Source organism: Drosophila willistoni (assembly GCF_018902025.1).
Source record: "Drosophila willistoni isolate 14030-0811.24 chromosome 2R unlocalized genomic scaffold, UCI_dwil_1.1 Seg167, whole genome shotgun sequence".
Lineage (NCBI taxonomy): Eukaryota > Metazoa > Arthropoda > Insecta > Diptera > Drosophilidae > Drosophila > Drosophila willistoni.
This window is the reverse complement of record NW_025814050.1, coordinates 2,663,166-2,764,317: the sequence shown is the minus strand read 5'-3', so window position 1 is coordinate 2,764,317 and position 101,152 is coordinate 2,663,166. Positions and strand designations below refer to the sequence as shown.

Genomic DNA, 101,152 nt, shown 5'->3' with positions numbered 1-101,152 from the left:
ATGTGTAATTAACTCACCAATATTAAATTTTATGACAATAGCTCAGAAAATAACGAAGTTATTAAGAAAAGTCACTGTTCGTGACTTTGTCATTTGTATGGGAGCTATATGATATAGTGATCCGATCCGGCTGAATCCGAGATATACAACGCCTGCAGTATATACAAGCCTACATGCAAAATTTCAGCTCTGTAGCTCTTACGGTCTAGGAGGAGTTTGCGTTGATCCAGACGGACGGACGGACATGGCTATTTGAACTCGTCTCGTCGTGCTGATCAAGAATATATATACTTTATATGGTCAGAAATGCTTCAATTAATATACCAAAATTAATATACCCTTTTTGCAAGGGTATAAAAATTACAACTAAATGGAGCTAAAAGTAATTGGCAAAGCTGAAGAAATGGATGGCCACTTCATTGTTAGAGATCTTTAGCAAGTCCTTTTTTTATATGGTACAATATAAAATTCTAAAGTACCCGTTCTGTTTTATTTCTCTGGGGTTGTCTGCAAGATTTAATATAAAGGGCAAGTTGATCTGTTAATGGTTTTAAAAACGATCTCCTATATCTTATCAAATGTGCGTGGCCTGATGTCTCTATAGACAAGATTATCAAGAATGTAAATAGAGGAGAGTTTGGTGCAGGAACGACTAAGTATTGATACGGCTTTAAAGTGCAAACAAAATTGTTATTATTCTAAATCTGGCGTCTGTTTTACCATTTTCAATTTTATACAGCTGTTTGAATAGACAATTTAATTACGTGTTGATGAGCCCGCAACTTGCATTACTACGTCGGCTACAAGAGTAAATTGGTTATGTAATTTTGGAGAAAATAATAGAAGAGCTCAGACGCATTAAATACAAATTTTAAATTAGTGCCTGTTTTCAAGTTATTAAATTTACATTATCGAAAGAGTTTGAAACTTGGCTAAAATAGTTTGTTTGTGTCTCGGCTAAAAGTAAGCTTCTGCGTTATGTGTCAATCAGCTTTTGAGAGTGGTCAATTGCAAGGAATATTTCTCGTTTTTAGTAATATTTACGGTAAATGACATATAGCATGCAATTATATTGATTTCCGTTCAATTAAACGACTGAACTGTGAATTATTTTTTATGAATGTGGTAATCATATAGTTTGGTAACAATTGAAAAGAAATAGCTTCCTGACTAAAAGTATTTTTCGGAACGATCATTTATATAGGACTTATTGAATTTGTTTCTTATACTGCATTTCGTCACCTTAATAAGAGTCGCACCAGACTAGACTTGAATCCTTTCAAAAGCGGTAATTGCTATTTGCTCCTCGTGGCTTAAGCTGGAATCGCAATGTCGTGAAGTTTGTACTTCCATCCGTCCGTTTGAAGACTCGGATATTATATGACCAGCTCCACCAAATTTGGTATATAGACTTATGTAGTATTTATGGTGATTAAGTTTATTTCAAACTTTACTTTGCCTACATCTAGCGTGCTGGTGTAAGAACATAGATATACAACATTTTTCTACTTTGAATCTGATGGTCTAGTAAGCTATGACTTCAAAAGTTTCATTTCTTTTTTAACATGGATAATGTGAACACCGAAAAATATTTAGTTTCTCTTGTTCAGTCGTACACAACAAAAAAAAAACAAAACAAAAAAAAAAAAAAAAAAAAATACAAAAAAAAAAAAATTTAAACTTTTTTACTCTTAGGTTAAGAATAAAGTGATGAATTAAATACACTCCTTATACGTCATTTCCGTTGAATAAGGTGAGTATATATCTATGATTTTAACCAATTCTAATTAACCTTGGAATGCATTCAGATGCTTCTTCAATCATTGGACGATGGATACAAGGTCTTCAATTATTGGGCAATGCTCGCATGGTTCATCAATCATTGGACGATGAATACAAGGTCTTCAATTATTGGGCAATGCTCGCATGGTTCGTCAATTATTGGACAATGGTTACGTTTTTATTCCATTATCTTCAATCAATAACACTAAACTGATCTGAGCTGCTTCGGTTGTAACTGATTTTGATTATATTTATTTTGATACTAGTCGCAACTTCTAGAATTCTTATTATTTAACAAAGGTACTACAGTCGGGATCGATCGAAATTGGCATGGTAAAACATCCAAATTATTATTTTAGTGTTCTGTAGAGAACTGCATTGAGTCATTAATTTCTGCGATGCACTCAATCATTGAGCTTGATTTTGTTCGATGCCTTTTGTTCGATTCCTTTGCAAAGAGTGATCGCTCTTCACCGGTTCGAAACGAACGCTCACGGAAGCTCACCAAACGATGTCTTGTGCTTGGTTCTGTATGACCGCATGTTTTCCTTCAGCTTGAATAAGCGGATCGAACCTTTTGCTGATAAACCTTCCCTCCTTAATTAAACTTAGAATTATTGGTGTTATTTTTGCCGAAAAAGACACGCCTGAGTTATTGACTTGGGTTAATCTGTACTCCAATATATCTTTAACCTTTAACCTCTATTCTAGTAACTATATCTGTAATCTGCTCAGAGTCTTCTTTTACTTTACTTAAAATAAAATATCCATAGAGTCTCCTTATAAAAGGACCTATAACCAGAATTTGATTGGACAGAAAAAGTATAACTTTGCCTGCCATGTCAGAGATCTATCTTCGGGATCTAAAACGATTGGCGAGTTGTTGCTTCTTTTTATATCGTATGTTTGATAAAAAAAAACTTAATTTCTTTGTTCGTTCAATTTAAAGCGGAAGAGTTGTTTTTAAGAATATCATTGCCGTTTGTTTTTTTTTTAACATTAAAAAATAACAAAAAAAGAAATGAATGCCGTCTCTAAATGATAATGAACCTAAAATATTATAGTGTTTAGAAAATAACGAAGTTATTGGTAAGAGTCACCACCGATCGTGTCTATAGGAGCTATACAATGTAGTTACCCGATCTTGATCAAGTTTTGCACAGTCATACATATGTATATAAAAGCGACAAATATTTTATATCGCGCAAAGAGCAACGAAGTTATTCATATGATATAGCGTTCCGATCCGGTTGAACCCGATATATACAAGCCTTCCAGTATATACAAGCCTACATGCGAAACTTTGTCGAAGATGGCAGACGGACATGGCTACATGAACTCTGACTCTTTGGACACCTTAATAAGAGTCGCACCAGACTAGACTTGAATCCGTTCAAAAGCGGTTATTGCTATTTTCTCTTTGTGGCTTAAGCTGGAATCGCAATGTCGTGAAGTTTGTACTTCCATCCGTCCGTTTGAAGACTCGGATATTATATGACCAGCTCCACCAAATTTGGTATATAGACTTATGTAGTATTTATGGTGATTAAGTTTATTTCAAACTTTACTTTGCCTACATCTAGCGTGCTGGTGTAAGAACATAGATGTACAACATTTTTCTACTTTGAATCTGATGGTCTAGTAAGCTATGACTTCAAAAGTTTCATTTTTTTTTTAACATGGATGAAGTGAACACCGAAAAATATTTAGTTTCCCTTGTTCAGTCGTAAACAACAAACAAACAAAAAAAAAAAAAAAAAAAAATACAAATCTACAAAATTTTAAACTTTTTTACTCTTAGGTTAAGAATAAAGTGATAATTAAATACACTCCTTACACATCATTTCCGTTGAATAAGGTGAGTATATATCTATGATTTTAACCGATTCTAATTAACCTTGGAATGCATTCAGATGCTTCTTCAATCATTGGATGATGGATACAAGGTCTTCAATTATTGGGCAATGCTTGTATGGTTCTTCAATCATTGGACGATGGATACAAGGTCTTCAATTATTGGGCAATGCTCGCATGGTTCATCAATCATTGGACGATGAATACAAGGTCTTCAATTATTGGGCAATGCTCGCATGGTTCGTCAATTATTGGACAATGGTTACGTTTTTATTCCATTATCTTCAATCAATAACACTAAACTGATCTGAGCTGCTTCGGTTGTAACTGATTTTGATTATATTTATTTTGATACTAGTCGCAACTTCTAGAATTCTTATTATTTAACAAAGGTACTACAGTCGGGATCGATCGAAAGTGGCATGGTAAAACATCCAAATTATTATTTTAGCGTTCTGTAGAGAACTGCATTGAGTCATAAATTTAGCGATGCACTCAATCATTGAGCTTGATTTTGTTCGATGCCTTTTGTTCGATTCCTTTACAAAGAGTGATCGCTCTTCACCGGTTCAAAACGAACGCTTACGGAAGCTCGCCAAACGCTGTCTTGTACTTGATTCTGTATGACCGCATTGAGCGGATCGAACCTTTTGCTGATTAACCTTCCCTCCTTAATTAAACTTAGAGTTAATGGTGTTATTTTTGCCTAAAAAAACACGCCTGAGTTATTGACTTAGGTTAATCTGTCAGCACCATTATACCTTTAACCCTTAACCGCTGTTCTAGTAACTATGCCTTGTGGACATTTTCTGCTCTGATTCTATTGCCTGTAATCTGCTCAGATTCTTCTTTTACTTAAAACATCTAACCCCTCCAATTTAGTTAATATATTTTAGTATTATGATTTGTTTGTCTGTTATTTCTCATGTGTATTGTTACATAGCTGCACCCCTTGGGTCCTTTAGGTGGGAAGTGTCGTAGAGGCCACTAGAGCCTACTGCGCCTTCTCGTCCACGTCCACTATAACGGTTTCCAACTTTTTTGCACCTTTTATATTTCTATCTGTCAGATGACAATTTACTTGTTGCATCAATCTTCGATAGTCTAAGAAGCAAAACAAATGTGTAAATAAGAAGAAAAATATCACCTTCAGTAGAAAATGGTTTCTATGGTTCAAATACATCTGGAAATATTTTACCTACTTTTTAGGTGTATAGATCACAATTAATTATATTTACGTTGTAATGACTTTGGCCAAACGGTAAAGGAAACAAACAAGCACTTAAATATTCAACTCTTTCCAATCACCTTGCAGAATTCCCATAAGCCAGTTCAAGAGCCTCATATTGGTAGTTAAATGCTCTCAACCAATTGGCAATCGACTCAGTACAGTAGCCAAGCAGAACTTGCTTGGCTGGCTCGTATATGCGCTTTTGGGTCTAAAAAACTTGGAAATTGGTTTCAATACTAGGGAAACCGAAACCCATATCTTTGCGGCTCTGATAAATGTATTTTTATACAGTTTACTTTCAATACAACTGCAAAATGTTCAACCAACATATTTTTCTGCTGATGTCTCTTTTTTTCGCTGAAAATGTGGATGCAAAAGTCCTGCAGATATATGTGCAAACCACACAAACCTTTAAGGATTGTGACTTAACTACTTTATTTAAAATTCGCCTGTCAGTCGATACATCATCTATATTTCCAATCATTATCAAGCTACCGTTGGCTCACATCTGATTAATATACACAATTAAAAAGCTTTATACCGCTTTATCTTAAGAAAATTACTATCCGGAATCAATTATATTAAATGTTCAGCGAGCATGTTTTCTTCTTAATATATTAATACCCTTAAAATATATTACTTCAGGCCAGTAGTGTGCAGAAAGAAGCATCTCCGACCATATAAAGTATATATATTATTGATCAGCACGACGAGTCGAGTTCATATAGCCATGTCCGTCTGCCAACTTCGACAAAGTTTCGCATGTAGGCTTGTATATACTGGACGGTTTGTATATATCGGGTTCAACCGGATCGGAACGCTATATCATATGAATAACTTGGTTACTCTTTGCGCGATATAAAATATTTGTCGCTTTAATATACATATGCATGTATGACTGTGCCAAACTTGATCAAGATCGGGTAACTATATTGTATAGCTCCTATAGACACGATCGGTGGTGACTCTTACCAATAACATCGTTATTTTCTAAACACTATTAATCCTTTAGGTTCATTATCATTTCAAGACGGCATTCATTTCTTTTTTTGCTATTTTTTAATGTTCAAAAGAAAACAAACGGCAATGATATTCTTAAAAACAACTCTTCCGCTTTAAATTGAACGAACAAAGAAATTAAGTTTTTTTTTATCAAACATACGATATAAAAAGAAGCAACAACTCGCCAATCGTTTTAGATCCCGAAGATAGATCTCTGACATTGCAGGCAAAGTTATACTTTTTCTGTCCAATCAAATTCTGGTTATAGGTTATAGGATATTTTATTTTAAGTAAAGTAAAAGAAGACTCTGAGCAGATTACAGATATAGTTACTAGAATAGAGGTTAAAGGTTAAAGATATATTGGTGCTGACAGATTAACCCAAGTCAATAACTCAGGCGTGTCTTTTTCGGCAAAAATAACACCAATAATTCTAAGTTTAATTAAGGAGGGAAGGTTTATCAGCAAAAGGTTCGATCCGCTTATTCAAGCTGAAGGAAAACATGCGGTCATACAGAACCAAGCACAAGACATCGTTTGGTGAGCTTCCGTGAGCGTTCGTTTCGAACCGGTGAAGAGCGATCACTCTTTGCAAAGGAATCGAACAAAAGGCATCGAACAAAATCAAGCTCAATGATTGAGTGCATCGCAGAAATTAATGACTCAATGCAGTTCTCTACAGAACACTAGAATAATAATTGGGATGTTTTACCATGCCAATTTCGATCGATCCCGACTGTAGTACCTTTGTTAAATAATAAGAATTCTAGAAGTTGCGACTAGTATCAAAATAAATATAATCAAAATCAGTTACAACCGAAGCAGCTCAGATCAGTTTAGTGTTATTGATTGAAGATAATGGAATAAAAACGTAACCATTGTCCAATAATTGACGAACCATGCGAGCATTGCCCAATAATTGAAGACCTTGTATTCATCGTCCAATGATTGATGAACCATGCGAGCATTGCCCAATAATTGAAGACCTTGTATCCATCGTCCAATGATTGAAGAAGCATCTGAATGCATTCCAAGGTTAATTAGAATTGGTTAAAATCATAGATATATACTCACCTTATTCAACGGAAATGACGTATAAGGAGTGTATTTAATTCATCACTTTATTCTTAACCTAAGAGTAAAAAAGTTTAAATTTTTTTTTTTGTATTTTTTTTTTTTTTTTTTTTTTGTTTTGTTTTTTTTTGTTGTGTACGACTGAACAAGAGAAACTAAATATTTTTCGGTGTTCACATTATCCATGTTAAAAAAGAAATGAAACTTTTGAAGTCATAGCTTACTAGACCATCAGATTCAAAGTAGAAAAATGTTGTATATCTATGTTCTTACACCAGCACGCTAGATGTAGGCAAAGTAAAGTTTGAAATAAACTTAATCACCATAAATACTACATAAGTCTATATACCAAATTTGGTGGAGCTGGTCATATAATATACGAGTCTTCAAACGGACGGATGGAAGTACAAACTTTACGACATTGCGATTCCAGCTTAAGCCACAAAGAGAAAATAGCAATAACCGCTTTTGAACGGATTCAAGTCTAGTCTGGTGCGACTCTTATTAAGGTGACCAAATGAAAGATCTATACTCTAAGAAGAACATTCATCGCCTTTACGACCGTGGTGAAAATATTGTGGATAGATCAGCTTGTAGCCGAGTAAACGAGTCCATGTCAATATAGGTGAGCCAAAGTTTGACATCGTCAGCATACAAAGGTCCACGAGAATGAATAATGAATAATATCATTAATAAATAGTGGGAAAAGCAGTGGGCCAAGATGACTAACTTGATGTACACTCGATGTCACAAGAATGGAATTGGAATAAAAAGACTTAAAAAGTACCTTGTGTATTCTATTAGCCAGATCCTGTCAAACCCAAGAGACGATGAGAGGTGCAAACCCGATGCCGTTCATCTTAGAAAGTAACGAAAGAAAGAAACTCTATTTGTAGACCCTAAATCAACTTATAGCTTTTTTTAAATTTTTAATGCCAGATTTAAAGAAAAAAACAAAAAAACAAAACTAAACTATACTATATATTCCCGTTACTTTTAGGACAAACAAATGATTTCTTTTTTTTTATCTGTTAATGAATAGTACGCAAAACTCTCTTAAAAGTTCTCTAAAGTTTTTCTAAAATTGTTTTAGGCGTCTGGTTTAGGATAGGATTTCAGCAAAGGGCCTGACTTGTTTAAAAATTTCAGTTCGAGCCCACTCTGAAGAGAGTAAAGGGACATTTTGGGTTGCAGTTAGCTTCTTTGATATTTTCATTTTCAAATCAAAATCAAAATGAGAAATGTTTATAATAATAAATAACACTTTTCAGTCCATTCCTAAGATGATGTATTTGACCTCTTTGTGTGGGATTTGTGGTAAGCCGCAATCAGACATGCAACAAAATTATTGCAAACAAGTTGCAAAAAAAAAGGGAAATAAAATTATGATGATAAAATGTGCAAGGCTATAAAATCAATGGGCACACACGCACATCTAAAAGTGGGCAATGAGTCGCATGGGGTGGGAGGGAGGTGTGAGGGAGTGATAAGGAAAACCACCAACCAATGCTGTCAACAGCAGAGAATCGTTGAGCAACGCCAACAGCAGACAAAACCGGATTTCAGATTCAGAATGAGAATGTGGGCCTAGGACGAGCTGCAATTGCAACGCGGTTTCCACGTGCCACACATGGGTTTTGTCAGTTGCACGAATGCCTTTTCCTTACACACATACTTAGTTAGCCAACAATTAAGTAGTTAGAAATTTAATTTGGTTCCGAAGAAATTGCATGCAACATGCGAACTTTCACTTGCATGAAGAGAGAAAGAGCGAGAAAGAGAGAGAGAGAGAGAAGGAGATAGTGAAAAAGAAAGCCAGTGAAAAGAAGAAAGAAAATGCTGCAAAAAACGATAAGCAGAAAATAAAGCGCTGTGCACAAATGTCAAAGCACCGAGTATCCTAAACCGTGAATCAACAATCATCAAAACCTGTAGCTTCGGGCCAACTGAAACAACAATCTTAACCCGCCCTCGCCTCACACACCCACACAAAGATAACCACACCAACACCCACACTTACAGAGCGTGTCTTATGCCCTGAACCGAAAAGCGAAAGTTCACACCGAAATTGAAACCTTTGGGTTTGGGAGACGGAAAATCTGTGGCATATAATCTGAGGCGCATGAAAATGAAGATGACAATAAATTCGATTCGATTTCGTTTTGATTTAGTTTAGGGAATATCATCATCCTTGGATTACCGCAGCAAAATGCTGATGGTGATGATGATGGCATGTTGATGATATGATGGAGACCGGAATGGATGGGGACGGGACAACGATTGTCGCCTTATGGCGAAAGAAAAGCAAACACAAATAGATAACAGACAACAAATAAAAACCAGCAAAACGAAATGAAAATAAGACAAAGCACACAGAAACAAACAAATATAGCAGACGCGGGTCGCGATTACATTTTAGGGTAGAGTAAGGGACTCAGTCTGGGTGGCACTACCCACTATAGTGCCAAGGGACCAACCAGCATTGGCAAACACATTCACCAAATCCTGCTCAGCTTAAGTTGGCTTTGAAATTTTGATTGAAAAAATCACAGAGAAGTTTTTCTCTTTCCGTTCTCTTTTTTTATTTTTCTATACATATACATATATACAGAGATTTCTTTTTCGTTAGAGCAAGGAAACTAAGTCAGAAAAATGGGCGACAAATGGCAAAATGTTGCCAAGGATTCGATATAATGATAAAGTGTTGGCAGAATTAAGTGAGAGGGAAGTTGGGTTTCCATTTAATAATAATTCATTTGATTTGCTGATTTTTCGATTTGCTTGAACCTCAGACCAATTTCGCATAGTTGGCGGTCCCAATTGATAGTTTCATAGTTTCCCGGAGACCTAAAATCAACGTTATTTAATCTGGCTTAATATGTTGGCACAGGTTCATTTTGCTTCGATTATATTGGCGTACTTTGATGATATTTGTATGATTTGTTTTCTTGTTTGGGTCAGTTTAATATGTCTAGTAGAGACCACTAGCCCTATATTAGCACCTCCTTTTAGTTTTTCGAATATTTATTCGCGACTGACAGACAATATTTCCAGAAACTACAGTTAAGCTAACTTTGCAAGACCCAAAACCCAAGAAAATAACCAAGAATTTATAAGTCAGCTCCTTGTGTCGTTCAGTTGGTGACTGCTTAATGCGTTTTAGTGGAAGGATGCATAGTGGTCCAAAAATGTTTACTTTTTTCCAACCAAGAATTTATTACAGAATTCAACTGCAAGGTTTGGTGTTTACACATTTTTTTATACCATTACAAAGCATAGAAGGAAGTATATTAATGTATAGTATATATTCTTTATCAGCAAGAGATAACTTCTTATAGCCATATCCGTTCATCCGTCTGACTTTCCATCCGTCTGGATCAACGCAAACTCCTAAGTCTTTAAAGCTACTTCTATATACTTTACATATATGTATGTATTGCTCCCATAGAATCGACAAAGTTATGAGCAGATTTTATTTGACCAACTTAAAGCTAAAAGTTAATATGTATTTGTCAGTTTAATATACTATGCAAAATTTCATTAAGATCGGGTAATAATATTATATGCCTCTTATAGGAGCGGTCACTTGAAAACAGTGACTTATATCAATAACATCGTTACTCTTGACGCCATTGTCCAAGAAGTTCGCTGATTCCGAAAGTTAACTTGGTTTTTCTGGATTAAATGTAGTTGCATTAATACATTAATATTGTAAATTTCAAGGTGATATCTAGGTTGGCTTCCAAACACCAATTTCTAAGCAGCATGAACAAATAAATGTATTTACCCATGTCATTTTAACAGAAAAATTTAATAATGTTTAAAGTATTGCAATCTAACGCAAATAGTCTAGTTAATGCATGGTATACATAGTTTGACGAATCAACTTTATTTTATTATTGATTTTGGTTTGTTATTAGCCCTCAAGCGCTCATTTTGAAATAAAAATGAATTAAACTAACACAACGAGCTTGATATTATTGGGTATACCAAATCGCGACTCTTAACTTGATGAAGGTGCCACAAGTAAAGTAAGGACAATGTTAAGTACTGGTTTATTAAAGTGCGAATTTTTATATACAACAATGGCGCAACAAGAAAAATATGTTCTCTCCTCAAATAAAGCAAAAGTAGGTGAAATAAAATACTAATGCCAGTCAGTTTGTGCTTTCAGAAATATAGCATACTTTTTTGGGCTGGTGGCGCTTAATGCGTAAAAACATACGAAAATTGAGTTATTCAGTAAATTCTTTAAAAATTACTGAATATTCCTTAGTGCCGTGAAGCAACCGCTGTAACAATTGTAATTTTATTTACTTTTTTAACATTAAAATACACACTTTTCTATTTTCAATTAGTCATTACTATATAATATTTAGAATCCTAAGCAATTATAAGTTTTGTTCTTACAGTTAGTTAAGAACACGTTTTAGCTTGATTTCCAAATTGTTATTAAATTAATAATTATTGCAAAGTTATTTTGGTTGAAATTGTGAACGGAATTCAATAGAGGTACGACGTTTCAAAATGGATTAAAACTATCTATCCTTCTTTTGAATACTGTTTACATTAAAGGTACTAGCGATTTGACGACAACAACGTTTAGGAAATGAGTGAAAGACCACAAAAAGTATACTTGTATAGATATCGTGTATACATACATAGGTAGAGCTGTTGCTTGGTCACATATTGAAAGTTGAAGCGGGATAACAGAAAATTTTCCTCATTTTTTTGTGTTTTTGAAGTCCAACAAGTTATATTAGTAGTGGTTTAAAAAGATGCTGAGATCTTTGTTAATAATATACGTTTTTGTATTTGGTGTTCAATTTAATGAACACGTAAACTACGTACACTTAAAAATAATTTGCAATATCATATTGTATAAGAAAAATTGCATTTACAACCAAAGCGTTGCCTACTAAAACAGCATTTCTGCGCTCTATGGTGAATAGGCCCAATAATGAAAATTTCAAGGGTTGGCATATTAATTGTAGTTGCAGACTTTCCAACTAAGAAAAAAACGAGAAGGAGATTAGGCGACATGAAATAGATGTATATTCTAATAAACAACTTACAGCTGCATCAATTCGCTTGTCCAATTCTAAAGGAAATAGTGAGCGATGTGCCATTAGGGATATCATTTCGGCTCGTGTATCCAGTACAGTCAATGATATGTGAACATTGACGCATCCATCGATGTGATAGAACAGGCCCCATATGAAAATCGTAATGAGGTTAACGAATGAGAGGGACATGCTGTCGTGGCCATATTTGTAGGCTGTGTATGTAAAGTGAATGCTGGCAATTGATGTCAGAAAGTTTATACAAATTACACAAAAACCTTGGACTTCAAAAATCTGAAATATTCTCTGTGTGAGAGTTATCAAATAATGCTGCACTCGTGTTATATTGTTTATACGATCTGCCAGATTATAGTAACGATATAATGGCTGGTGTGGAGCATGTAGCTCATCAAGGATATCACGTAAATCCGCATTAAGTAGTTCGTATTGTGTCCTTATTATCAGTAATAAAAAGCACAATTGAGACGACAGAAGATTAATTATCGATGTTGATATACCAATTAATATAAGACTATAAATAGCTCCAATTTTCAAATAAAGTAGATAAGCCACATAAAAATGTAGAATTTCTGAAACAAGGGTGCATATAATCTTCCATAGAATACGACTGCGAACGACGTCCTTCACTTGCTGCTTTTTCACTATTAATTGGCTAACTAGATACACTAATACTCTTATTTGACAGCGACGCAACCATCCCATAAGCAAAATGATAAAGACTCCGACAATCCGTATCATAGACATTAGCATAAAAACATAATCATAAAGCACTTGTGCTCGTTTTATCGATGCGTCGTATAGGAATATTTGTATCGGTAGTAAACTAAACCACAATATATTAATCACAGCCGCAAAAAATGTTCCACTGCGTGTGGTCCAAGTTTTGCCAGTATTTAAATCCATGTCAAAGTTCCTTAGTCCCAAAAGCCAGGTATAGACGTAAACGACTCGCAAGAAACAGTTGACTAGGTCCGGCATTCTGAAGGTACTAAATTTATTGACAATTGGTTGGCGCTTTTATAGCAGGTCATACGATATACGCATTGGAAAGCAATTGGCAGATGTTCATATCTGAGTATTAAGGTGTCTGAACTTAGGCACACGGTGATGCATAGTGGCTTTATTATAATATATAGTATGCAAATCGAAACCCACAAAATTTAACCCCTATAGATTTAAGGATGTCATTTGGCTCATTTAATATTAATAATCTTAGCCAAAAAAGCAAAAACTTTGTTCGGCAAGCTCTCAAAATATTTTAAAGGTGTTTTTATTTTTTGAAGTAAAAATTTAACTAATAAAATTAAATGTTCAAAAATAAACTATTTTCCGCATATTGTAAAAATAAAATTTACGATTTACGTATTTCTTTCTTATTATTCTGAAGCCAAATCTAACGTAACCCGAGTTGAAATTATTTATTTTTTTGATATTTTCTTATTTAATTTTTCGATTATAATATGGTTTTAGATTTTATTCTATTTTATTCATAGTTGCTTTCATTCGCAGTTAGATAAAACCTAAGCTATATCATGTTTTTACGAATCACTATTAAATTAACTAATTTTAACCTACTGTGCATTGAGCAGACGAATTAAGCTGATCCTAAATAATGATAGTTACAAGACATGTCATTAATGCTAACCAGGTTCAACGAATTGCAATAGTAACTATAAAATATTAAGGCATGGGAAAATCCAATTATTGGGACAGTTGTGACAGACAAATATTAAATGGGTAAGATGGGCCTTAAAATGGAGACACCAGTGCCAAATGAGCAACAGTGAGAGCACTAAGTAAGTAGTATTAAGAAACAGATTTGTTTTATCAGATGTATACTACTTTAATGAGATGTATGATGTTGTTGGTATGTCTTTGGGACTCTGGTCACTACACTACAAATATGGCAATTTATGGAATAAATTTAAAATTTATTACAGTCTGTCTACTTTCGTCACACGAGTTGGCAAATAAAAGTATTAATAGTTTTAAATTTATTATCACTTTTTAATGTCTGCAACAAAATACTTACTAACTAACATTTTGTTTCTCTTTCTTTTTAACAAAAACGCGAATTAAAATAACACGGGAACATAAAAATTTTAATTTATGCCAAAATGAAAGAGGAAGTCGTCGCCACGCTGAATAACGTGATCTTTGTGAGATATACTCGTATGTATGGATCAATCCCACTGTTGATACTGGCCAAGAATTTAAATACATAAATAATACATACATACGACGTCATTAGTTTCCCATTTTGGGTTACTGGTATAAAAGCCGGCAATTAACATCTTAAAGCCAGACTCCGATTTCGCACGTGCTTTGCGGAAGGGAACATCATATCAGTTTTCTTGTTCGTCAATCGAGTCCATTATTTAAATTCAAATTTCACGAACAGTGGTCGTGTTTCTTAATGTTGCTCAAAAAAAAATCAAATTTCGATTGATTATAAAACTTCACTGTAAAAAAATTTAAGAAAAGTCTTATCATGTCAGTGGTTTACGTTGCTTGGAGTTAAGTTGATCTTGTTTTATTGTTATCAGACTGAACCTAAGAGTTAAAGTTAGTCGCTACTTCTCTTGCAAACACCATAAATAGCAATTTTTCTAGGGAGTATATAAAATTTTATCAAGTTTTTTTTTTTAGAAAATAATTAAATTATTGTAAAAAGCCACTTTTTGTGATTTGCTTGATATAGTATCCGATCCGATTGAATCCGAGATATACAACCCATGCAGTATATAGAATCGCATATGCAGTTTCAGATATAAGCTTTATATATATACTATATATGGAGATCCTTCCTTTTATGGGTTGCACACTTCTGGCCAAAATGAATATACCCTTTTTTGCAAGGGTATACAAAGAAATTGTTTAATTCGTTGCGTTATTTAAGTGTAAGAAAATTAAAAAATAACGGCAAATAAAAAAACGTGCCGGAGAATCAATGAATAATTTATAATTTCGAATTTATCTATATTTTTGTTTTGGTTGTCTAGCAATCAGAAATGGAAATTTATTTCCATTTTGTCTTTGGTGGTTTTGTTATTGGTATTAAGTGCTACCTATAAATATAAATTGAGTTGAAATAACGCTTTTCGGCACAGACGTTATCCAGTAACTTCTGCGTGAGCAACTAAAATAACACTCAGCTAAGGAGAAGAAAAATATAATCCGCAAAGGAATCTAAATAATCTAATCCAACCCACAGCACACAGGACAGACGAATTGATATCCGTTGTTTTTGAATTTAAATCAAACTCTTAGTATGTCAGCTAAAACACTCGGAGACTCGCCTAATGCCCAGATCAATAAGAACATATTGGGTCGGTATGCGACATTGCCACTGCAGGAGAATGTTGTCCAGGCAACATACGTCTGGATCGATGGCACTGGCATGGATCTGCGCTGCAAGGATCGAACCCTAGACTTCATACCTACAAGCCCAAAGGGTAAGTACTAATCCCATTCTAATCAATATGCTAACGAGTCTCTTAGGTCAGGATGAAAAGTTAATATACTCAGACTTTCTTCTGACAAAATGCTTCGTACCCAGTTAAAAACGAATTGGGTGTCAGTTCGTCATGGCAGTAACAGATTAAAATGTGTTAATATTATGTTCACTGGATATGATGACTCAAAAATTTGACTCAAAATAATTGCTTATGAGAATCTGTATAAAATGTTGTGCATTTTTTATACCAGATTTGCCCGTTTGGGATTTCCCTGGTCATTTTCAGGGCAAGACCCGAAATGTAGAGACCTATCTTCAACCAGTGGCCATCTACAAGGATCCTTTCCGTCGTAGCAATAACATTCTGGTCATGTGCGATACATACAAATTGGATGGTAGTCCTACACAAACTAACAAGCGCAAGTCGTGTTTGGAGGTGTGTAATAAGTGTGCGGACGCCGAGCCCTGGTTCGGCATTGAGCAAGAGTACACGTTTCTCGATTTCGATGGCCATCCATTGGGTTGGCCCAAGAACGGTTATCCTGGACCACAAGGACCTTACAACTGTGGTGTCGGTGCCAACAAGGTAAGTTTCGCAGACACTAAATTTCAACATGTTTGTCACTCCATATCCTTTTTGTAGGTTTTTGGTCGCGACATTGTGGATGCTCATTATCGTGCCTGTTTGTATGCTGGCATCAAGGTGTTCGGTACTAATGCCGAAAGTATGCCAGCCCAATGGGAATTTCAAGTGGGACCGTGTACGGGTATTACCGTCGCTGATGACCTTTGGATGGCCCGCTTTCTGTTGCATCGCATCGCAGAAGAATTTGGTGTGAGTTCACAACTTCGTCCCACTTGCATGTGTAGAAATAAAATTATATTCCATCTTTGTATTGTAGATTGTTGTTACTCTGGATCCCAAGCCAATGCCTGGCGATTGGAGTGGCGCTGGAGCCCACACCAATGTTTCAACGAAGGCCATGCGTGAGGATGGAGGAATTCATGAAATTGAGAAGGCCATCGACAAGCTTTCCAAATGCCATGAGCGTCATATACGTGTCTATGATCCTAAACAGGGCACAGATAATATCCGGCGTTTAACTGGCAATGGTAGCACGAGCTCTATTAACGATTTTAGCGTTGGTGTGGCCGATCGATACACCAGCATACGGATTCCACGTAGTGTCAATAATAACGGCAAAGGATATTTCGAGGATCGTCGGCCAAGCTCTAACTGCGACCCGTATTCTGTGGTGGAGGCCATTCTGCGAACAATCTGCTTAAACGAGTAGAATGATTCTCGTTTAGACTTAATTCACCCTTCTCCAATCTCCAATCTTGTTTAAATAAATTGTGTCTCAGTTTTACTTTTTTTTAACAAAAATGTGTTCACTTGTAGGTCGTAGTATATAGTACTCATTCAGTAATAGAAATGAAGTTTGATAAGTGGCTGGATCGAACCACTATAACATACATAAAGCTGCCTCAAAAGCTATCGATGGAGTAATTTATGGAGAAATATTTTATCAAAGGAAATCCAGAAAAATCCTTGAAATATGCTTACGGTTTTCAAAAGGCTTAAACTAGCTAAAGTTACTTTCTAATTTTTACTTAATTGACACAGACAGTTTTCCTTGGGTCTTTGACTGTTCCTGTGTAGTGATGCTAAAAGTGCGACTAAACTCACCGAAACTACTGACAAAAATATGTTAATTTTGAACCAACCTTAATATCGGTTTAAAATTTTTAGTTTATATTCTCAATTCTTCAAAGCATTTTATCCCAACTTGTCTTAACTCCGAAATCGCATTTACTTGGACCAAGAATATCAAGAATATACAGTGCTTATCATATTTATAACCCAACCAGCAGCTTAAACTTTGTGTATCATAATTATAGACCACAGTAGCAAATTTGTCTTTATTAAGTGCGGGGCAGACTTTAGGATTTACAGACATTGTTATTAAGTATATTTGGATAATTTTTAAGAAGTGCCACTCTAAACTAAACTAAAAGGGGTCGTATTTTCTCACTTTATGAGTTAGGAGAGTCTATTTCAAGTATTTCACGAAATTTTAAAAGAAGTCGACGTGTTATTAAACGTTTTTTGGACAGTCACGAAGAATATGGATCAGGAAAACGAATTGGGCGAAAACCGTTGCTAAGTGCGCGGAATAAAAGCAAAATTATTAACAAAGCCAGCAACAAATCAACCTCTTGCAGAACTTTGGCCTCACATGTGGGCGGATCTGTGTCTGCGATGACTGTTTGGCGAGTACTTTAGAACAAAGGAATCATAAAGAGGTCTAAGTTGACCAAAGCACCCATGTGTCTAAGTCGCCACAAGGTTGCTGGACTCGACTTTGCCGAAAGACATAACGCTACCGATTGGACAGAAGTGCGTTTGAATAATCCTCTTCTTGCTTACAGCATATTTATAAATTTTTACCCTAACAGGTCATATTTTCTGATGAGAAGCAGTTTAACCTGGATGGTCCTGATGGGTTTAATTCTTATTGGCATGATTTGAATATGGATCCTATGTTTTTTACCAGTAGAAACTTTTTAAGTGGCTCTGTCATGATTTGGGGAGCTTTTTTGTTTATTTGGTACCTTGGAATTGAAGTTTGTAAGGAGCCGAATTACAGTGACGAGTATATTTGGGCTCTGTATAGTAGTCTCATTCCATTTTCTGGTTTTCCAACAGGATAACGGCAGAATCCATGTAAGCAGACTTACAAGGGAGTATTGGAGGAATGACATGTTGATGTCCTTGACATCATGTTCTCCAGATCTCAATCGGATAGAAAATGGAAAACAAGATGGTTGTATGCCAATAATCGCCTATTTGAGGCAGTTGGAGATCTTAAAACGCAAATTCTGAATGAATGGCAAAGTTTCGAAAAAGACCGTTTGTTAAATTAAGTGGCTTCAATGGCAAAGTGAACTTTTCAGTTAACTAAGGTAATTGGAGGCCGCACTAAATATTAATATTCGTTTTTCTATCATTCCGCAACGGTTTCGGAATCTGTTGACCAAAACATGATATTGGGCTATAATTTTGATACAGCAAAAGGGGGCTTATTTTTCTTTATTTCTACTTCTTTTTATAAAATTGTTTTTAAATTGAATATTTTAAATGAAAAGATTGTCTTTTATTCAAAGTTCAAATATTGAACTACTCATTTTTCAAGATTTTGGAGGAATATGTCTTTGGGAAAGTGTTCTTTTCGTTAAAAAGTGGGTTATAAATATGATAAGCACTGTACTTCATGGGAAAAGATTGCTTCTGTCTGTTACTTACATTTTGGCGACTTTAATATACCATTTCAACCATTTAATGGTATAAAAAAATTAAGTTATTAAATATGAGCTAACTTCATTTGGCTTAACAAAAGCCATTTGGGAGGCTAATACACACAATTTTCATATGATGGTGCTTCTAACATGTGTCGAATTGCATTTTTGTATAATAAAAAAAAAGATAAAAACCTTGGTCACCGTTTAAAAAGTAAAAACAAAAATCTAATACTTAAAAGAGTGCAAAACAGTACAATTTATTTATAATATTTTTTTTAATTTTTCTTTTATAAAATCAAATTGTAGATGATTCATGAGTGTAGGTTACCTATGAAAAAAGTTATGTATATCAAACTTCGCTTATGTTAATGATTATATACCTTTACAGTGTTTAACCAATCGCATAAATCGCATCAAATTGAAAAAAAATGAGCACTTTAAAAAAATGCAACGTTTATTGCGTCTTTTAGATTTTTAATTTAATGCAATAATGTCTCGTTCATTTAAAAATTCACATAAAGAAAAGTAACATCTGACCTGTCTTGAAATCTTTCCAAAGCAAATCATGGCCTCAATTCGCTTACTTCTGAAAATTAACCAGAAATTATCTTTAATGCGAGGTTTCAAATTGATATAGAAGGTAAACTAGGCAAAAAAAAAAAAATTATCAAGCTTTATGGCAAAGAACTTTTTATTTTATAACGCTTAGTCGAAATTGTAAAGTTTTAAAGACCAGTCCACCAATTTCGCTTTCATTTGAGTTGGACAATTTTCCAAGCGTTCCCAAATGATTTGTAATGAATATAATGCGGTTACAATGATTTAATCAAGCTTATTAGATTTAGTATGAGATGAATTTTTTTTTATATTATTATTTCTTTTGGCTGTCCTTATCATCGCTCTTTTTGTCCTTATCTTTGTTGAGCGATCCAACAGCATCACGCACAGCTTCAGACTGTGGATCGACACCAGGAAGATTTTCTAGAACGCTCTGCAAAAATGCTGAGTTACCAATCACCTCTGAGTTATCCTCATCTACATCCATTGGAGCATTAGCATCGTCAGTCTTTGGACGCTTAGCCTGCTGGGTAACGATATCATCGGCAGCATCTTGCATCGACATCTGCATAGCAAAAGCGATTTGTTCCTCTTCGGTCATGTTGGCGAAATCTGACAAATTATCTTCGGGAATTTCAATGGACAGTGCTAGGGCCCTTTGTAGCATAGCTTCCTCCGAGTTTGATTCGGGAATAGCGATTCCTGTTGTGCCGCCTCGTTCCCCTGCGCTTGCTGCTGGTGGTGCAACATCAGCACTGGCTGAACCAGAATTATCCGCACTAGCACGACGTTGTTCGCTCTCCTGACGATGGCGTTGTTCTTCCATTGAGACTCGCAAAGCGAGTGCAAGCTCCGGATCTTCGTTGGGGTCGACACCAAACTCAAACGCATTACCACCTAGACCAGCGCCACCCAGGCCATCCTCACCCTGGATAATTGGCGAAGATAGCAAAGCCTCGCATAATTCAGATCCACGGGGAACACTAACTAGATGGGAGCCGGTGCCATCCTTACCGTTTAGAGCGTTGATAAATGCAGTCAGCGTCTCGTTGTTATTGACATGATCGCCAAAGCTGACAATATCTACATTGACCTTCTCCTTTTTAAGACGTTTTGCTTGCTTAACCAACTCTCCCTCCTCGTTTTGCAAAGGCGAGCCGACAAAAACAACAATGCGCATTTTATGGTTCTTGCCTTGGCGATGCTTTAACACTAAATGGGCAATCCGTATTCCAGTTATAAGGTTTATATTTCCTTTTGGTTGAATTAGATGCAGCTTGGAAAATATGCGACCCACATCAGTTGTCAGGGTGGCCAGCACTTCTACGGTATTAGACAGAGACATTAGACCAACATTGTTTTCTGGATTCGCCCTTAACTTGGTAAGGCAGAGAAGATTAATGCCGTCTTTCTGGACGCTAAGACGAGTTGGAAAGTAATCTCCATTTCTTTGGAAATCGCTGTTGTCAAAACATATCATAGTACTTTCGAGAACCATTTTTGTATTTTTGTATTTTTGCTTGTCACTTTGCCACTGAACTGGTTTGCTATGATTTCTAGTCTGTTTCTTGATTATACAAATTTCGTTATACTTAATTTTATTGATCTCATCTTAAAATTTCACAGTTGTATTGTTTGCAATATCATATTGTATAAGAAAAATTGCATTGATCATTAAAGCATTTGCCACTAGGACAGCTGTACTTTGATCTAGATTGAACAGCCCCAGCACGGTAAATTTGAATGGGTGGCACACTAGTTGTAGCTGGAGATTTTCAATCTAATAATGAGAAATAGAGATTGGTAAAAGGAAAACAATTGTCTAGTCTATTGAATACTTACAGCTGCATCGATCCGCTTGTCCAATTCCAATGGAAAGAGGGTACGACTTGCTATTTGCGATATCATTTTAGATTGTGTGTCTAGTAAATTGAATATTATGAAAATATTAAAGCATCCATCAGAGTGATAGAAACAACCATAAATGATGGCCATAATGAAATTGAACAGTGAGAGGGACATTGCTTTGTAGCCAAATTTGTAGGCACTGTATGTAAAGTGAATGCTGGATATTGACGAAAGAAAGTATGTGGTAATAATACAAACTGCTTGGATTTCAAAAATCTTGAAAATTCTTTGCTGAAGAGTTTTTAAATATTGCTGCATTTGGGTTATGTTATTTATGCGATCTGCCAGATTATAATAATGGTATAATGGCTGATGTGGTGCATTTATCTCATCAAGTATAGCACTCATGTCCGCATTGAGAAGTTCATATTGTGTGCCTATAATTAAGGAAATAAGGCACATTTGAGAAGTCACAAGATTAATTATCGATGCTGATATGCCAACCAGAATAAAAGCGTATGTAGCTTCGACTTTTATATTAAACAGGTAAGCCACGTAAATGTGCATAAGTTCTGTAAGAGAGGCAAAAACTATTTTCAATAGTACACGACTGCGAATGATCTCTTTTATCTGCGGCCTTTTTACAATTAGTTGATTGACTTGACTAACTAACACTCTCATCTGGTAACGCCTTAACCATCCAAAAAACAAAATAGCAAACACTCCGACAACCCGTATCGAAGACATTAGCATAAAAACGTATTGATAGAGCACTTTGTTTTGAAATATCGATGTATTATGTTTCAATATTTGTATTGGTAGAAGAGAGAACAACAACATATTCATAACAGCCGCAAAAATAGTGCCACTGCGTGTGGTCCATGTTTTTCCGGTATTAAAATCTATCTCAAAGTTTTTTAGTCCCAAAAGACGCATATAGGCGTATATAGTCCGCACGAGAGCTCTAACTAGGTCTGACATATTCGAGGTACTGAATCGATTGACAATTGATTGTCGTTCTTTTATGAGTTCCGGCAAATACAGCGTAATTTGAATTGATGGTCAGATAGTAATGTATGTATATTTAATGGTCTGTACCTAGTTACGAAACAGGGTCGTAATCAAAAAATACAAGCCAAAAGGCTCCATAGTGTGCAATGCAGTTACATTTGTTTTAATATTGTATGTCAATCAAAATTCAAGTATCAATTTTATTTACTTAGATTATTTTAGTTATGTTGCTTATTTCGTACCAGCATGACTTATATACTTTTCGCATCACTGAGTATAAATAAGTTGATACTAATTACTGAAACGTATTAGAGATTCCATCAATACTTCTAGTAAGGGATAAAAATCGCAACTATAAATAAGTACTGTGCCCATGGTTAAGACCCACAACCAAATACTGTAACGCGTACAGTCGGTAGTTGGCTATTTAAAAAGTTCTGATAATGAAATTAATTGAACTTCAACATACCAAATTCAACTACTTCATAGGAATTTATTTATCTTGCCGACTTTGATATACTTAATGTTTCCCTTCAATCCCATCCAAAATTCAACTAAACAAAATAAAACCGCGGTTAAGTAACTAACATGTTGGGTGTTTCTGAACTTTAATTCTGATTTTCTCGACTCCCAAGTAATTTAATATTGAAATTGTAAAAAAGGCTAGTGTATTTAGATTATGAATCGTAAATGAGTTATCTCTCTCCATTTTTATACCCTTGCAAAAAGGGTATACCCTTTTTTTGGTCAGAAGTGTGCAACGCATAGAAGGAAGCATCTCCGACCATATAAAGTATATATATTCTTGATCAGCACGACGAGACGAGTTCAAAAAGCCATGTCCGTCCGTCTGTCCGAAGTCTGTCTGTCCGAAGTCTGTCTGTCCGTCTGTCCGTCCGTCTGGATCAGCGCAAACTCCTCCTAGACCCTAAGAGCTACAGGGCTGAAATTGCATATAGGTTTGTTTATAGTGCACAGGTTGTATATCTTGGATTCAGCCAAATCGGACCACTATATCACATAGCTCCCATACAAACGGCAAAATCACGAACAGTGACTTTTCCCAATAACCTCGTTATTTTCTGAGCTATTGGTGCTTCTGAGCTTTAATATTGGTGAGTTTATTACACATATAAATGACTATGCCAAATTTGATTAAGATCGGGTGACTATATCATATAGCTCCCATAGGAACAATCGCTCGAAAACAGTGACTTTTGTCAATAACTTCGTTACTTTTGACGCGATTGCTTTCAAATTAAATATTTGTTAGTTTAATATATCTGTTAATGACTGTGCCGAATTCGATAAAGATCGGGTAACTATATCATATAGCTCCCATAGGAACGATCGGTGGAAAACAGTGACTTTGATCAATATCTTCGTTATTTCCTATCCTAAGATTGTAGGCCGTTCTTTCGCAAACATCAGACTTTTTAGATAAAACGTTCTTCCACTTTGATGGGTATAGAAAAGGAAACAGTTACCAAAAAAGTTGCAAGGGTATACAAACTTTGACGCGGTCGAAGTTAGCCTCGGCCCTCTGGTTTTATATGAACCCCATTAAAGAAAAAATCATAATTTTTGGCTAATGAAATATTCAAACCGTTTTTTAAACCTTTGACATTACAAATATTTGTACGATCTCATTAGAGAAGTTATCGATCTAGCACTTAACTTTATATTAAAATAAAATAAGGTGAAGTATTCAATGTTTTCCAAGTACGAGCTCCGAGCACTATTTATTCGTTCGGCAAGTTTTTTTACCCATATGCAATGTTTAACAGACGATATTTTTAATACCATAGAAGATAACACATGCAAACCTATTTTTTCAAAAAGATCATTTTATTCTCTATATATCTACTTCAATAACAATAACGACAACAATAATTTCTTTAAATGCTCTGCTGAATTGATAAAAAAAATTTTGACCAGTATTAATTCGTACGGTATATACTATATTATTTTTTAAATATTAATATTGGGTTACATTGCAACAAATAAAGAACAAACTGACCAATTGAGGTCACATTCCAGTTTCATTTATTGAGAACCTACTGAGATAGAAACTATTATACCAACCTATCCCGAGAAATGACATTACAGCAAGACAGGAAACACCTTACATCGTTAAGACAATTATAATGTACAGTCAGAAATAGCTTAAAGGTCATTTAAAGAACTACCGGAAAAAATATTATGAGGGCAGTCTTTAATTCATTACAGACTCCATGAAGCTTTCAATGATTGGCAAGGATTCACCTTAATATTTTCATATTTTTTTCTTAATAAATAGAGAACCAATGCCAATATGCCAGTTTTGCAACACAGATCCATCAATTCTCCAAATACTTAAAGAAAGCTTTCAACTAATAAGACTAACACAACAATTATCTTCAAAAATATCCTTTACAAATCACTTGTGACCTGGTACATATGTATATCTAATATACAATATATATGTATATAATGTACATAGGTTTATTACCGGACAATTGTAGTATAAATGTATACACATTATCATATTCGAAAGTAAAAAAGGATTAAGTTGAATGATATTCGATGTGATTAAAATGCATATGAAATAAAAACACTTCTCACTAAAAAAATGCATATATATCCTCGCCAATGTGCCAGTTTATGCTAATTTCTTTGTTAATCTTTTGATTCTTTTAAAATGATTGCTAATTGTTTATTTTTTTTATCCTTTGACATTTCATTTTTTTAAACGTTTTTTATTGGTTAATGTTTTCCTAATTGTTAATGTCGAAATCAGACGAACCGTGGCCATATTAAGTTGTCAATTGCATTTGGCCCAATCCCAAGGTGTCCTTCTGATTCATGCAGTGGCAACCAAAAGAGCACAAAATAATGTGTACAAAAGAAGGACAAATTTGTTTTTGATAGAAAGTCATGTCAAAAACAATGTCCAAACTATTGTATGTCATCCTTTTTTCCTGTCGTTATCCTCCTGGCCGGGGCCATCCTGGCCTGTTCTGGCATTGGGTTGCATCACTTGAAAAGTGCCGCCCGTCGTTGAGTTTGAGGGTTGAGTTGACCCTCATCAAAAGCTAACTAAAAACTTTTCGTTTTGTTTTTCCTTTTTTTTCTGTTTTTTGTATACTTTAGTTTTTATTTTGAGTTCCTCTTTTTGTTGTTGTCGTTTGGCCAAAGTGGAAAATAAATGGTTCCACAGGATGACCATTTGCGTGATGTGGGTGTGGGCATGGGTATGGGTGTGGGTGTGGGTGTGGGTGTATGTGTGTATCTATATCTGTGTCTGGTCAAAAAGTTGAAAGCCGAGCATCACTTTTTCTGTCCAATCCAAGGCAACAGCAACAAAAACAACAACAAGAACATCTGTGGCCAAAACAAAAGTCAAAATAAAAGTGAAACAAAAAACCCAATAGAAATTTAAACAGTTTGACGCATTAAATGCTCATTGAGCCAAGTCGAGGCTTTGGGGCTTAACCCATTAATGGCAAGCTAATGAAATTAGAAACTTGCTTGGCAAAAAATTGAGAAGATGATGTTGAAATTTTTTGAGATAGCATTTATAAGCTTACATATGTTGAAATTTTTAAAGATGGCATTTTTAAGTTTATGCCGAAAGTAAATGGTATTTAATATATAGATTTGTCTGTTGATATCATTCTCTGAAAGGACTCTTTTTTCTCATAATCGAATTTAAATTAATTAAAGCTACGAAAATGTTAGCAAGTAAAAAATGACCCCCTAATGGCTAACTCTAAAGGAGTATAAGCTGATATATTCCTCTCCGGCTGAGTTGTTATTATCAGCTTTATTGATTATATCTTTGACTAATTGGATGTCAAGGATTGTCATATTTTCATTTGCTTGTGTTCTGCATGCTTGGTTAGGCGGGCCAATTCTATCCTGTTGTACAGAGTGACTTTTTGTTTTTAAATTAGTATTTTTTTTGCCATAAGCTACCACAGAAAGTTGCTTGGATCTGTTTTTATTTTATTAGGCCACGCTGTGATGTGATATCACCAAGAGTCGATCAAATGTATAAACAATATGTGTTAATTTTTCAGTAAATGCCAATCTGATAGCAATTTATTGAAATCCAAATCTAAATCTAAATAACCTACACTTGGTTTTTTGGAAATGCCAATACTTACACAAGGACATTTTATGATTTTGTTATGCCATTGGACTTTTTATTGAGAAGAGTGATGTTAAATAATTTGAGTTTTTAAAGACCATTTTGACATACGCGTTAATTAATTTTTTTGATTCTAAATCTATATTGGTTGAGCCATCTCCCTGTTTATTAGGTACATATTAAAAATGTCTAGTATCTCCAATCGGGTACAATTATGGCTATGGTATCTTCAATGCTTTTACTTATATTTCCTCCAATTGTTCAAATTCATCATATAGGAACTTTTGTCAGAAAAGTTTAACCAAAACCGTTCTTCAAATTTCAAAAATATATTTTTGCCCATTATAAACTAATTTGATTGTGGATATGAAAGTAATGCATTTAAACTCGAATATGCCGAAGTTTTTATACCCTTGCAGTCCTTGGTAATAATAATTTTACATGTTCAAAATTTATTTCTGCAACTCAATTCATCAATATACAAACAAAACAATTTTACTCTCTATTTACAATTATTTTACAATCACATATGTAAATTTCATAGCATACTCCGATTTTTATGAAAATGTTTCTTCTAGTTCTTCGTGAGCTATATGATATAGTGGTCCGATCCTGATGGTTTTCATACTTTATTTTTCCCGGGTAATAAAAAACCCCGAAAAAAAATTTCAGCCCGATAGCTCTTAAGACGGCTGAGTAAAACGCAAACGCACAGACGGACGAACGGACGGACAGACGGACATGGCTATATCAACTCAGCTTCTCATGCTGATCAAGAATATATATACTTTATATGGTCGGCGATGCTTCCTTCTATGCGTTGCACACTTTTGACCAAAATTAATATACCCTTTTTGCAATGGTATAAAATGTTTTTTTTTCTAACTATAAAATGATCAAAACCAAGAAAATAAATTTAATTTTTTTTAATTTTATAGCAAACTATTAACTTATAGGAAAATATATAATTATAGGAAAATATTTGATCTTTTAGAAATGATTTGTGAATTTCAAACAATTTCTAGTTAATGAGCAGGACGTTGTGAAAAAGTGATACACTGCTAATTAAAAACGATATTTCTCCAAGTGTAGTTGAGGGCATCCGTGAAAATGAGAGTAAAGGGTCATTTTTCGACTGTCACTTGGTTGGCTTTGTTGGGTTAAAACTAATCTGCTCGCCCACATTTGGCATAAATCTGTTAAATGTCAACCACTGAGTCCTTAGCTTTTGTGTCCCCTGTGAAGGTCCACATAAAATCCATATTTAATCATTTAGCCAGTCCCTTAGACTCCCACTCGTTTTCCGTCCCTTTCCATGCATAATTCAGTTAAATTCTTGCATCAACTTAATTACGATTCGACTTCTGCTCATAATCGTCATGACGATCATTATCATCATCATCGTCGGCTCCCAGTGTGAGAAGTGCCACTTCATCAGTCAGCATCGACAACCGGCGGCTGTTGTCTTGTTGCCTCTGCCTGTGTGTCGTGTCCTGTTGCCACCTGTCCACCAATTGGGATTCCTGTGATATTACCTACTGCTTTTCTGTGCTTCGGTGCGAGTCAGTGTGTGAGTGTGTATTTTGAGGCTACTCCCTTTGTTTGCACTCTCAGGCGGACTGCTCTCTGTTGCTGGCGATGGAGTTGCCCAAAGGCGTTTCACAGATTTCGTTGGACGTGTGTGGCATATGCGGCGTGTGCCATGTGGTTTTTGGTGGCTCTACACAACGGCATCCCCCATCATCACCGGCTTGCTTGAGTTGCCTCTAATATTTGAGACCGTAATTTCTAGAGATGTACTTGTTCAGCTTGAAAATATTTAGATTAGATTTTAATAGGAGAAAAATGCAATTTATTATAAAAATTGTACAACTTTTCATCACAAGAAATAAGAATTAGTTTTGCAAATCACGAAAGAAATCTAATATTGGGATAATTGTGAATTATTTCTGATAATACGACGACAAATATGAGCCGAACCCTAGACCCAAAAACCAGAATACACTTTTCTATTAGATTTTAGTGTGTTGATTGCGAATTTATTATCCAAATAAAATAAATTTGTGCTAGTTTAGGAAATATCAAAAGATAAAAGTACAAAAATATAGATTGTCGGGTTTTTCTAAAGCTATTTAGTTGAAAATCGAACGAAATCTATTCCAAAAAACCGAAAGGCTTCTTCTTTCTTATTTCATCAAAATGGTTCGTTCTCAAAATCAAATGACCAACAAATTTTTAGGATTATCATTGTACATAGGTTATAGATGAAGGAGCAAACATAAAATTATTGAAGTATCAGCCTGATTTGATCATACAAAAACCTAGAATTCATAACGACAACTTCCAGTTTAGATATGATTCACGTTATCATCTCTTATTTGAGATACCTTCTCTTTGCCTGTGTGTGTGTGTGTGTGTGCTGATGGAATTTTAATTAAATACTCGGGTGTCTATGTTAATTTTTATGCGCATATGCTTAGCCAGTCAAAAACCCAGACTCCCCAAAACCATGAGATTCAGCTCAGTCGCACAGCCAAATACCATTTTCCACATTGATATGATGATGCCGACGACGACGACGACTACGAGGACGACTATGGCATGAGAGTTGAGTTGAGGTGAGATGGAAACCAACCAAATGGGATTTGCGGGGAGAGGGGAAAGGGCCGGGGAAGCAGCGGGCAGCAGCGTTTTTGAAGTGGCTGCGCATGTTTGTGATTAAGAGCGCAGGCTGGCTCCCTTATGCCGAGTGGTATGAGTAGTCGTCGCGCCTGTCCCTGTCCTTGTCCTTCAGGTTCTCGGGTTTCATTGTTTAAAATTTAATTATAATTTAATGCTTAGTAAGCACTATTTCTCGCATGAAGTTTTGTCAGGTGTCTGTCTATATTTGTCTCTTTCGTTCTTTCTGTGTTGGTGTGTGTGTGTTGCTGTGGTTTTTGGGCTCCTTTTTGATGGTTTTTTGTGCCAAAGCCACTTGATATTATCACATCAGCAACCGTGCGACCGACTGACTGTCTGCCTGATTCTTTGTATGTATGTATGTACGTTTGTCTGGTTTCTGGCCGTGCTCTTTGTCTGAGCTTTTTGGGTCGTCACCTGGTTTTTTGGCAAAGATGAAATGTAAAAGACTTTGATATGGATATAATTTGTTATGGAGTTTGTTTTTGGGTTAGTTTGTTTGGAGAAAATGCTTCAATGACTATGTAATAGCAACAGATTGGCATTTTCACATTAACCAGAACAAAAGTTGCCTTTCTGGCTAATTGTTATCATTAAATTTAGATTTTTTGTGTGACTCTAATGAAATGGCCTATAACTTTTAGAATTTTAAAATGTTTTCAGCAAAGAAGAAGATTAATTAGTTGAGGTTTGTAGAGAGAAAAATTCTCATTTTTTTTTTAAATTGTCTTTTTCTAATGCTTTGAATTTTTGGTGTTATAAATTTACTTACCCTATGAGTTTAACATTTAAAAGATAAGTCCTCATTTGATTAAATTTCATCATTTATTTGTTAATATTTTCAAAATATACAAGGTATTTTATCTCATGTGTCTGTTCCTATTTTATTTTTATGTTTTTCGTTATTTCTATCTACTCGAATTTATATGTACATTATAGTGCTTTCCCCTAAATTCCATTGCTACGTATTGGTATCAATGTTCACATTCATTTTGGCCAAATTAGCTCGACTAATGGCGTGTCCTGGCTGCAATTTTAGAGCCATTCGATAGCAATCGACAGCCTGTTGCTGTTGGCCACGCATTTGTAAAATTGCCCCTAGGTTGGCATGTGCATGGGCAGCACGGGGTTGTAGATTAACCGCTTTACGATACCACAATTCCGCTTCGGGTAAACGTTTAAGTAGACGCATTGCATCCGCAACGGCAGCATGAAGCACATAGTTATTGGGTGCCAAGGCAACGGCATTTAAGCGCTGGGTGAGGGACTCCCGATGACGTTCCTGTTGTTCCAGAAAGTCAGCTGCATAAAGAGTATTGAGGAGTATTGCAAATATTTCGCATTATCAAGTTGGCTTTCACTTACCATAATGATGATGGACACTGGGCTCCAAAGGAGACAATTGAATGGCTCGTTTGAACCACAATTCGGCCTCTCCATAGCGACTGCTCTGTAAATTGATAAGCCAACATTAATCGATCCATTGTAGAGAATTTATTTATTACTTACATTCTTAGCCAGCGTTTGGCCAAAGGTTGTATAGGTAGCTCCATGCCTTGGCTGCGCCTCCATGGCTAATCTTTGCTCAACTTGTGCTTGCTGCCATTGGCCAAGCTCCACATAGATTTCTCCCAATTTTAAATGAAAGCTGGCTCTTTCTTCCTTTGGCATATCCTTAAATTTAGTTAATCCTTCGTTGAGAATCTTGATGGCCAGTTGAGACTGATTTTCTTTTGTATATAGCAGACTTAGCTGAAGGGAAGCACTGCGTCTTGCCTTTTCATGGCCCAATCTATCACGTACAGCATGTCCTGGCAGGCGTATTCCCATTTGAAGTACAGAGATGGCTTCTTGATGTTGGCCCAGTGCCTGGAGAGATGCAGCCAGATTTAAATAGGCCGCAGCAAGTTGTGGTCTTAATTGTATAGCACGACGATAGCAGGGAAGAGCAGCTGTAAAATTTTGTTGCTGTTGATGCACTATACCCCTGAAAGTAGGCAACAGTATTAAAAGCTTAATAAAGTACTCTAAAGTGATGAATTTTTTAGTTGGCTTGAATTTGCTGAAATTCTTTATATATAAGCTTATTATTTAAGTAACCTAATTAAATACTTGTGATGTGAAATTTGTAAAAAAAAAAATTAGAACATGGAACATTCAAAGGCCTGTATATAAACTTAGTTAAAAATATTAAGTTTTCAACTAGTTTTAGCGTTGATTTGCAATTGGTTATTGTTAAAATAGCTATATAGGCAATTTGGTAATAAGGTTTGAAATGTCAATTGATTTTAAGAATTTGCCAACATTTCCTATTTGCTTTAATACGTAAATGTGAAAAGTTTTAAAAGTCATTAAATGGAAATGTTTAACAATTTTCAATTATGAATGCTATTTTTTTAGGACAACTCATAGATTGCCTTTTCTTACATGCAAAAGGAAAATTCGACACTCATTTTTGTAAACCAAAGGTAAACATTTTCATCTAGGACGTGTAGCATAAAAATTTAAAATCACTTGCAAGCTATTTTTACTTTCCTATAAGCCCTACACCTTTCAATTTTATTATTCTCTCTTAAATACTATAAAAAGATTCTTATTGAAATTTCCAAAGAAATAAACTTTGAAAAAGTCCCTTCTAAAATCATAAAGCAAAAATTGTTTGTTAAAAATGCAAGAGAAGAGCAAGAAAATGGAATGAAAAGCTGATGCTTTTGCTTTTGCTGAAGCTGAAACTGCAGCTGCCATACCAGTTATTTAAACCCAAGGGACTGGACTGCACTGGACTGGTCTCGCACTTGGGCCAAAAGAGTGTTGGCGAGTAAATTAACTTTGCCTACGCTTTGCTGAGGTTTCTCTCTTTCTCTTTTACTCTTTGTTAGCCACCACCACGACCGCCACTGACCCTAATTGCACTGAAGCAAGCTCAAAAAATACTTGCAAAATGTTGACCTTCAAGTATTTTTCGCTCATTTTCTGTTAGTTTCTTTATTTTCTTTTGAAAAGCTGTGTGTTGTTCTTCATTTAATTAACAGAGAACTATGTACCAGGACTATGATGGTAAGATGCATGCTATGAAATTAAGTTTTATTCTAAATATAGTGAATTGCTATTTTTTTTTTTCTTGTTTTCTTGGACAAGAAACCAAGTGGATCACACAGTGTCATCACAAAGGCTGAACTAAATGTTGTATGTTGGCGATGGATAAACAAAATAAAAATATCAATGCAATGCAAACTATGCTAGGTTCAGCATCCCCCCCCTTCTCCGCCTGCCTCTGGTTTCCGCTTTGGTCCGGGGTATATCATTGTCGTTCGGCTCTTTTTATTCATACATGAGAGAATGTCTGGCTCAGAGTTAGTCTGCTGTTGTATACTGCTCTTGTTGTTCTTCTTTTGTTTTCAAACATCAACACAAAACGTTCGTATGCATGAATAAGTGTTTTTAAAATAAAGAGGCAGCACATTTTATTTTGTTTCTGCAAAAGAATTGTAAGCGTCACAGAACAGTGCAAAGTAAACCTAAGCACAGATTGCACAACATTCAACCAACAGCAACAACAAAAATGAGATTTTCAAATAAAAATATCATACACTGAAAGAAATGAATTTCAGGGGTTTTGAATGCTGAAGCAATAACGGAATGAGAGCACACTGGGTCTAATTTTCATAGAATTTAAGGTCTAAGTCTATAGAGATGATGTATTGATATAATTTCTTAAGTGGAAAAGCTCTACGAAACATTTTTCTTCCCAATTTTGATTATTTAAGCTTAAATTTACTATTTATTTAATTTAATAAATAGCACTACTTCAAATATTACCCAGCATGAACAAAGTCTCGTATATGCAATATTTATGAATATATGTAATAAAGTCAGCATTAACGGCCCTTTTTTTTTGGATATTTAAATAAATTTCAAACGTTCAATTATTGACGACTTTGTCCATTCTAATATTTCGCCAGCAATCGCATGGGATCCCAAAAATATGCAATATTCAATTGAAACTTTTTAATCCACACTCGCCAGGCAGAACAGGCCAGACAGTCAGTCAGTCAGTCAGTCAGTTAGCTAGCCAGAAAGGCAGAGAACCCGCAGGATTTTGAATTTGTTTAAATTTTTTTTTGTTGTTGTTGCTGTTGTGGTTGTTGTTTGCCTCCTGTAAAAAATTCCCCATAGCATTTCTTTGCACGCTTGTTTCATGCAAAACATTTGTATGCAAAACACCCCTCCCCCCTACAAAAAAAAAAAAAAAAACAACAAAAAAGAAGACCAAAAGAGCCAAGTGAATGCATACGAATTGCATTCGAACAGCGGATGGATTTGCTCAACTGAATATTGAGTATTCTATTCTATACTATTCTATTCCCTTCCTCTTTTTATATACATATACAAATATATATGTATATAACTGAATGTTGTTCTATTTTGTATAGATGTTTTTTGTTTCCTCTATCTGGTATTACTTTTTTTTGGGTTTTCTATTTTTTTGGTTGTGTGGCAGGTAAGCAAACAACAACGCAAACGGAAAACAGAGTGGAAAACTAGAAGAGAGTTGGGATAGAGAGGAGAGTGAAAAACAGAAATCGAATTATACAGTTCAGTGATTTTTCGGTTTTGGTGTTTGGTTGCCTGTTACTTTGACTTCCTCACCTCCCTCCTACTCGTATAACTCCCATTTCCACCCCCACTTCCAGTTAGTCGGTCTCGTAGCAGCCACCCACACTTTAAGCTCTTCTCTCCGCAAACAACAATTCATCCTTTGGCTGTGGCATTTTGCAGCTAAAAATCAGAATCAGAGCAACATCAGCCATGAGGCACACAATAAATCCATTGACAGTTGACTAGACCAGCGGCAGCCGTGACACGGGCGACTGGTTGGGTAGTAGATTGGAGACTATGTCTATTGATGGCTTACGAGTAAATAATATATATAAACAGCTGCTTATCCGCGATATATTTGAGCTTGGATTTTGTTTTCTCTTCGATTTGGGGCAAAGGATGGGAGTAAGTAGGTGACACTGATTTTGGAATTGAAACTGACGACTTTCTTACCTGTACTTTAAAGTGAAAAGCACATTGAAAGGTATAATATTTATCTCGACTTTGAATCATGCTAACTTTTCGATAAGCTGCAGACAAAGACATAAAAGCAAAACCCAGAGAGAAGCGGAAAAACTTCATAACGGTTGAAAATGAAAATCTTTACCTTGGCTTCCTTCAGCACAGACCCTTTCTTTCCTTCATGGGCCGGGGAATCTGCTTCGCCTACTGCATCGTCTCGGGTATCACTTTGAGCCATTTTAATAACTTGCCGTGAAAGGCGTGAAGCCCTAGCAAGTTATGAACTTCGTTCTATTGTACACCTCTCCCGCCCAGTTACCCTTTCATGTCAATGACATTAAATGAAATTTTATCTAAGTTGTCGACAGATTTCCATTTTTACTTTAGTATTGCTACTTTTTTTTTGTTTTTTCTTCTAAGATTAAAAGTTAAGTTTGAGTTGGTATTTGAAAATTGGATTCTTTAATGGAAGAAGTAAATTCCAATTGTCTACATAAAATAACAGTAAGACAAATCGAAATGATAGTAGCACTGCAACAACAACAATTGACATTTTTCTGCTGCATTTCAAGAATATGTTCAATATACAATATACCATACAATATATATGTACATATATAAAAATGCTGATGCATGACATTTTGGCATCCGCTGGGCGTCGGCGGCGGCGGCGGCGGCGGCGGCGGCCTTATTCTCCTCTATCTCCGTCTAACTCCCAAATCCTCGAACCCTTTCATGTCCCTTATCTGAGGCCAATGACATTGGTTTCTTCCACTTTCAACTTTGGACAACAAACACACAAGTATGCCAGCACCAGCATCAGTAGCTTTGGTTAGTCATAGTGCAATTTACTCTCGTTGCATCCATGCTAACGGCGACCGCCAACTGAGCACCCCCTGGGATCGGGATTGGTTTTTGGGCCTGGACTTGGGTATATGAAAGGAGTTGCATTACGAGAGAAGCGCAAACATACGACCTACATGCCAACGCTTAACGATTCCTGCACACATACAAGACTCACAGTGGTGAACACTTCTTTTTCCCCCGCCTTCTAATGCACTATGGGTGAAATTATGACAATTTTAAGTAGAAATTTCATAAGAACAATTAAGATGCTAAGAAATAACCACTTTAATCAATGGTGAATATGAAATCTTATTGATAAGACAAGGATCAAACAAAGACAGAAATTGTTTTGCGGAATTAGCTTTCAATTCCAGCTTAAAGAGAGAAAAACAACTAAATGCTATGACGAAGTTTGGCCTTCTTTCCTAGCCTTGAACTCTAGCTCTGGTCACCTAAAAATGTTTCTTAGAAATTTTCAAAGAATACTGATATCTTAAAACAAATAAAAGTTAATTGAATTCCAAGTCCAATGAGATATTTTTAATTATTAGAATTAAGATTAGTTTGTTATGTTTGGAACTTGTGAACTGATACTCGAAAGTTTTGAAGAAGTGTTTAACTATTTGGTAAAATAGAATGATAAATGTATTCTTAACATTCTACTTTACTTTTTTAAAAAGTTATTGCGGAAGAAGAAAAATTTGATGTTTTGGAATTAACATTTAAGTAAATGCAGTTTTGAAAAATGTAACTAATGATATTGCATTTTGACTGCAATTTTTAGTCATTTATTCCACGGTGTAAATGTGCATGAAAGTCAGGAGTCTTTTTTCCAGTTCTGAATATGCAGCTTGTCATTTTCAATAGCTGGCCATTCTTTTGGCTCGGCTTGGCCTGCCCTGCCCTGGCCTGGACTGGTTGAAACTCGCCTAGCCCGGCGCACTTCTTCTTGTGTTGCCAAAGCCAATGCTCATACGCTCGGTTGTCATTGTCGTTGTTGTTGTCGCCCTGCTTGTTGTTGATTATTGTGTTTGACATAATAGGCTTTACGCTCCAAAAAAATGAAAATGAGTGAGTAGGAGAGAGAGTAAGAGAAGACGTATACGTACGTACCATATACAGATGAAGAAATCCTTTCGCTTTGCTTCTTTGGCAAATTGTAGGAAAATCCCCTTTTCGTTTTGCTTGCCAACTTTTCGTCCATCTTTTTTTCCCCTTTCTTTTGCTTCTCGCACAACAAAAGAAAAACATAACTGAAGCAGCTGAAGGGACACCATGGCATAGGGGATACAGGGACAGCTGTGCACATCCCGCCCTATACAAATAATTGCGCGCCCACAGAACTCTGCCGTTTGCTGGGCTGATGCTGAGGGGCAGGAGGGACCCTCAGCGGTCACAATGGGTAGTTGGAAACTGAAGTTGAAGCTTGGCTACCTCCATTCATGAATGGTGTAATCATATATTTCCGCCCGCTGCTAAATTGCCTTCGTTTAGAGACCTTCATTTGCGAAGAATGGGCAAGAGGGGAATTGAATAAGTAAGTATGTCAGAAAAAAAAACAAGAAAGCAGTCAAACATTAAAAACAAACAGCATTCAATGGATCCTATTTCTATACGGAAGCTGTATTATATATGTATAATTCAGTTGACCGTTGACTTTTTTTCCTGAATTTTTTTGCGTCTATAAATACATAGAGAGAGGATTATACGATTATGAATTTATTAATTTTAATGTAAATATTTCCTGACATATTGAGCAAAAAAAATGCATTAAAAGCATTTATGTGTTACATTTTTTATAAAGCATTGCAATTAAAATTAAAACCAGAGGGCCGGGGCTAACTTCGACCGCGTCAAAGTTTGTATACCCTTGCAATTTTTTTGGTAACTCTTTCCTTACCTATAGCCATCAAATTGGAAAAACGTTTAAGCTAAAAAGGCTAATGTTTCCGAAAGAACGGCCTACAATCTTAGCATAGGAAATAACGAAGATATTGATCAAAGTCACTGTTGTCCACCGATCGTTCCTATGGGAGCTATATGATATAGTTACCCGAACCTTATCAAATTTTGCACAGTCATTAACAGATATATTAAACTAACAAATGTTTAATTTGAAAGCAATCGCGTCAAAAGTAACGAAGTTATTGACAAAAGTCACTGTTTTCGAAAAATTGTTCCTATGGGAGCTATATGGTATAGTCACCCGATCTTGATCAAATTTGACATAGTCGTTTATATGTAAAATTAACTCACCAATATTAAATTTCATGGCAATAGCTCAGAAAATAACGAAGTTATTAAGAAAAGTCACTGTTTGTGACTTTGCCATTTGTATGGGAGCTATATGATATAGTGATCCGATCCGGCTGAATCCGAGATATACAACGCCTGCAGTATATACAAGCCTACATGCAAAATTTCAGCTCTGTAGCTTTAACGGTCTAGGAGGAGTTTGCGTTGATCCAGACGGACGGACGGACGGACGGACATGGCTATTTGAACTCGTCTCGTCGTGCTGATCAAGAATATATATACTTTATATGGTCGGAAATGCTTCCTTCTATGCGTTGCACACTTCTGACCAAAATTAATATACCCTTTTTGCAAGGGTATAAAAAGCGAAAATAAAAGCTTAGGAATTTGAAAGATTTATGAAATGTGTAACATTATGAAATATTATTTTTCATTTAAATTTTTTGGCAAACTTTTTGTTTAAAGTCTTTCAAAATTATTCATAGAAGTTGACAAAGTCTTCTTATCCCAATAATTCAAGAAAATTTAAAATATGTATGTACCGTGCATCATGACCCGGTACTAAAAAATGGAAAGAGATAATCATTATTCTTGAAGAGATAATTTGAAAGAATTAAGAACTAAGCAATAATTGTAATTTTTGTGTTTTTTTTCCGAAAAAAAATAATAATAAAATTTGGCATATATAAAGCTAGTTTTTTTTAAGCTTTAAAACAATGACTATTAGGTACACCGCAAAATGACTGTTGGCTTAAGTTGACTTTTTAAAAAATTGAAACCATATTTTTGTTTTATCGATTTTCTTGATTCCCTGTATTGCTTGCAATATTCTGTGCATGAATTTTCTATTAAAGACAAGGTACATACATATGTGAAACACCTGAGGGCTGTGTCATTCATAGTCTTAGGTTTTATTATGCCCTAATTAACAAGCATATCTGGAGGGGATTAGACGACTGAAGCGCAAGTATGTAGTTCAAATGATTCATTCATTTCTGCAATATTGTTTCAAAGAGTGCTTTCTATCGCAGGAGGAGAGTGGAGAAATGGGAGTTGCATGAGAAAAAGGAAACAGGCTAAGGCAAATGCAAAGGGAAAGCGAATGAGAAAGAGAAAATAGCATCCAGAAGCTATTTGCTGTTGATGGGTGCCGAGTGCATGCAAATTGCCATCGAAAAAGATGCAAAACATGTGCCCAGGACACCGTTATAGAAGCAGCCTGAGAGCTAAAGTTGATTTGTATGCGCGTTGGGTTTCCCCCACCTATTTTTTTGTTTTTGCTGCTTTTGCTACTCCGCCTCCTGCTTCTTCGATGTTGTCTGAACGTTTTTGCCCACAAAAGTGAAGCAGCAACAGCAGCAGCAGCTGCCATTTGGCATTAAGACCCCTTTACCACCATCACCGAAACGCCCCAAGGTCGCGCCCAGCCATTCACTTTGAGCTTTTGAATTTTGAAAAGGCTGCAAGCTATAAAAAAAAAGAAGACGAGAAGGAAAAAAAAAAACACTCGCACAAAAACTGACATCATTTTAAGCATTCAGGTTTCATGTTCGACAGCAAAAAACGCGCCAGAAAGGCGGGCAACATTTTCGCCACCATTTTGACCCATCGTTTCAAAGGAAAAAAAGGGCTTCTAGCTAAGGATCGTTTACTCACAGATTAAAGTGGGCATCTGCCATAGTGGAACGATGTCGAATGGCCGCTTCTAGAACCAATTTGGCCTCATCATAACGTCCTTGAGAGCTAAGAATGCTGCCCAAATTGCCCAAAGCTGCAACGATATGATATTTCTATATAATCTCAATTGTATATTTGATGTTTTTTCAAACTATTTACCAACCTTTGGGTGGATTAATATGAATGGCGCTGCGATAAAGTTCCTCTTCGTTTCGCCAATCGGAGTTTCGTTGAATTGTGCGTAGACTGAAGGCACCTACAATTATGCTTAGGCAACAGAGAAGTAGAATTTTCCCACAGTCAAAGTGTTTTCTTTGCCAAAGCTGGCCAAAACCATAGCCAAAGATGAGGCAATAACCAACACTGGGCAGATATAAAAGACGCTCGGCGACCACAAATCCCACATAGAATAACATATTGGTGGCAGGCAGAAATGGCAGCACGAGAAACGACAGGGCCACCAATGGAGCCAACGAAGGCAAAGTGACGGAAGAGGGGGAATCATTCGGCTTGGTAGCTTCCTTTGCCAATCGCTGATTGCTGCTATATCTATATAGATCAAGCTGATAGTGACATGAACAGCTATGTCCTTGCCAGCCCAGGCAACTATGTCCACCCAATCGCTTCAGCAATGGCAAACTTATATCGGCCATGGCCATGTAATCCATTCTCGTCGAGGCTTCCAGTTTAAGGCTCTTCCAGATGATTGTCATTAGAGTAGCATAGAAGCCAATGGTGAGCAAGTTCCGAGCATCCCACAGACTTCGTATGCGTACTACGGCATCCATGCCCCAATCGAAACTTAGTCGTTGCGGCCATAGAAGTAGTTGGAAATTAACTACAGGGAGATGGAAAAATGTCAGGGTACGTGACCACCAGCAAGGTTCATGGGCTGTGGGATTATCAGCCGAGGCAAAAGCAGTGCCAGGTCGTGGCAGAACATTGAGGCGACAGTACAGGAAGGAAGCCAAAGAAATGCTTAGGATACTTAATGACCGCAAGCGATGCTGCAAAATGGCAAAGATAAACGAGGAACAAAAAGAAAAAATTAGTAAAATTAGAAAATAATTTAAGTTCGTACAATAAATTTAGATAAATTTAAAAAGCTGTATTTGAATATTTGAAAAGTTGTTTAATAATTTAAATAGAACAGCAACACTAGAAGCAAAATATTAAATGACTTTTCCAATATGGCCGTATGAAATATTTTTATATTTTTTTTTCCTTCAATCTTAGCATAGGAAATAACGAAGTTATTGAGAAAAGTCACTGTTCGTGACTTTGCCGTTTGTATGGGATCTATATGATATAGTGGTCTGATCCGGTTGAATCCGAGATATACAACCCCTGCAGTATATACAAGCCTACATGCAAAATTTCAGCTCTGTAGCTCTAATGGTCTATGAGGAGTTTGCGCTGATCCAGACGGACGGACAGACGGACATGGCTATTTGAACTCGTCGTGCTTATCAAGAATATATATACTTTATATGGTCAGAAATGCTTCCATCTATGCGTTCTGACCAAAATTAATATACTCTTTTTGCAATTTAACTGGCTACAAATGTTGGGAAGACGTCTAGCTCATATATCCGTCCATACCCGAGCTTTGGGCCAAAATGTCAAAATGCAAATATTGAAAATTTTTCATTTGAAGCTTGTTCATAATATGAGAATTTATTTTGCTCAATGGCAGAAGAAGAGACACCAGACCTATCTAATTAATGATTTAAAATATAACCGTTTAATCATATCATTTTTTTCGATATGCTAACAAAATTAAACAACTGTATTTGTTTAGTTTTTTGAATCGGTATAATAACTGCATATTATTTTTTTGACAACAATATTATAATTATATACCATGAACTTCATTTATTAAAATCTAACATAAATCTGCAAGCAACGAGTAAATTATAATTATACGTTTGTTAAAAAACGGATCCCTAACCTAATAAACATTAAAACCAGAGGGACGGGGCTAACTTTGACCGCGTCAAAGTTTGTATACCCTTGCAAGTTTTTTGTGTAAAAGGTCTAATGTCTGCGAAAGAACGGCTTAGGAAATAACGAACATATTGATCAAAGTCACTGTTCACCACCGATTGTTCCTATGGGAGCTATATGATATAGTTACCCGATCTTAATTAAATTTGGCAAAGTCATTAATAGTTATGCTAAACTGAGATATATAAATTTTTATGACAATTGCTTCAAAAGTAACGAAGTTATTGACAAAAGTCACTGTTTTCGACCGATCGTTCCTATGGGAGCTATATGATATAGTCACCCGATCTTGATCAAATTTGGCACAGTCGTTTAGATGTGTAATTAACTCAACAATATTAAATTTCATGATCATAGCTTAGAAAATAACGAAGTTATTGAGAAAAGTCACTGTTCGTGACTTTGGCGTTTGTATGGGAGCTATATGATATAGTGGTCCGATCCGGCTGAATCCGAGATATACAACGCCTGCAGTATATACAAGCCTACATGCAAAATTTCAGCTCTGTAGCTCTAACGGTCTAGGAGGAGTTTGCGTTGATCCAGACGGACGGACAGACGGACAGACGGACGGACGGACGGACGGACGGACGGACGGACGGACGGACGGACGGACATGGCTATTTGAACTCGTCTCGTCGTGCTGATCAAGAATATATATACTTTATATGGTCGGAGATGCTTCCTTCTATGCGTTGCACACTTCTGACCAAAATTAATATACCCTTTTTACAAGGGTATAAAAAACATATTGGCCAAAAATCACAGTTACCAGCGAGTTAAAAAACTTTCTAGCTCAATCGCTACTTTGGAACGGATCGTCCCAAATGCAACATTCTCTATGCCCGCGACCACTCTTGTGAATTCATTTTTCAAATTGCCATGAGTTTTAATTTGAGAAATATAAATAAAGTGAAAATGGGGAGACAAAGTCATCTATTATTTTTTTTGCGGAATAATTGCCTCTGAAAATTTCTTGTTGTGAGAGTAGAGTGCAGATTGGTTTTAAATGTTTTGAGGTATTTCCATTTCCAAAAAGATCTCTTTTTACAAACTTAGCAGTATACACATGGTATCTAGGGTTCTAAACAACCACAACGATTCCAATAACTTTAATTTAACTTCAACAAGTTCCTGAAAATTCTTTAATACTAAAAGCAAGAAGTGGACATCTGGATTTTGCTCCGATACTCAACTTCGTAGTTTTTTAAACCTAATAAGTCAAGCCTGAAACGTCGGCTCACACATTTACTGTATAATGATCTTGACCTCAAGTAGGACATAACATATGCATACATAGATGGATCTACCGTATTAATAAATTTAAAACATCAAGAACCATTATTTCAAAGCATCATACATTTTTAAGACATTGCTACGTAAAAAGTTAATATCTATGACTTAAAGTTATTGTCACTTACCTTATCTTCATATTTGCGTGCCATCAACACATCGCACATTCCACAAAGGAGAAGTGCCGTTATGGCCGTCTCCTTGCACAGCAAACCCATCATGGCCAAGAGCAAAGTTAAGACCAATGACCGGGCATCTCGCTTCTGCATGTGCCGTCGATAAGCCAGGTAGGTGAGTAGATAACACACACAGGCAGCCAGATCGGCTCGTCCCACAAGGCCCGCTACTGCTTCCGTATGGATGGGATGACTCGCAAAGACAAGACCAGTGGCAAGTATGCCGCTTCGAGTGGGCAACAATGTCCTGGCCACCAACACCACCAGCAGCGTAGCCAGACAATGGAGGAGAACATTGATCAGGTGATAGCCGCCACCCAAAAGGAAATTGAGGCGGAAACTCAGGACACACAATGGACGCCAGGAGCCATGGGAGCCACTATCCGTGAGCTCTGTGCCCCAATAATCATGCTGCAGCAACTGAGACAAGGAGAAAGGACTAACGCCAGTCACGTCTGCATTGCCCAAGATGGCGCGCCTGAAACGATAAAGTAACCGTGTGTAAGTAAGAGAGAAGCAGACACAGATAGAAAATGAAAGGGACAGAAACAGCGAAAGATGAGTATGGGGACAGCAACAACAACCTGTGGCACACACCTGTCCTATTAATTAAAATGATTAATTGCTTCTTCCTTGCCCTGAGGGTGAAATAAATGCTTGCCTTGAGGCTGCTTCTTCCTCGACTCGACTCGACTTGGACTTGGACTCAATTCATCTCATCTTTCCTGTTACACGAAACCTGAGTACACCTTAAAAAGGCAAGGCTTGTGTCCTTTTCCCTTCTTCGTCTCCTTCGAAGACTTTCCACTTAGGCAATTCATTAAACAACTTGTGCACTAGCCAAAAAAAGTTTCAATTGTATTACCAGGAAGTTGGTGTTGAAATTATTAAGTTATTTGCAAGGGATTAGTGAAAATAATCTTGCAAACTAGCAATAACTGAACTTAGAGGATAAAAAACAGAATACATAACAGAACATTTTAATAGAATCAGTTGATTGCTAATGCTGGTCAATTTCATTGTACATTAATTAACTAAACGTAGTATGCCTAGCTCTTAGAATTCTATATGAATCCGCAAGAACTCTTGTTTTATTTTTCCGATGTCAAACAGGTAGAGGATATTGTATTATACTTTCTCGATAAGAGTATATAAATTGGATTTGGATTGGGCCAACTTATAGAATATAAGCATCTCCAAATAAAGAGTAAATTTTATTAGTCAGCTATGTTAAAAATAGCTTCATTGCTATTTTGTTCTTATGAAAAAAAAAGTTTTAGCGCTTTAAGAAAACTAATTTTACTATTTTCCTTTTTTCGACATTTCTGCAACATTGTGATAATATATAATTTGCACCTATAAATGACTTTTGATCTCTTAATTATCATTAAATTAATAGATTATATATTCTACTTAGTAGGGTATTACACAATTAATATAAGTAGAAACTTGAGTTAAAAGGGTATTTTAGCATAAACGTTTAAAACATAAGTTGTAAAAATCTATAATGTACTTTAAATGCAGAGAAAATTGGGGACAACATTTTTAATTCGATTAAGGGAGAAATGATTAGAACTTTGATTTTCATTTCTTTTCTATGCTTTTTTCAGATAGGAAAATAAGAATTTAATAAAATCTATGGAACATGTTATTTATTCATATTTTGAACAACATTTGATAGTTTTCAAAATGATTTTAACAATCAATAACGATACTGCTGAACGCTGTTCCTAATTCATTTTGGTTATTTATTGAAATCGATTGTAGACCATTTAATATTCGTCTTAAATTCGGTTGGAATTTTATATTAAGAATGTAATTAGCAAGAATATAAATCTTAATAGCTGCAAAAATAATGCGAATTGCAAACCTAGTAGGTATATGAAAAAATACTTCATTTTTCATAATTTAATGAATTTAATGAAATAAATGAATTTATAAATAAATAAATAAAAACCTTCAACACTTGGAAACATAATTTCGCATGAATTGTTTGTTTTCGAAAAGTTTATAAAACATGTATGTAAGATTATTTAAAAACCAGAGGGCCGGGGCTAACTTCGACCGCGTCAAAGTTTGTATACCCTTGCAACTTTTTTGGTAACTTTTTCCTTACCTATAGCCATCAAAGTGGAAAAACGTTTAAGCTAAAAGGGCTAATGTTTCCGAAAGAAACGCCTACAATCTTAGCATAGGAAATAACGAAGATATTGATCAAAGTCACTGTTTTCCACCGATCGTTCCTATGGGAGCTATATGATATAGCTACCCGATCCTTATCAAATTTGGCACAGGCATTAACATATATATTAAACTAACAAATGTTTAATTTGAAAGCAATCGCGTCAAAAGTAACGAAGTTATTGACAAAAGTCACTGTTTTCGAAAAATCGTTCCTATGGGAGCTATATGGTATAGTCACCCGATCTTGATCAAATTTGACATAGTCGTTTATATGTAAAATTAACTCACCAATATTAAATTTCATGGCAATAGCTCAGAAAATAACGAAGTTATTAAGAAAAGTCACTGTTTGTGACTTTGCCATTTGTATGGGAGCTATATGATATAGTGATCCGATCCGGCTGAATCCGAGATATACAACGCCTGCATTCACGTTGATCCGTACTTGTTATATTTTTTATCTTCTCAAATGGTAAAAGTTTAAATTTTAATTTTCAGAGAAACATTCATAAACTTCATATTATAGAAAGTATTTTTATGCATATTTTTTTCGAAGAATTCATTTTTTATTCATTTAAATTAATTTTCCCAAAAATGTTCTCAAAATAAAGTGAACAACATTTGATTAACTCAATGTTGACGAAACAAGGTCTAGGTACGTATGTACATACATATATATCTATCTGAACCAACAGCAAAAGTTATGAAACAAAATTCATTTAGAATTTTATTTGTCAGCTTTGTCCAATTTAACAAATTAGAATTCTGCTTCGAATGAAATTGTTATGCATTTCCACAAAGTTGAAATTTTTCCAGTATGCATTTTTGGCAGGGTATGATAAAAGTTGTTAATTTTCTGAGTTTTTCTTATGACTATGTATGTATGTATGTACATAGGACTCTCTTGTTTTTGTCCTGCACTCAGCATATAAATATTGTGAAAAGTGGCGAGCGACAGTGGCCCGCACCTGCCTCGATTCACCCTGGCAGCCTCTTTATGTATTACCTACCGCCCATACCTAGCACTTGGCACTTGATTAATTGCCGATTTGTTGGCGTACTTTGTGTCGTTGTTGTTCTACAGTACACACATACAGTCACAAGCACACACACACAAACATACATACATACATACACCCACTTATTGTCCTGGCATGGAGTTAGTGTCCACGGCTCTTTGGTAATTGCCACACCGTTGTACATTTTACTTGTTGTTCTAATCGATTTGGCTAAGCGAAGAGAACCAAGGTTCGGTTCGGTTCTGGACTCATTGTTTGGTTGTTATCGGTATTGTTGTTGTTGTTGGTCCTTGTTGTTATTATTGTTGCACAGTTTGTGAAATTTATAGTGGGCTTGCAATAATACCAAAAGCTATTTTATGCATAATTAGTTTTTAGATGTATCCAAGTAAATGTCATTAATTAACTTTCTAACTTTGTTCTATGCGTTGGGTTGGGCATAAAAGGACTAGATATAGGATTGCTTCACAATCAGTATACTGGCAGAGTGAGTGGGCGACGCCTCGTGAAAAGATTTATTTATCAAAAATTGTCAAACTGCGAAAATATTTGCATAAATTTGAATACCATGATGACGGTAGCGATAGTCACCGAAGAAAAAGGTGAAAATTAAGAACATTTTTCAAATTTTTATAGTTAGGGCATAATGTATCAAAAATTTTGCAAAAGCATTTTGCTTTTTATTTTTGATATTTGAATTTAAAAATTTAAGTTTGTGGGATTTATTTATGCAAGACTTATTATTAGTTCCAACCTTTCGGTGTTTATTGCAGGTGTAAAGAATTTAATAATATTTATGTTATTTAATCACATCTCAGTTTCATTAATTTTGAGCCATTTTTAGTATATTTTTTTTTTATTGTTTTCACTTAAATTTTGAGGCAATAAATAACAACTGTTCAAGAATTATTTTCCTTTATCTATTTCATTCACTCATTTTCTATCTAGCAAGCTTTCACTTCATATTTCATTTTATCTCTTTGAAAAATGTTTTACCTTTATTTAAAGAGATTTTTCCTCACTTTTCTCTTGTCTTCGTATATTTTTTTTGCTTTCAGTTTTTTTTTTTAATAGGTGCTGTGCCTACAGGACGTTGCTGGTCACCCAAAAATTCACACCTACAACTTGATAAATTTCCTTTTTTTTAACAACAAAATGTTGCCAAACATCCCCAATCTGCAGTCTTACAATAATTTATGTGCCGTATTAAAAGGACAGCGGCAACAACAGCAACGGCAACAACAACAACAACAATAACAAGCATCAGCAACAAGCAAACAGCAGCAGCAACGTTACGTATACGTAATTTTGATGGCACACTCCTCTGGTTGGGGGTAACGTTATTTTGTGCTGTCGTTTTTTCACTTTTTTTTCTTTCTTCGGTGTTATATACGTATATAAAATCGAAAATTTTCACTTTACATAAGCACGGCAACAGCAACATCAGCAGCAACAATAACATTACGTACAAGTGTTGCGGGTAGAGGATAAAGGAAGGAGGTTGAGGAGCATTGGTTGAAGGTAAAATACTGTGGAAATGGTAGAATGGTGTCCACATTTGGTTCTCCATCTACTCGTTTTCTGATGCTATGATATATTGTCTTCAACAAAAGCCAACCACAGTCCTGTTTGGTTATGTGTGTGTGAGTGTGGACCGATGTATAGTGACCTAAAATAGGAAAATTTAAAGTATAATGTGTAAATAGAGCTATTACCCTAGGAATACATCTTTTGAATTTTTCAACTGACTAGTAAAGCGACCTGAGAGTATATTTGCGAATTGCATGGAACTTGGTATATATGTACATATGTATCTATGTGAATAAAAGTTAGTGTTTTTTTTTTAGTTATACCTGATAGCAGGGAATAGTGAATAAAATATAACTTTTTTTTTACTATGAGAGTTAAAAATTTTGTAGTGCTTACTACCAAATTTTGGTAGAGTGGCCTGTCTAGTATCTACATTCAGCTAGAATTAATGGTCCTATATGAATATGATTTTCTGTAACAGTATTAAACATATCAGAAAAATATGGAATACTAATTTATATAATCGGTAATTATATATGTAAAAAACTTTAAATATATTTACGATATATACGTACCACATGTATTAGAGAAAAACTTAACGGAGTTTTGTACAAGTTTTGGCGAAATACCAATAATAAAATAACAATAATGAGTTCGGTTTGTTTCAAAATTTAACAATAGCGGAAATCCTTGAAAGCAGCCTTTCCTTTTGTGAAGAGAAGACGTATTTTCCTTCTGAACATCCATTCATTCAATATTCCTTATTTATGCCATATTTATTTATTTTCAAGTTTCATTTAAATCGAAGTCACACCTAAGTGTAGTATCTACTTCGATTCAGAAATGTGACTACTTCACAAGCTCTATGTTTTATGTATATTGAGTGTACATAAATTGAATGGAAAATCTTCGCAACAGTCATAAGAGTAATTAAGATTAATATAACGAGTTCAAACTAACTTAATCGTTGGTGTTTGAGTCCCATTTAAATCGTCACCTGAGTTACTACATGATCCTTATTCATTGCTCGCCATTTAATGAGAACTATTAAAATTAAAACTCGTATCCAATGTGAATCCCTTCTATGTATATATCCTTTTTGTGATATATATTAAAATAATTCAATAAACTTTTTTTGCAATAAATTTTAAGATAAGTTCGGTTATGAGAGACATTTTGGTCTCACCAAGTGAATGAATAATGTTAAATTAGGATGCTTCAAGTTTTAAATTGTATAAAGCGAAAAAAAAATGATAAAGTCAAACCCATTAAATGACAAAATCAATTTTTTTCGCTATATTAACCACAATGTTTATGCCACTGTGGCAATATGTGTTGTGGTCGTCGTTTGCTGCTCATTCTCCTATATATGTATGTAGACTCTTCCTGGAGGCTCTCTAGACGCCAGAAGGATGCCAGGACACGAGACGAGCTGAGTTGAGTTGAGGCTGCGAGTGAAAAGCGTACGATAACGGGGCAGCAACATGCCGCACTTGTAAGCTGCTTCAAGCTTTTTGGGCATTGTTGTTGCCTTCTGCTGTCACCCTGTAGTCCCTATTCCCGGTTACCCACCCACTTTTCCTGTTCGCCCATTTCCACTATAGGTTCTGCTGTTGCTGACAAAGTGTTGGCTTGGCTTGGTTTTGGTGTTGATGTTGATGTTTTTCCATGTTGGCCTTGGTATTGCTGTTACCATTGCTATTGCTATTCATTCACTAGTTACGATGATAAAGCACAAAAAAGAGCACAACGGAAATTCTGCTGATGACGATAATGTTGACGCTGACAACAACTTTTGATGACGACAAGAAATTAAGCTCTATGCTGAAAAGGTGCTAGAAAGGGCCATGCCCCAAGGTGCAATGCAAATTTTTGCCTTTCAATATTTGTAGATTTGAACAAATTGAAGCTGCACAGACACACACACACACACACACACACACACATACACATTCAGAGCATTTTCTTCGATTCTTTTTGTTGTACTTCATCTACTTGTGCTTTGTGCACTTCCGATAAGAATTTTGTTTGCCTTCACCTCATCTCATCTCACTTCATCTCCATCCACTTGTTCTCCTCATCCCATCGACTAAAAAATTTTTGTGGTTGCTTTGCCAGAAAAGATGAAGAAAAATGCCAATTGAAATTGAAGTGTAGATGAACGAAAGAACCACAAAAAAAAAGAAGCAAAAAGAGAAAAATGAGAAAAGAGGAAAAAAAGCAATAGCATTTGCTTTATAGTACGAAGTAGTTGAGCACGTTCACTCACAGCGAATTTGTAAACCCAATTTGTGGCACTAGCCATCCCCCCCACTTATTCCCCTAACCTCAGGACTTTTCATTCTCACCTTCTATGCCACACTTGAAACCGTTCTTTTTTTTATGGAAAAATTCATATGTAAATTCAAACAGTAAAAAAATAAAATACAGAAAATCTCTTCAAAATCAAATATTGCATTGAAAATATGAATTTTTATACACAAAATATTTGTGCAAATTCTTTGCCATTTCATTCTTTGTAAAATGTGAAATCATTTGATTTGACGAACCCTAAAGGAATTCCCCATTTGTTGTATTTGATTAAAACTTGAAAATTTACACCCCAAGGCATCAAAATAAAAAAAAAAAACAAATTGAATTTGTAAATTTATAGTTTATTTGAAATGAATTTATTTGCATTTTTGGCAAATCTCTGTGTCACTTTTATAAACTCTTTCTTTAAAGAGCATAAAATGAACTTTCTGTTTTCAGTTAAGTTAACCTTCTTTGGTGTGGAAAATGTTTGTTTAAATTTATATAAGTTCAAAATAATAGAATTTACTATTCGACAAGGATGAGTGAAAGTAAGACAAGCATAAAATCTCTTAGGGATTGATATTTTTGAACCATACTAAAGTTATTATCAATATAAGAAAGAATCAAATTCATCCAAAAAAAGCGAATAAACTTGGAAAAGAATATATGTACATACAACTTTTTGTGAATTTTCTATTTATTGACGATAGAAAGACAATTTACTTTCTTTCTGCACTATCGATTCCAATCCCAAACATTAAACCTCTGATAATAATAATTGTTTTTGCATTTGTAATAACAAAAATTAGTTGATATACTCTTGTAATCTTCTTTTCCTTTTCTTTCCTATTTCGTTGTTATAAAGACACTATCATTGGAAGGAAAATTTGTCTAATTGTAAGCTATAGAGCCATAAATACCTAAAGCCATTATCCAGAACTTTAGTTATAAAGATTCCACAAAATTCAATCTTTTTTTCAACCTTACCCCTCGATAGTATGTCTGCATTTCTTTTTCATTGATGTGTATTGTATATTTACTTATAAGTTTTATGCCCATTTCCTGTTGAAAAAGTATTGTCATTTATCAAAAGTTTTCTTACTTTGATTTCCTCTAACTGCAACTGATTAAAAACACATATATCAGTGCACATATCTTGTAGTATTTGCAGAACAAAAGATATTACCTTCGAATGTATATACATATGGGTATGGGAATCAAGGCAAAAGCAAAACGTGAAGAACAATTCACATTATTTTCCGCTCCTCCCCGCTATCGTTACCACCGCCCGCATTTCATGGCTATTGCTTTTGGTTTTGGTTTTTTGCTCTTTTTTCCAGTTGATAGGAAACAAATTGAAGGGAATGCTGCCATTTAATAAATCATGTTTTGTTTGGCTTTGGCCTGACAATAATAACTTGTGCTCATGTGGCCACTGTGGCCATGTTCTACGGGTGACCACAGCAACAACAACAACAACAACAACAATAGCAAAAACAACAAGCCAATAGGTAGGCCCCTTCGTAGTGTTGGCAACTGCGTGAAAGTGACCACAGGAGCTTCCGTTAGAGCAAAAAAACATAAACTGCCAACCAACTTTTTGTCCACGAAAGTGAGGCAGTATAGTAGAGGGCAGGAGAATGGGAGAGGATGGCGATTGGAACCCTCAGTTACATAAGTTGCGTTTATTATTTGTATGTATCTACATGGGTGTGTGTGTGACTATTTGTGTAAGTTTTGCGCCTTCCTTGTTTCCTGGACGTAACCAAAACGAAAACATAAACACAAAATAACAAGGATATGGTCTAGCGATGACAATGTGACAATCAAATTTATGAACAAACTTTCTTAACTTGGTTTTAGAAATAAGTACTGTACTTTAGATATCTTTCAGGCAGAAAGTAGACCACCTTGGGTATATAAAAATGTCCGATTCGAGTAAAACCAGCGACAAAATGGTACTAAAAGATTTTCACAAAAAAATAGAATCTATTATACATTTTGTTTATTTTCATAAGCTCTGCTTACCCGTCCATTCTATTCAGCCTTAAAGCTATATATAATAGGTATTTTCTCTGTTTCTTCATATATTAATGAGAACACAAAATGTAAGGACTTTTTAAAGTTCTATGTCATTGAAATTGGCGACTAGCCCAAATACATACTCATATGTATCAAAGAAAAGGAAAGGCATTCATAAACTTAAAATTTCAAATAAACTAGATGATCTCTACTCGTTTAAACGCAAGAAAAACTGTTCATTGGAATTACTTTCCAAAATTGATTGAATTCAAAACCGAAAATGTTGAAATTGAGAAGCATTAAACTAGAAAACCAGAACTAAGTACAAAATGACATATAACCAAAACTGAGTATCTAGTTTATTTTTTAACAATTGGGCGGACATGAAAAGGAATAATTCGTATTAAGAGTATATTACCCATTTCTTAGATATGTGAATGATGCGAACTAAAAGAAATAACACTTTGAATGTCACAGATACAGTCAGAACATGGAATTTATTGAGTCATATCTAGTCAATGATCGAAACATATTACAAATAAACCAAATTTATTAATGCTATCATTAATCTTATTAAGAAGAAAGTTAAAGTTACTACGCATTAGAGCACTAGTTGCCAGGGATGTCTAATAACAAATAGACTAAATATAATTCGTGATAAGATAGTCTCTCTTCTTCCTATTATTATTGGTTTCGTTTTCATCACGTTGCCATCTCTAAATTTGAGAACACTTTGGGTCAACTTGCCTCAACAATTGTTCTTTTAGAATTGGAGTCGGAGTGTTAGAGAGTCATGCAGAAGCTTTACGGGTTGACTTCGTATTTCGTCTACGAAACGACCATGATGGCGTTTTGTATCCTGGCCAGCACTCCTGGAACTGGACAACCACTACGACTACTACTCTGGCTATTGCTGTTACTACTCCTCTGTGTGTGTGTGTGGCAAGTCCTTGGGGAAATTCCTGTCCATTGTACATGACTTTTGATATTTATGGGTAATTTCGTTTTGCGTTTGCAGCATTTCAATGCAAAAGGTGAGACAGAAAAAGAAAGTCTACGATAGAGTAAGACAGAAGCACAATCCTCATTGTAAGCCAGGACATAAATCAACATTTTGTTTTTTAATTTGCTTCACCGTCTGATTCTGACAATAGACCAAAAAGGAATACATATATATACGTATATAGCTATGGCTATGGCTTATACATACATTTATATATAGACTACAAAGAACAAACAACAATTGCGATAAGCTTACAGTTTTCCTAGCAAGTTTTACAATTAGGCAACGGCAGAATTTATTATTGTGATTTTATCAAATAAATGGCGGGCACTTGGCGAACAATTAATAATAAAGTTTTCGCTTTTTTAACTTTGTTGTTTTTTTGTTTTGCGTTTTCGTCGACAAAGTGTGGCCTCTGGGCAAGCGGACCAGCCTGTTTTACCTTCATCAAGTTGGGCTGACATATGGAATTTAAAATTCGTTGGTGGATGAGGGGGCAAAAGCATACACAGCCGTTAAGGGAGGGAGAATTGTCTCCTCCTCCTGCTCTTACCTGTCATCGTAGACAAATCCAGCATTTAATGTGTTTAGGTACAAAACAAAAGCCAATGCCGAGCAACCAGCGAGATGTCCTTTGTAGTGCGTGTCCTTTTGTCGCCTGTCCATGCTGCCATTAAAACGAAGAGAGAGAAAGAGACAAAAAAGAGAAGACAAATGAAGAAAATGTGCATAAATAATTTAAAGTTGAGAGTGTCATAAAATATATGTCTGCAAATTAATTCTGGTAGGCTTTTCCCTCCTAATCCCAGACAGGAGCAAAAATATACATATACATACATAAGTAGACTACAAAACCCTGATTCACCTGAGACCTCATGAGAGTTTTTTGTTTGCATTTAAACAAAAACTTTTTTCAAGAATTTATTTATTTTCTTGTTTTTTTATTTGCCATTAAATAATACCTAATATATTTCAAGAATATGCTCATACAGTTTTTCGTCATAGAACTTTATCATTTGCAGCCGGTTTCCATTTGTCCTTTTTCGTTGGCTTAAATAATGAAAGCAATCAGCAATCAAAACTGTTGAATGCAAACAAACCGTAACGCACGTACCTAATGATTATTGCTCAAAATGGAATGGGAATGGAAATGGAATGGATATGGCTGGACAACTGTCGCTATCATCATTCTCATTCTCATTCCCATTCTCATTCCGATTGCCATTGCCATTCCCATCATCGTCATCATCGCCATCATTGTCTCTTGTATTCGTATCCGTGGTCCGTACTATATGTCATGGCATTCTTCGTTTTATATTAGCCGCAGACATGTTGTGTTTGTGTTTCTGTCTGCTTCCCGCCTTTTATTCTTGTCCCCACCACCCCGTCACCCTTTCCTTCCACTTTACCTCCCTCCCCGGCTCAACAGAGTGCGTTGACGGAAATTAAGCGTTACGAGAACATTTCTGAATCGTGTGCCCAGGCAGAACCACGGCGCATGCATTGCAAGTGGACTGTGATGTGAAAATGGTGAAAAACAGGAATATACTGAATGCAGTTTCACACAGTGAGAAAATCAAAAATTAACCAGACTTTAAGAATTTTAATCCTTTTGAAATGTTAAGTTATCCGATTAAAGTATCTTTTTCTACATAAGAAAATAAAAAAACTGATGTCTCTCAACCTCCAATAAACTCAGGGTTCATTCCAGTTGTTGACTATTGACTAAGGTTTTTTCAAATAGATATTTTGAAGTTAAAATCTTACTCTTAGCCTTGGCCTAAACAATTTAAATTTTATGGGATACCGTATTACTGAAACTTGAGGTACTTCAAGTAAACTGAAAAACCTAAGGCGAAATCTTTATATTCTAAGTTCGATATGGTACAACATAGCTTCTTAAAAAATTATTGAAACCCAAAATGATTCTGTATCTTTAATAGGCCATAATATCGATTCGTAGATAAACATGTTAACAATATCAATTACCAGCATTTTCTAAATGGTTATGATGCCACAGAAAACGAAATAAATTTGAGATAAACTCAATGTAACATTCTCTAGCCAATTCGAATCAAATCCTTCTCCGTCATCTAACTGATGGCACAATGCATTACGCAAATGAATTAATGTGCCAATTGAACATATACGTAACTAATCCTATTGAGAAATACAGCTCTGAGGTCTCTACAAACTTATTTAAAGGTTGTTCATAATTTCCCCATTTTGAATTTTAACTTCTTTTTTTCAAGTGTATGACCTATGCAATGCATTCCGTTGTACAATTCCTGTGCCATCATTGTTCGCATCAGTCTCAGCCTCAGTCTCGGTTTCGGTCTCTCAGTCCCTTGTTTTTGCTAGTGGTCACCATTGTTGCTCTTGGATGTTACTCGGTTAGCTGTTGGCTGTTCTCTGTTGTCATCATCACCATCAGCGCCATTACAAGTAATGAGTGCGGTCTATGGGTCGCTTGGTACTGGCATTCGGTGGACTTGGGTTCTTGGTGGGGTCAGGTCATTGCATGAAAATTGTTATCTCGCACACTGCAGACGATTTCCGGCAGGCATTTTCATCATGACCATGTACCAGGCATTCAACCTACCTACCAACCAGCCAACCAGCCAACCTACCACTTCTTGTCCAACTCTACCCAACCTACGTATGTTTGTATGTACAAAGTCCTTCTGTGATTTCGTCAGAGAAATTAAGTCGCACCGTTTGCAAATGACAATGGTCTCTACAATGGCGTTTTTTGCTCTCGTAGAAAATTCCGCGAACCATTTTGTGTTTGTCCCTGATTTTTTGCGCCAGTTGTTTTTTCAGGTGAACTATTGTTCCACTGTTTGCGGTTATTTTCATTTGACTTTACCTTAATTAAGTGAATTGTGTGTGCGTTTTTTTGTTTGTTTATTTCCTTTCTCGGGTGAAACTAACAATAATGTGATTAAAATTTAAAATGGAAATCTGCAAAATCTCTTCTCCAACGTCATAAGGAATTAAGAATTTCAAACAGCAAATGAATCAATAGCCTATGTGCCCACTTATGTATATTTCTGCACATATGATTGTAAATATATCTCTTGATATGCTCGACGGGGGGTTTTGTTACGCCCATATCCCAAAGCTATTTTCATCAGCACTAAAGGCACACACACACACAGAATCGGCAACCGAATTTCTCATCTGTGTATGTGTATATCGTTTTGGCTTTGACTTCCTCGTTTTTGGTCTTCTGAAATCACGTTGCTAATGAGCTCTAATAACGATAATAATGCCCTACCAAATATACTAAAATATGTATAAATATATATGTATGTGTGTGTGAGTAGATGTGTGCGAGGGTATCTTGTATAAATAGCAGTCATTTTGTGTGTGTGTGTGTGTATGTGAGTTGGCATGCCAAATATGCAATTGATTGGATGATAGTGATAGTTTGTTTGGGGAATATGCCACTTAAATATAATGATTTTTCTAAAAATATCATCAAAATGATATACGCATTAGAAAGGGGAGCCATCGAGAAGGGTAAATTGAATATCATCTTAACGAATCATACATGAATACCAAATTTAAGAATACCATCAACACGGAAAACCAATTTGTTGTTGAGCACATTGATGATTATTTAAATATGCTAGCCTATAATCTGGCAAGAATCTAAGACGCATTTATATACATACGTATATTGTGATATAAATCTTTTGAAAAACAAGTCAATAGAAAATGTCATCAGTAATTTTTATAACTCTACAAATAAGGACTGATTTTATATAAAGAAAGTAAACGAAATCCCTTGTTACCAATAAGTATTATTGTCTTTTTTTTTTACATATGACTTAACGCTTCAATACATAAACGATAATAGTACATATATAATTTCAAATTTGTTAGACAATTGTTAAGATCTTTAATAAAAAATCGAGGTTAACAAACAGAAAAATACTACCTTCCACACAAATAACAAATGAATGTACATATGCCAGATACATACAACTACATGAATGTCTTCAAAAGGACTATTGAAACCTTCAATGTGTAAAAGATTACATGTTTTTACTGTACAGTAAATAATTTCATTTTTATTCATAAATAAAAATTAAAAGAACCTTTAAAAATGCAAGAAAAGCAAATGAACTAAGAGATGCTCAAAGATGATACTACAAAGTATTACATCACCTTAAATTATGTTGGGGAAATCTCACACTCTGACAAAGTTTAAGGAAAATTTTAGCAATTTAATTTATTGATTTTTGTGCCTTTTGAAAGTTTAAGCCAAAAATGTCTGCAGGCATACAACAATTTGCCAGGTGTTACCAACTTAAACTTTAGCGAAAAGTCAGAGACCTTCAGCTGAACAATTAATTTCGATTGCCAGACAAAATACAATATACATGTACATACATATATATACGCATATATATACATACATGTGCTGGGGGCAAGAGAAATTGAGTGAGTATTAATCAAAAAGGGCGACAAAGACTTTGGACTTGAATGAAGAGACTGTGTCATGATGACAGGATGCGTCAGCTGGCGCCATGAATTACTTGGCTAATTTTTGGTTATATATCCATCTGTTTTGGCCATATAATCAAGAAGGATGAGCTACTATATGTATACATGTGCGCATTGTACATAGAGGCTAACATATATGGCCTTGATCAAATATGTTTTGTGTTTGCCTAAAAAGTCAAAGTGCAATTAAGAAGAGACAATTTGGTATCGTACATTTTTCTCAAATCACTGTAAATATTTATTTTCAATTTCGTATGCAAATGTTTCACTCTGTCTGTGTGTCTGCGACTCCATCATTAATCAGAGAGCAACCCCGGTGGCAGATCAAAATAATTACGTTGTCATGTTTACGTTGCTGAAAATTAGTCTGACAGTATCTTCTATGTGATGATGATATCTTTGATGTGATGTCAAGACAAGAACTTTCTCACTCTGCTTTACGCTCTTTCTCTCTCTCTCTTTCTGTCTCTTTTTATCTGGCCTTTTTTGTTTTATTAAGTAAATCAGCTTAAAAGCATGTTGACCTTATTTTTGAGACGGAAATTGTATATATAGAGACCGTACACCTTAAACCGGAAACGGAAACATTATTCCCAAAATGTCAAAACCATAACGAAACCCCCCCCCCTTTTTTTTTTGGTTTGTTTCTGGGTCACTCGAAGGCAGACAGAGAAGAACCCAAAAAGCTAAAAAAAAAAACAACAAAAAAACTGAAAACACACAAAAAACTGAAACTGAAAATGGGGACAGACTTTTGCACTGACCTAACCTGACCACTCAAGCTACAGCTGCCGATGGAGAAGGAGCCGAGTGCTGGGAGCTGGTTGGTTGGTTGGTTGGCTTGGTTGGTTGGCTTGGCTTGGCGGAAATCAAGTTGTGTCAACAGCTTAAAAGCCAAAATGTAATAAGCCAGGGAAATGTATAATGTAATAAAATATCAAATATAAAATGGTGTTGCGGATTGTGAGCGGTTTGGAGTGCAGTGTAGTGGGAGCATTTGTTGCCATTAAAGTTTTTTACTTTCAAATTGGAAACAGAGGGTGAACAACAAGAACGAGAAAAGCAACAACGAGAACAGCAAACGTAGCAGCTGGAGCATAAACAAGAAATCGCACCACCAGCTTAAATATTTTAAGCACAACGAAGCTGGACATACACTTGTCCAGAAAATTATTAACTTACAGAGAAACAGCGAAAAATGTTTAAAAGCTGAAGATGGGTAAATGAACCTTGACCGATGAGCTATTAATGATTGTCCTCTTATTTAGCTAAGGTTTTAAACATCTAAGTTTTATAATTGAATTCCATCAGTTGATGGTTTAAGTTGAATAGGAAGATTTCTTTTATTAGGTTGCATTACAAGCGTTCAATTAAGAATATGAGTGAAATTTGAAGTTCTTTAAACTCCCTCCCCCTCTTGATTGGGATGCATATATGCAATAGAACCTACGTTTGACCAACTGAAATGGGTTATATCTTCTAATTTTGGCAATCTTTAGAGATAGAACCTCTGCAGTTACTCATGATTGCATTTTATTTGAAATGCCTTCAATTAATCCAAAGGACAATGATCTAAACTACTGACTTTCTTTTGCGTTAAGTTATTTAATTGCATTTTGTTTGCATTGTTCATATCGAGATTCCTTTTAAAGTAGGTATACCCATATTATGAAAGGAATTTCCATAAAAATAAAACGGAATTGCTGTTGCTGCTTTTTTCTTCATCTTGTTTTTTGTAGCCGCAAAATATGCAATATTTTATTATTGTTGCACCAGAAAGGACAAAAAGAAACAGCAGAACAGAAGGGTGGAAGGGGGAAGAGAAATAGAAAAAAAAATAGAACAGTATGCAACACTTTATTTCAGCGCCATGAGCTTCCGCCTTGGCTGCTTCTGCTAGGCTTCCTTTCTCTTTTTATGTTTTTCTATATATTTTTTTGGAAGCCATCCAACCGCTGACTTTTTGGTATTTGCCAAAAACAGTATTTCAACATTTCTACATAGTTTTTACATGCGATTTGAATGAGCACAAACGGATATGGGCGCCTCGCTTTGTCCCTATCCTGTGTGTCTGTGCCTGTGTGTGTGTGTGTGTTTCCAGTTGAATGTTAGATAAAGTAGCATATAAGTGGCACTCGAAATCATTTTAAAACACTCCAAAAATACCCATTCAGCTAAGTTTATTTTCTGGCATTTGGTTTTTTTTATTATTATTATGTTTATTATAACAAACACAAGTTTTTCTTGGCATGCAAGCAGAAGGTTTCGTTTTAAAAGAGTTTAGAAACGGCTAATTATCAACCAACTAAAGTCATGAGAATAAAAACTAAAAAGTTTTAAGTTAGCCCACAAAGTAAATTCAAGTATTTTGCTCTGTTTATATAAAAAAAAAACAGCACATTGACCCCTGATTCAAATAAAATAACTATTTGTTAACTTTTCTCACCGTGGCTTTTTATATTTTTATTTTTTTGTTTATCGTAACGAGTTCAAATCAAAAGTTCAATAAAAAATCTCTGCACACATTGAAAAAAGTTTTGCATAAATCGTAAAGTGTGGGTTCGGCTACCCCTCTGTTTTTTTCGCCACTTGTCTGTAGACTTTTGTGAGTGAGTTTTTTAATGGGTCTGACTGGGATCAAACTTCAGTTGAATTGCAAAAATTTTTGCAGCAATTGAAGAGGCAAACATAAATACATCCAACAAAGGGAAGGGGAAGGTCTTTGACTGGCTCCAGTTGGCGTTAATTTTATGTCTTGCCGAATGTTACACGCAAATGTAAATGCTAATTTCGATTGGAATGTATGCGTGTGTGTGTGTGTATGGGTGTGATTGTGTGTATGGGGGTGAATTCGTAGAGGAGGTCGGTGTGTGGCATGGTTGTCTGGTATTTGTTTCTTAATTGCGTAAACCAAGCATTTGATTGGTATTTGCCCAGCAGTTGACATTAAATAGCTCAATCAATAAAAAATTAAAGCGGAAGTCTGGTCACCAAGTTTATGGAAGTGTGAGTATCTGCAAATATTTAATGCTCAAATGTTGTCGAGAGTTTGGAATAACGATGGGGTCAGAGTTACACCTAATGACTAACTGAATAAGTTCATTCTACTATGTGTATTATTAGTAAACGGTCATTGGCCTAACTCTAACCCCGAAATCGCCCCTTCCACTATCATCATCATCGTCATCATCATTATTACCTTCTTTATTATCAAGAATACTACCAAACAACAATTCAAAGAAGTCAAGAAACCTCAATTAGGCTGTCAATCATCGCGTCGCGACGCCAAAATAATAGAGCTATTGATTTTGTCCCTTCTGCACTAATGACCCTTGAAGGCGTACCCGTAGCCTCTTGATCGTACCAATTAGCCGACTGTTTCGACGGATTGGTTTTGATGTGCCGGAAAAAATTCAAAAAAAGGACAACCTTAAGAAAAACAAAAAGTAACACAATACAAAGGGGAAAAGCACTCAATGTTTGACAACAAATTTCGTGAGAAAATTCAAATCATCAAGGCGAAAGAAAATTAAGTAGTTATATTCAATTTCAGCATTAGCTACTGCAAACCTAGTTGTTAAAATCAGAATGCTATATAAAATGTTAATAATATAAAATTCACAGTTATTTATCTATAAATTTAGGTAATTAAACTCAAAAAACTGCATTAAATCTTTATCTGAAGAGCTAATGAAAAGAACTGTTAAGCATGGTTAAGAAAAGGAGCAATTTTAACGAGATTTCGACATTTTTGAAATCATCCTATCGTGCCATTGTTTTATTGGCAGCAAGTTCTATTCTTCGTTCAGAGTTACAATGACCAAACCTGTTTAGAATGACAACTGAATGAAAAATGAAAGGCAAATCAAACATCAACGTGGTTACTCTTCTCGTCATGAAAATTAGTTCGAGGATCTAAGTAGGTATCCAAATTTAAAGTAAGTTTTAAGTAATTTAAGTGATATTGATATAATAATGTATTTAGGTTTCCATACACTGCAGGAGACATTGTATGTATCGGAATCAACCGAATCTGACACTAGAGTCTGAGTCGAATCTGAGAGAACTATCCTTTGGAAATAGAGTCTTAATAAATTACAGAACAGTTATTCTGCCAAATCTGACCATAATCGAATGACTGTGAAATCCAATAGCTGTCATGGAAAATTAAACTGATATTCATAGGGACACCATTAGCTGTTCTTTTTTATACCCTTGCAAAAAGGGTATATTAATTTTGGTCAGAAGTGTGTATATATATTCTTGATCAGTACGACGAGACGAGTTCAAATAGCCATGTCCGTCCGTCCGTCCGTCTGTCCATCCGTCTGAATCAACGCAAACTCCTCCTAGACCGTTGGAGCTACAGAGGTGAAATTTTGCATGTAGGCTTGTATTTACTGCAGGCGTTGTAAATCTCGGATCGGATCACTATATCATGTAGCTCCCATACAAATGCCAAAGTCACGAACAGTGACTTTTCTTAATAACTTCGTTATTTTCTGAGCTATTGTCATGAAATTTAATATTGGTTAGTTAATTACACATATAAACGACTGTGCCGAATTTCATAAGGATCGGGTTCCTATATCATATAGCTCCCATAGGAACGATCGGTGGAAAACAGTGACTTTGATCAATATCTTAGTTTTTTCCTATGCTAAGATTGTTGGCCGTTCTTTCGCAAACATTAGCCTTTTTAGCTTGAACATTTTTCCACTTTGATTGCCATAGGTAAGGAAAGAGTTACCATAAAAGTTGCAAGGGTATACAAACTTTGACGCGGTCGAAGTTAGCCCCGGCCCTCTGGTTTTTATATTTAGTTATAATTTAAATTTTTTTAATGACTTATGTATACTGTCAAAGAAAATTACAAAACTCGGCAGAACTAATTCTGGCCATTGGATTAGAAAAACCATTTTTTTTTTGATTATGAGTCAAATATTTCAATTTTGTCTAGTTTGAGCAAAGGAAAACTTTTGAGATATAGTCACAAAAAACAGTAGTGAAATAATAAAAGAGCAACTTACAACCTTCCGTAACCTATCACTAAATTCCTTAAGTTTGTGAAGAACTTTTGCAATTTTAAAGGTTAATCAGTGACTGCCAGTGTGTTAAAAATGTATTGGCACCCTTTGAAAAATCAGACTTCGAAGTGCTATAACTTCTCTTTAAATACAGCTACGACTTAATGAAAAACGAAACTTATTTAACTCATTTAACACATGATTATAAGCAAATCAGTTATCTCCATTGCAATTGATACCCTCATACTACCAATGACTGCAAAAGTCTCTTCATTCCTATGTATTTATCAGTTTTAACGTTTTAGAAGTGATGAATTCGAACTTATGTAATGAGATTGGATTTAATGTAGGTTAATGCAACAATAAGATAATTACATGAACACTATAACTACTTGACCTGATTCTAAAAATTGACTAATGGTACGAAATTGAGTTGGTATAGTGTAGAATTTGCCCATTAAGTATAAATTATTCGGTCACAATTGCGGTTTCAAATTATAAGTAATCATTTTAGAGATACGAATTATTCTTAGGGTACCCTTTACTGGCAAATATATAAATAAATAAAAATCTTTCAAACTCTCGATCAGTTGCTTATCTACCCAGTTCCATTAAAACTATAGGGTGCAAGATAAATAAATAAATAATTTGAACTCTCGAAAATTTGTTTATGTCTACTTGAATGGAAGTTTCAGTTTAAACAAAAGTAGAATGTGCGTTTTTGTCAATAAAAAAAATAATGAAACTTTTCAGTTATCATTTATGGTCGAGAGTGAAAGGTTGATTTAAATTAGGTAAGCAAAATCAAATTAAAGATTAATCGACGTACTAAGGCTTAACCGTATCAATGGATTTTGCTGGTCTTTACTCCTCTAATTACCAAAATGGCATTAGAATTGCATTCTGACTATATAATCCACTCACAATCAGATGGAGTTGCCATGGCCATAGGCCATTGGAACCATTTATCGATTAGCATACCGTAACGGCAACGGTGTGATTTTCCCTTTTGACTTCTCCCACCAACTCTGCATTCCCTTACCGCATTACACAAACCAATCATCATCCATGTGTGGAATGGTGATGCAGGACGGTGGTGGTGGGGGACAGGGTGGGTGAGTTTGTGGAGTTGGAGGCAAATGACGCTGCAAATGAAAGCAGGAAACGGTTACCGCATTCATTCATTTTACACACAAAAGCCATTAACCGCTTTGATTCTATTGTTTTGTTTGTCATCATCATCAGCTATAGCAGGAGCAGCAGGAGTAGCGCCAACAGCAACATCGTTTCCCGAACCACTCCCAATGCCATCAGGGCCATTGCCATGTCAGGAAGAAAAGCACGGCCGAATGGGGTGTGTGTTTTTAGGGGGTCACTAGAGGGCAAGGGTTTTTAGCATGAAGTCAAGGCTGTGATTTACACAATTTGTCCATTTTGTTCTCTACCTTCTTTTTTTTAAGCAAAGAAAATGATTCATGGTAACTGTCACAATACACCTACATATCCATCCATATGTACATATGTATGTATGTATGAAAGGATTGACTCCCACTCCATAAAGCAGGCGAAAATGTTCGGCCAGTGTTGGTTAGCAATTTTGAAATAGAAAATGCTGGAATAACCCGCAGTGTTTGTTAATGCACAATTGTTAAATTGAAATAATATAATGAAATTGGTTTTGTATTTGTTTTCTCCTCGTTAAACGGATAATTGACTTTAAAACAAAGGATGCCGTTGATGAATTAATCTTAGTGAGCACTCATTGTAGGAACATAGACTGTAATAATCGAAAAATGATCGAAGAATTAGGAGAAAATTTAACATTAAAAGTGGTGTGTATATGCATTTAATTCCACTACTCTGGCACATATGATTTATTTATATGAATGTTCATCTACATGTTCATATTCTACTGCACTTTTGCCCATTTCGGGTTTCTCTTTTCTTTCTTCTTTCACTGTTGTTGTCGTTCTTGCGCCCCAATATTATTATTATTGAAAGACTTTTGCTGAGCTGCGGGTTTTATAAAGTGCTTGCGGCATTCCTTCCGTTCAGTCACCGACCGACCATCAGAACGAGCCAAACCACCCACAAAGCCAACCTCACCCTTTACCATACGACGACCAGGTCCAGCGAAGGCACAAAAAAACGACTCTTGCGGAAAAATCAACATTGCACAAAAGTTTTTCACCAACCTTGCCACCATCATCATATCCACCCAGTCTGATTTCCTCTACTCAACTCCCACTCCCACGCTACCGTTCCCGGTAGCCGGCCCTTAGCTCCATCGTTCATTTTGCTCCTTTTTTTTTGCATTGCTTTTTTGTTTTGGCTTAGCTTAGCGTTGATGATGTATGCACTTTGAAAAGAGTTGAGCAAAGTGGTTTTTCGGGTTTGATGAGCTAACGTCAACCAACCCTTTCCCTGCTACTCCACTTTTCGTCTCTCATACAATTCGCCTCCGCAAAATATGAGTGTGTTTGAATTGTGCTAGATGCATAAAGTTATTAATGGACTTCAATGGGGGTTTCAATTATGCAATTTTTGCGATTTGAATTTGAATGATATTTTGATTGTTTGCTTTGGTTGGCATGAGGATTTTCCAAGTTTTAATAGAAAAGTTCATTGTTTTAATTTACTCTGTGAGACAAGAGTTCGATAGATAGTGGCGATTATAAATTTTAAGTAAGAAAAACAATATGGAATCCAATCAGCTAAATTGATTGAGTTTGTCTCATTCCAAGTGTTTCAAATATGCTGTTAATCACATTATGTCCAGCTGTTTGGGATGTTTCCATTCAATTTCGTTTGGTCCAAAAATGCAGTGTATTAAAATTATGTCAATCATTATTGTTAAACTAATTTAATTTGGTCACAATGTCACGGTGACAGGCTTAAAAAGTTTATGAATCAAAAAAATTAAATTATTATGGCAAAGACCAGGTGAGACTAAGTTCACAAAGGTATGGGGATGTGATACCATGGAAATGTAAAATTTCCAAGAACCGAGGGATATCACTACAAGAGAAAAATGTTTTCTTTTAGGAAGAAAAGTGACGAGGTGTCTCTTACAGATCGACTTACCCAGCGGCCTAAGGTAGATCGTCCAGCCAAACGAGCTAAAATGTCAAACAGTGTTCCAAAGACATCGGACAACTTAATTATCGACTTGGCTTTATCTGATGACAGCAGCGACGTGGAGATGGTTAGTGTGACAATGCCTCGAGAAAATGCTGACGTGCCTACTGACTTCGAAATATTAAACATTTTCCAAGATATTTCCAAGTTGGCAAAAATTGAGAAATATTTGAATATACTCTATCGGTAAGATAACAATCCAGCTATGTTATCTTACAGTAACTAGTTAATAATCTTATTTCTATCCACAGTCCTTTTGTATGCTTTGTCAATACAAAATGTGAATTCAATCTACCTGAATTGAATGTAATAATACCCAATGCCAAATATGATCCGGATCAACATTCCGCTTTATTCATCAAACGCACTTTTCCAGTTGGCAGTTTGAAGGTCTATGCTAATGGTAATATCTACGCCCACGGCTATAGTCGAGAGAGTGCCCACACTGGTCTACGAAGGTTCATACACCATCTCGAGGACTTTGAGTATAAGCCATTATTGCGCAATCCCAAGTACAATGTGGTAAATGCCACATTTTCAATGCCTTTCCATGTGAACCTAAAGCAATTGCACTCGGGCTGCTATTCACGTACCTCATTTAGTTCAAAGAAAACATTCTTAACCTATTGGATGGACGAATGGCAAATAAAGTTGGCCATATTTCCCACCGGATTTGTATATGTGATGTTCTCAACGCAACCGCGTCATACGAGGCGGGCTATTCAATTTATATTGCCAGTATTATATCGTTATAAGGAACTGAATACGAAGCCAATTGATATGGATAAAAGCGGTGATATCGATTACAAATTACGATGGGAAAGGGAATTTCAAAGAGAAGATGATTTCTCCATAAAAATGTAATTAATAAATATAATTCTATATGCCAGCACATAATGCATTATTTAATATTCAACCGCTTTAAGCTGATGCATAAGTTTCCATGGCGCATCTACTTTGCAAATTATTTTGATGAATATGAAACTTTGACGTAATTTAAGCTCATAAATGTCGGTACATGGCCCCAAGTAAATTTAACTTTATGTGAAACTTTTATGTCAGTTTCACAGTGACACCAAAGTGATATATAGGTTTTATTTTTTACACAGGATTTGTATAAACTAACAAAAAGTTCAGACCAAAGGCCAATAAAACTAATAAAATTTCAATAAATTCGAAAATCATTTTCAAGTCATTACCTTTGCTGGAGTTTTAACCACCAATTTGAAAGAGGTCAATACGAAAAATCATTCACGAAATATATGTAAACAAATTCTAGTTTTGCATATTCCTCTGTAAATTTAAATCGCCACATACCACTGAGATGAAAATACCATGGCCGTTTCGGAACATCGACTTTGGGATACCTATTTACATAGAAGTGGATTTTATCTATGCTTAACTTGATTAAATCATACATTCACTATTCATTTTAGACGTAATTTCATTAAACAGTGAATTCAAATACAAACTGTAAATATTGTTAATCTTTAGAACTAAATAAATATTTAGTCAGAATTCCACTGTATAGGTTACTGGTGACATCTTGTTTCCGATGTTTTTTGTTGATGTCGATGGTTTAAAATCGATTTTATTTGTCACTTATCATATAACTATACGAAGTAGTAAGCCGAAATCAGGTAAACGAAATTTTATTTTGGAAAATAATGCTTTTTTAAATAGTTTTTAAACCATAAGGCTAACATTAAGAAAGGAGACCAGCGTGTTTCAATATTCTATTAATACTTTATTCATTTACGACAAGTTTTAAATACTATTATCATAAGTTTGTGGCATATGACTCCTAAGAAAAAGTGAACTTTATTAAGTAAGAGACATCGATTTGTTTGAATTAGGAACACCTTATGGGGTATACCCATTCCTCAAACTGGTTGCAGGGTATGTAAATGACAAGCCGAAACAAAGCGAAAACAAAATGTGTGAAATGAAATTCGAATCTGTCGTTGTCCCACTCCGTTGCCAACCGTGTTCAACCCATCCAGGTTGATACGATTTGCTCATCGTCCGGCATGAAAAACAATTGAGTGTCATATTTGTGTGTGCCACATCCCATCCCTTCATCCATTCGACAACCAGTAAGCTCAAATTCTATGTTTGTTTTGTAAACGCAGCTCGCTAGAATTGGTTTGGATTGCCATTTGCTTCTATACATATATACGTTCTATATTTGTGGGTGCGGATCTGTGTATGTTTTGTGTGTTGTTACTGTTACGTTTACGGTGGTTATGTGCGGATAATTTCGGACCGATTTCTGTTTGTCACTTTGTCATTTCTTTTGTTTGCATTTTGAATATATGCTAACGGTTGACGCTCTGGCACGCATTTCGATTCATTTTTATTTATGCATGTTCTAGGCTACTTTTTGCACATACCGATTATTGGGAGTTTATTGAAATGATCACTCGTTTTATCATCCGACTGAACACAATTTTCATTTCAAAATATATACAGTTACAATAGCACTTTTGAAATAAATTCAGAATATCCTTAACTTTATTGAATTATATATTGACTTTGATTAAAGTCTATTAGTGGTTCGAAGGGGTTTAAATTAATGGACAGTTTTTCGTAATAATTTTTGTAAGTTCCCGAAGAAAACTTAATAGTAGAATTCAACTTTCGATCTCGTTATATTAACATATGAAGATCTCTTGGAATTTTTAAACAAACTTTTTTGTTGGATTGGCAATAGAGAAAAAATTTATAGTCGAATGAAGACGTGACAAAATGAGTGACAACTACACAATAAAATGAAAAAAAACTTTACTCTGTTCAATGAAAGGCAATGAATTGAGTTTCAAAGCAACGAAATGTACTAAGCCAATCGAATTATTCGAACCGTCTTATTTTTATTGGGACATTTTAAAGCAACAACAACTAATAATTTTATCAAAAATGTAGGGGAAAATAATAGTCAAATGAGGGCTATTAAAATTCGTTTGAATGTTGTACGACTGAGCTCTACGTCAGCACACTCATTCACTTGAAGTCGATTTTTAAACTCATTCAAATTCATTCATTAGGGTTTGAATATTGTTAACTCGAATTGATTTTTCTATCATTCATGCAGTTCTCTAATTGATAATATTCCACGAGAACCTTAAAGTACTTATCGATAAGCACAAATGTTAGACACTCAGAGGCTATTATTGCATAATTGTCTTTAATATTACGAAATTTAATTTGATACTAAATATATTGCAAAGGTTAGAAAACTCAAATTAAAATACATCTATGACATATACATAAGTCTTAATGAATTTAATTTTACAAAATCGATAATAAAGAAAAAATCTATAAGATTGTGTAAGTTTATATGATTAGGCCATGTCTGAACGGAGTATGAAATTTAGGTGAGGATTCGAAACTCATGAACCACACCCCTGGAGACGTTCCTGATATTGCCCAACAGGCAAGTTTGAACCCCAAATTCTAATATAAGTGCCAAAACTAAATAAATATTTTATAAAATTACCTAAAGTCTTCTGAAAAACATTTTGCTTGAAAGTATTAATTATTTATAGAAAAAACCTATTAAAAGCTAAATTTATTAATCGTTTCCTTCGATCAGTCGATTTAATATAACGAAACTTCCATTAGATATTCATTTTTGGTTGCCATGAACCTTTTTTCAGTCATTTAATTTCATTTATGATGCTCAATCTATGACTAAATCGTTAAAACTTCTCAAAAACTGTTTTAATACTTAAACATATTATGAAAATATTTATTGTGGAAATAAAGAGAAATAAAAAGAAAAAAAATATGAAGACGAAAAATTAACTGAAATCTGGCTCTCCGGCTCTCATTTAAATTCCAAGCACAAAAGCTGAGAGCTCTAAAAACGCAAAAAGTAATTAATATTTTTTGTATGTGAAGCCCAGAGCCAGAGAGTCGAGTGGTGACCATGAGCTTGGCAGTAGTGGGCGTGTCATGGTTGGCTCTGGTGGCCTGCATTTTCATAATTTCTGCAAAAACAAAAACGACGAGAACAAGCGCAGAAAATTCCAAAGTCCTGGAATTTATGCAGCAAATATTAACTTTTCCACACACACAAACACACATATATATATAAAGGACTACTCTTTACTCTACAACACTCCGGACTCCTCCATTTCATCGCATAAATTCATGTAGGGATATGGACAGAAGAACAAAAAAATATTTTGGGAAAATTCGAAAGAGTGAAATGAGGAGCATAGGACTCGCCTTCCAATTTTTGCTTGACCAGCAAGAACTGACAACAAAACTCATTAGCAAAACCGGCGACCGTGACCGTCGCGAAGTGGGTGTAACCCTGCGCCGATGCCACCGCCCTTAGTTTTGAAGTTGGGAGTTCTTTCTGGTTTCGGGGTTCTGGTCAACCGCAAACGAAAGCGCAGCATGCAGTAACCCACCGTCCACCGTCCCTTTGCATCCAGTTCTGTGAGCCGTTGGAAAAGTTTTCGTTATTTTATTCATATTTTCACAGACTGCACTTTATCTCTCTGCGGCGGTCTTAGTTGGCGAAATTGTGTGCAACCACGAAAATCTAATAAGCGCGCAAATTTGTTGACATTGCGCAAATGTTTTTTACGAGCCGCAGCCTAAGAGGAAAAACTTGGACGTTGACTCGGTCTCGGTCTCGGAGTTGGTCTCGGACTCGGACTCGCATTCTCGTACAAAGTGAGAGACATACTGGCACAGACAGCCAAGAGTAAATAGAAATTCCGTGTTCATTAAAGACGGCTTCGAGTGACTTTTTAACCCATGCAGAAACATTTCACAGAAGCGGTCGAGAAAATTTGCAAATTCTTTCTAGTATCATATTGTTATAACGTCAAATAATTATATAGAACCATTTCACTTCTTTTTTTTATTAACCTAATCCGATAATTATTAGAAATAACTTTTAAATTATGAGGGGTATGTATTGTATAACAGAAATGTTGTAGTCTTTAAAGGGAACTTTTAGATTCTTCTATGTTTGCCCTTTTCTACAGCATTTGCTTGGAAATTAAAGATACCTGATTTGCCTTATGGGAAAGAAAGAAAAGTTGGACAAGGCATGGAGAATGTCAAATCAATCGGAGTGAGATCCGATTGTTCAATTGTAGATTCGATTGGACAACTGTCAAGCCCTAAAGTTTGTCAAACTTTTGCGGTTAACCGATCTCACTCAACACAATTTTTGTTAGAAATGAAGTAAGTCGTCTTGGTTTTACCATGGGCGAAGGTGCAATCTGCGCTCTATCTAAATGACTATGTGAGCAAAATTTGATGTCTCTAGTTGGTTTAGTTTCTCGGGAAATCAGTTTTGTTTAAATTTTGGGGGGCGGAAGTGGGCATGGCAAAATTGTCGAACAATTAATATCTTCGTGCTTTCTTAGCGAGTATACATACCAAATTGGATGCCTCTACTTAATCAACGTAGATACGACAGGAGTCTAAGTACCAAATTTGATGACTCTGGCTCTTATAGTCTCCGAGATCTAGGTGTTCATACGGACAAACGGAAACATATCACGTATAATAATATTAATTTGGAATGAACTTATGATTTATGTAAATTTCATTTGCCTTATTGAGATATAGTAACATTTAATTTAACATATAATTACATAATAACAAATAGCTGTCATAAAAACAGACTGGCAGCCTTCTGAACGTCTCAAGAATACGCATAATCAATGTTTTAAATTAATCCAGATATAATGTCTTTCAAATTCAACTAAAGGTTTTAAGAACAACATTGAGAACTGGCCAAGAATTTTCAACACAAAGGACAACTGATCCTTACACTCTCCAAAGAGTTGCCCTTGTATTGACAGCGATTTGCGTCATCTTCTTAAAAATCAAAGACTAATTTAAGCTGATTGTGAAAACAAAAACAGTTAAATAAACTTTTGATGTGAATTGGTCCCGAAAATCAAACAGCTAACCGTTTGAAGCCTTTTTTTGGACCCATAATGGGTTAAGAGCATGTTGGTCCCCAAACAACAAAAAGACAGAACGTAAAACAGAGAAAGAGAGAGAGAGTGAGAGAAAGAGAGATAGAAGGTGGAAGAAAGAGAGATCTTTTAAAAAAAAAGGAAAAAGCAAACTTTTACCTGTTATTTTCTCTCCATTCTGTTTTTTTTTGTTTCTTTTTATTTTGCCATGGTCTACCTTTGCCAAGTGGTGCGCGATGTTGCGTAAACTTTTTGGCTTTTACGCTTGGCAAACATTGCGGCAAAAAAGAAAATCAACCAAAAAAAAAAAAAAAACCGAAAAAAATCAAGGATATCTGCAAAGACTTTGTCTTTCCACCTTTAACCAGGTGGTAGCCATGACCATTGGGTTTGCATTTGTTCTTGTTCATGTCCTCGGAAACAGAGGAGGAGACAATTTCATTAAATGTTGTTGCAGGCATTTAAGACCTTTTCGATTGATAAGTCCATCAGACTTTTGCCTTTGATTTTCAACTCCAAAAGATCCAAAGGGAGAAGGACTCAGAAGGACTTAATGCCACACACACTGACAAAGACACCCGCACACACATGAATGTGCACACATATACAGATGTGACATGGCGTAAAGTTTTTAATTATTTTTGTGGTTTGAAATTGCATTTCTTCTTACGGGTGGGTGCTGGGTTGCCGCGCTATACATACATTGGTCTCCGTACGTTTTTCTCGACGACCGCAAATGCGCCGACTTTTATCAGGGCCTTCTCCGGCTATTGTCATTGTGTGGACGACGGAGTTACACTTATTTAAAGAAAAGTGCAATAACATGTTATTTTTTATTTTCACATTTTATTCGTGTCCCACACTCGCACGGAGACACACACACACACACACAGACAGAAGGGCACACACAGCATGCGATTGTTAGCGGTAAGCGGCTTTAAAGCATTCTCTGCCTTATTACGTAATTACAAGTGGATGACAGTTCAGACGTCGAAACATTTGGTAGGTTCATCGTGAAAGGTGGAATTGTACAAGGAGGATGGAGCAGCATTCGATTTTTCATTGAATCAGACAGAATACGCGAATAATTGAACTACTGGACTGACTGCTATGACCAAATGAATGAAATCAAATGAAAATTAATTCATTTTTGGTAATGTACAAGTGAAGAAAGTTAAAAATATTCATGGATTTCATTTCCTTGCGAAAATGTACATACGTGAAAAAAGATGCCACATATTAAAAAGTAAAACTGTTGAGGTAATTCTGATTCAGATATTTTTATTTATTATTATATGGTTTTTTATATGAAAGAAAAAGATCTACAACACACATTAATTAACTTTAAAGAAATACTTTTGATGATATTTGTTTATTTTGTATATGAAAAAAGGAGAATAAAAAAGATTTTGAACAATATTAATTCTGTTTTTTCAATAGCTATTAGTTTACTATCGTTTTATACCATAATTTGAAAAATATTAGATAATTTTTTGGGATCGTATTGGGTTTTCACTCTGATAATGGTTATTTTAAATTAAAAATAACTAAAGTTTCAACATGTATATCCGTCCCCTTAGCGTGTCATTCAATAAACTCAAACTTTGGCGTTCCACTTGCAAATCAATTAGCTGATATGCCAAAGTAGTTGAAGAACATTTGCTTGTACATTTGGCTATATAATGCCTGTCAAAAGTCCATACTTCAGCTCTCAAACACAATAAACTTTTTGCACCTCCTACCCCGAAAAAAAGAAGAGTAAAATGTTACTACCATCAAAGTACTGACATCAATTGCTGGGTCTGTCAGTAAGGAACTGGGTTAGGAATGCCAACGTGAAACGGCCGACACGATTTCAATTTGCCTTCTAAGTTGATAAACGCCAAAAAATTAATTCAGCCAGCACACAAAATGCCTTACATTTCTATCTAGAATCTAGATGTGTGCCATTTGCCAGGGGCGTAGACATTGAGGGGGGGCACTCTTTGATTGCAGTCCACAAAAACTGCTCTTGGACCGAAAAAGTTCTCAATTTTGCGGAAATAGTTTAACAATATTGAAATATCTTTTTGGACGGAAAGGCCCCTTTTAGTCATAAATGCGAATATTTTCACTTTTCATACTCTTTGTAACTAGCTAAAAAGGTATACCCAAATTTTTGAACGGTATGTAAGAGATGTAAAACAAAAGCCGTTTAAAACGATGAAATAAAAACTTATTTAAAAATCAAAAAATACAAAAAAAATACGAATTTGACTGAATCAAGAATTCTGGTGAATAAGATATATTGATTGGAGTTTTATTTTTTTTAGATGGACTTAGCTTTCCAATTCGATTTCTTTTCCACTTTATTCTACTTAAAATTGGAATTCATCTCTTATAAATTTATATTTCATAAAAATCCATTCAAAAAAATCCATATGTTATTATATTGAAAGTCACTTTCAATATAAAGATAGATCTGTATATGCTATGACCTTAAGAAATTTCAGTTTTCGAGTCAACGTTATTTTAAGCATTAATTTAAGAACCGCCAAAAAATCTCTTGGTTGCTTAAGTTGTCTTATAAAGAAACCTCACTTTTTCTCAGTTAGATCCCTTAGTTTATTCCTTTTTTTTAATCTAAACCTAGACTCTTAATATTTATTAAAGATATTTATGAGAATCTATCTCTTTGATTAGCCCCAAAATGTAGGCAACACATTTTAAATGATTAAAAAAAGAGATTCTCTTTAATTAGCACAAATAGCCAAAATGTTCTATATAATTAAATAACTCCTTTCAAAAAATTCAACGATTGGATATAGTATTACTGTTAGTGAAAATTATCCTTAAGGGTATTCTGAATTCAACTTGGATCGAACAGTTTTGTTTTGTTTCCTTAGGTTGAAGTGATTCGTTTTGGGTTTCCAACTCACACAAGCACAGTCATTCAGACATAGGTTATATTTATGTATGTAAAAAGAAAGTTGGCTTTCTACTTTTTCTTTCTCTTTCCTTCTTTCTTTCTTCTTGGTCTTGGCTGTGTCAGGCACAAAGTTGCACCAGGTTTCTATAGTTTGTGGGTACCTACAGTTCTGCACGTGTGTGTGTGTGTGTGCTTGTGTAGGTGTATATGTTTGTGTGTAACTGTACTAAATAGTTTCTCACGTGACTTTTAGCCATAAAAAATGGCTTTATTGCTGCACACACGTATTCATTAATGGCAGCAATGAACTCACATGTGAAACTCCCTTAAGGAGTATGTGCTTCAAAAAGATGCCACCGCTTACCGCCACCTTACCCGTCTCACTCTCTCTCTCTCTCTTCCTTTCTCTGACTCACACACACACTTCACCCACTGTGAAACTGTTGCAAGTTGTTGCTGTTGCATTTGGAACAGGCTGCAAGTCGTCTGCACAGGAAGTGCATATTAATTGTGAAAATTTGTACGGATATTTCTTCGAAAAGGTTTAGTTGTTGGTCGGTTGTTGCTGTTGTTTTGTTGTTAGTGTTGTTGTTGCTGTTGGTGCTGCTCCTGTGTTGCCAAGTTAGTAGCTTAAATCCTTGCCTTGGCTTGACTTAACTTTTCATTCTTGTATGTGTGTGTGTGTGTGTGTGTGTGTGTGTGTGCATGTATGTTACCTAAAAAATGTAACATTGCCTTGAATTGTTGAAACTCATGCATGAGGAAAAAATAAACTACATTTCTAAAAATGTTGTCAGCAATAAATTGGCTACTGAACATTTCCCAGTCAGATTTCATTCGGCATTTGATTTCACATTTTTCCTTCTTCATTAAGTAATTTAATTCTTTATTCACAGTAGGCTTGAATATAAAATACAAATTTAAAGCCAAATAGAAAGTTTTCAAATAATTGGGGACATTTGCAAATTTGCTTTCAACCATTGTCTGGTTTTGTGGTAAACTATTTTGCCTTCCTTCTAAAGGAATGAGGTTTTGAAATGAAATGGAATAAATGTTAAGAAAATACATTTTCCAACTGTTTAGAGCCTTTGAAGAAACAAAATGAACCAAAAATTTGTAAACTGCTTTCTATCACATTGGGAAAATTAGAATCCCATTCTTTAAAATAAAAGGAAAGATTATAAAGTTCTGTAATAGAATAGAATAGATTTACTTAAAAAAATATTCATATCACCACTTTACTTTTGCTTAGACGTTTTGAACTTGATGATTTGATTTAGATAAAGAAAGATTTTGGCTAAGATATTTCCCTCAACTAAAGTCAGATTTCGTAAAAGATTCGAAAATATGTCTAGAATTAAAGAGAATTCATATATCGGTGTTTATTGTTACGTTGCCATACCAAAATGATTTCCTTCATGGTACTAGAATTTTATTGTGGGAAAAACTTTTGCATTTTATGGTCAGAACCTTCACCGTCCCACCCACCATCAATAGCCACAACTTATGAGACGTAAGGCAATGCACCCATTAGGCAAAGGAGAAAGCTTCGGCAAAATGAGGATTGAAACAATTCATAAAACAAACCAAAAAGAAAACCCAAAAAAAAAAAAAAAACAAAAAGGCGAAAGCAATTTTACTTGAACAGGGCACGCGTTTGCAAGTGACCACCACATGATGGAGAATACAACTATTCGTTCCTGCGTCCATTCCGCCGTTCACTTCGTCGTCCATTCGGTTGCCTTGTTTCGTCTATGGCCACTTAGAGGCGGCGCACTTTTAGGCGGCGCCATTGTAATGGGTTTGGTCAATGGTGAAAACGTGTTTACGCTTTTATTATGTAAAGGAACCGCAGGAACCAGGATACGGATACAAAGCTGGTGGCCCTTTGCACAAATCTCAGGCCAGTCATTTTTTCTAGGCCCACACAGGATCGATTCGGGTAAGACTATATCTTGGGGCCTTGTAAAAGGGGCTCTTGAAAAATACCAATACAAAATTTTTGTTAGCATCGCTGCAAAACAACTTGCAAGAGATAAAATATTTAAATGTTTTGATTAATCTTTAATATGACTTAACAATTTTGGCCCTTACGATACGTCCCTGTGCACATGAACACACATACATACATATACATATGAACGCTTTCAGTGCCCCTTAATGTATGCAAAGTAATTGTGCGCATTAAATATGTTCTGTTTTTATTAACTGGCTCGGGTTTTTAACAATTAAGAAGAGAATAAGAACAACAACAACAACAATAGCATATCATAAAAAAGAAAATTATGCAAATGCAAATTTGAAGCAACAATATGGGTGAAAAACAATGAGTTTGTTAAAGAGAGAGAGTGGGAGAGAGACAGTAGAGAGAGTGAGAAGGAGGTATGGAGACAGAGTGAGTGAAAAATAAAGACTGCGGCAAACTGCAGGCAATTTCCAGTTGCCTTTTGTTAACATTCATTTCTCTATATCTATTCAGAATATGCAAATCCCATAAAAACTCATTTTGATGCCAATTGACTGCATTGTTGTTATTTTAACAAGTAAAGTCTTTTCCATTGCTGGAAAAATCTGACTTTATCTATATTTTTTCACATTCCCCCGTAATTAACTCAATATCCCAATTTTTATATGCTAAATAGAGGAAAAAAGAACGCAGCATAATCAAAACATTTATTTATATAATACACCAAAAAAAAGAAAGAAAATCACGGGTTTTTTTTTGTGTGGCTTCGCATAACAACAACAAACAATTCGCCCAGCAATCTAAAATTTCAACTGAAACTTTACTCTGCTTCCTCCCATCCTGATATCCGCGACCACCTTTAGTTGCCTTCTGGTATTGTATACAGACACGCATACACCAACACACACAGACACACACACACACACACACACACCAATACCAATACGATATTGTTGGTTTTTAATTTTATAGCCAAACAAAATGCTTACAGATTTCGTTTCCGAGTTGAGTTTTATTTTGTTTTCTTGCTTCCTTTTTTTTCCCGTATTTTTATTAAAAATCGATTTTTTATACATGTATGTATGTACATACATATATATCAGCTGCACTTGAACTTTTTGTGGAATCTGTTGATATGTAGCAAAAGCAGCTAGCTATAATCCCACCCAATTCGACGACTGGTGGCTTAATGCACTCACATATCTTATACAAAAGTATTTGAAATCAGAGTTAAGGCAAGGGAGACATGATCTATGGCAATATATGTATAATCTGTTAGGTCTGGTGATTATAAATATATGTATGTACAATGTATATGAAATACATACATCACATGCAGGACATGTGTGTGTGTGTGTGTGTGTCTAAAATAATCCCCGATTTCTTAGTTTTTCTGAAATTTGTCGGTTTCTGCGTTGAGTTAAGCTTTTAATATTTTATAGTTTCAGCCGTTTGCCTTATATTTCCTCATATTTCGCTTTTCGCATTAGTTATAGCATAAATTAGAGAATCTAAAGGACTTGAAATTGCTTTTTATACCCTTGCAAAAAGGGTATATTAATTTTGGTCAGAAGTGTGCAACGCATAGAAGGAAGCATTTTCGACCATATAAAGTATATATATTCTTGATCAGCACGAAGAGACGAGTTGAAATAGCCATGTCCGTCCGTCCGTCCGTCCGTCCGTCCGTCCGTCTGTCCGTCCGTCTGGATCAACGCAAACTCCTCCTAGACCGTTGGAGCTACAGAGCTGAAATTTTACATGTAGGCTTGTATATACTGCAGGCGTTGTATATCTCGGATTCAGCCGGATCGGATCACTATATGACTTTTCTTAATAACTTCGTTATTTTCTGAGCTATTATCATGAAATTTAATATTGGTAAGTAAATTACACATATAAACGACTGTGCCAAATTTGATCAAGATCGGGTGACTATATCATATAGCTTCCATAGGAACGATCGGTGGAAAACAGTGACTTTGATCAATATCTTCGCTATTTCCTATATTGTGGGCCGTTCTTTCGCAAACATTAGCCTTTTTAGATAGAACGTTTTTCCACTTTGAAAAGTAAAGAGTTACCAAAAAAGTTGCAAGGGTATACAAACTTTGAAGCGGTCGAAGTTAGCCCCGGCCCTCTGGTTTTAAATTGAATTTTGGCTTAAGACTTTGTTCAAGTTTTTGGTAGTGGTTTAAATATTGTACTTGTTTATTTTTTCAATTGAGTATTTAATTATAGGCTAGTCGTATTTTTTAAAATTTATTCTCTTATAAGTAGACAATGGAAATAATAATCTTTAACTCATCAGATTTATTAATAATATAGTAAATCAAAGATTTAACATGATTGGTACATGGATATTTTTAGGCAGACCTTCGGAAGCAAATTACAATTTTGAGTGTTTAATAAAAAAAAAGAAAACTAATTTCTTATAATAAACCACTAATTATAATGGATTTAGACATAATTTGCTTGTAATTGAAAAATTCTGCGAGTTGTGTGAGAATTAAAAACTTTAAATATTGTTAGCATTAGATGAAATGTCAAGCTTTATTATTAGATTTATGATTTTTTAAAATTGGCCCTTCAATTTTTTTTTTTGAAAAGGTTTCTTATCGGCTACTTATACAGAATTCTTAAATTCTTAATGAAATTAGCCTTAAAAACCTATCTAGTGCAAAAATATATACAAACTCAGCTTTGTTTACAATTATTTTTTACACATAAACTTTTCTTCATTGTATTTCTCCCTAAAAATATTGAATTTTAGTACTTTTAAATAATGGTAGAAAAATGATGATGGCAGCATTTTATGTCCCTTTTTGGATTTTGTTTATTTTTTTAGAAATGTCTAAATACATTTTACATTTTTCAATGTTCAATATATTAAAGAATTTGGTATTTGTAAATAGATTCTAAAAGCTAAAAGATTCTTCAACTTACGCAACAGAAAATTGTTTTAAAAATTTGTAAGCTTAAAGTTTATTTAGAACTACTTTGAACCTTAATTTGGATAGCTAAAGATGACTTGCTTCTTACTCTGAAATTTTGCTGAATTAACAATACGATAAATTTCCTAAATATGTAGGTAGAATTTTTTCACTTCCGGATTACCCTACGTATTTAGACGTAGCATTTCCGTTGATATTAAAACGTGTCTGGAATTCAAAAATGTTAAAAGTGTTAAAAGGATAGGTCAGCAATGGTCGATTGGTTGCCCAAATCCTTTACTGTGATGTTACAGCTTATATTTCTATATTTTAGTGGACTTTCTTGCGTATTTTAAATAACTTTTTTCTTCATATGTATTTAGTTTACTCGGTGCATCAAGGCTTTGCATTTGAGCCCCTGTTATTGTTGTTGTTGCTGGTTCAGCTTCTTGCCACTTCACTGTACACGCATTTTTTTGCATTCGCTATTATTCCACTCATACTATCTCTCTCTCTCTCTCTCTATCTCTCCCTCTCTCTCTCCCTCTCTCTCTCTCTTTCTGTCTCACTCTGTCTTTCACTCTGTCTCTCGCCCACAGAACAGATTACCAAAGTCGCAGCTAACATATTTTTCAAGAACACACAAAATGGAAAAAAAAGCTAAGACGAAGAAGAAAAGTCGAATAGGAAATGCAAGTGGAAATGCAGGAAAAGAAGTGGAAGAAAAAGTAGTGGTAGTAGTAGAAGAAGAAGAACAGGCAAAAAAAAACTGTTGCAAGTGTGCTAAAGTTTCATGCTTCATTGGATGCCGACGCCAATGCCCTGGCGTCATGAGAGCACGGAGGGAAGGAAGCTTCTTGGTGCCAGTTTTCTTTTCGGGGGCGCTTGAGGTCTGAGGCGGTGTGGCGGCATGAAGCACGCGCGCATTTTCCAAGAACAATCAAATTTGCAGCCAGCTGAATTTTCGCCCATGGTTGTAATATACCGCTATGTGATATGGCTGATGTTGTTTTTGTTGTTGCTACCAACTACGTACATGCAATTTTTGTGGGGCTGGTAAGGAACTGAGACGAGGTAGTTTAGGTCTGTGGGTTTTCTTGAAGCACTTTCATAATCGAAATGCCCGATAAACGAACTTGAAGTCATGTATTTTCGAGAGCAAACGCCAACAGCAAAAGGTTCTTCAAAGGGACGAACGGAGAGTAGAGAGCTGCGGTAGATAGGACGGCCCGTCCTCCCTTCGAATGGGTGGCTTGCCTTGGACCAGCAACGTTTTAGTATTTTAAAATTTTAAAAGGTCCTTTCCTTGGTTCTGTTGTCTCTCCCGCTCCAAACGCCCTAAAGCCGAAGCCACTCAAGCACACATATGCTTAACGCTTACTTTTGGGAATATGTCTCCCCATGGTTTTAGTTTTGCTTTGTGCCCTAAACGTTTTCCCTTTCTTCTTTTCTGTCTTACCCCTCCCTCTCCATCTCCCCCCTGTCCGAATCGTTGTCTCTACTCGTTTTTACTTTTTTTTTTTTTTATTATTTGCATATTTTAATGCAAATTGTGCAGAATTAATTTAGTGCTGTTTAGTCTGCTGACGACTTCGTTACACCCCTTCCCTCTCTACTGTCTCTCGCTCAGGCGTATCCTTAGCCTTATCCTTACTCCTCTATATCTGTATCTGTCTGTGTCTTTTGTGTAAGTGTTTGTGTGTGTTTGTGTGTGTGTCCCAGTATCTGTTCGTGTCGCGTTCGTTTCATATGTAAATATTCAAGTTTCAAGTTATTTTTCCTTCCCCCTTCCCATTTAGCTTGAAGTTTTTTTGCTTTTATTGTTTATGCCCTTAAATTGTGTTTGAAAAGCACTGGAGTGTGGCCTAGTTTTCTTTTCAGGAATAGCAGAATGTTGGTTAGGAGGAGAGTTCGTTGTGAGGGGCACCGGAAGGAAATGAATGTGAGAAAAATGTTTTATGAGCTATATTATGTAAACTGAATTAAGTTTAGTTTTCTGTTTTATTTATTTTTGCTTTTTTTTTTGTTTTTTGGATTTCTGTTTGCTATGACAAAAGTTTGTTCAAGAATTTACGGAATTTGTTTTGATTTGGCTTTGAAGTGAACATAAATTTGAAAATTGGAAATTCTCCAAAATGAAATATGTAGTTTCTTAAAAATTTAACCAGCTCATTAAGTTTTCCTTTTTTCTTTTAGTCTACTTGGAATGTTAGTCATGGTTTAAGCTGGACATGAATATTCATGCATGAAGGACAAAGCACAGGACGACGACCAAAAAGAATTATTATATAAAAAATTTCACTCACGTACAAAGGAAATGAAATGAAATGAATTTCTGAGCCCCCGCTCAAACCTACACACTTACACACACACACAAACACATATACACTGATACATACACACCGAGCAGTCGTCCTTTTCTAGTTATCTCTTTGTCGTCCTTGCCTTTTCTTTTCCTCCTTCTTTTTCCACGTAGCAGCAGCTGGAGCTGCTGCATCTGGTTGCTCGCGAAATTTATGCTGATCATTCATAATGTCAAATACGAGCAAGTCAACCAGCCTCCTACAAGGAGGTCAGTACAGTGAAAATAAATGGGCCTAAAACTGGGCCAGGTCAAAAGGAAAACGAACAAAGAGGTTATCTCACACTTGGCTGAAGTTCCCAAACACATAGAGAGAGAGAGAGAGGCATTTTTATAAATCTGAGTGATCTCTGACTCTGAGCTCACCCATAATGTTACACTTACACATGGCTGAAGCTTCTGTGCTGGAGAATCCGAAAAAATCCAAATGAGTAGACTCATCCTGTAACTCTCTCTTATACCCTCAGAAAATTGTGTCGCGCGAAATCCCACACGAAAAGCAAAATCTCATACAATGAGAATGAGGAGAGGGGAAAAAAGAAAAGGAAAATCAATTTCCGCTTCTTTTTTTGCAAAATAATTCCAAAGCCATACAAAAGCCTGGCATGAACCAAACCCAATCTGTGGATGAGCTACAACAAAACAAAACAAAAAAAAAAAAAACACAAGTCAGCGGAGAGAAGGGGGAAAAAAGTTGCCATTATCCTGAGCGAGATAAGATATTTGCACAAGAATGGCATTCAGTTGATAAAATCCGATTTGAAAATGAGCGAATGCCTGGCAATGAGCAAGGACAACGAAACAAAACAGCCATAGGACTCGGTGGGCGGGTGTGCGGCATTCACAAGGAGGTGAGATGACAAGGACCAAGTCGATGCTGAATCGGTAGCAGTAGCAATGGCAATGGCAATAGCCGTCGTAGCCGGGCAGGGATAACAATTTTATAAATAAATATTTGTGCGCCCAGGCAACTTTCTTATGCTGAGCTCTTTCTCTCTTTTCCTCTCTTTATAGCTGTCTCTGTTTTCCTGTCTTTGCTATTCGCTTTTGAGCTCAACTCAACTATCTAGCGATAAATCATTTGAAGTTCTTTCCTTTTCTTTTTTTTGGCCTCCGCCTCCATTTGCTTTTCACTAGCAATTGGCCCGGTGACAATCTCTACTCTACTTTTTACGCACTTTTGAACGTAAATCTGTACAACAACAGCAAAAGCAACGGCAGCAGTGCCAGAGCCCGGACCAGAGGTAGACACAGAGACGAGGCCAGAGAGAAGCAAAGTCGAAACGGAAGCGTGTCTTCTTCTGATAGCCCTCCAATGACTTCCGTTCCTGAGAGTTTTAAGGCTTTTTAATGAGGAAAGAACCAAAAAAAAGACATGGGGGATACTTAATCGATTGCCATTGTTGGCTCCCAAGTCCTACCTACATATATGACTAGAAGTCAGGAAATTTGCACGTGTTCCTGTAGCTTTAATTTTTTGTCTACCTTTTTATGGCATACTTTTTTTTGGGGGGGGGGTTGGGGATGCCCAAAGCACTTTAACCAAAGAGACAACGACTTTTCGTTAGGTGGACAAGAGAGTATAAGAGCAGAAGAGCAATTGGAATGACGGTCATGGCTTTTGCCTATCGAAGAGTATTGTGTCCAAATCGTTTTCAGACGACAGTTTAGAATTCGATTCGAGGTCCACAGACGGAGAGTTTTAGCCTTCACCATCGCCTGATTACTTATGCTGGTCAGGTAAATCTTGTAAAAATTGTCCTGCCATCAGTTGGAGGATTTTTCCTTTTCACTTTTGGCTTTCACATTGATTTGTTGGTTTGTGTCTTAAAGAACAACTTTAATTTGTTTTTTTCTTGTTTTGGGGGCTTTTTTTGTCGGTGTGATAGGGCCGAGATTTGCCTGTGGCTACGGCCGAGCCATATGTCTTGGTCAAGGCAGATTGTGAGAACTAGTAAGAGAGAGCGACGAAGGATGGGCCTGGGGTCAAGTTTGGCTTTCTTTCGCAATGCCTTTCACTTCCGTACCTCGCCGTGACAAATGAGGTGGAGATCCCCTTAAGGTCGTTGTCAGGGTCGCGAAATGTTGAGCACTTTTTCTTTTTCCTGTATTTTTTTCTTTCTTTTTCTTCTTCTTCTGCTTCTCTTTATTATTTGTTTATGCCTTGGTCTATTGAAAAATGTTTTTTTTTTTTGCGCTTTCGTCCCTTCAATAAAAGAAAAAAGATAAACAAGTAGCCGCAAATGGAGCACACGAATCCCCTCAACCGGAGTTAGTGAGTCCTGGGCCTGGGCCATGTCCTAACAAATTGTGGGCAATATTTTCATTTCATCAACATTGTCCTTGCCATCCTTACCGAAGCCTTGAGGCTGTGTTGGCAACTTTATTGCATTATTGAAAAACTTGTCAAAATATTTTGAATGTGTAGGAGAAAAAAAATTTGAAATGCTTTCCCCAACCGTTTCTCTTATTTAATATCCCTCTCCCATCCAAATATTGCTTTAAATATGTATGTAGGTATGTATATATATAATGTAATTGTATGAAAATATTTTTAAAATAACACAAAAAATATTCTTACCTCAGCTTTCGAGTAGCCATGGCCAATTGACTTTTGACTGGTTGAAATATTTGTCTATGGTTTAATTAATACATTTTTCGCATACATATGTACATACATATATGCAACTATAGCTGAATATTATATAAATTTTATGAATTTCATATTTCATCAAAGAGGCATTTAATAATACACAAACAAAATGGACAGCAGGGGGCAAAAAAAAAAGACAAAATGTTGCAGCAAAACAGAATAAAAATGAAATGCTCTTTCATATATTTATGCACATATATGCATTTATTTTTCTAGTGAGTGAATTCTTTGAGGTTTTAATTAAATTGCAATTTCAAATTTGCACGATCCAAGCTAGAATTGCCTTTTTCATGTGTTTTTCCAGCTGAACTGCAAAGATAAAGTGAAAAGAGCATAATCAATTATTTAATACATAAAGTTAGCTATTTGTTTTTGGTTTTAATTAGAATTTGTGAAAAATCGTTTTAAAATTATACGTAAATATAAATATATTAAAAAAATTTTAACATTTGGTTGAATTATTAAAAAATTGGATGATATAATTTAAGGCAAAGAGACATGCTTAGTTTTACACAAAAGATCTTTACCTATAACCATTCGGACATTTGCATTGTAACGAAATCAAAAAACTTTACAAACAATTTCCCACCCATGCTGAAAACCTTTAAAAGTTGATACATATATCAATTTTGAAGAAGATGAATTTGATTAGAAATCGAAATTCGTTTTATCCTAGCTTTAATTGCGGGCATATTATGTATTGTATGGATTAGGTTTTAAACCAGAAACTGTAATCATTATAAGTTATGTTAAAAAAGTTAAACCATAATAATTATATATCGATTTTTGTAGATTTTCTTCAAGAAAGATAATTGATTTTGAGTTATAAGTATAATAAAAATAATCAAAAAAAAATCTTTTGTTATTCAAAAAGAAATTAAAAATGAAAACAATTTTAATATTGGTATAAACTATTCTATTCTAATAAATAAAACTAAAAGAAAAAAATTATATGAATTTTTGAAATGAAATTAAAATTGATTAATACCTAAATTGGCACAAGCAGCCATTCAAAAGTTAATGTTAGTGTGGACCTTCAACTTTATCCTGGACGAAATTTCATGATAAGTCTCAAAGTTGTGGATATTCAATTTACACACACTGGTTTTTGATTTTATCAGCTTTATTGAATTATGTTAGTCTATTAGCTTATTGAAAAAATTATTAAGTACTTCACAATGTTTCCCTTTATTCTTCGCAGACACTTCGAGACGCAACTTTACCGACTCATTCTACTCCACAGACTCTACTTCTCAGACTGTCTCTTCCGTTTGTCTCTACTCCTCATGCATCGTATATCGTTTCCTATCGATATTCTATCTATACTGATTCTTACTTGAAGTCATCTTTACGACTGCCCATACAGCGATCCTACATAATTCTGTTTTTTTCAAGTCTCTAAGATTAAGACGGTTTGAATTTGCATCATTGAAAATTACAAGAAAAATTTAATTTCTTTTCCTCTTTGGCAAAATTGAATTCACAATCTAAAAGTAATTTGTTTGTTTTTTTGTTTGATTTTAATAATATATGTCCTTCCATTATTTTCTATTTTGTATTATTCAGTTGCAGTTTAAAATAACTTTTTATTTTCAGTTCTGTTTTTTGAAAACTTTTATCACTATTTAAGTCTAGAAATTAAATTTTTGCGTTATCTTTCTCGTTCACGAAACATTACTAATAAAAATCTCTGTAATTTGTCTGAATATGTTTTATTCCTACATTATTAATAAGTACCATAGAACTTAAGTTACTATGGAGTCCAAGTATTTAACCACATTACATAAATGAAGTTAAAGATGGCTTTAATAATTGATTTCGTGTTATATTCCTATGCGGGATTAAAGCGCTAAACTAAAGGTCGTTAAGGATATAAAAGTCGGAGATGCTTCACCTGCCATAACTAATCTCATTCCAGAGCAATTCTTTATTTGTTATTTTCCTGCAGGTTGTAATTCTAGAAGGACCCTCATACTCCACCCTCCCACTTGGCGCTGTAATTGGGGCACAGCAGGAATGCCACACAATCCCCACAAACTTGCAACTAACTGGCTATCCTGTCATATTTTATTTTCACAAAATAATGATGCTTTTCACAGGAATAATAGGTATAAATTGATGAAATTTAATATGTTAAGAAAAGCTCAATTTGCTATCGCCCTCCTAGTCCTCTCCAACTTTACCTTCATCACCATCAGCATCATCATCATCAGCGTCATCCGCAGCGACCGATTGCTCTCCTCTCCACCCTCCCCCTATTTCCGTGCCCTATATTTTCTACTGCTGCGAAAAAACATTTTCATTTTTGTTATGCCGCATCAAATTTCCAATTAAACAGCAAAATTTTCTGTTTTATTGCTGGAAATGCTTCGCTGCTGCTGTGGCGCTGACTTCAATGTTTATTTGTGTCTAATTTATAGTAAATTATTTTTAGAGGTAATTATTTTGTGGTATTAAATATCCCTTCAAGTAAAGTAAAAATTAGTTTCAATTATTGGAATTCTCCCCATTAGTTAATGCGCCAAACAGTGATCAATACTCTTGTTTTTTTTTATCCATACCATTTGTTTGTTTAATTTTTGGTTTAACCTATTTTGATGAAATTTGTTTAGTTTTTGCTGAATGCTTAATTGAAATGTGCTGTCTAATTAGTGAAAGGCTTTCGGGCTCATTTGCTCGCACACGCACACAAACAGACACAAAGCGAATTGTATCTGCATCTATTGACTGTCAATTTGCAGGCAGTGTTTGGTTTTGTTATATTGTACCACGGCCTTTTTTTTTTTCGTTTTATTTTGCTTTTGTCAAAATGTCAACTGCCAAAATGCGTGTGCCTGACTGTGTATATACATACATACATATGTATGAGTGTCTTTTCATTGTGTGCGTGTATGTGGATCAGTATCTATTATGTGAAAATGCGCATGTGGTTTGGTCTGGGTGCCATATAAATGTCGCAGTCAATAATACAAAAGGCCCAAACGTGGAGACAATTTAAAATCTATATAATATATTTATATATATATATATATATATATATATATATATAGAGGTATGTATATTTGAATTTTAAATATAGATTAATAATAAAATATCCTATATCCCATTCATTAGCCCTGAAAAGTATGCTATGAAATAAACACTGCAGGTTTTAAAGAAGAGAAGCAAACTTTCTTCTGGGTCAACAAATATTTCTAAATGTACAAGGAAGTGACATTAATTTTGAAATGCTTTGCTCTATATTCAATCAGTTTAAATATCCTTAAAAGTGCTAAAATAGTATTCCAAAAGTGGTTAATTTATTGGTGTCAATGTCTGATTTATATATATATTTGATTTTAAATATTTTGCATGGAAGATGTAAATATGTGCAATTTTTCTGTTTTCCCAAATTAGGGAGTACCTATATACATACATATAAATTCATATGTATGTAAACAAATTTCCCTTTTTCTACTCTAAATGTAAGCAATAATTTTCCGCATTGGTGGTATTTATGTATGTGTAAACTTTAATATGCCAAAAACGAGTTTAGAGCAATCTATTTTGAGGAAATGTAATTAAAAGTTTGTACAATACATTAATCTAATCGTTTGTGACACAAATCGAATTTTAAATTTTCTGGATTCTATAAAATGTTTATGCTTGCAGGGACAAATTGTAACTCAATAGACTAAACATTTTGGTAAAAGCATATATTGAATTAAAATAGTTCATGCGTTAAAAAATATTTTATTATTTTCATTTTTAGGTAATCTTCGTAATTTGGCTCATTCCCATTATCGTAGCTGGAGTTACTTTTCACTATTGCTTTCCTACCCTTCATATAGTTATCGATTTGGAGTGATTTATTATATACATATGGGTATAAAAAAATTTAATTATACTTTTAGTTTCATTTAGAATAATACTTCAGCCGCTTTAGAATAAGAAATGCTTTCCAATGTTTATCTTTTTAAATAAATCATCAAACTAATTTCCATTACTATAGTTAGAAGGACTTTGTCATGAAACAAAAAAATTGGTCGACGTCGTGTTAAATATAAAGAAGTACAATCGACATAAAAATTTTGTTTTGAATGATGCCCATGTCTTCCTAAGGCTTTTCTACAAATATAGATTAAATTTTCGTAAACAACAATTTACTTCATTCCTTTTTATACCATACACCCATAGGGTGAAATGGTATATTAAAGTCGCCAAAATGTATGTAACAGGCAGAAGGAAGCATCTCCGACCCCACAAAGTATATATATTCTTGATCAGGATCAACAACCGAGTCGATCTAGCCATGTCCGTCTGCCCGTCCGTCCGTCCGTCTGTCCGTCTGTCCGTATGAACACCTAGATCTCGGAGACTGTAAGAGCTAGAGCCACCAAAATTGGTATGTAGACTCGTGTAGTATGTAGAGTGATCAAGTTTATTTCAAATTTTTGCCACGGCCCTTTCCGCCCCCGCAATTTAAAAAAAGCGTTTATCTCAAAAACTATTTCAGCTAGAGACACCATTTTGGTATGTATATTCGCTTAGTAAACGTACACATTTTGTATGTGTAAAAATTTTGCCACGCCATTTTCCACCCCCGTAATTTGAAAAACTTGATTATCTCCCGTATTTTTTTACCTTATGCAATCATATTTGGCACACTTAAATTAAATACTAATATCTAGCAATACTAATATCTAATACCAAATTTGATCAAAATCGGACAAAAAACAGTCGAGTTATGCATATAAACGTTTTTCCATAAGGCCGGAGTTGGCCGTTGGCTGGTGGGGGCGCTAGGGTGCTCGTATGATTGAGTGAGCGAGATACTAAGATATGCTTGTAAAAAGCATGTGAAAATGCATTTGTTTAATAAATTTCAAACATTTGCTTTACTGGTGTATGGTATACCTAAGTCGGCGAGACTACTTACTTACTTCACTTAATTCCTTTATAGTATTGAAATTCAACACAATTTAATCTTCTATTCAAGAAAACGTAATAAATAATTTTATGAAATTTTTTGATATAGTGTTAAATTCTCTATATCCCCCGTCAATATACTCAAGCAATTTTTTAACTGTCTAACATAAGTAAGGACAGATAATGAATAACTTCTTATCAAAATATTTCTTAGCTGTTATATGTTATATTTTAATCAATAAAACTTCACCAATTTTATTTGCTTAATTGTGTTATATTTCTCATTCGGTTTTAGTGTTAAAGATTTTATGACAAAATTTGATTGTTCCTAATAAAGCTATATGTAGAGACAATCTGATCATCTTTTTTGTTCTGTTATTCTTTGAGTCAGTTTAATTTAATAAGAGCATAGTGATTAGAATAACTTTAAGTATTAGTAGTTAAAGTAGGTGAAACATTGTCATTTCCCTTAGTTCGAAACGAATTCTTGAAGTATTTAGCAGAGTATACACAAAAGTTGGCTTTAATTCTTTGCGTTTGAGCTGCCGCTAGCGTGTCACGCACAATTTTCCCTTTTTCGAAAAAAATAGCAAATTTTCTATGCGCATTCTTCTATTATTTATTATTTTATTGAGCTCTCCGCATTGCGTTGGCATTGGTGGCATTGGTTGTGGTGTATTGTGGGAGAGGGGGCGGGTTATGTCGTGTTGACAGCTGTCATTGATTTCGCTTAGAGACGCCAATTCAAGGGAGACATAGATAGACAAAAATAGAGAGTGAATGAAAAAGAAAACGGTAGAGAGGGAGAGAAAATTAGCCACGTTTTCATTTCATTTGCATGCAGTGTTGCATAAAAATTATATTCACATCAGGCTTGTGGCAAATGCAAAACGAGAGAACTGAAGGCAGGGAGTGAAATATTTAATGGAATGGTGATATTTATAATAATAACATTACCAGAGGCATATACATACGTATATATCAAAATTTATGTATTTATACGGCGGATGGTTTATGGGGGGATGGAAAATAATTAGAAAATTAAATTATGTGGCATTAAAAGAGAGAGAGACAGACAGACAGACAGAATCGCTTTAAAAGGCTTTCATCGTTGGTCATCAAATTGAGGCTGCTTAACAATTAAAATGCAATAACAGGCACCTCGTTTCGCCCACAAGTCAATTGCTATGTATTGCAATTGGGCAAAAGAAAAAGCAATTAAGTGGAATTTGCAATATGAAAATGTTCTCTTAAATTGAAAAATTATAGTTATTTATTGCGACAGCATAAAGAGAAATCCACAGAGACAAGGGCAAAACGAGAAAGGAGTTGAGTGGGAAGAAAGAGTTTTCCGTTTTTGTACATAGTCGGTCATTCAATCATACATATATGTATACGTATATACTATATATGTATGTATATATATATCGATTGTTGTTCGGCTGAAGCTCTTAAATATAAAACATTTAACGTTCGCCTTTGTTGCATGATGATGGAGAACTCGCTTCATTTGTTGAATGGCATGAAAATGAATGGGCCCCATTGTAAGTTTCGTTTTTTAACTCGACATTTTTTTTTTTTTTGTGTTTTATTATTTTGGTTTTTTATTCAAACCAAGTAATGAAGTTCTCTTCTTTCATTTTACTCCCCACCTCCCCCGGGTTTGATTTGTATGAGTGTGTGTGTGAGTGTTTGTGTGTGTGGTGGTTTTTTTTTTATCGATGTACGTTAAATTTTATTGCAATTGTTATGCGCTCACATCTTTGGGGCACTGTTTGTTGTGTATGATGATGTTGCCATTTTCGTGTCTCTGTCTCTGTCTCTCTTTTTTTTTTGTTACTTTTTATATTTAATAAATTTAAATCACTTTATATATGAGTTTTATGTGCGTTAATAATGTGAGTGCATTTTAACTTTTCATTTTTTCAGTTTGCCGCTTAACGGTTCGAGTAAGTAATTTATGCGAAAAGGTAATCAACTAACCAAATTTTTATCGCGAAAGCTGATAAAGATTTTTTCTTTTTATTTTATTTCTTTGTTAGCAAATTTTAACAGTTGATTGTAAGCTTTTAATCAGTCATCAAAATATATAAAATTTATTTTCGTTTTCGTTTCGGTACACAGCTTTTAAAATCTTGTAATTTTTCTTACATTCTATTTTTTATGCATCCTCGGTACATATTTTTAATTTCATTCTTTTCTAATTTGTTTGGAAAATAAGAAAAAAATCACAAAAGGATTGGTTTTTTAATTTTACCTAAGAAATTTTGAGAAACACCTCATGGAAAGAAGCTAAAGAGTTATAGAAATGGATTATATTATTATATACAATTTCATGTTTTTAATATTGTAAAAAATTTTCAATAATTATCCAATTTCAATCAACAAAAACAACTATTATTAGTTAACAAAACTATAAAACGACACGTCGTTTAAGTGGATGAAGTGAGATAAAAACGACAATAACATGAATTTTATTCTAGTTTTTTCAATTGTCATTTTAAATGGCAATGTTCATTCCTTACAAACCAGTTGAGAATTATGGGAGTTATTATTATTAATTCATGCAAATAAACTTAATGACTATAAAAGAATTATATGAAAATTTTCTATTTCAAGTTTTTCAAAACTTAATTGTATCAGAATATTATTCTATACAAAATATTCAAAATTGATCTTCATGATATGGTGTGTACAATCACAAGGAAAGGACGTTACGTGTTCTATCTAATAAGCTTTAGACGCCGGAATCGCACTAAAGCCTTGATAGCATTAAAGTAAAAACTAGTCAAGAGTTACAATTCAATAAGGACACAAAAAATCAGTCAAATTTCAAAAGCTTAAAGTCTTAGAAGAACTTGCATAACAAGTTGGTCGTTTAACGACAGAAAAGTTATTATTTTAATTGAAAACTTGAGCAGTAATATAATAAATTTAATAATTATATAATTACAAATAATAAATAAATATATGCATGTAAAGGAACCGAAACTGTCTAACTCACTCTTCCAAGAACACCTTTCCCACCCTACCTTACGCAACATAATACTTTACTAAGGTTGATATCGAAACTAAAACTGATATTGCAAATAAAATTAGAGTCATGGTATCCAAACGATGGCAGTTACTCATAACATTTATGTTTCTGGCCGTAATAAAATCGCTTAAACTTGTATCTTTTGGATACACGACTGAAGGAAAACTTAAATTGAGTAACCAATTTGTCCAGCTGCACTTAAACACACTAAAGAAAAACGAAGAAAAATATAAAAATTTTGCTAAAAGAAAACTTTCTTTTTCGATTATTTTGACCGCAGTTCAGACTGAAGGAGCAGGAGAAGCAAAAGAGGACCAACAACTTCGTAGAAAAGTTGCTGTAGTTTTTGTGCCATTTGGTTGTCAACACATTCGACATAACGGCACATTCGTCCAATTTACACACACAGAGACACACATACGCACACACAACGTGAAATACGTAGAAACATGCAAGTAGAGCCACTCCAAAGGACCAAGGACTCCCAGCACCAGACAAGCATCCTCGTTGTCGTCGGCGGCGGCTGCGGCATCGTCGTTGGCATTGGACAAACTTGAACTTTTGTGGCCAACTGCTGCAGCTTGCATACTTACAGGCGCGTACACACACACAGACACACACGCATACACAATCGCACACAGATAGAGATGGAAAGATAGAGATGGAAAGACACAGTCGTACATCTATCAAAATTGCTATGCCCACAACATTTTTGGTTGCCCTTCTCTCTCTCGTTTCTCTCACTTTTCCATCCTTCTTCTGCTCTTTTTCTCTCTCTAATTACATGTTGGGCCCAAAAACTGAAAACTTCATGCGTTTGTGGTTCGGTTTGGTTTTTCATTTGCATTCGCTTGGAAGGAACTTAGTTTTGTGCAAGTTTTGAGTGAATGAAATTTTTGTGTTGAAGCAGCAGTCGAGGCAAAACCAAAAGCTACTTCAAGTATTTTCCCTACTTCTTTTGCACTCGAGGGTTTTTTGTTGTTGTTGTTGTTTTTTGGTCATAATTAAATTTTCGGTCTTCTGCTATATTTTATTTATGATTTCTTTTACTTATACATATAAATTTGAGTCTTTTTGGTGCTTGTCACTTCGCAATACTTGAGTAGATGCGGGAGGCAAATTTTCTTAAGAGAATTTTCCCAAAGTTCACGGTTTAGTGAGCAGCGGCAAATTTTTGGTGCAACCAAATGTTGCACTCGCTTTAACTATTTTGGGTTTTCTTCGACTAAACTTTATAGTACATAATGCTGAGCACTGGGAGCCAAGTGAGAGGGGTACGAAAATCATTTATCAATGTCAGCGAATGTTTCTGCATCTAGGAAAAGTTTCAGGACAGCTCGGCCTAAAGTCTCTAGAAGCAGAAGCTGGGGAGGGAAACGGAGCCGGTGGTTGCACATACTCAGTCTGCAAGTGCGTGAAACAAGTTAGGCAAAACTTCATACACTTCCCCTCCAGTTCTTCGCCCGTCCTCTGCCTGCTTCAACATTGTTTCCACAAAATACTCAAGTGATTTTCAAAATTATGCACACGCATAAATGCATCGACCTCGCCCGGAGAAACTTTTCAAAGCTTTTCCAGAGATGTTTCCGATAATTTCATATGAGCATTGAAATTGATATAATTGTGTATTATGTGTAGATACATAAATGTATACATATAAATGATGTACAAGGATTTGTGAGTTATATGTATAGACATACATACATACATATGTACATATATACAATATTTCAATTTTCTCTTCATCCTGCATCCTTTTTAAAAGCATTTGAAGAAAAATCAAATCATTTTTCATTGACAAAACTAATTTTGCAGAAAATATATTCAAACACTACTCTGAGCTAATGTTCAAACTTAATAGTTTACTGCATATTTTATTATAGCTTAACTATGAAATTTTTATGAAACGGGAAATAGTTTATCTCATTCTAACTATTGCCATATGTGTCAAAAATAATCTTGTCTGTTAAACTCCAAAGAAGAAATGGTTATAAATAAATGGCTGCTGACTTATTTTCGAATGACATAATGAAAATTCGCAAATTCTTTTCATATATTGAAGTTATAGATATGGAAATTATTAATATATAATCTTTTTCAATTGGTGTTTAATCCCTCCTCTGATTAAGTTTACTTTATTCGCCATTCGAAACCATAATAGCAAGCCGCCACCTCTTTTAAGATTCTTTCTTAGTTATTTAGGAAGTTGGCTTTGTTTTTGTTTTATGCTCGAAACTTTTGCACTTAGCCATCATATCGGAACCCCAACTCATTGCCATTTTGTATGCTTTTCTCATTCTCGTTTTCATTTCTTTTTTAAGCGGTCGAGGGCGTCTCTTCTAATCCTCTGGCCGCCACTTGTTTGATGCTGCTGTTGGTGCTCTTGCCGGGCTCGTTGGCTGACTGGAGGAAACAAGTTTGCACTCAAAACTCGTAAATAATGGATAGATGGATGGATGTAGGGGGTATAACAACAACAACAATAGCAACAACAACACCCACATCAACAAACAAGAAAAAAAACAGAAAAAGCGCAACCGCACCATTTATAATGGAAAAAGTTGGACTCGGAGACCACTTGAAACTATTGCACAAGCCCATGCAGCCCGGTTGGCCCTAGTGGCCAGAGATGCAACACGGAGGAACTACAGTAGCAGCCGGCGGCGTTATTGTCATGTGTACAGTAAAAAATAACAAATAACAAACATGCAGCAAGTGCAGCAGGCAGCAGCAGCGGCAGGGAGCAACAAGAAGTCATAAAGGCGTTGTCTGTCTGTGGCCTTGATGTGGTTATTTGACTCCATCCTCAGTCTCCTATGTCTACCGATGACCATACCTATGCGTCTTTCCCCTATCCATTACCATTCCCATGACCAATCCCCCACTGTCATGCCATTTATCCATATATGTATGTACATGAACAACATTGGAAGCCAAGGTTATAGTCGCATTTTTAATATGCTGTTCGTTCCGGTCCTGGAAGTGTTGTTTATGATGCGCATATCCGATGAATTTTTTTATATGAATATATGCCATATACATTCCCATTTATAGTATATGTGCAATAAATTTATAAACTGCATTCAACTTACTGCTAGTGACACACAGGAAAAGCTTAAAATTGTTTAAAGAATTCTGTAAAAACTTGAACTTTAATGGAAAATTTATTCTTGCAACTTACCCTTTAACCAGGTTAGGTATGAATTAACGATTTAACTGTATTTTAACTTTTCTTTTAAACGGAAATTTCAGACACAAAATGTCGAGGACAGGCAGTGTAATTTAAATTGGCGCGACAAAACCAGAAAACGGATTAAAATCGTACTAAAAAGGCAAAACTCGACGGAAATTGATTATACACGCCTACACACACTCACACACACACACTTGAATTTACGCCCACACAGCAATTGGATAATTTTCTCATCTTAAGTTTGAAGCTTATAGAAATTTAATACTATTTAATTTATGTATTTGCATTCGGTATTTCCAAGTTTCCTTATACCCAACAGCAACACCAACAGTCACAATAACAACAATAACAATCCACGTGCTCCAAAAATCACGTAAATTTTCCGTCGTTTTTGCCGGCAAAAATATCAACGAATCGACGAACACAGACCATGCGTCCCGAATGTGCCATGCAGACTGAGTATGGAGCAGATCTCTCGGCAACAGCGGCAACGGCAACGGCAACAGCAGCCCTTCGCAATGGATACAAATTGTGGCAACAACGAGTGGTCGACCGACCTCTCCAATAACAACCCTAAATTATCCAATGAGAGACCATGCCACCCACACTCGCTCAATTATGCCACTCGTGATTCCCAATTACCTATGCGCAGGCGTCTGCTCTCGTCCTGTTAACTCACTGTTAACTTAAAGTGTGGTGAATATGTTAGTTGCATGTAAAATAGGAGCAACAGTTTGATTTCAAAGGACATTTGTGTTCAAGGAAATTTATAGCACAAAAATATTTGAAAATATTTTTAATAACTCTTTTTCTTACTTTTAAGATATTTGCTTTTATGATTGATTTTTACTATTTTGTTTATAAAGACCGCAAACATTTTTATCCGCTGTTAATTTCCCCTCACCACTTGCTATAAACTCTGTTATGAGCAGTCACCGCCTACTTCTGTAAAAAGAACTCGATGACCTTTTAACAGAACTGAATGTAAGCCAATGTTGTCCCAGTCCCAGCGATGGACAAGTGACTTAAAGCGAGTTGTCTATCTCTCCTCTTGATTAATCAGTCACTTCGTCAGCAATTGTCAAATAAAAATAATGCATTATGCTAAATTGGACTCAATTAGTTTAATTTGCATTTTGCTGGCATTTGTGAAAGGGGTAAAATAAAAGAAATGTTGCTGAATCCATAAACAAATATTTTGTAATAGACTCAACGATTGGTACTTGAATCGTTCAATTGTAATCATTTTTTTGTTTTTGTTTTTTTTTTTTTAAGGCGCTGTTTCCCTGTTACTTATGACTAACAATTTTCCCACATTTTCTAAATCTTCTTATATCGTATAATGCAACAGCTTGCCGAGTGTGCCAACATCCACCCCCTGCACTCTCTTTCGTCCTTTCTCTTATGAAGTTCAACAAATTATTGTGAATGGGATTTTATATGTACATATATATGTATACATTTGGTTTTGTTTTTTTTTTTCGGGGTTGATTTGTATGCAGCGCTAAAAGCTTGAAAAATGTTTTACCCGCACGTGTTTCCTGCGCTTTGATAGCAAAAACTCATACACCAACACCCAGTCACCCACATACATACACACACACAGACATATACACACCCATATTCGAGACACATTATATAAATAAAATGGGAAAAAAAGCACAACAATGAAATGCCAACTCTCTAGCTTGGCCTAGCTGACAGCGGCAGTTACATTACAATTTTCCAGCGGGCAAGGCAATGAGACCGTCATGTGGGAGGGGGGGTGTATGTGTGTGTGTGTGTGGTGCGGGCAAAGACAGAGTCAAGAGCCCTTCCACCCGCCACAGTATGTGACATTTTTAGAGCAAAACACCATAGACCAAGGATGGCCACGTAGTGGCTCTTTTGGCTCCCGTGGCTCTTTACCGGCAGAGGCTGGGCAGAGAAAAAGGTCACTTTTGCGAGTCGACGCACACAAAAATTTGTGTGCCTCGAGTTTTATGACGGGTCATAAAACGACCTTTTTTGGGTCGAGCGAGCGATCGTCGTCGAACTTGTGGGCAGAGAGACGGACAAGTCCCGAATTTTGCGGGGAGGGGGAAAAAGGAACGCGATCTCGAGCACTCATCAAAAACAACCCTTATTTTTACTTGTCCCTTACTCCCTCTGCCAACAAGTTGCGAGCTCGAGATCGCGACCTTTTTCCCCCTCCCCGTAAAATTCGGGACTTGTCCGTCTCTCTGCCCACAAGTTCGACGACGATCGCTCGCTCGACCCAAAAAAGGTCGTTTTATGACCCGTCATAAAACTCGAGGCACACAAATTTTTGTGTGCGTCGACTCGCAAAAGTGACCTTTTTCTCTGCCCAGCCTCTGCCGGTAAAGAGCCGGCTCCCAAGTTAAATTTCCGTGGCCACCCTTGCCATAGACAAAAATGACAAAAAACAAAACAAAAAAATGATGCAATTTTTAGTATACCCAGCAAGTAGAGCAAAATGCAAAAGGCATATAGACGAGAGTAAAGTATCTGTAAAACAATAGAAATATACATATTTTCTACCCTACAAACTTATCTATAAATGTCTCAGTGTCCACTGAACATAAATGCTTACACAATCGTTGAGAAATCAGTATCATGAGGTTTTTCTATTGAAAATCTGATTGCTTTATTTTATAAATTATATCTACGGCTTACCGCATTTGAACTTTTAACTAAAATTAGAAACTCTATTCGAAGATACCATACCAAAATTATTGAATCTTCTTCTTTGACTATTTATTTATCCTGCAAAACTTACTCTAAAATATATCATAGCTTTTGGATATATCAGTGCCTTCAGTCGACTCATTTTCGCTAAAATTGAAGTGAAAAAATTATAGATTTATCATCATATCTGAGGCTAGAAAGAAATCCATGCTTAAAGATTGAATTGCTGGCCATAAGTGAACAATTTGTATACAATCATAGTAATTAATAATTAAATAGCTAATGCAGGTTCCATAAAAAAAATAATATTTTTTTAATGAAACAATTAAAGATCCTGCTGAAAGTTGCTCAAATAACTTAAGTTGATTATCCTATGATAGCTTTCAAGTTTTGGTGGAAAAGTAAACTTCCAAAATTTCTTTTTCAGTAATGGGCATGAAATCCACCATACTTTTTACAAATGCTTCCGTTTCATTATTGTATGTGCGGGAGAGATTTGATGGCACATTACAGTTCTAATGAATGGCTGGGCCTGGCTACACTCGAATGATTTTTGTCCAAGTATGTATTTACATTGGATGCTGGGAATAGCGAAGTAGTTGACTAGCAAGAGGAGGGGGAATGGAAAGAGAGAGAGAGAGAGAGACAGAGAGTGAGAGTGAGAGAGACTAACAACTAACAATAAGTACTGTGTATGTAGTTCTCCCCCATTTGCAATCTTATTTTCTCTCCCCCGATTGCGTAGTGTAAACTTTTGCAGATTTCCCTTGACGCAAAGTGAAGGAAGAAAGGCGAAAGAAAGAATTGAATCCAGCGAGAATGCGCGCGAGACAAACATCTAAATTGTCAACGTAATGCGACAAAATATCGAAGTCAGCAGCAATGGCAATAGCAACAACAGTTGGGCTCCAACACACACACCTGCCGCATCTTGTGTGTCCTGTGCTCAGTGTTCGGTGTTCTATGTTCTGTGTCCTGTGACTCAATTCAGTTGTTCAGTGTGAAACTTGCCAGGCACGAATTCAATTTCGCGTCCACAGATGCCATTCACCTTCGGCACGTACAACTATCAACGTCAACAAGTTACCCAACATCATGGGGAAACAGCCGAGAAGAGGCTGCCGTAGTAGGTGGACGGATGAGAGTGAGGGCGTTCCTTCAAGAGGCGTGGCATACAACTAAAGTGGAAAACAGCAGTCAGACAATACAATTGCTTCCTTGAATGCATTTTGAAGACGACGTCTCACTTCCTGAAACATCTCCCAATGCTCCTGACATTTTATACTGAATTATTTATTTAGTTTTTTCTTCTCTCTCTTACTTTCTTTATCTCTGCTCGTTCTCCAACTTCAACTTGCTTTTTTGTTGTATTTTTTCACTCCGTTTTTATTTTTCTTCATTATATGCTTTTGTGCCATTTTTATTGTTCTGCGTTGACAAGGAGAGTCAACAAGGCTGAAATGTGAGCCAAGCGCCACTTTCTAAGGATCAATTTCAGCCTAGAAGCCTCCGCCATCTACAATATAATTAAATACTGACTTTGTAGTTGACCATCAAGAGATATATACATATACATTTAGTTCTTTCGAATGGAATTCGAATAATGCTTTACTTTTGTTCATTACCTTTGAGATTTCCCTTCATTTTTTGTTGTGTTTTCATTTTGTTTTTTTACTGTACTAAAATTAAATATGACTGTGAAATATTTTCAATTTGTGGACAAGAAAACTTTCGTGCAGCAAGTGGAAAACGTTCGACGTAGTAAGTATATACATTTTGTTACTGCTCCTGGGCTTGAGGTTTACCCGTGGGAAATTTGCTAACAGAAAATAAAAGTTTCTGGTCAAGTGAGTGCAAAAGTTTTAAGTGACGCACTTTCTTCTTTTCTTTTTATACACTTTCCAAAAACGGATATTTTCCTTTTGGCCCATTGTTTATTCGGTAGTTATGAATCAAGATCAAGGTGAATGTTTGTGATGTTGGCTTCAGCTTGGTGACTAGATAAAATTATAAGTACACTAAACTCAGTCTAACAATCAGAAAAAAACAAAACATTTGGATTAAGATACCTGCAGGGTTAACCTATAAAAACGATTGAAACGTCAACATAATCAAAAAATTACAAAGGCATAGTCCCAATTCAAAAGTTTTTTATATAACTTTTAAGATCTTATAAATAAAATTCTAAACTAATGTATACTAAAACCTAATTAATAAAGTTTTGTGACAATGAAAACTATTTTTGCATGAAGATATTTTATTTTTTAAACTACGATTTATGATTATTATGTCGTGTAACTTTTATAGAGTACAAAAACTAAGACTACAACTTGGCCTAACCCTCCTGTCTTCATGTTTCATTTTGTCTTTTCCAGGCCTGGATATTCTTTTCCCTTATCCATTGCCGTATTATTTTTGTCGTTCGACTAGTGGTTGAGAATGAAATTTATTAGGCCTGACCTATGGCCTGTATGTACGTACATATGTATGGACATACATACAGTCATACATAATATATAAGCACTTTAGTTACAAGCGTGTGTAAGTTTTTGATTAAGTTTTCCAATTCAGAGCAAGCAAAAATTGTGTTCTGCAATTAATTTTCATTTTGCAATAGTTTTATGTGCCAAAACAATTTTAATTTTTCAAAATATAAACTTTAGTTTAAAAGTATGTTATATAAAATTGGTTAGATGAGCGCAGAGATGAAGACATTTTTGACATTTTTGAGTGTACATATTCGAAAACTGCATGAGAGGCAAAGTCGATTATCCAATGTACATCTGGATTCTTCTTTCTAAGCTTAAGACTTTTTGGAATTAAATAAGGTATATAAGATGCTGTTGCTTTTTTTTTTTTTTTGACTGGTCCACTATAAAATATAAAAGTTTTAGAAAGAGTTACATTATATTTCTTAAGTTTTTAGACCCAAACGCTTGTATTAAATCTTTTCGTAAATTTAGACAAAATCGAAAAATATGTAGCTTACGTGGAAATAACCATAAAGAAAAAGAAACACTTTCTTTGTTCTTGTGAATATCAAATTTTTTCATTAAATTTTCTTTAGTTGTTAATTTAGTCTAGACTCATTCTAATAGTTGAGATTTTCCTAAGCTCTAACAAACAATATTTTGAAAACAACATCATCTGCATACAAAAACAACTTTATTAATACAAAACTATAGAATATAATCCACCAAAAAACACTGAAATTTTTCTCCAATGACCTGACAATGAGGACATTAGGAGCTAGATAATATTACATTTTATAAATATGGTTCAAAACACTCGATCTTTTAATTCATTCTCATGATATTTTACACTTAACAATGGAACCAGTTTTTATTTTTTAAAGCAAGGTTTTCGAGATATTTTATTTAATCAAAAGTAACTTTCGAAGATATTATTTAACATTTTGAGATTTTAACTTTACAATTACAATTGTATGTTCGTATGTGTGTACAATGTATGTCCTTTATTTGATACTAT

At 35.2% G+C, this 101,152-nt stretch overlaps 5 protein-coding genes and 3 long non-coding RNA genes across 11 annotated transcripts; 4 read left to right on the top strand and 4 right to left on the bottom strand.

Annotated features, from left to right (window-relative positions):
* Positions 1–1,650: 1,650 nt before the first annotated feature.
* Positions 1,651–2,054, top strand: LOC124460279. Its single transcript, XR_006954203.1, has 2 exons — positions 1,651–1,753; positions 1,809–2,054. It is a non-coding gene; the product is annotated as an uncharacterized LOC124460279 (long non-coding RNA).
* A 1,480-nt stretch (positions 2,055–3,534) lies between these two features.
* On the top strand, positions 3,535–4,000 carry LOC124460295. Its single transcript, XR_006954225.1, has 2 exons — positions 3,535–3,640; positions 3,696–4,000. It is a non-coding gene; the product is annotated as an uncharacterized LOC124460295 (long non-coding RNA).
* Positions 4,001–6,642: 2,642 nt separating this feature from the next.
* LOC124460286 lies at positions 6,643–7,035 on the bottom strand. Its single transcript, XR_006954209.1, has 2 exons — positions 6,944–7,035; positions 6,643–6,888 (listed from the first exon to the last, which is right to left on the bottom strand). It is a non-coding gene; the product is annotated as an uncharacterized LOC124460286 (long non-coding RNA).
* Positions 7,036–15,298: 8,263 nt separating this feature from the next.
* Positions 15,299–16,830, top strand: LOC6644330 (glutamine synthetase 2 cytoplasmic). The gene is made up of 4 exons (XM_002066553.2): positions 15,299–15,482; positions 15,736–16,070; positions 16,128–16,319; positions 16,387–16,830. The coding sequence occupies exons 1-4, from the start codon at positions 15,299–15,301 to the stop codon at positions 16,777–16,779; spliced, it is 1,104 nt and encodes a 367-aa protein (XP_002066589.1). The 3' UTR covers positions 16,780–16,830.
* Positions 16,831–19,653: 2,823 nt separating this feature from the next.
* Positions 19,654–20,894, bottom strand: LOC6644329 (26S proteasome non-ATPase regulatory subunit 4). Its single transcript, XM_002066552.4, has one exon. It carries the CDS (start codon positions 20,841–20,843, stop codon positions 19,659–19,661), a length of 1,185 nt encoding a protein of 394 aa, XP_002066588.1. The 5' UTR covers positions 20,844–20,894; the 3' UTR covers positions 19,654–19,658.
* Positions 20,895–20,912: 18 nt separating this feature from the next.
* LOC124460180 (putative gustatory receptor 59c) lies at positions 20,913–21,253 on the bottom strand. The gene is made up of 2 exons (XM_047010554.1): positions 21,188–21,253; positions 20,913–21,125 (listed from the first exon to the last, which is right to left on the bottom strand). Exons 1-2 carry the CDS (start codon positions 21,251–21,253, stop codon positions 20,958–20,960), a joined length of 234 nt encoding a protein of 77 aa, XP_046866510.1. The 3' UTR covers positions 20,913–20,957.
* Positions 21,254–29,872: 8,619 nt separating this feature from the next.
* LOC6644327 (protein O-mannosyl-transferase TMTC1) lies at positions 29,873–83,816 on the bottom strand. 3 transcript variants are annotated; one of them, XM_002066550.4, is made up of 8 exons: positions 83,766–83,816; positions 52,938–53,051; positions 42,284–42,809; positions 39,019–39,862; positions 38,835–38,949; positions 30,525–31,002; positions 30,381–30,465; positions 29,873–30,317 (listed from the first exon to the last, which is right to left on the bottom strand). In XM_002066550.4, exons 1-8 carry the CDS (start codon positions 83,783–83,785, stop codon positions 29,977–29,979), a joined length of 2,523 nt encoding a protein of 840 aa, XP_002066586.2. In that variant the 5' UTR covers positions 83,786–83,816; the 3' UTR covers positions 29,873–29,976. The 3 variants fall into 3 exon arrangements, with proteins under 3 accessions (XP_002066586.2, XP_046866718.1, XP_023032403.1); XM_047010762.1 differs by lacking the exon at positions 83,766–83,816 and adding an exon at positions 65,011–65,074; XM_023176635.1 differs by lacking the exons at positions 29,873–30,317; positions 30,381–30,465; positions 30,525–31,002 and having other exon boundaries at positions 38,865–38,968.
* On the top strand, positions 64,613–65,991 carry LOC124460253. Of its 2 annotated transcripts, none has more exons than XM_047010763.1 (3): positions 64,613–64,869; positions 64,972–65,250; positions 65,316–65,991. In XM_047010763.1, the coding sequence occupies exons 1-3, from the start codon at positions 64,856–64,858 to the stop codon at positions 65,926–65,928; spliced, it is 906 nt and encodes a 301-aa protein (XP_046866719.1). In that variant the 5' UTR covers positions 64,613–64,855; the 3' UTR covers positions 65,929–65,991. The 2 variants fall into 2 exon arrangements, with proteins under 2 accessions (XP_046866719.1, XP_046866720.1); XM_047010764.1 differs by having other exon boundaries at positions 64,614–64,869; positions 65,001–65,250; positions 65,316–65,987.
* Positions 83,817–101,152: the final 17,336 nt, after the last annotated feature.

What these genes read in the sequence shown, in the direction of transcription:
- LOC6644330 (XM_002066553.2), top strand. Translation starts at nt 15,299, where the DNA reads ATGTCAGCTAAAACACTCGGAGACTCGCCTAATGCCCAGATCAATAAG. An exon ending in GTGGTGTCGGTGCCAACAAG is followed by an intron (nt 16,071 to 16,127) that starts GTAAGTTTCGCA and finishes TCCTTTTTGTAG; the next exon opens with GTTTTTGGTCGCGACATTGT. An exon ending in GCATCGCAGAAGAATTTGGT is followed by an intron (nt 16,320 to 16,386) that starts GTGAGTTCACAA and finishes TTTGTATTGTAG; the next exon opens with ATTGTTGTTACTCTGGATCC.
- LOC6644329 (XM_002066552.4), bottom strand. Translation starts at nt 20,843, where the DNA reads ATGGTTCTCGAAAGTACTATGATATGTTTTGACAACAGCGATTTCCAA.
- LOC124460180 (XM_047010554.1), bottom strand. Translation starts at nt 21,253, where the DNA reads ATGATATCGCAAATAGCAAGTCGTACCCTCTTTCCATTGGAATTGGAC. An exon ending in ACAAGCGGATCGATGCAGCT is followed by an intron (nt 21,126 to 21,187) that starts GTAAGTATTCAA and finishes TCTCATTATTAG; the next exon opens with ATTGAAAATCTCCAGCTACA.
- LOC124460253 (XM_047010763.1), top strand. An exon ending in TATTTGAATATACTCTATCG is followed by an intron (nt 65,251 to 65,315) that starts GTAAGATAACAA and finishes TTCTATCCACAG; the next exon opens with TCCTTTTGTATGCTTTGTCA.
- LOC6644327 (XM_002066550.4), bottom strand. Translation starts at nt 83,785, where the DNA reads ATGGCTACTCGAAAGCTGAG. An exon ending in ATGGCTACTCGAAAGCTGAG is followed by an intron (nt 53,052 to 83,765) that starts GTAAGAATATTT and finishes TTTTAATGGCAG; the next exon opens with CATGGACAGGCGACAAAAGG. An exon ending in GGATTTGTCTACGATGACAG is followed by an intron (nt 42,810 to 52,937) that starts GTAAGAGCAGGA and finishes TTATCGTTTCAG; the next exon opens with GCGCGCCATCTTGGGCAATG.